The 144,179-nt window shown below is 34.7% G+C and overlaps 9 protein-coding genes and 1 long non-coding RNA gene across 30 annotated transcripts in view; 6 read left to right on the top strand and 4 right to left on the bottom strand.

The window, feature by feature from the left end:
• Positions 1-16,774, bottom strand: part of LOC134255254 (serine/threonine-protein kinase MAK-like) — a 17,459-nt gene extending 685 nt beyond the window's left edge. The window contains exons 1-15 of the mRNA XM_062737769.1: positions 16,723-16,774; positions 15,408-15,670; positions 11,756-11,810; positions 11,339-11,460; positions 10,257-10,336; positions 9,842-9,974; positions 8,458-8,629; positions 8,167-8,334; positions 7,794-8,018; positions 7,177-7,412; positions 6,678-6,784; positions 5,083-5,205; positions 1,694-1,783; positions 1,242-1,371; positions 1-1,021 (exon numbers count right to left, since the gene is read on the bottom strand). The exon at positions 1-1,021 is cut by the window's left edge and continues 685 nt beyond it. Of these exons, the coding sequence (XP_062593753.1) occupies positions 1,006-1,021; positions 1,242-1,371; positions 1,694-1,783; positions 5,083-5,205; positions 6,678-6,784; positions 7,177-7,412; positions 7,794-8,018; positions 8,167-8,334; positions 8,458-8,629; positions 9,842-9,974; positions 10,257-10,336; positions 11,339-11,460; positions 11,756-11,810; positions 15,408-15,508 (1,758 nt within the window). The 5' untranslated portion in view covers positions 15,509-15,670; positions 16,723-16,774 and the 3' untranslated portion in view covers positions 1-1,005. The remainder of the gene's footprint in view (positions 1,022-1,241; positions 1,372-1,693; positions 1,784-5,082; positions 5,206-6,677; positions 6,785-7,176; positions 7,413-7,793; positions 8,019-8,166; positions 8,335-8,457; positions 8,630-9,841; positions 9,975-10,256; positions 10,337-11,338; positions 11,461-11,755; positions 11,811-15,407; positions 15,671-16,722) is intronic.
• An 18,661-nt stretch (positions 16,775-35,435) lies between these two features.
• LOC134255242 (uncharacterized) lies at positions 35,436-42,213 on the top strand. Of its 18 annotated transcripts, none has more exons than XR_009989497.1 (9): positions 35,436-35,587; positions 35,680-35,763; positions 35,866-35,944; positions 39,634-39,717; positions 39,806-39,897; positions 40,007-40,165; positions 40,394-40,498; positions 40,996-41,092; positions 41,214-42,213. It is a non-coding gene; the product is annotated as an uncharacterized LOC134255242 (long non-coding RNA). The 18 variants fall into 18 exon arrangements; XR_009989482.1 differs by having other exon boundaries at positions 40,394-40,502; XR_009989493.1 differs by having other exon boundaries at positions 35,437-35,587; positions 40,010-40,089; positions 40,394-40,502.
• Positions 42,214-49,489: 7,276 nt separating this feature from the next.
• LOC134255194 (methylthioribose-1-phosphate isomerase-like) lies at positions 49,490-57,907 on the bottom strand. Its single transcript, XM_062737697.1, is given in 11 exon segments — positions 49,490-49,893; positions 49,971-50,075; positions 50,316-50,427; positions 50,603-50,787; positions 53,871-53,972; positions 53,975-54,013; positions 54,704-54,910; positions 55,126-55,527; positions 56,282-56,448; positions 56,626-56,861; positions 57,706-57,907. Coding segments are annotated over 11 exon segments (1,974 nt in total). The 5' UTR covers positions 57,838-57,907; the 3' UTR covers positions 49,490-49,606.
• A 4,325-nt stretch (positions 57,908-62,232) lies between these two features.
• On the top strand, positions 62,233-65,724 carry LOC134255195 (uncharacterized). The gene is made up of 9 exons (XM_062737698.1): positions 62,233-62,346; positions 62,479-62,719; positions 63,822-63,967; positions 64,125-64,274; positions 64,368-64,449; positions 64,566-64,735; positions 64,823-64,894; positions 65,033-65,224; positions 65,464-65,724. Exons 1-9 carry the CDS (start codon positions 62,248-62,250, stop codon positions 65,671-65,673), a joined length of 1,362 nt encoding a protein of 453 aa, XP_062593682.1. The 5' UTR covers positions 62,233-62,247; the 3' UTR covers positions 65,674-65,724.
• A 538-nt stretch (positions 65,725-66,262) lies between these two features.
• Positions 66,263-92,185, bottom strand: LOC134255198 (ribonuclease H1-like). Of its 3 annotated transcripts, XM_062737701.1 has the most exons (11): positions 92,065-92,185; positions 88,808-88,896; positions 87,498-87,628; positions 85,423-85,538; positions 85,168-85,306; positions 79,541-79,725; positions 78,152-78,269; positions 67,611-67,665; positions 67,390-67,474; positions 66,911-67,035; positions 66,263-66,692 (listed from the first exon to the last, which is right to left on the bottom strand). In XM_062737701.1, exons 2-11 carry the CDS (start codon positions 88,886-88,888, stop codon positions 66,585-66,587), a joined length of 1,143 nt encoding a protein of 380 aa, XP_062593685.1. In that variant the 5' UTR covers positions 88,889-88,896; positions 92,065-92,185; the 3' UTR covers positions 66,263-66,584. The 3 variants fall into 3 exon arrangements, with proteins under 3 accessions (XP_062593685.1, XP_062593684.1, XP_062593683.1); XM_062737700.1 differs by lacking the exons at positions 85,168-85,306; positions 85,423-85,538; positions 87,498-87,628; positions 88,808-88,896; positions 92,065-92,185 and adding an exon at positions 82,667-82,943 and having other exon boundaries at positions 79,313-79,549; positions 79,580-79,725; XM_062737699.1 differs by lacking the exons at positions 85,168-85,306; positions 85,423-85,538; positions 87,498-87,628; positions 88,808-88,896; positions 92,065-92,185 and adding an exon at positions 82,667-82,945 and having other exon boundaries at positions 79,313-79,725.
• Positions 82,713-97,979, top strand: LOC134255199 (uncharacterized). 2 transcript variants are annotated; one of them, XM_062737702.1, is made up of 4 exons: positions 82,713-82,832; positions 93,881-94,204; positions 94,614-94,815; positions 95,262-97,979. In XM_062737702.1, the coding sequence occupies exons 1-4, from the start codon at positions 82,769-82,771 to the stop codon at positions 95,311-95,313; spliced, it is 642 nt and encodes a 213-aa protein (XP_062593686.1). In that variant the 5' UTR covers positions 82,713-82,768; the 3' UTR covers positions 95,314-97,979. The 2 variants fall into 2 exon arrangements, with proteins under 2 accessions (XP_062593686.1, XP_062593688.1); XM_062737704.1 differs by lacking the exon at positions 82,713-82,832 and adding an exon at positions 92,199-92,348.
• Positions 97,980-100,522: 2,543 nt separating this feature from the next.
• LOC134255191 (uncharacterized) lies at positions 100,523-102,553 on the top strand. Its single transcript, XM_062737694.1, has 2 exons — positions 100,523-101,232; positions 101,337-102,553. The coding sequence occupies exon 2, from the start codon at positions 101,351-101,353 to the stop codon at positions 102,497-102,499; it is 1,149 nt and encodes a 382-aa protein (XP_062593678.1). The 5' UTR covers positions 100,523-101,232; positions 101,337-101,350; the 3' UTR covers positions 102,500-102,553.
• A 5,254-nt stretch (positions 102,554-107,807) lies between these two features.
• LOC134255209 (phosphatidylinositol-glycan-specific phospholipase D-like) lies at positions 107,808-121,079 on the top strand. Its single transcript, XM_062737718.1, has 24 exons — positions 107,808-107,943; positions 108,543-108,589; positions 108,789-108,867; positions 108,956-109,050; positions 109,144-109,254; positions 109,801-109,849; positions 111,526-111,592; positions 111,707-111,814; positions 111,947-111,974; positions 112,103-112,242; positions 113,609-113,798; positions 113,961-114,097; positions 114,500-114,612; positions 115,932-116,032; positions 116,422-116,535; positions 116,651-116,728; positions 116,823-116,973; positions 117,119-117,180; positions 117,640-117,722; positions 117,857-118,190; positions 118,312-118,399; positions 118,518-118,618; positions 119,140-119,220; positions 119,316-121,079. Exons 1-24 carry the CDS (start codon positions 107,856-107,858, stop codon positions 119,406-119,408), a joined length of 2,538 nt encoding a protein of 845 aa, XP_062593702.1. The 5' UTR covers positions 107,808-107,855; the 3' UTR covers positions 119,409-121,079.
• A 689-nt stretch (positions 121,080-121,768) lies between these two features.
• LOC134255235 (uncharacterized) lies at positions 121,769-123,104 on the bottom strand. Its single transcript, XM_062737747.1, has 4 exons — positions 122,495-123,104; positions 122,266-122,370; positions 122,033-122,141; positions 121,769-121,923 (listed from the first exon to the last, which is right to left on the bottom strand). Exons 1-4 carry the CDS (start codon positions 122,924-122,926, stop codon positions 121,769-121,771), a joined length of 801 nt encoding a protein of 266 aa, XP_062593731.1. The 5' UTR covers positions 122,927-123,104.
• A 6,440-nt stretch (positions 123,105-129,544) lies between these two features.
• LOC134255183 (phosphatidylinositol-glycan-specific phospholipase D-like) lies at positions 129,545-139,110 on the top strand. The gene is made up of 24 exons (XM_062737679.1): positions 129,545-129,680; positions 129,827-129,879; positions 130,869-130,947; positions 131,053-131,147; positions 131,487-131,597; positions 131,683-131,731; positions 131,885-131,939; positions 132,028-132,135; positions 132,229-132,256; positions 133,917-134,056; positions 134,196-134,382; positions 134,938-135,104; positions 135,368-135,480; positions 135,691-135,791; positions 135,932-136,045; positions 136,398-136,475; positions 136,696-136,843; positions 137,200-137,255; positions 137,341-137,423; positions 137,676-138,021; positions 138,127-138,214; positions 138,309-138,412; positions 138,558-138,638; positions 138,989-139,110. Exons 1-24 carry the CDS (start codon positions 129,593-129,595, stop codon positions 139,097-139,099), a joined length of 2,583 nt encoding a protein of 860 aa, XP_062593663.1. The 5' UTR covers positions 129,545-129,592; the 3' UTR covers positions 139,100-139,110.
• Positions 139,111-144,179: the final 5,069 nt, after the last annotated feature.

Genomic DNA, 144,179 nt, shown 5'->3' with positions numbered 1-144,179 from the left:
GCCACCATTTTTAAATGAGTAGTAAATATCCTTTTCACTCAAATTTTAACATATAATGTAAAACAATTTCATAATAAAATGTACAAGTTGTATTTTTAAGAAACCCACATTAATTAAGCAATCATACTATTAGGACAATAGGTCAGACAAACATTCCACAAATTTTCCCCAAGAACTTGTGATTGAAGTACAGGTAATGCTACTTTCAACCCATTTCCTTGAAAAAAAATTGAGACACGTTAATCACCAGACATTTGAGTAAGATATCTTTATAATCCTATAGGATATTAAATTGCTGAGAACATTTTTGTGTTTATATATTTTAAGGCATTTCGAAAACAGTTGAACAAAGAGTATAAATTCAAATATCAGAGGAATGTATCATTAGATCTTAAAAAAAAATACAGTAATGAAGTCTCTAATAACACTTAACTAGTATAGCTCTACTGATTTGAACTTGTGATAAAATTTTAAAAAGTTTACTGATATTCAAAAAAAAAAAAATGTTTAACGAGCAATCATTTATTTAAATGAAGATGGATAAAAAAAGGTAGACAGACAGATGAACTTGGACACTTTGCCAATGCATTACTTCCCTTGTTTTTCATCAGTTGAGCTAAAAATGGAGTGGTATCTGAATTTTGGAGTTTCATGCAGCACCTTCAAATGCACATTGTGTACACAAACTATTAACACTCATAATCAAGGAGTCCTATAATAAATGAATGATAATTTTTTTTCATTAGAAATGACTAATGCGTATCTTACAATTCAGCTCAAGTATGCACTATATACATCCGATAAATTTGTATATACAAAGAGAGCAATAAATATTGTACAATTCACCTTGTCATGATTGAACAGTAGTTAAATAGTGTTTGTATCTACATAAAAAATAACAATTTATCACAGAATGAGGAGGGGTGAGATGAGTACAGACATTGTCTGTGTGTCTGTGAGTGGGAGGGGGCCCAGCATCAGAATCTAGTTCTTTGTCGGAACAAGTCAGGACTTTAAATATCTGAAATACACGAATGTATAAATAGTTAATAAAATGCATGTATAACTGCATGGTTTGATCTCCCTTTCCCAGATGCATTACTAATTTAAGTTGATGTAATGATACATATACTTTTATAGAAATGTAAATATACTTTTTATTCTCATTAAGAAGTACAATTGTATTGACCTACATATTAGCCTCAATTTCCCTATAAACAATGTTGGCCATGTATACATACTTTGAAGCCCAGTCGGTGCGTCCATGTGTTTTGGTATTCCCTCCCAGGGGCTGGCGATATCCTGCAGAGTTCTTGTTGTTTATTGATAATGGTGCTGGCTGAGCTCTCTTCCAATTCACGGAAGGATAATCTATAATCAAAACAGGAAACTTTATGACAAAATTTCAAATTAAATTTATTAAGTCAACACTAACAGCTACAGTATGTGTGTTCACTGTCAACCTCCATACATCAAGTTACATTTTGTCATGTTATAAATTCATACAAATATAACCATTACCTTGGTGTTTGTTATTAATTCTAATTTACAAATACAGATTTGTCAGCATTATCCTCGAAGTAATTTGACATTGCCTATGATAAATGTTCATATTGTTATATCTATAGTATTTGAAAGGCTTGCTCAACTTACAACTGGTTAAACAATGTCAATTGTTTAACACATTACTTACTTGAACCACCTTTGGTATTGGATAAAAATGACGGTACATAGCTGGAGTTGTCAGCATTGTTTCTCATGCCATAACTACTGGGCCCCCCACCTGTCAAAAGACCACATTCACTTCATTATTATTTAAATAAGTATAGAGTCAGACACCAAACATTTCTGATGTTGAAAGAAAAATAAAACATAGGTAATCAGAGATTACAGAGCTCACCTCAACGAATGTTGTCTTTAAGTAAGGCAAAGTCACACAATTAACCAACAAAAAGTATAGATTCCAAAAATGAAAATATTTAAGGAATTTTGATCTGATACTTTGAAATAGACCTACATAAAAAATTTAAACTAGTTCTTCTTCATGAAAATGTAATGAAAATCCAGCATCTGAAGCAAATTTGAGAGTTTTCATCTCTTTGCAGCATTTGTGCAAGTTTGGTTTATACAATGTTATATAAACCTTATAATTTTTGGTAATAGACCTGCAACCATATCTTTTACCTTGTCTATTATCTGAAAAATGTATGTCGAATTCAGTTGAATTCAGCATCCGAAGCAAGTCCATTAGTGTGCATCCTTAGATGTATCATCCATGCAAGTTTGCTCATTATAGGGCTCATAGTTTATTGGAAATGAAACATGCATCAAAAACTAACATTTTCACTCATCCACAAAAAGTAGGTCAGATTCAGCATCCGAAGCAAGCCTGGTATTATGCATCCTTAGATGTATCATCTATGCAAGAATGGTCATTAAAGAACTCATAGTTCCTTGGAAATGAAACCTGCACCAAAAACTTTTACCTGTTCACTCAACCGCAAAATGTAGGTCAGATTCAGCATCCGAAGCAAGCCTGGTAGTGTGCATCCTTAGATGTATCATCCATGCAAGTTAGATAGACATAGGGCTTATAATTACCGGTACTTGGAAATGAAACCTGCACCAAAAACATTAACCTGTTCTCTCAACTGGAAAATGTAGGTCAGATTCAGCATCCGAAGCAAGCCCGGTAGTATGCATCCTTAGATGTATCATCCATGCAAGTTTGGTCAACATAGGACTTATAGTTACTTGAAAATGAAACCTGCACCAAAAACTTTAACCTGTTCACTCAACCGGAAAATGTAGGTCAGATTCAGCATCCGAAGCAAGCCCGGTAGTATGCATCCTTAGATGTATCATCCATGCAAGTTTGGTCAACATAGGGCTTATAGTTACTTGGAAATGAAACCTGCACCAAAAACTTTAACCTGTTCACTCAACCGGAAAATGTAGGTCAGATTCAGCATCCGAAGCAAGCCCGGTAGTATGCATCCTTAGATGTATCATCCATGCAAGTTTGGTCAACATAGGGTTTATAGTTACTTGGAAATGAAACCTACACCAAAAACTGCACCAAAAATGTTAACCTGCTCCAAAAACATTAACCTGGTGATTCATTTGCTGAAATTGCAGCATCTGAAACTTTGTCTGGTACAATGAAACATACTAAAACCATCTTCCAGGCATGTCTAATCAATATAGGACACAGAAGTAATTAAAAAGAAAACTGCTCCAAAAAACTTAACCTTAACCTGGGACGCCGACGCCGACACCGACGCCGAGGGTATCACACAAGCTCCCCCCAACTTCATTGAGGTGAGCTAAAAATAAAACAAGAGGCCATGGGCCACATTGGTCACCTGAGCACTGTGGCTAGGAAAAAGGAGAAATTGGTTTATTATTGAAAAGTTTAAATCCAAAAGTAGTCCCATGACCAATCATCGCTTTGCTACTCTTGAGAAAATGATTTTTAAAGAATTTTCCTATATATGTCTATTTAAAACTTTGATCGGCCATTGTGGCTCCGCCCTACCCCCGGGGGTCATGATTTGATCAAACTTGAATCTACACTACCTGAGGATGCTTCCATATAAATATGATCAATTATGACTTTGCTTTTCTTGAGAAGTAGATTTTTAAATAATTTTCCTATATATATATTTCTTTGTTTTACTTTGTTTGGCCATCCCCCCTCCCCCGCCATACCCCCGGGGGTCATGATTTGAACAAACTTGAATCTACATTATCTGAGGATGCTTCCATATAAATATGATCAATTATGGCTTTGCTTTTCTTGAGAAGAAGATTTTTAAAGAATTTTCCTATATATATATTTATATGTAAAGCTTTGGTTGGCCATTCCCCCCCTCCCCCCTATCCCCGGGGGTCATGATTTCAACAATGCTGAATCTAAACTATTTTAGGATGCTTTCATATGAATATGATTAATTATAACTTTTCTATTCTTGAGAAGAAGATTTTTTAACAGAATTTTCCTATATATTTCTATGTAAAACTTTGGTCGTCCATTGTGGCCTAGCCCTTCCCCTGGGAGTCATGATTTGAATAAACTCGAATCTACACTACCTGAGGATGCTTCCATAAAAAATGATCAATTATGGCTTTGCTGTTCTTGAAAAGAAGATTTTTAAAGAATTTTCCTATTTATTTCTATGTAAAACTTTGATAGGCCATTTTGCTCCCCCCCCCTACCCCAAGGGGTCATAATTTCAACAAACTTGAATGTGCACTATCTGAGGATGCTTCCATATAAATATGATCAATTATAGCTTTTCTATTCTTGAGAAGAAAATTTTTAAAAGAATTTTCCTATATATTTCTATTTAAAACTTTGGTCGGCCATTGTGGCCCCGCCCTACCCCCAGGGGTCATGATTTGAACAAACTTGAATCTACACTACCTGAGGATGCTTCCATATAAATATGATCAATTATGGCTTTGTTATTCTTGAGAAGAAGATTTTTAAATAATTTTCCTATATATTTCTATGTAAAACTTTGGTTGGCCATTGTGGTCCCGCCCTACCCCCGGGGGTCATGATTTGAACAAATTTGAATCTACACTACCTGAGGATGTTTCACCATAAGTTTCATCTTTCCTGGCACAGTGGTTCTTGAGAAGAAGATTTTTGAAACATGCCACCAAATTTTCATTAATTCCCAATTATCTCCCCTTGAATGAGGGCTCGGCCCTTCATTTGAACAGACTTAAATCCCCTTCACCCAAGGATGCTTTGTGGCAAGTTTGGTTGAAATTGGCCTAGCGGTTCTTGAGAAGAAGTCGAAAATGTGAAAAGTTTACAGACAGACAGACGGACTGACAGACGGACTACAGACAAAATGTGAGCAGAAAAGCTCACTTGAGCCTGCGGCTAAAAAAGACACTTTTTATAAACGATTCAAAATACAGGTTAAAATGTTCATTTTTCTGCCATGATCCCGAGAATTTGAAATTTCATGTGCAGGCAGTTCATATCACATGTATACTGTTGTAGTGTATACTTTGAAAAGCTAACTCAGTTACAATCCTGTGTCAATGAACCCTGTAAAATCTTACCTAAGGTCCCCAGGTTGGTGTTTTTAGCCCCCATGCTGGGCAAAGCCCCCACAGAGGGTTTGGATGGAGTGTTCCATAAACTGTTAGGACTGTCTTTCTTGGCACTATTTCTTGGGTTTATACCTGCAAAAATATTCAATCATTTACAAGGGCATAAAGAACAAAGTATTCTCTCATGAGTTTATGAGTATTTAACTTCAAACAACAGCTTGGGATTACTTCAAATGACATTACTTAGAGCTGTATTCCAAAATGCATTCTTTTTCAAGTAAATTGCAATAGATTTGAAAAACCACAGAAAATATGCAAAAAAACATCATTAATTTTGTATGGGTAAAAAGTACAGCTTAGAATCATATGTATCAATACAGGCTAAGCAAGCCTTAAACTGAGGAATCAATAATATAAAGGGGTCAATGTTTGTGGGCAGCAAAATTTTACTTGTTCATGGGGACATAATTTCATGAGTTCCTTCTCATTTAAACCATTGTTTAACTTCTTGGGGATGTAAATTCATGGGTAAGGTTGATCCAAGAAATCCATGAACAGTGTTTTCCCATGAACAATGATGCTTCCAAATTATTCAATATCAAAACGATTCTTATTTAGTGACATTTACAACTTATCTATATACTTTCATGAGTACCAGTAGCTGCAATAATGTAGCCCTCTCCAATTTTTTTTAATCTGATGTTTTCTGGAGAGGGCTACAATTCCATCGCATCTCCGTAATGGTGCAAAAATTTTTTTTTAATAGGAGCGACTGCAGGCAAAATAAATTATTTTTACATTCAACTTACTTCTAATAAGACGAATTTTTTATTCACTGTCAACAGTAGACCCCGTTAAATGTGAAAAACTTGTAAAATAACCCTGCATGTTTCCTGGTAGTTTACTTCAGCAGCCATGACAGTTCACGCGTGACGTAATGAGACTTTCCCTTGAAATTTAGAACAACTGAATAAAGCAATTATCGGTGTTTATAAATGTATGTGCTGAACTTCATCACAAAAACATAGGTATATAAAACCATTTTAAGTGTTATTTTTATGCAAGCAGCGATATTTATGTTTAAAATAAGGGAATTCCAAAAAGATCCGCTCCTATAGAACCTAAATTCTCATTGGCTGTCCCAAAATACAATCGATCAAGGTCAGTAAACATGGCGGATAAATTCGAGTTGTGATGTTGACATACACGAAAAATAAGCTATATAGGGATCGTTCTGTATATTTTTGAATTGGTTTACGTCTTGGATGACTACTTATTTGGAGTCAAGGTAAGAAATGTTAATAAAATAGCCATTTACTGTTAATTTGAGCCTAAATCCGTGCGGGAGCAAATCACTCCCGCAGCTGCACCATTATGAAGATCCTAAGGAGTTGTAGCCCTCTCCCAAAAAAAAAAAAAAAAAAAAAAAAAAAGGGAGAGGGCTACATTATTGCAGCTAGAGTACCAGTAATTCTCAAAATCCTCTTGCTGCCTGTGACCTATTCTGGATAATTTAATTCATTCATATATGTTTACTGTTACCAGTAAGTTATATCCTTACTAAACTGCTATGCAATTTGTGTTTATAAAAGTGGAGTTCCTACCTGGCAAGTATCGCGCCTTCCCCAGGTAATGTTGCTTGGCTGAGGAGGCAGAGGACCGCCCTGAAGGAATTCTATTGGCCGGCTTACTGGGTTTCTTTAGTATACTCCTACAACAAAAACAATCAATTCAATAACATCCTTGTATTCTCTCTTCACATTAACTCAAGTTATCATTATTTTAACACAATTAATTTTTTTCCATCAGGACGATAAAACTTCTGGTTTTAAAGCTAACTAGGAAACAATTGTTATATTATATATTGTTATCCTACTGTAATCTGTGTAAATACTGAAATATAGAGGAATTTCTCTTTGCTATCAAGTGTGAAGTTCAACCTTGGGACAATTATTATGATCTTATGCAAACTTTTACATTAAAAAGTTTTAATGAAATGCAATTTTTACTTGCTTTTAATTAAGTTGATAATTTTTCATTTTTTTCTTTTATTCAAAGCATCTTGAAATATGAATTACAAAGTACATGTAATACAAAACTTACGATAAGAAGTCATCTTCATCATCAAAATGATTTTCTTTATGCATCACACTCTGTTTCTTTGGTTCAAATTTTGGCTTGTTACCAATAGGAGGGATAATATTTTTAGAGGTGTTTTTCTTGGGGGAGGTACCGAAATCAAAGTCGTCCCAATCGTCCCACGTGTCAGAGAGGCCCGCCCCCCAACGTTTACGTCCGCTCGGTTGCTGCTTCTTCTTCACAGAGACCGCAAAAGGTTCCTAGAGAAAAAGACATTTTTTATTAAGGAACATGTAGCAAATGAATATGTGTTCTGATTCAGACAAATATCTAACGAATCCAATTCTTTAAAATAGAATCAGAAGAATGAAGATACATGTAGATGTTTAAAATAATCAGAATCTAAATAATAATTATAAGAATAAAAGTAGAAAAAGGTAAATAAAAGTAGAAAAAAGTTTGAATTTTTCATTTTTTAATCAAAATAAAATGCAAGTAATGCTTTTTAATATGCTCAGCTGTATGAATGTATTAGATAAAAATATCATATATAAAACAGAATACAACTTTTGTACACCAAAAGTAGTGTTTTCTATAAATTCTAAGCAAATTTTATATTGATGCACTAGGATGAATCTTACACTATTTTCTACAGGCTTAGATATCCCAAATGAGGGCTGGGCAGGGGAATTAACTGGTTTGGATTCCACTGGTTTACTTGGACTGAAGGAATATTTCTCCTCTTGGAGCCCCTTGGTGGGGGTAGGGTTGACGGGGCTAGCGATTTTGTTTGTAACCTGAGAACGGTTGGTAACCTGTGTGGTTCCTAGATTCTGTCCAACTTGGAAGTACTGATACCGTAAACACTGTTGGGAAAAAAAACAGTGTTTAATACAATGATAATTTTTTTTCTATACGTAGTCACAAGTAATACAATAGAAAACCACAGTATTTATGAGCTGTATGACTGGAATTTATAAAGAATGATATTTCTTTATCTAAAATTGATGTTACCTGACTGGCATTAGGTCTTTTTTGCGGATTCCACAGTAGCATATCCTTCATTAAGTGGATAGCTTCATTACTAGCGTTTGGTATTAGAGTCTTTAAATTATTGGCAACACACTGTGGCCATCTAAAGTTCATAGCTGCTGCCAGTTTATATCCCTCATCCCACTCTTCCTGTACAACAAGAAAACATGATTCAAATTAAATTTAAATCAAATTAAATTTGAATTTGCCTTCAGAAATTTACAAATACAACTTCTCTGGGATTTGAAGAGAAAAATGGATTTTTATTATTACCTTCTTTGGTGTGCCCAGCACAGAACATATTTTAAAAATCTCATCAATTTCTGAGCTTCCTGGAAATAAAGGCCTCAGGGTGTATAGTTCAGCCATGATACAGCCCACTGCCCATATATCAATGGGCGAGCTGTAGCTGACGGACCGTAACAACACTTCTGGTGCCCGATACCTGAAAATAAAGGTAAAACAAAGTCAGTAGGCATAAAAAAAAACTTTGCATGTGCAGGACAAGTATCTTTTTTTAAAATCTTAATAAGAATTTATAAAACAAAGATAAACATGTATTTGTACATGTATATGAAATATTATTGTCTATCACTGCCACTATTTGAAATAATTGTGGAATTATTATTGTTTGTTGGGGACAATCCCTAGGCAAATGTAAGATGATTTTAGAGGTACCCCATATTAACTCTGGAATTTACATTTATGCAATCAATAACTCTGTCATTAAATAGGTTCAATGAATCCTCTATTCTGTATAGAAGAGTTACCCACAAAATTATGTACCAAAGAAGCAGTAAAACTTTAGTTGCATACAAAACATTGATCCCAAGAAATTAAGATACCTCTAGTACTGCATCTATCCGTCTTATTATCCATTACTTGTATGTGCTTTTTAATCAATCAAACATAAGACCAGTATTATTAAGATAAGTGCATTATCAGACTTCAGGTTTACATTTACTTTATTTATGAAATATCAAAGTTAATTAACAAACACAATTTCACTCTGACTTCCTTTACTTTAAAAAATCTATAAAAGAAATGAAAAAAAAAAATATCTTGAGACAGAATTTTTCATTTTATCTTCTTTTCAACTGGTCCTTTTTGTAATAACTTCTGTATATTCCACAAACTTAGACTCATGTACATGTATTATCGATAAATTGTGTAAAAAGTACATGTTTATCTTTTAAAGAGGCCTTTTTTAAGCAATATGAAACTGGCTGTAAAAACATTTACTTTACGCAGATTTTTAAAGGCAGAATCTGATCTCTCATATCTTTCTTTAAAGCAACATTACAAATTACCACTATTAATGGTTTTACTTTGGAGAGGAGGGAGAAGGGGGGGGGGGGGTGTATTTCCTTTTAATGAACTGATAAGTAAGAGCAAACTATTTTGTCCTCATCAGCAAACTTGTTAATGTATAATTAATATGCTGCAATGATGTTAAGTGGAGAAAACTAGATGATCTTTAAACCTGTCAATTAAATTATTTCTTTGTCCAATAACCAGCATAATGACTTCAAGGAAAGACCTCGTAATTTATCATAAATGAAGAAATTAGAAATATCCTCTGCATGAACTCCTTGACTCAATACCATATAGAAGAATGGCCTGTCTTCAGAAGTATATATAATCAATGAACACCTACCACCGAGTTGACACATAGTCTGTGTAGGGTGGCCTTGACCTTATTTCTCTAGCTAATCCAAAGTCAGCGATTTTGACACAGTCTGAGCCTGTGCATAGCAGATTTTCTGGTTTTAAATCTCTATGGAAGAAGCCTGCAAATAAAAAGTTGAATAAGACAACAGTAAGAAAATATAAACACAATAAATATTCTTTTTAAATGTTTTAAAAGCCATCTACATTGTACGTCCTAAATATCTTGTGTACTTAGGGTACATGTACATGTATGTTATATCTGTGATTACATAACTTGTCAAGTGTTGTTTTAAATAAAATCAATATATGAAAAAATCTATTGAACATAAACTTCATTCCTGTGTTTTAATTCTCTGAGATATAAAATAATCAATGTTCATCAGATCTTAGTATTATCGTACCATGCTTGTGCATGAAAGCCAATCCCTGAAGAACTTGGTAAATGACATTTCTGATCACAGACTCTGGAAATAATTTGTCTCTGAAAATGAATTAAGATGTCTATTTAATCAACTGTGGCAGATTTTTTCATTAAATATTGTAAGCTTTTATTCTAAATGAGTTCAATTTATAAAAAGATTTAATTAAAAAAAAAAAAATTGATATATATGACTTTATTGAAATTTTATGAATGAAACATTTCATTTGCTTTATAATAAACTCTAAATGAAATATTAAAAAAAAAAAAAAGAAAAAGAAGGAAAATTAAGAAAATAAATAAGTCAATATAGTGTAATTTTATCCTTCATTTTAAATTAGATATCTTTTTTTAAATATATCTGTACCTAATGATTTTTTTGGATAAGTTAATATGAAAAATTAATTTACTCCACTGTAATATACATGCATTACACCAATGTCTAACAGTGATTAATCTTTGTGTATTGTTTGTACCATAGACAAGAAATTATTGAATGATGCTGTGTTGCCCGTGGCTGAGTAAATATTATCACTATTAACATTGATACACCGTACAACTGGCTGTCCTGGTCATTCAATATTGATGGATTTCTCTACCAAACGCGTTTAGCTCAGTGTGTATTATGTATTGATTAACTTCCTGTTATATATCTATGCATCATTCACAGTGGTATAGACATGAAATCTGTTTGCATGCATTTCAATAGGGCTGTTCACTGATTTATGCTGTACTTTTGGTGTTATGTAACTTTAAAATTTAAAGATCAACCCGTAGGAAAATATTTACCATAATTAAACTGGGTGGAGTCGAGTCTCATTATCGATTTAACGATTCCCTTGCAATGTTTTTTTACATTGATATATCAACTATGTTTTAATAATCAAATGCAGGCATATTGAGAGAATTTTTCTTTAACTTTTCAATATCTAATATTGTTTAGGCAGCTCTAATATTTGCACCAGAGCTATGTAGGAATCAAGATGAAATTTCCTCCTCACCTACTCAACATATTTACGGTAATACTACTCTAATCTATATTAAGTCTCTGACTATCTTTCTCACCTGTCTTTCATCATCTGGTACAAGTTTTCTTTCATAAACTCAAACACAAAGAACAACTGGTCATTTTCTCGAATGACTTCCTTCAGCCTCACTATGTTGGCATGGTTCAGTTTCCGTAAGGACTGTAAAAATGAACAAGAAATTATGTAAGGACACCTTCTTCAATCTTACATTATTTTGATAATTTGTTAGTGTCAAAATTGTACCTAATTCTTTTTTTGAAAGACACTTCTGAACCTTTCAGTTAGCAAGAAATTCATTCAATCAGTATTAGCAAGTAGCAAACATTCTTAAGATAAATTGACAAGTACAGCGAAATGATTTTTAACTCCCATGATTTAAAATATTTTGTGAACATAAGTTTAACAAATATAATAAATTTCACTTCAAACAAAGCAAATTCATGAAATACAATACCTTAACTTCTCTTAAATTCAGACATTCATCCCATGAGTAATATTTTTTCTTCATTCTACAATGGAGGAAAACATTCTATAATGGAGGAAAACACAATGTAATAGTGATCAACCAGCACCCATAAATAAACAATTTAAATGTTTATCCCATTAATATAAATTTCATCCTGACATATCACATTTTTCAAATAAAGACCTTAGGACCATTCTGGGGGCCCTCCTTATAGCCCTTATGGCTACACATTATGAACAGCTGAATCTACAATTTTCTAAAGTCTTATTTCATAATTTTCATGCTTAATGGAATTTTTGTAAGACATCTTTATCCAATATATTAATTTAAACAATATTTTTTTTTTAATTAACCCCCCCCCCTCCCCTTTTGAAAGTGGACTTAGTATTTGAATGAATCATATCCAAATCCTTTACCAGATACTGCATTATTTTGTATTGGACAAATTTTTTTATGGGTATCTAAGGAAAGTTTTATCCAAGAAACTGAAAGAACATTTGTCAGAGTAATACTCCTTGATGATGGAATTTGATTTGTGTGGGTCTCTAGAGGGTGTATTTCAGTTATGAACATGTCTCAATTTCAGAAAAAAAAGATTGATTAAAGTGTTCAGAATTGGACAGTAGATTGATGTCTACAAAGAGAAATACAAGTTCCTCTCCTATCATACACATGCCTATTGCTTTATCTAGTATAACACCTACAATCACAGCAGGAACTGTCCCCTTCTTGTCTCTACAAGTATTTTATTACCCTTTCTCCTAGACAAATATTTATTCAAATTTTACTGTATATGCAAAGAATTTCAAGATCAATACCTTTTATTAAAAAACTGAATGTATATACATATGTTAGTTCAAAATTTTATCACTCAGTGACCTTGATTTCATACATACTGACTTGCCTTGGCAAAAAGCCCTAAAATGGAACTTTTCACGAGCAGAGGTATTAAGAGGTAATCTTGGGACTAAAACTTATGGCCTACTTTGCAGATAAACCAAAACGAAAATATCAAGCATAAAAGCATTAAACCTTACTAAGTGTTTTTGTAAATCATCATTTGAATACACAGACTGTCAGTCTGATTATTGAATGAATGTAAAAGAATTTTGGAAATGTATCAATTTTAATATCTGTTTTTCAAAAATAATTTATAATCATTTTTCCATGTTTTATAACTCTGTAAATATTAACTTGGCCATACATCAAATAATTATCAATATTTCTCCAATGAATTTAAAATGGGACAACAGTATTTGTACTATACCCATATTACTTTACTGTTTACTTTGCATTTTCTACCAAAAAAATTGCACCTATGCAAGATATATGATCAATTATATATTGCCTTGCCTATGCTATAAATATACCAAATTCTCTCTCTCTCTCTCTTGAGGTTTTTAAATACATGTATACCAAAAGTTAAAATTTATTTTTCACCTGTCTCCAAAGCCCTTTTAATAATGTACATAAGAATTTACACTTTATCTGACCTACAAGAACTAATGCAGAGGTTTACAAGATACTCGATTTAGACCAGGTTAACAAAGTTCTATATGTCACTGACTGTTAAAATTGTAAATGCTAAGGGATGTCATTGATGATAATTATGTTCCCCAAACGAAGTTGGGGAACATATTGTTTTTACTCTGTTTCTTATTATTATTATTATTTTTCTTCTTCCTGGGAAAATTTTGTCCACGAGTGATCTTGTAAACTACACATCCGACTAAGGTAAAATGTTTTTTAGGTCAGTAGACATGTTATGTAGATTTGCCGAACGAAGGTCATTTTGCGTGCACGTGCTTGCAAGAGCGCGCACGTGCAACACATGAAATGACCAATATTATGTATACTGCCGTAGCTTTTCTATTTTTTGATGAAATGTTTTGAAACTCAAAATGTAAGGATATATTAGTAGTATAAACAAGATGACGTGGTCAATATTGCAAGATCTCACGCGCTTGCACGTGCGCTTCGCTCTGATTGGCTGAAACTAAAGTCTCAATATCTTTCTTGTTTCTCGTCATAATCATTTGAAATTTTGAACTTAGTCACATATTATGAAGATCTACAGCACGACGTATAAGAATTTTCATGAAAGCAGGTACATGCACGTGTGCTTGCAAGAGCGCGCACGTGCAACACGTGAAATGGCCGGTTTAATTGATATAGACGTATGGTATCTATTTACATTTTTGATGAAATGCTTTGAAACTCATAATGTAAAAATATATTTGTGGCATAGACAATACGACATGGTCAAAATAGCAAGATCTCACGCGCATGCACGTGCACTTCGCTCTGATTGGCTGAAACTAAAGTCTCTATATCTTTCTCGTTTTTCAACAAAATCTTATGAAATTTCGAACATAGCAATGCATTAAGATATCCCACAACATGATATATAGCAATTATCTTGAAATCACGTGCATGCACGTGCGTTGCAATCTGATTAGCTGAAATTTTAAATAGCTATAACTCCCTTGGTTTTCAACCAAACTGGATGGGATTTGGAACATAGATAGATATAATGAATTTCTACAAGAAGGTATGGTCCCCATGCACATGCATACACGTGCGTGTACGTGCGCTGTAATCTGATTGGCTGAATTTTTAAACACCTATAACTTCCTTGGTTTTCAACCAAACGGGGTGGGATTTAGAACATAGATATATGTAATGGACATCTACAGGAAGATATGGTCACCATGCTCATATATGCACGTGCGTGCACGTCAAATGAGTTGAATAAAAAATACACTTGTATGAACGTATTTTTAATACTTTTGGATTAAATACTTTAATATTTATTAAAGTCTCAAATGCATAGATTCTGTCCTATTTAAGGAAGCTTACAGGGAAAATGGCACCAAAAGGGAGTTGGGGAGCGTTTGGGGAACATCTGTAACGGTCCCCGTTACAATTAACACTAGTTTGATACATGTAATACCCTAGGACAAATGAAACATATACAATGCTTGAACATGTTGAAGATCCCCCCTACCCCTTGCAAAAAAAAAATACAAACAAAGAGACCTTACATAATAGGATACTGAATTTCATCTAAAATCTCAAAGAATTAGCAGGCAATTTTGCTCTAGAGTAAATTACTTCTTTGAAAAATTACAACGTATGTAGTGTAGCCTGGTAAATGTAATCAACTCATAGCAGCCTGTCTTTACAGCTTTAGGCTACCTATTGCAAATGTGTAATGGCTTGCTGCTGTATACAGCACTATACCATGTATGCATTAATTACTTAATTAAACCTGTAGCTTAATTCTTTAATATTGGAAATAAATTCTCCTCGACTTGAAAAAAAATGTTTGAAACCTTCTACTTTTCAAAAGTGTAACAAAACTGTTTGAATATTTCATAACAAATACATGCTGACTGCATATTACAAATTATGACAAAATGCAAGTCAGATGTTAAAAAACTAACAAGCATAAAAAATAATCAAACGACAAAATGTTCTGAAAGTTTTAAAATCAATATAAAAAATTGACATTTAATCAAATTGATGAGTAGAAGGTATGGATTTTGTGAAGGCAATTTTATGCAGTATGTAGATTTAATTACAAGAAAGCAGTGGATCAATCCAGCCATGACTAACGAGATTGATTTGCGGAACTTACTTTTTGATTGCCACTTTTTCTCCTGTCTCAGCACTGTTGGCCAGCAACACACTTCCATAGGTCCCATCCCCCAACTGTTTTATTATCTGGTATCGATTCATTTTCTTGTAAAATATATATCAATAAACTATAAATCCTTGTTATAATGAGATAAAATCCAATGTATATTGTCAAGATCCATGAGTATCTATCTGGGGACAGAAAACTCCATGTTCTGTCCTGTGTCTGTTTCTTTTGTCATATCATATCTGGGAGTTACTGACCTGCAAAAGATATAAAAGGATATGTATATAAGAACACTATATATTATAAATATACAAATGTTTAACTTTAAACTCCAAGGGACTACATTAAAATGTTTATTTTGCATAATGTAAAACTTTTATTCTTTCAAAATATGAATACATACTATGTATGTCCACCATACAACTGACAAAAGTTCTGATTTACAAAAGAATCGGATGAAAAATTTAATATGTAATTGAAGAAAACACACTGGTGGTGTTGTCCGTTATTTTAATTTAATTTTTATCAATTTTAATGATTCGGTATACAATACATATAAATTATTGATAAACTAAAGCTTGTTTATGGTAATCTGACTTTTTTCTCTTGGATATTAATGAAGCATTATTATTCTAATCTAAAAGTGTGAAATATGCATGAAAGAGAATGTAATAATGTTTTTTTTTTCAACAGACGACCTCATTTAATAATTTTAGTGAAAAGAAAGTAAATACACTGATAAAACTAACAATGTTGAAGGAATATACTAAAATTTAATCCAAGCAAAACTTTTTAATTTTTTAAAAAGTGAAAAATGCTAACATCAGCAAATAATTGATAAACTTTGAAAAAGACCTACATGATACTCTTGCTCAGATTTAGTCATTAATCTTCTTTCCTAAGCAAATTCACTTTAAAAGATAAAATAATTTTTTATCATCCTAAAATCATTTAATTCTTGAAGAATTTGTATTTAGTTCTTACATTAACATGGATAATATAAACAGACAGGGAAATATATCGTGTAAATAAATTGAAGCATTCGGTTTATAAAGTATTTATTAGACACATTTTCGTAAAATATAAAGGAGATTTGCGTGAAGTCAACAAAATTTAGTGTTAACCACATTATCTTCTCCAATTTATTCCGCTAACTTGAAGGATCATGACTTAATTTCAATGGTATTTTTAGTTAATACTAAGACAAGTGACGAGCTACATTTAATTAATTCATATTTTTGTTCTAAAACCCAATATTCGGCAGACATACATATCTGTAAATCGTGAACCGAAAGAACTCGGTACTTACCGCCGCCATGACAGTTTATTGTTGCTATTTTGACGATTGCTGTCACGTGACTAATAATAGCAACGAAATTCGAGTTACTTCCCTTGTATCATTTGTGAAAAGCTCCCATTTAGCGAATTTACTATGCTAAAACAACTGTTTGGAATTCATTTTATCATATTTTTTTAAAAGTCGTTATTTATAAATTTGTTATAACAGATTATATTTGGTTTAAACGATAAAATAAATTCATAAATTAAAAAGTTAATATTGTAATTTTTTTTATACCGAATTAAACAATCAAAAGAATTTCACACTTCTTTACATCGAATTTTTAAACATTAACTCGCCAGCACCTCATTAAGAGTTTAAACCCTACCATCTCCTTTATAAGCTGTTTATGAAAGGCCTAAAGTTACGATAGAGAGAGTTAGATTTTGTTAACATTTTTATGTCCCCGTAAACGAAGTTTATGCCCTGTCTGTCTCTCTGTCTGATTGTCTGTTAGTCCGCAAAAACTTTAACCTTGCCCATAACTTTCGAGATGATGGGGCTGTGGCTTTCATATTTCACAGGTGTATTCCTTGTGAGAAGACCTTTCTTTGGGTACCACCAACTTTGACCTATTGGCCTTGACCTTGGAGCTTGATTACCTTTACAAAAAATACCACACTTTAACCTTCAACTTAACTTTTGAACAGTTGCAGCTAGGGCTTTCATACTTCACATGCACAGTGTATATATCATTGGACATGTGACAATAAGACCTTTCAGTTGCTATAAATATTTTTGACCTTTTGACCCTGACCTTAGAGTTTGACCCACTTTTAGAAAAAAAACTTTAACCTCGGCCATAACTTTTGAACAGGCAGTCCGGCCTAGGGCTTTCATATTTCATTGGTGTGTTCCTTGTTACTAGACCTTCCTGTTTAGGTACCAACGCTTCGGACCTTTTGACCTTGATTTTCTTTTGAGAAAATTAAACCCTCGCCATAAGCTGCCATATGGGGGCATCAATGTCTCACAAACACATCTTATTCATTCTTATACCCGTGTACTTTCTTTTAATGTCAAAATAGCTTTGGTTATTTCGCAAATCGTGTCCGGATAGGGCCTAGCTCAACAGCGCGTTCAGAAAAACACGCTGTCGCGCTAACACACAACACGCTGTCAAGCTAACACGAGTTCGCACAACATGCTGACACGCCGGCTAACACACGACATGCTGTCACGCTAACACGAGCAAACGGAGAATCCGTCAACAATTTAGTATGTAAATAACAATTTGTTTGAAAAAAAACTAGAGGTACTGTGAGCAATGAGCTCACTAAATGATACCTCCCGCCTCCCATATGATTATAATGGCAAAAGTCCATGTTTTGGGGTGGCCGGGAAACCCAAAATATTTGTCGGATCAAAAAATAAAATAGAAGGTGCACAATGGCAATATGTAATAAAGATTCTGTGAAAGTTTCATTAAATTTCACTCAGTGGTTTATGAGGAGTTGAGGATAAGAGATGGGTACCCCAAAGCGTAACAGACGGACGGACGGACGGAAGGACGGACGGACAGACGGACGGACGGACGGACGGACAAACCCAAATTAATATCCCCCACTTTTCAAGCGGGGGACAAAAACTTCATTCAGCATTTGACTTATGATAGATTGTATTTGCTGACAAGATCATTATATCGACCGTAGAACTTACGAATCAAACTGTGGTAATTTTTGTCTGAAAAGTCTGTTGTAACACTTTCGTTTCCACAAGATATCTCGAGAACCATTTGAGCTGTTGCAATGAAATTTTACATAGCAACTCCCTGTGGCCTAATGAAGACCCCTATTGATTTTGAGGTCAAAAGGTCAAAGTTCAAGGTCTTGTTTATACATTCTGTCTATACATTTCCGGGCGATATTTCAAGAAGATTTTGAGCTTATGCAATGTAATTTTATACCAAAACTCCCTAGGACCTCTCTCACCCCTCTCAAAGTGCCCCGCCCCGTTTGTTTTATTAGTATTTATAGTATTACATGTCGCTATTTTTAGCACAGGGGCATGAGGAGAGTTATTGCGTATAAAACAGGTTCTCGGCGGACATTTTGTTCTTATTACATCTATTAGAACTGTTTGGTAAAGGCTAAATAAATCAAACACCATGGATTGTGTAAAATTTTGACAATATCGAACATGACTATCTACATGTATGTGACTTCACTTCTGCATATACTTAATGCCATGTAAAGCGATTCCGTGGTCTAGTGGTATGTTTCTCGCTTCGCATGTGAGAGGTCCTGAGTTCAGGTCCCGGATGGACCACTTTTTTTTTTTTCAAGAAATACTTTTTTTTTCGCATGTGAGAGGTCCTGAGTTCACTAAATGATAGGCCATATTTCAGACTATGTGGGCAAAAAATGTGTGGTTGAATTTCTTTCATATCATATATAAAGAGAGATTTTGTATCCTAGAACAAAATATCAAAGTTTCAGAAAAATTGAATTTGAGGAAAAATCTTGGCCTATTTATTGTGTCCTACTATGATTGGGAGTCTAGGCCATGCTTTTAATCTTGAAATATAATATAATTATGACTTGGTATTCTGCACTCAAAATAAGCATGCAAGCAATTATAGATTGATATACCCTATATATTAAAGTATATTCATGAATATTTTACCGTCTACAATGTATGTTTATACCGGTATATTATTTTGAATAAACATAACTGTTACATATAAATGTAATTCATGACTGTAATTTTAAAAAGTTTATTAAAATACCCACGCACAAGATTTTCTGTTGAAATTTACAATATACATGTAACAAAAGAATTTGTACTCGCAGCGTTAGTTTATATACATTTCACGATTTAATGACCGCAGTAGAGTAATGAATGATGAATACGTAATTAAATCACGTGAGCATGATGTTTGAACATAATTCACAACTGAATTCACAAAGCAGTAACAGGTAACTGCGCAGCAGACTTTCAGATCAGTTCATTACATTTTTCAGTCGAAAGTGCATTACAGGAGCCCAGAGATGATAAAAAATTGAGGTAAATATTCTAAAGCTGTTGTAATAAAAAATGTTTAAGAATTTTTTTAATTTCTCTGAGGAAGGTTGTATATTTTGACATCCCCGCCATTTTCAAAGGGTATTTTCCCTGGTCAGTGGTCAAACGACACAACTTCCAGATCTCCTTAGACAGCTGTAGATAGTTTTACAAATGACACAAAATAGTCTGCAATTTTAGGGGAAATGTAGTTACAAGGGAATAAATAGGACAGGATATATTCGTCGCATTTAATCTTGCAAATATGCATTAAAATTAAAAAAAAAAAAGGCTTTCGGTTAAGAGGTTTTTCACATTTTCAAAATGCAATAGAATCCATAAAAATCAACCGAATACATGAAAAATTGAAACGCATTTATTTCTTTAAAAAAATTTTCTTAGACACCCCCCCCCCCCTTTCCAGTAACCTTGCAATGTCGCTTATATAACAAGACAGGTTTGAGACATAAATATTTTGTCCTGCCCAGAGGTAGAGCATATTCTAGATTAATTGCTAAAATTGTTTTATAATTGGGGGATTGATTAATACATAAATTTATTATTTGTTTCTTGCATGCATTTGTAATTTATTTGCATCGGGATCGAAATTGTGAGTTTTAAATTTTGACATGTGGCGCGAACAGCAAATTTGGCATCAGTGGACGGTCAGGTGAGTTGGTTGGGGAAAACAGTTAACATTATTTGAAATAACATTTGTCAGATTCAGATGCACGTATTGATAAAACGTTGATAAAGTATTTTTAAGCTGCGGAAAGGGACAGCTTAAAACCTACAGGTGAATTAATCTATAAAACAAAAAAGTGAAATATCGTTTGAAAATGTATTGTGCTTTTAGACTCTGCATAAGTTTGGGACATCAGATCCTAAGTGGGGTTAACTTTGCCCTGAATCAACTGTGTATTGATAATGCAAATATTTTTACTGACAGGCATTTTTAGGGTGTCGAAGGGGCCTGTTTTTTGCTCCATTCATAATGGCAAAAAGTATGTGTTTTCCCAATTTCACCAAAGAAAATTTCCAACAGACAATCAAAACAAACAAAATTTGGTTATAAAATGTTTGGACTCTGTAATGTATAATCTAATTGATGTTCAAATAAATATATAAACAACGTGCTCCAAATACTGATTGAGTGAATGTTGAAGTATTGTATGTATAAACTGACAATGATAGTAATTGTTTATATTTGTATTCAGCATTAATCATACAAGACTTACGATATTATAATACGCAATCTCTCCTGCAATACAAGTGACTAGATCTACACACCACCATGCACAACAGACGACAACTTACTCACACTTGCGCATCGCACACAGTGTCAAGTTAACACATACCTGCACACACTCATACCACACTAAACTCCCCTCCCTTTTGAAAAAGAGGGAGGTACTCCTGTACCTTAATACATCATATGCAAGTAAAAAAGTCAATGAGTACCTTGCAAATAAAAGATAAACTATTATTTATTTACATAAATAGAAAAATGACAAAATTATAGTTTTTTTTTAAATTTCAACCAAATGTCACTTTTTTCTCAAATGGAATAGCCCAGCCAATTGATGTTTTGCCCCCTTTCCGGATTCTGCTGGAAATCAAGCGGTGAGGTTGTCGGCATGACATTTTACTTGCATAAATTTATTCATCAAATCAGAGATGGCATAAAAAATATGCATTTTAATCATTTTTTTGCTCACCAATATGAAGTGGACAGGAATATTAGTAACACCCATGGGATCAGTGCAAGTGTTGGTGTCCCAGATGAAAGTTTTTGGAGCAGACTTCTTTTTAAGTACATCTATGCCCTAGCCCCTAAGGGATGCATGTAAGATGCTTCAAGTATGTTTCATTGTACCAACCAGGGTTTCAGAGACTGCAATTTCAGCTAATTTAAAAGAATGATCAGGTTAATGTTTTTGAAGCAGGTGTCATTTCCAAGTATTTTGACCAAACTTACAAGAATCGAACATGTACATCCAAAATAAAATATATGGAAGTACACTACCAGGCTTGCCTCGGATGCTGAATCTGGCCTTTATTTTTAATATGAGTGACTAGGTTAAAAGTTTTTTGAGCTAGTCTCATTTCCAAGTAACTGTAAGGCCTATTTTGACCAATCTTCCATGGATCCATTACCAGGCTTGCTTTAGATTCTGAATCCAACCTACATTTTATGGATGAGTGAAAGAGTCAAAAATTTTTGGAGCAAGGAAATATTTGGAAATAGTCATTCTAATATAACTATTAACCTGTTGAATGATCACAATCAAATTAGAGATATTGATGAAGGTTATTCAAATGCAAAAATTTTTTTTACCTTGAAGCTTTATTTTGAACTTGAACTTACCTCAACAAAGTCAACATGTAGTTATGCTATACCCTGACACCAGCCTCAGGGTTAGCATTTGTGCCATGGTAGAGTTTTAGGAGCAAGTCCATGTTCTAGTAAGTATAAGTCGTACCTGGACCAAAATTGCATGGATGATGCATTTAGGAATGGACACTACCAGACTTGCTTCGGATGCTGGATCTGACCCACATTTTCCAGATGAGTGACCAGGTTAAGGTTTTTGGAGCAGGTCCATTCCCAAGAAACTAAGTCCTACCCGATCCAAACAAGCATGGATGATGCATCTAGGAATGGACACTACCAGACTTGCTTTGGATGCTTGATCTGACCTACTTTTTCCAGATGAGTGATGAAATTTTTCCCAACTCAGCTCTACCCTGACCAAACTTGCATGAATGATGCATCAAAAGATGGACATTTGAAACTTGCTTTGGATGCTGGATCTGACCTGCATTCTTCAAACGAGTGACCAGGTTCAAGTATTTGGAAAATGTCAATCCTCAATGAACTTTAAAACCTATTTAAACAGAATTTGCTTGAATATTGCTGTCAGGATAAATACTAACTGTTAAGGAAATATGATGTGAGATTTGCATTACTTAAACTGATAACATTCGTCGAGGTGAGCTTCATAATCTTTGATTATCTATGCTTTTAAATGAAGTTTCATACTTCATGTGAAATGAGAGTGTCTCCCCTATGATGTGTCTGTTTTCTCTTTATAAGAGCAGAAGAAATTTGATGTTGGCTTCCTCTTGAGTTTGAATTGACATGAAGCAGAAATGCTGAGACAGTTCAGAAGAAACATCACCAGAAACAGCAACAGCAAAGGAAGCTTATATGGAAGTATTTTTGATTTTCTCCCTTCTTTCATACCCCCTGGCCACTGCTGACTCTAACATAACTAACCATTTTTTCCCCCTATTCGGCTTCCTGAACTCACTGTCATTGTTTTCTGATTTTTCAACGGTGTTGTACTGATTTTATTCACTTGAATTTTTGTGATTTGTTGCATTGTTTTGAAGTCTTACTAATCTTGTGCCAGTTTATACTTTCAGGGACTCGGAAGAGGAACAACGATGGAGGAGCAAGGTCAACCAACAGAGGAAGACGAGATGACGAGTCCATTTCCCATCTCTATACAGCAGCCAACATGGCCCAAAGTGGTAAGTAACTTTTCGTGATTTGTTGCATTCTTTTGAAGTTTTACTAACATTGTGCCAGTTTTATACTTTAGGGACTGGGAAGAGGAGCGATGGAGGAGCAGGGTCGACCAACAGAGGAAGACGAGATGACGAGTCCATTTCCCATCTCTATACAGCAGCCAACATGGCCCAAAGTGGTAAGTAACTTTTCGTGATTTGTTGCATTCTTTTGAAGTTTTACTAACATTGTGCCAGTTTTATACTTTCAGGGACTCGGAAGAGGAACAACGATGGAGGAGCAGGGTCGACCAACAGAGGAAGACGAGATGACGAGTCCATTTCCCATCTCTATACAGCAGCCAACATGGCCCAAAGTGGTAAGTAACTTTTCGTGATTTGTTGCATTCTTTTGAAGTTTTACTAACATTGTGCCAGTTTTATACTTTCAGGGACTGGGAAGAGGAACAACGATGGAGGAGCAGGGTCGACCAACAGAGGAAGACGAGATGACGAGTCCATTTCCCATCTCTATACAGCAGCCAACATGGCCCAAAGTGGTAAGTAACTTTTCGTGATTTGTTGCATTCTTTTGAAGTTTTACTAACATTGTGCCAGTTTTATACTTTCAGGGACTGGGAAGAGGAACAACGATGGAGGAGCAGGGTCGACCAACAGAGGAAGACGAGATGACGAGTCCATTTCCCATCTCTATACAGCAGCCAACATGGCCCAAAGTGGTAAGTAACTTTTCGTGATTTGTTGCATTCTTTTGAAGTTTTACTAACATTGTGCCAGTTTTATACTTTCAGGGACTGGGAAGAGGAACAACGATGGAGGAGCAGGGTCGACCAACAGAGGAAGACGAGATGACGAGTCCATTTCCCATCTCTATACAGCAGCCAACATGGCCCAAAGTGGTAAGTAACTTTTCATGATTTGTTGCATTCTTTTGAAGTTTTACTAACATTGTGCCAGTTTTATACTTTCAGGGACTGGGAAGAGGAACAACGATGGAGGAGCAGGGTCGACCAACAGAGGAAGACGAGATGACGAGTCCATTTCCCATCTCTATACAGCAGCCAACATGGCCCAAAGTGGTAAGTAACTTTTCGTGATTTGTTGCATTCTTTTGAAGTTTTACTAACATTGTGCCAGTTTTATACTTTCAGGGACTGGGAAGAGGAACAACGATGGAGGAGCAGGGTCGACCAACAGAGGAAGACGAGATGACGAGTCCATTTCCCATCTCTATACAGCAGCCAACATGGCCCAAAGTGGTAAGTAACTTTTCGTGATTTGTTGCATTCTTTTGAAGTTTTACTAACATTGTGCCAGTTTTATACTTTCAGGGACTGGGAAGAGGAACAACGATGGAGGAGCAGGGTCGACCAACACACAATCTCTATACAGCAGCCAACATGGCCCAAAGTGGTAAGTAACTTTTCATGATTTGTTGCATTCTTTTGAAGTTTTACTAACATTGTGCCAGTTTTATACTTTCAGGGACTCGGAAGAGGAACAACGATGGAGGAGCAGGGTCTATATACAGCAGCCAACATGGCCCAAAGTGGTAAGTAACTTTTCATTTTGAAGTTTTACTAACATTGTGCCAGTTTTATACTTTCAGGGACTCGGAATGCCAAAAATCAATGAGGAGCCTTGCAAATAAGACGAGATGACTATCCATTTCCCATCTCTATACAGCAGCCAACATGGCCCAAAGTGGTAAGTAACTTTTCGTGATTTGTTGCATTCTTTTGAAGTTTTACTAACATTGTGCCAGTTTTATACTTTCAACGATGGAGGAGCAGGGTCGACCAACAGAGGAAGACGAGATGACGAGTCCATTTCCCATCTCTATACAGCAGCCAACATGGCCCAAAGTGGTAAGTAACTTTTCATGATTTGTTGCATTCTTTTGAAGTTTTACTAACATTGTGCCAGTTTTATACTTTCATTCAACGATCAAATCAGAGTCCATTTCCCATCTCTATACAGGCCAGCATTCTTTTGAAGTTTTACTAACATTGTGCCAGTTTTATACTTTCAGGGACTCGACCAATGGAGGAGCAGGGTTAGAGGAAGACAGATGACGAGTTTTCCCATCTCTATACAGCAGCCACATGGCCCAAAGTGGTAAGTAACTTTTCATGATTTGTTGCCTTTTGAAATCTCTATACAGCAGCCAACATGGCCCAAAGTGGTAAGTAACTTTTCTTGATTTGTTGCATTCTTTTGAAGTTTTACTAACATTGTGCTAGTTTTATAATGGACACGGAAGAGGAACAACGATGGAGGAGCAGGGTCGACCAACAGAGGAAGATGAGATGACGAGTCCATTTCCCATCTTATACAGCAGCCAACATGGCCCAAAGTGGTTTTCAATGTAACTTTTGAAGCAGGTGTGCATTTGTTGCATTCTTTTGAAGTTTTACTAACATTGTGCCAGTTTTATACTTTCAGGGACTCGGAAGAGGAACAACGATGGAGGAGCAAGGTCGACCAACAGAGGAAGACGAGATGACGAGTCCATTTCCCATCTCTATACAGCAGCCAACATGGCCCAAAGTGGTAAGTAACTTTTCGTGATTTGTTGCATTCTTTTGAAGTTTTACTAACATTGTGCCAGTTTTATACTTTCAGGGATTGGGAAGAGGAACAACGATGGAGGAGCAGGGTCGACCAACAGAGGAAGACGAGATGACGAGTCCATTTCCCATCTCTATACAGCAGCCAACATGGCCCAAAGTGGTAAGTAACTTTTCGTGATTTGTTGCATTCTTTTGAAGTTTTACTAACATTGTGCCAGTTTTATACTTTCAGAGACTCGGAAGAGGAACAACGATGGAGGAGCAGGGTCGACCAACAGAGGAAGACGAGATGACGAGTCCATTTCCCATCTCTATACAGCAGCCAACATGGCCCAAAGTGGTAAGTAACTTTTCGTGATTTGTTGCATTCTTTTGAAGTTTTACTAACATTGTGCCAGTTTTATACTTTCAGGGACTCGGAAGAGGAACAACGATGGAGGAGCAGGGTCGACCAACAGAGGAAGACGAGATGACGAGTCCATTTCCCATCTCTATACAGCAGCCAACATGGCCCAAAGTGGTAAGTAACTTTTCGTGATTTGTTGCATTCTTTTGAAGTTTTACTAACATTGTGCCAGTTTTATACTTTCAGGGACTGGGAAGAGGAACAACGATGGAGGAGCAGGGTCGACCAACAGAGGAAGACGAGATGACGAGTCCATTTCCCATCTCTATACAGCAGCCAACATGGCCCAAAGTGGTAAGTAACTTTTCATGATTTGTTGCATTCTTTTGAAGTTTTACTAACATTGTGCCAGTTTTATACTTTCAGGGACTGGGAAGAGGAACAACGATGGAGGAGCAGGGTCGACCAACAGAGGAAGACGAGATGACGAGTCCATTCCATCTCTATACAGCAGCCAACATGGCCCAAAGTGGTAAGTAACTTTTCATGATTTGTTGCATTCTTTTGAAGTTTTACTAACATTGTGCCAGTTTTATACTTTCAGGGACTCGGAAGAGGAACAACGATGGAGGAGCAGGGTCGACCAACAGAGGAAGACGAGATGACGAGTCCATTTCCCATCTCTATACAGCAGCCAACATGGCCCAAAGTGGTAAGTAACTTTTCGTGATTTGTTGCATTCTTTTGAAGTTTTACTAACATTGTGCCAGTTTTATACTTTCAGGGACTGGGAAGAGGAACAACGATGGAGGAGCAGGGTCGACCAACAGAGGAAGACGAGATGACGAGTCCATTTCCCATCTCTATACAGCAGCCAACATGGCCCAAAGTGGTAAGTAACTTTTCATGATTTGTTGCATTCTTTTGAAGTTTTACTAACATTGTGCCAGTTTTATACTTTCAGGGACTGAGGAGCAGGGTCGACCAACAGAGGAAGACGAGTGACCCATTTCCCATCTCTATACAGCAGCCAACATGGCCCAAAGTGGTAAGTAACTTTTCGTGATTTGTTGCATTCTTTTGAAGTTTTACTAACATTGTGCCAGTTTTATACTTTCAGGGACTGGGAAGAGGAACAACGATGGAGGAGCAGGGTCGACCAACAGAGGAAGACGAGATGACGAGTCCATTTCCCATCTCTATACAGCAGCCAACATGGCCCAAAGTGGTAAGTAACTTTTCGTGATTTGTTGCATTCTTTTGAAGTTTTACTAACATTGTGCCAGTTTTATACTTTCATACTTTCAGGAGACTGGGAAGAGTTGAGTTTTATACTTTCAGATCCTTTTCCCATCTCTATACAGCAGCCAACATGGCCCAAAGTGGTAAGTAACTTTTCGTGATTTGTTGCATTCTTTTGAAGTTTTACTAACATTGTGCCAGTTTTATACTTTCAGGGACTCGGAAGAGGAACAACGATGGAGGAGCAGGGTCGACCAACAGAGGAAGACGAGATGACGAGTCCATTTCCCATCTCTATACAGCAGCCAACATGGCCCAAAGTGGTAAGTAACTTTTCGTGATTTGTTGCATTCTTTTGAAGTTTTACTAACATTGTGCCAGTTTTATACTTTCAGGGACTCGGAAGAGGAACAACGATGGAGGAGCAGGGTCGACCAACAGAGGAAGACGAGATGACGAGTCCATTTCCCATCTCTATACAGCAGCCAACATGGCCCAAAGTGGTAAGTAACTTTTCGTGATTTGTTGCATTCTTTTGAAGTTTTACTAACATTGTGCCAGTTTTATACTTTCAGGGACTGGGAAGAGGAACAACGATGGAGGAGCAGGGTCGACCAACAGAGGAAGACGAGATGACGAGTCCATTTCCCATCTCTATACAGCAGCCAACATGGCCCAAAGTGGTAAGTAACTTTTCGTGATTTGTTGCATTCTTTTGAAGTTTTACTAACATTGTGCCAGTTTTATACTTTCAGGGACTGGGAAGAGGAACAACGATGGAGGAGCAGGGTCGACCAACAGAGGAAGACGAGATGACGAGTCCATTTCCCATCTCTATACAGCAGCCAACATGGCCCAAAGTGGTAAGTAACTTTTCGTGATTTGTTGCATTCTTTTGAAGTTTTACTAACATTGTGCCAGTTTTATACTTTCAGGGACTGGGAAGAGGAACAACGATGGAGGAGCAGGGTCGACCAACAGAGGAAGACGAGATGACGAGTCCATTTCCCATCTCTATACAGCAGCCAACATGGCCCAAAGTGGTAAGTAACTTTTCGTGATTTGTTGCATTCTTTTGAAGTTTTACTAACATTGTGCCAGTTTTATACTTTCAGGGACTGGGAAGAGGAACAACGATGGAGGAGCAGGGTCGACCAACAGAGGAAGACGAGATGACGAGTCCATTTCCCATCTCTATACAGCAGCCAACATGGCCCAAAGTGGTAAGTAACTTTTCGTGATTTGTTGCATTCTTTTGAAGTTTTACTAACATTGTGCCAGTTTTATACTTTCAGGGACTGGGAAGAGGAACAACGATGGAGGAGCAGGGTCGACCAACAGAGGAAGACGAGATGACGAGTCCATTTCCCATCTCTATACAGCAGCCAACATGGCCCAAAGTGGTAAGTAACTTTTCGTGATTTGTTGCATTCTTTTGAAGTTTTACTAACATTGTGCCAGTTTTATACTTTCAGGGACTGGGAAGAGGAACAACGATGGAGGAGCAGGGTCGACCAACAGAGGAAGACGAGATGACGAGTCCATTTCCCATCTCTATACAGCAGCCAACATGGCCCAAAGTGGTAAGTAACTTTTCATGATTTGTTGCATTTGTTGCATTCTTTTGAAGTTTTACTAACATTGTGCCAGTTTTATACTTTCAGGGACTGGGAAGAGGAACAACGATGGAGGAGCAGGGTCGACCAACAGAGGAAGACGAGATGACGAGTCCATTTCCCATCTCTATACAGCAGCCAACATGGCCCAAAGTGGTAAGTAACTTTTCTTGATTTGTATCATACTTTTTAAGTTATAAAAACATTTGGCAAGTGTTAAACTGGACTCGGAAGAGGAACAACGATGGAGGAGCAGGGTTGACCAACAGAGGAAGACGAGATGACGAGTCCATTTCCCATCTCTATACAGCAGCCAACATGGCCCAAAGTGGTAAGTAACTTTTCGTGATTTGTTGCATTCTTTTGAAGTTTTACTAACATTGTGCCAGTTTTATACTTTCAGGGACTCGGAAGAGGAACAACGATGGAGGAGCAGGGTCGACCAACAGAGGAAGACGAGATGACGAGTCCATTTCCCATCTCTATACAGAAGTTTTACATTCTTTTGAACATTGTGCCAGTTTTATACTTTCAGGGACTCGGAAGACAACGATGGGTCGAAGAGGAACAATGACGATTTCCCATCTCTATACAGGAGCAAGGTCGACCAACAGAGGAAGACGAGATGAGGAGCAGGGTCGACCAACAGAGGAAGACGTCCATTTCCCATCTCTATACAGCAGCCAACATGGCCCAAAGTGGTAAGTAACTTTTCGTGATTTGTTGCATTCTTTTGAAGTTTTACTAACATTGTGCCAGTTTTATACTTTCAGGGACTCGGAAGAGGAACAACGATGGAGGAGCAGGGTCGACCAACAGAGGAAGACGAGATGACGAGTCCATTTCCCATCTCTATACAGCAGCCAACATGGCCCAAAGTGGTAAGTAACTTTTCGTGATTTGTTGCATTCTTTTGAAGTTTTACTAACATTGTGCCAGTTTTATACTTTCAGGGACTCGGAAGAGGAACAACAATGGAGGAGCAGGGTCGACCAACAGAGGAAGACGAGATGACGAGTCCATTTCCCATCTCTATACAGCAGCCAACATGGCCCAAAGTGGTAAGTAACTTTTCGTGATTTGTTGCATTCTTTTGAAGTTTTACTAACATTGTGCCAGTTTTATACTTTCAGGGACTGGGAAGAGGAACAACGATGGAGGAGCAGGGTCGACCAACAGAGGAAGACGAGATGACGAGTCCATTTCCCATCTCTATACAGCAGCCAACATGGCCCAAAGTGGTAAGTAACTTTTCGTGATTTGTTGCATTCTTTTGAAGTTTTACTAACATTGTGCCAGTTTTATACTTTCAGGGACTGGGAAGAGGAACAACGATGGAGGAGCAGGGTCGACCAACAGAGGAAGACGAGATGACGAGTCCATTTCCCATCTCTATACAGCAGCCAACATGGCCCAAAGTGGTAAGTAACTTTTCGTGATTTGTTGCATTCTTTTGAAGTTTTACTAACATTGTGCCAGTTTTATACTTTCAGGGACTGGGAAGAGGAACAACGATGGAGGAGCAGGGTCGACCAACAGAGGAAGACGAGATGACGAGTCCATTTCCCATCTCTATACAGCAGCCAACATGGCCCAAAGTGGTAAGTAACTTTTCATGATTTGTTGCATTCTTTTGAAGTTTTACTAACATTGTGCCAGTTTTATACTTTCAGGGACTGGGAAGAGGAACAACGATGGAGGAGCAGGGTCGACCAACAGAGGAAGACGAGATGACGAGTCCATTTCCCATCTCTATACAGCAGCCAACATGGCCCAAAGTGGTAAGTAACTTTTCGTGATTTGTTGCATTCTTTTGAAGTTTTACTAACATTGTGCCAGTTTTATACTTTCAGGGACTGGGAAGAGGAACAACGATGGAGGAGCAGGGTCGACCAACAGAGGAAGACGAGATGACGAGTCCATTTCCCATCTCTATACAGCAGCCAACATGGCCCAAAGTGGTAAGTAACTTTTCGTGATTTGTTGCATTCTTTTGAAGTTTTACTAACATTGTGCCAGTTTTATACTTTCAGGGACTCTTTTCGTGATTTGTTGCATTCTTTTGAAGTTTTACTAACATTGTGCCAGTTTTATACTTTCAGGGACTGGGAAGAGGAACAACGATGGAGGAGCAGGGTCGACCAACAGAGGAAGACGAGATGACGAGTCCATTTCCCATCTCTATACAGCAGCCAACATGGCCCAAAGTGGTAAGTAACTTTTCGTGATTTGTTGCATTCTTTTGAAGTTTTACTAACATTGTGCCAGTTTTATACTTTCAGGGACTGGGAAGAGGAACAACGATGGAGGAGCAGGGTCGACCAACAGAGGAAGACGAGATGACGAGTCCATTTCCCATCTCTATACAGCAGCCAACATGGCCCAAAGTGGTAAGTAACTTTTCGTGATTTGTTGCATTCTTTTGAAGTTTTACTAACATTGTGCCAGTTTTATACTTTCAGGGACTCGGAAGAGGAACAACGATGGAGGAGCAGGGTCGACCAACAGAGGAAGACGAGATGACGAGTCCATTTCCCATCTCTATACAGCAGCCAACATGGCCCAAAGTGGTAAGTAACTTTTCGTGATTTGTTGCATTCTTTTGAAGTTTTACTAACATTGTGCCAGTTTTATACTTTCAGGGACTCGGAAGAGGAACAACGATGGAGGAGCAGGGTCGACCAACAGAGGAAGACGAGATGACGAGTCCATTTCCCATCTCTATACAGCAGCCAACATGGCCCAAAGTGGTAAGTAACTTTTCGTGATTTGTTGCATTCTTTTGAAGTTTTACTAACATTGTGCCAGTTTTATACTTTCAGGGACTGGGAAGAGGAACAACGATGGAGGAGCAGGGTCGACCAACAGAGGAAGACGAGATGACGAGTCCATTTCCCATCTCTATACAGCAGCCAACATGGCCCAAAGTGGTAAGTAACTTTTCGTGATTTGTTGCATTCTTTTGAAGTTTTACTAACATTGTGCCAGTTTTATACTTTCAGGGACTGGGAAGAGGAACAACGATGGAGGAGCAGGGTCGACCAACAGAGGAAGACGAGATGACGAGTCCATTTCCCATCTCTATACAGCAGCCAACATGGCCCAAAGTGGTAAGTAACTTTTCGTGATTTGTTGCATTCTTTTGAAGTTTTACTAACATTGTGCCAGTTTTATACTTTCAGGGACTGGGAAGAGGAACAACGATGGAGGAGCAGGGTCGACCAACAGAGGAAGACGAGATGACGAGTCCATTTCCCATCTCTATACAGCAGCCAACATGGCCCAAAGTGGTAAGTAACTTTTCGTGATTTGTTGCATTCTTTTGAAGTTTTACTAACATTGTGCCAGTTTTATACTTTCAGGGACTGGGAAGAGGAACAACGATGGAGGAGCAGGGTCGACCAACAGAGGAAGACGAGATGACGAGTCCATTTCCCATCTCTATACAGCAGCCAACATGGCCCAAAGTGGTAAGTAACTTTTCGTGATTTGTTGCATTCTTTTGAAGTTTTACTAACATTGTGCCAGTTTTATACTTTCAGGGACTGGGAAGAGGAACAACGATGGAGGAGCAGGGTCGACCAACAGAGGAAGACGAGATGACGAGTCCATTTCCCATCTCTATACAGCAGCCAACATGGCCCAAAGTGGTAAGTAACTTTTCGTGATTTGTTGCATTCTTTTGAAGTTTTACTAACATTGTGCCAGTTTTATACTTTCAGGGACTGGGAAGAGGAACAACGATGGAGGAGCAGGGTCGACCAACAGAGGAAGACGAGATGACGAGTCCATTTCCCATCTCTATACAGCAGCCAACATGGCCCAAAGTGGTAAGTAACTTTTCGTGATTTGTTGCATTCTTTTGAAGTTTTACTAACATTGTGCCAGTTTTATACTTTCAGGGACTCGGAAGAGGAACAACGATGGAGGAGCAGGGTCGACCAACAGAGGAAGACGAGATGACGAGTCCATTTCCCATCTCTATACAGCAGCCAACATGGCCCAAAGTGGTAAGTAACTTTTCGTGATTTGTTGCATTCTTTTGAAGTTTTACTAACATTGTGCCAGTTTTATACTTTCAGAGAACTGGGAGAAGAACAACGATGGAGGAGCAGGGTCGACCAACAGAGGAAGACGAGATGACGAGTCCATTTCCCATCTCTATACAGCAGCCAACATGGCCCAAAGTGGTAAGTAACTTTTCGTGATTTGTTGCATTCTTTTGAAGTTTTACTAACATTGTGCCAGTTTTATACTTTCAGGGACTGGGAAGAGGAACAACGATGGAGGAGCAGGGTCGACCAACAGAGGAAGACGAGATGACGAGTCCATTTCCCATCTCTATACAGCAGCCAACATGGCCCAAAGTGGTAAGTAACTTTTCGTGATTTGTTGCATTCTTTTGAAGTTTTACTAACATTGTGCCAGTTTTATACTTTCAGGGACTGGGAAGAGGAACAACGATGGAGGAGCAGGGTCGACCAACAGAGGAAGACGAGATGACGAGTCCATTTCCCATCTCTATACAGCAGCCAACATGGCCCAAAGTGGTAAGTAACTTTTCGTGATTTGTTGCATTCTTTTGAAGTTTTACTAACATTGTGCCAGTTTTATACTTTCAGGGACTGGGAAGAGGAACAACGATGGAGGAGCAGGGTCGACCAACAGAGGAAGACGAGATGACGAGTCCATTTCCCATCTCTATACAGCCAACATGGCCCAAAGTGGTAAGTAACTTTTCGTGATTTGTTGCATTCTTTTGAAGTTTTACTAACATTGTGCCAGTTTTATACTTTCAGGGACTGGGAAGAGGAACAACGATGGAGGAGCAGGGTCGACCAACAGAGGAAGACGAGATGACGAGTCCATTTCCCATCTCTATACAGCAGCCAACATGGCCCAAAGTGGTAAGTAACTTTTCGTGATTTGTTGCATTCTTTTGAAGTTTTACTAACATTGTGCCAGTTTTATACTTTCAGGGACTGGGAAGAGGAACAACGATGGAGGAGCAGGGTCGACCAACAGAGGAAGACGAGATGACGAGTCCATTTCCCATCTCTATACAGCAGCCAACATGGCCCAAAGTGGTAAGTAACTTTTCGTGATTTGTTGCATTCTTTTGAAGTTTTACTAACATTGTGCCAGTTTTATACTTTCAGGGACTGGGAAGAGGAACAACGATGGAGGAGCAGGGTCGACCAACAGAGGAAGACGAGATGACGAGTCCATTTCCCATCTCTATACAGCAGCCAACATGGCCCAAAGTGGTAAGTAACTTTTCGTGATTTGTTGCATTCTTTTGAAGTTTTACTAACATTGTGCCAGTTTTATACTTTCAGGGACTGGGAAGAGGAACAACGATGGAGGAGCAGGGTCGACCAACAGAGGAAGACGAGATGACGAGTCCATTTCCCATCTCTATACAGCAGCCAACATGGCCCAAAGTGGTAAGTAACTTTTCGTGATTTGTTGCATTCTTTTGAAGTTTTACTAACATTGTGCCAGTTTTATACTTTCAGGGACTGGGAAGAGGAACAACGATGGAGGAGCAGGGTCGACCAACAGAGGAAGACGAGATGACGAGTCCATTTCCCATCTCTATACAGCAGCCAACATGGCCCAAAGTGGTAAGTAACTTTTCGTGATTTGTTGCATTCTTTTGAAGTTTTACTAACATTGTGCCAGTTTTATACTTTCAGGGACTGGGTAGAGGAACAACGATGGAGGAGCAGGGTCGACCAACAGAGGAAGACGAGATGACGAGTCCATTTCCCATCTCTATACAGCAGCCAACATGGCCCAAAGTGGTAAGTAACTTTTCGTGATTTGTTGCATTCTTTTGAAGTTTTACTAACATTGTGCCAGTTTTATACTTTCAGGGACTGGGAAGAGGAACAACGATGGAGGAGCAGGGTCGACCAACAGAGGAAGACGAGATGACGAGTCCATTTCCCATCTCTATACAGCAGCCAACATGGCCCAAAGTGGTAAGTAACTTTTCGTGATTTGTTGCATTCTTTTGAAGTTTTACTAACATTGTGCCAGTTTTATACTTTCAGGGACTGGGAAGAGGAACAACGATGGAGGAGCAGGGTCGACCAACAGAGGAAGACGAGATGACGAGTCCATTTCCCATCTCTATACAGCAGCCAACATGGCCCAAAGTGGTAAGTAACTTTTCGTGATTTGTTGCATTCTTTTGAACTAACATTGTGCCAGTTTTATACTTTCAGGGACTGGGAAGAGGAACAACGATGGAGGAGCAGGGTCGACCAACAGAGGAAGACGAGATGACGAGTCCATTTCCCATCTCTATACAGCAGCCAACATGGCCCAAAGTGGTAAGTAACTTTTCGTGATTTGTTGCATTCTTTTGAAGTTTTACTAACATTGTGCCAGTTTTATACTTTCAGGGACTGGGAAGAGGAACAACGATGGAGGAGCAAGGTCGACCAACAGCAAAAGACAGGATGACGAGTCCATTTCCCATCTCTATGCAGCAACCAATATGGCTCAAGGTTGTAAGTAACAAATTGATTATTTAAATGAAGTTTGTCATTTGTTAGGGAATGTGAGTGATTCTCCTTTGATGTGTTTGTTTTCTCTTTTTAAGCAGAAGAAATTTGAGGCTGACCAGGATCCTGAAGTGAAGAGCAGTCCCTCTCCCATTTAACAGCGTTCATGAGCAGAAAGTGCGGTAAGATTCATACTTGACCTCTGAGCACCTTTTCCCAATATTATGGCTTTCCAATTGATGTTGGCTTTTTCAGGCTTTGACCTCTTGAGTTTGAATTGACAGGAAGCAGAGATAGCCACCTCTGAAGGTCAGTCTGGAGTGTTTTCTGCTGCATTCAGAAAGTATGGGGTGTATAGTAGTTGTAAGTAGCGTTACAAAGGTGTTTCTTAGTCTTAGGTTTAGTTTGTATAGTATTTCCGGTAGGTGCAGTTGTGTTGTAGTTTGAGTTAGTAAGTAGGCTTTAGTTGATAGTTAGACAGCTTAGAGGAGTGTAGGTTATTATTGTAATTAAGGTATTTGTTAGTTAGTGCATGATTAGTGCTTGTGGTGGATAGGTTTGCATGATTAACACCCTAACAAGCAGGGTTCTCCATGAGCTGTTTTACTGTGTTGGTCCCGACACAGAAAAATGTTCTCCGACACAGTAAAGATTCAAATTTTATCTGTGCGACACATTAAAAATTTTGCTGACACAGTAAGATCTGTGATAATAAAAAAAAAAACATACACAGTGTTCCAGCTAGGATCTGAAAATGGAGGGGTTGAAAAATACAAAAATCTCTCTCTATCTGAAACATAATTGATCAAACAATTCTACCGTCTTTCAATTCTATACGATATCTAGATCACTTAATTATGCTTTCACCTTGCATAATCAATTATTTCCTAGACCCTCAATGGACTTGACGCATGAAGGAACAAAGACAAAAAATTGGATTTCAAACTTCCATGTAACGCTTAATTGGTACTAGTAGTTGCAATTAAAGTACATTGTATTATTTTTAAAAATATATTTAAATGTCTTTTCTTTAGAGCCATGGCTCTAGAATTATGTTTGCAATGTAAATCAAACATAACACTGTACCAAAATCATTTACTTGATGTAAATAAATAGTTTTCAATTTTCAAGGAACTTTTAAAAGTATTTTACTATTCTTTTTTTGTAATTCCTTAATTCGATCAATAAAATTGACAAAAAAATTATGACAAATTTGCTTTAAAAAATTGTAAGTAGTTCAACTTTATAGACAAGAATTTCCTCTGCATTTCACAACATGTGCTAATATGTTCGACCATACTATTTTTGTAACGAATTGGTGATTTTTTTTTTTTTTTTAAATTGTGTGCATGTATTCTTAAGTAATTATAATGAATAGTGAGTCAGTTGCAAATTTGATCGCTAAAATACCGTGAAATTTTAGTGCTTTGCGTAAACTCTGCAACACAGTAAAATTTCAAACAATGGAGAACCCTGAACAAGTAACAAGCTACTAAAACTACTAACGTCTGCTAAATGTTGTGTGACGCGTCTAGTGTGTTGGTGTTAGTGTCTGTGTGCTTGTCACCTCTCGCTTTCAGCCATCACCGCTGGCTAGCAGCAATGCGAAAAGGGGGAAGAAATTCTAATGACTTCCCCTGCCAGTACATAGCCTCTCCACAACAAGTCCTATGCGATGCCTCCACGTGGAAGCAGACGGATACTGGGTATCATTTTGTCCCAGGCTAAGTTCGCAAGGACGCACGGGAAGATGAGTCTCAAAAGCATTGGTAAACATCTCATATAGGATCTCTCCTGATCACAAACCCAATTTAGTAGTAGAATCAATTGATATAAGTGCTGGTTTTTAAAAGAAGTGAACCTTTGTTCATTTTATGTCTTTGTCATCTTTTTAGCTCACCTGAGCCAAAGGCTAAAGTGAGCTTTTCTGATCACATTTTGTCCGTCGTCTGTCCGTCCGTCCATCTGTAAACTTTTCACATTTTCGACTTCTTCTCAAGAACCACTGGGCCAATTTTGACCAAACTTGGTACCAAGCATTCTTGAGTGAAGGGGAATTTAAATTGTTAAAATGAAGGGCCAAGTCCCCTCACAAGGGGAGATAATCAAGAAAAGACAAAACTAGGGTGGGGTCATTAAAAAATCTTCTCAAGAACCACTGGGCCAGAAAAGCTGAAACTTCTGTGGAAGCATCCTGGGGTAGTGTAGATTCTAAATTGTTCAAATCATGACCCCCGGCGGTTGGGCGGGGCCACAATGGGGAATCAAATTTTTACATAGAAATATATAGGAAAAATCTTTGAAAATCTTCTGCTCAAGAACCACTGGGCCAGAAAAGCTGAAACTTGTGTGGAAGCATCCTGGGGTAGGAATTCTAAATTGTTCAAATCATGACCACCGGGGTAGTGGGGAATACATAGAAATATATAGGAAAAATCAAATTGAACCACTGGGCCAGAAAAGCTGAAACTAAATTTTGATTTCAAATTGTGATCAGTGGTAGGGTGGGGTCACAATATGTGTTACAAGGGGGAAATCTGGTAAAGAACAGAATGGTCAAAGCTTCTCAGGTGAGCGATGTGGCCCATGGGCCTCTTGTTTGTAAAATTTCACATTTTCATCTTTGGTCAAATTCAACGAAACTTGGCAAAGAGTATCCTTGGATAAATGCCATTATGGGATTTAAGTTTATTCAAATGAAGGCCCACTCCCTCTTCAAATGGAAGATTACTACAAATAAGAGAAAAATTAAGGACATCTTTTAAAAATCTTCTTTTCAAGAACCACTGAGACAGGAAAGAGACACTTATGTGGCATCATCCTCAGGTAGTGTAGATTCAAAATTAGTCAAATCAAGACCCCATGTTGGTGTCAGAATAGGGGATCAAAAATATATATAATACTGTAGATTCCTTATTTTTCGCGAGTAATTATTGCGAATAGGCTTTTCACCGTCAAATCACAAGAATAATAATTCGCAAATGCATGGTTGGTTAAGAGATTTTACATAGATTTCAGCGCCATAAAAATAAAGGCGAGTAATTTAATTTTGTGTGTGGTGCTTCTCACGAAATTACGCGAAAATTAATTCCACACACATATTTAGGAATCTACAGTATGTAGGGATATACTTTTTTTTTCTCAAGCCACAATTAGTTATATTGATAGCAAATCATCCTTTTTGGTAGTGAAGATTTCATTTTGTTCAAATCATGTCTACCGGGAAAAGGTTTGGGCCACATTGGACAATCAAAGTTTTACATTGGATTATATTGGAAATATTTTTAGAAATCTTCTCAGAAACAAATATGTCATGACTGGTGATATGTATACGGTAGCATCTTCATGTAGTGTAGATTTAAGTTTGTTCAAATCATGACTCCCAGGTGTAGGGCAGGGCCCCAATGGTGGATCAAAATGGACAGGGGAATACTGTAAATCACTTTTTATTCACGAGAACTTTATTTTCACATTATTACGCGAGACGGTATGGTCGCGAAAATTTCATTCTCGCATATAATATAATTCCTTAAGATTATATAGAGCAATGACCACAATTTTGAAAATTTTGTCTCGCTAATGAAGAGTCATTGACTATCTCGCGAAAATAAGGTGTCGCGAAAATTAAGTGATTTACAGTATATAGGAAACGTCTTCTCAATAATACCAAAGCCATATATAGTCATATTGATATGGAAGCATCCTTAGGTAGTGTAGATTCAAATTTGTCCAAATCTTGATTCCAGGGGGCAGGGAGGGGCATCAATGGGGATAAAATTTTAACAAAGGAATATATAGGAAAAAATTTTATGTTCAAGAACAGCTAAGCCATTGTTATTGATATGAAAATGTCTCCAGGTAGTTATTCAAGCCCCCTTCTCCTCTTCCTAAATTTTATACTTTTCAATACTGGACTAATTTGTCATTTACTAGCCAATATGCTTAGGTGAGCATATTGCCCATTGGCCGCTAGTTTATTTTATAAATCTTCTCACTTGGTATGAAGTGCAAGTGATCCCCTTTTGGTGTCTGTTAATTTTTATCTTTTTAAGAGGAATACTTTTAAGGCTGAACAGGATCCTGAAGTGAGGAGGACTCCCTCTCTCATTGAACTGCATACAGCAGCAGAAAGCAGGGTAAGATTCAAATTTTACTTCTTGTATCTTTGCTTGCCTATTGATGTTGGCTGTACCAAGCTTTAACATCTGGACCTTCAATTGACAGATTTCAGTTCCCCTTTGATTCAGAAGAGGAACAACAATGGAGGACCAAGGTCATTAATATAAGAAGAGTCTATTCCTGTCTGTGTTTTGCAGGTATTATGTTTCAAAAGTGGTAAGCAACAAGCTGCTTTTTACTGAAGCTTCTCACTTGGTATGAAGTGCAAGTGTTTCCCCTTTTATGTCTCTGTTTTATCTTTTTAAGCAGAAGAAAGTTAAGACTGACTAGGAATTCTAAGTGAGGAAGAGTCCCTTTCCCATTCCGCTGCAGCCATGAGGAGAATACTCGTAAGAATCAGACTTTACTTCTTTTTTACCTATGGAACTTCATCATGACCCACTTTAACAGGCAGGAGTCTTACAAGTATTTTTTATTCAATTATTTCTGACATATCTTTGTCCTCCCTACTCTAAAGTAACTATGCTTTCCTCTCCTTGCCCCAATATTCCACCTTATTCCTAGCTATCATAACCTTATTGTCTTTATTTGCTTTTTGATTTTCAAGCTAATAATGTTGTAATGATTATGTTCATTTGAATTTCTGTGATTATTACATTGCTTTGTATTATTGCTTATCTTCTCTCCATCAAGTATTTTCAAGGAATTTGACAAGGGAAGAGGACCAGTGCTGACCAAGTGAAGAAAAAGAAGAGTCTATTGCCAAGCTTTGTACAGCAGCCAATATCTGATTAAGGAGTGGGTAAAAAGATTTATTTTTTGCAATTTACAAATTTTCTTTATACACTTATCAAATCATAGGTCCAGGGGGATTTACTTCTGCTGCACAACAGCAAGACTGTGTTGCAATAACAATAGGGCATCCCGAGGATGTGTTGTTTCAAATTACGTTACATCATGATCCCTTTGGACTAGGATTAGTAAAAAAAAATATGAATTAAGAATTTTTCTTTTGATGACAAAGTCAAGGTGACTCAGGTGAACATTTTGGCACAAGGTATTTTTGTTCATGTTTTTTTCATTATCTTTGGATTTCCTTTGTTAACAAGTAGAAGATGAGACTGATCTCAATCAGTTAACAAGAATGTGGAAAGTAAGGACTTACTACTGTCTAACCTAAACATTGATGGTTAGTCAGATCAGATGCATGTAAAGCTCTAGACCTTGCATTATGTGAATTAGAGGAGATTTTGACTCTCTCATTGCTTGGATTCTTAGTGTCTTTTTGTTAATAGGCAGACGGTTATGCTGGCATTGATCCTGTTTCCAAAAGCAGATCAACATGATTCCTCAAGACTCCAAAGAGATCAACTATGGGACCTGAAAATAAAGGTAAGACACATGTACAAGCTCTGCAAAATCCTTCTATTCTGTAAAAATATGTTAGCTATTTTTCATTTATTAAGATTTTATTAATATTTATGTTGAGTCCTTGTGATTTCTTTTTTTACAGGCAGACTGCCATCAATTTCATGTTTCTTTGATAGCAGACAAATATGCTTCAACAATAGTGCAGAGAGTAATTTAAGGTTTGGACTGCAAGTGATGGACACACTAAATAACTCAACTCAAAGAATTCAATGGATAGTGCTGAGTACATTATTATATATCTACAAAGTGATGGGCACACTAAATAGCTTAACTGACAGAATTCAATGGACCGTGCTGAGAACATTGTTATATATCTACAAAGTGATGGACACACTAAATAGCTTAACTGACAAAATTCAATGGACCGTGCTGAGTACATTGTTATCTACAAAGTGATGGACACACTAAATAGCTTAACTCACAGAATCCAATGGACAGAGTTGAGTATGTACTAATATCTACAAAGTGATGGACACAGTAAACAGCTTAATTCTCAGGATTCAGTGTACCATGCTGAGTACATAACTCATTAAGGATAACTCATATGACATCCACAGCAGATCACTCAAAGTTGTGTTACTACATTATTGTACAACTTTTCATATACTACGTTATTTTTTCTGAATGTTTTTTTTTGTATCTGTATATTATATTTTTTAATTTAAAAAAGTTAAAGATTGGATTTTTAAGCAAAAATATCAAGAGAGGTAAATCAGTGCTTGTCTGAATATCTAAGCTTAAGAGAAAGGGAGGTAATTTTTTTTATTGTGAATCCTTGTCCAGAGCATATGCTTTCTCCCCTTGGTCCAATGTGGCTAATACTTCTCTCACAGAGTGCCACTGGTCAATGGATGTGTAGTGACCTTGAACAAAGTTTCTAGGCCAAGAGTCAAGGTTAAAACCCCTTTCAGCTACTTTACATTTTTATGTTCATTGCTGAAAGTGGGACCCTTTGAGATGGCCACCATCTCAATGATATCTAATTTTAGTTTGAAAATTGCTAGAAAAGATAAAGTGATCTCATTGTAACATTATTATTTTTTAGTGTTTTAGATTATAAATAAATATAACAATATGCAAAATCTAAATTCTTTTATATTTTCTCTCCTTTGATTTACATAGCAGGCCTTGCAGTTTTTAGCTCATATGAGATTTTCTGATCACCTGTTGTCCGTCGTCCATCCGTCTGACTGTCCATTCATCTGTAAACTTTTCACATTTTCAGCTTATTCTTGAGAACCATTGGGCCAATTTTGACCAAACTTAGTACAAAACATCCTTGGGTAGTGGGAGTTTAAATTATAAAAATAAATACCCCTTCCGAGGGGAAATTGTCAAGAATATACAAAAATAGGGTGGGGTCATAAAAAAATCTTCTCAAGAACCACTGGGCCAGAAAAGCTATACTTCTGTGGAAGCATCCTGGGGTAGTGTAGATTTTAAATTGCTTGGATCATGACCCCTGGGGATTGGGAAAGGTCAAGATAGGTATTAGGGGGAAATCTGTTTAATAACATAATGGCCAAAGTTACTCAGGTGAGTGATGTGGCCCATGGGCTTCTTGCTTATCTAATTATACCCCCCGCAAACGAAGTTTGGGGGGGTATATAGGAATCACCTTGTCTGTCTGTCCGTCCGTCTGTCTGTCCGTCCGTGGAGCTGTCCGTCTGTCTGTGCAAACGTGTCCGGTCCATATCTTTCTTACAGAGGGACATTAGAATCTACAACTCCACACAAAGATTGCCCATGACCTATGGGTGTGTCATAACCTTGACCCAAGGTCATTTGAGGAAGTTCAAAGTCACTGGAAAAATTTCATAATTTGTGTCCGGTCCATATCTTTGTTATGGATAAATTGGTAGGTTCTCATTTCACACAAAGATTGCCCATAACCCAAGGGTGTGTCATGACCTTGACCCAAGGTCATTTGAGGAAGTTCAAGGTCACTGGAAGAAAAATTTCATAATTCGTGTCCGGTCCATATCTTTCTTATGGATAAATTTGGTAGGTTCTCATTTCACACAAAGATTGCCCATAGCCCAAGGGTGTGTCATGACCTTGACCCAAGGTCATTTGAGGAAGTTCAAGGTCGCTGGAAGAAAAATTTCATAATTCGTGTCCGGTCCATATCTTTCTTATGGATAAACTTGGTAGGTTCTCATTTCACACAAAGATTGCCCATAGCCCAAGGGTGTGTCAAGACCTTGACCCAAGGTCATTTGAGGAAGTTCAAGGTCACTGGAAGAAAAATTTCATAATTCGTGTCCGGTCCATATCTTTCTTATGGAAAAACTTACTTCTGAAAAATCCAGCGGGGGCTATTTTGTCCCGTTTGGACAGTTCTAGTTTAATCTTTGTATGCAACACCTTTTCCTTCTTTCAGTTGTTACTGAGGTTCTAAGTAATTTAAGTTTTTTATGAAATATTTTTTCCTTGTCAAGTTCTATAAGCATGTTCTACTTCATACACAAGTAGTATATGAAGATTTTCTAGATGTTTCATATTTTTTCATTTTACATGTAATTGTAAAAACTGTGTTTGTCTCTTGTGATACATGATTAATTTATGTCAGTTTGAATTTATCATGTATATTAAAATACACTATTATACAGTCTGTTTGTCATGGAATTAAACTTGTTGAGTTTTTATTCCACCTCTATAATTGAAGATTTGGGGGCATATTTTGATAAACTGTCTGTCTGTTTATGTGTCTCCAAATTTACTAATTTTTACTACCCATGGCCATTCCTTTTGAACTTTTTTTAACCTTTAAGTTAGACTTTGACCTACTTTGGTAAAACAAAATGATGTGAATGATTAGTGCTAGGGCTTTCATATTTCAAATGTATATTCCTTGTAATGAAACTTCTCTTTTTCACCCCAAACAAACGAAGTTTTAGGGATATATAGGAATCACATTGTCTGTGAATGTAATTTTGTCTAGGCTCTAACTTTGATATATGGAAACATTTGAAGCTTATACTTGTTATAGAGCTTGCTTGTAATGACCCGACAGTGAGTCCTGATCTGACACAAGGTCATTCCTGCAAGTTCAAGGTTACTGGCCTGAAAGTATGAAATTTTTGTCTGGGTCATAACTTTGTAGAAAGAATCACTGGAACCTCAAACCTGGTACAAGGATTGCTTATGACCCAAAAACGTGTCATGATCTTATCCAGTCATTCCATTTAGTTCAAGGTTACTAGTAGAAAAAAGGTATGACATAACTTGACTTTGTAATGGAGAGTCAGTGGAAGCTCATACTCGGTACAGATATTGCTTATGATCAAAGAATATGCCTTGACCTTTATCCAAGGTCATTTTGGCGATTTCAAGGTCACTGGTAGAAAAAAGAAAAAAAAATGTCTCGGCTAAAACTTTATTTGGAAAAGAATTGGTACAGGTATTGTTTTTGAAATAAGGAAAGTTCTTATTTTAATCCAGTGTCAATGCAGCAAGTTCAAAGTTACAGGCAGAATAGTGTAAAATTATTTTTTTAAGACTTTAACTTAACAATGTAGAAATACTAGGAGCTCGTACTTGATACAAAGATTGCTCATTGGAACCTGATACAGGTACTGTTTATGAACCTAAGGAGTGTCATGACTTTAATTCGAAGTCAAATAGCAAGTGAAAGGTTGGTGGTATAAGAATTAAAAATTATGACAAGCCTTTATTATCTGATGGAGAAATATCTGTACGTATGCACGATGATTCACTTAAAGTTTACTAATGATCAAAGTATATGTGAATTTTGACTAGTCTCAGTCTTTTTGGCAAGAAATTGAAATGAAATGGCAAAAAAAAAAAAAAAAAAATCATTTTGGACCAATCCCGATCAAAATAAAACCATAATGAATAAAATAACAATTTATTGCCTTCTTTATTGTCCCCCGCTTTAGCGAAAGCGAGGGGACATTACATCTCATTCGTCTGTCCGTCCGTCACAAAAACTTTAACCTTGCCCATTATTTTTGATTTAGTGGAGCTATGACTTTCATATTTCACTTGTGTGTCCCTTGTGAGAAGACCTTTCTTTGGGTACCACCATATTTGACCTTTTGACCTAGACCTTGGAGTTTGACCCACTTTTACAAAAAAATCCAAACTTTTACTTTGGCCATATCTTTTGAATAGTAGAAACTAGGAATTTCATATTTCACATATGCATTTTTTGTGTCAAGGCCTTTCATTGGATACCAACAATTTTGACCTTTTAACCTTGACCTTAGAGACCTATGAAAAAACTTTTACCTTGACCATAACTTTTGAACGGAAAGGGCTAGGGCTATCGTACTTCACATATGTAATCCTTGTGAAAAGACCTTTCATTGGATACCAAGAACTTTGACCCTTTGACCTTGACCATGGAGATTGACCTAATTTTCAAAAACTTTGACCATGGCCACAACTTTTGAATGGTAGATACTACATGTAGGACTTCATATTTTTGCACATATGTATTTTTTGTCGCAAGACTTTTCATTGGATACCCACAACTTTGACCTTTTGACCTTGGAAATTTCCGTACTTATAAAAAAACTTTAACCTTGACCATATCTTTTGAATGGTAGAAACTAGGACTTACATATTTCACATATGTATTTTTTGTGTCAAGGCCTTTCATTGGATAACAACCATTCTGACATTTTGACTTTGACCTTGGAGATTTCCGTACTTTTGAAAAAAAAAGTTTAACCTTGACCATAACATTTGAACGGTAAGGGCTAAGGCTTTCATACTTCACATATGTAATCCTTATGAGAAGACCTTTCATTGGATACCAAGAACTTTGACCCTTTGACGTTGACCTTGGAGATTGACTTACTTTTCCAAAACTTTCACCTTGGCCATAACTATTAAACGGTTAAGGTTAGGGTTTTCATCCTTCACATATGTATTACTTGTGACCTTTTTAAAGAAATCAACAACTCAGATCCTTTCACCTTGGAGTTTGACCTACCTTTCAAAAATGTATCCTTGGCCATAACTTTCTTTTGAACAGGGGGATGGGATTTTGTATTTCACAATCGTATTTCTTGTCTGAAAACCCTACTTTGGGTAATATCAAATATATTTCATTTGAATTAAGAAATGTTAAATCTTTGTTATGTTGCCATACGAGGTCATCTGTGTTTCACAAACACATCTTGTTCCTTATATTGAGAAGAAATAGGGCTTTCATATTTGACATGTGCATTACCTGTGACAAGATATTTCCGAGCATGCTATGAATTCTTACCCCTTGACCTTGACCTTCACAATTGACCTTATTTTTTAAAAAAATCAACTTCAGTGATAATTTCTAAATAAATGACATATGATAGGGTGTTCATATTAGACACAATGTGTCATAAAAAATGACATCTCATCCACAAAGACACCGAAAGCGGGGGACCACAATTCTTTGAATTTGCTTGTTAATTCAAGAACACGGGATATATCGTGTCGATAAAAGAATGGATAGATCGTCGATATATCTAAATGTCGAGTTGAAGACCACCTCAAGTGTTTTCTTCTTTTAAGTATAAGATTTTGAACAAATTCAGTTTCATATGAATACAAACAAGATCAAGATGTGTTTGTGAAACACTATGCGCTATTTATAGTACATAGGTGACAGTCAAGGTCACAAGGTCGTTGACCTTGGTGTCATTTGAAAGAGCTTGATTAGTGGAGTATGCACACCAAATATGAAGTTTATATCTTTCATGGTTCAAAAGTTATGGAGAAGGTTAAAGTTAGCAGAAAAAAAGCTATTTTTGGCATATAGGTCACAGTCGAGGTCACAAGGTCATTGACTTTGGTGTCATTTGAAAGAGCTTCATTAGTGGAGTATGCATTTCAAGTATGAAGTCTCTATCTTTCATGGTTCAAAAGTTATTGCGAAGGTTAAAGTTTGCAGACAAACAAACAAACAAACAAACAAACAGACAGACAGGACAACAAGAGGCCCATGGGCCACATCGCTCACCTGAGCACTAAGGGTAGGAAAAAGTAGAAAATGGCCTTTTATTGTAAAGTTTAAATCCAAAAGTATTCCCATGACCAATCATGGATTTGCTATTTTTTAGAAAATGATTTTTAAAGAATTTTCCTATATATATCTTTAAACTTTGGTCGGCCATTTTGGCCCCGCCCTACCCCCGGGGGTCATGATTTGAACAAATTTGAATCTACACTACTTGAGCATGCTTCCATATAAATATGATGAATTATGGCTTTGTCATTCTTGAGAAGACGATTTTTAAAGAATTTTCCTATATATTTCTATGTAAAACTTTGGTCGGCCATTTTGGCCCCGCCCTACCCCCGGGGGTCATGATTTGGACAAACTTGAATCTACACTACCTGAGCATGCTTCCATTTAAATATGATGAATTATGGCTTTGTCATTCTTGAGAAGAAGATTTTTAAAGAATTTTCCTATATATTTCTAAGTAAAACTTTGGTCGGCCATTTTGGCCACGCCCTACCTCCGGGGGTCATAATTTGAACAAATTTGAATCTACACTACCTGAGCATGCTTCCATATAAATATGATGAATTATGGCTTTGTCATTCTTGAGAAGAAGATTTTTAAAGAATTTTCCTATATATTTCTAAGTAAAACTTTGTTCAGCCATTTTGGCCACGCCCTACCTCCGGGGGTCATAATTTGAACAAATTTGAATCTACACTACCTGAGCATGCTTCCATATAAATATGATGAATTATGGCTTTGTCATTCTTGAGAAGAAGATTTTTAAAGAATTTTCCTATATATTTCTATGTAAAACTTTGGTCGGCCATTTTGGCCCCGCCCTACCCCCGGGGGTCATGATTTGAACAAACTTGAATCTACACTACCTGAGCATGCTTTCATTTAAATATGATGAATTATGGCTTTGGCATTCTTGAGAAGAAGATTTTAAAAGAATTTTCCTATATATTTCTATGTAAAACTTTGGTCGGCCATTTTGGCCACGCCCTACCCCGGGGGGTCATGATTTGAACAAACTTGAATCTACACTATCTGAACATGCTTTCATACAAATATGATGAATTATGGCTTTGTCATTCTTGAGAAGATTTTTAAAGAATTTTCCTATACATTTCTATGTAAAACTTTGGTCGGCCATTTTGGCCACGCCCTACCCCCGGGGGTCATGATTTGAACAAACTTGAATCTACACTTCCTGAGCATGCTTCCATATAAATATGATGAATTATGGCTTTGTCATTCTTGAGAAGATTTTTAATGAATTTTCTTATATATTTCTATGTAAAACTTTGGTCGGCCATTTTGGCCCCGCCCTACCCCCGGGGGTCATGATTTGAACAAATTTGAATCTACACTACCTGAGCATGCTTCCATATAAATATGATGAATTATGGCTTTGTCATTCTTGAGAAGATTTTTAAAGAATTTTCCTATATATTTCTATGTAAAACTTTGGTCGGCCATTTTGGCCCCGCCCTACCCCGGGGGGTCATGATTTGAAAAAAACTTGAATCTACTCTATCTGAGGATTTTTCCCCATAAGTTTCATCTTTCCTGGCACTGTGGTTCTTGAGAAGAAGATTTTTAAAATATACCACCAAATTTTCATTTATTCCCAATTATCTCCCCTTGAATGAGGGCGTGGCCCTTCATTTGAACAAACTTGAATCCCCTTCACCCAAGGATACTTTGTGGCAAGTTTGGTTGAAATTGGCCCAGCGGTTCTTGAGAAGTCGAAAATGTGAAAAGTTTACAGACAATCGGACGGACAGACGGACGCCGGACAAAATGTGATCAGAAAAGCTCACTTGAGCTTTCAGCTCAGGTGAGCTAAAAACAATATACGTCCCGGATCTATTGATCCGGGCGCATAAAAATAGGTTTGATAATATAACAGGGCGCAATTGGTACCTATGGGAATTCCAATAGATTGTTGGAAGACTGGTGTACAATCAGATTTTTTTTTTAATTCAAATACAGTTATTTTACAAATGACCAATGACAAGGTAAGTAAATTTACGGGTTCTGTTTTTATTGAAAAAGCAGCTGTCATGCAATGATGTCAAAAAGATCGGACTTTAATTTATCATGGTCCATTGATGCACATAAAGTTGAAAAGTCGTAGATTTTTATGTTGTAGCAACATTCTTCTACCCAAAATGTATCAACTGACAAAGTTGATCATTCTTTGACTCCTAGTCATTAACTTATAAGCCGATCATGAAAAAGGCGGGCCTAAAAAATGTACCGTTATTTCCTGCACATTGGACAGTTGCAAAACCTTTCTTCATTTATAGCAAACGTACCGAAATAGTCAACCTCATCGTACCAGGAACCCACTTATTCATTATTTTGGACAAATAAGAAATGCAATAGACATGTTCATTAAACATTTTATCATGTAAAGTAACATTTTGCCTTTTTTATATAATGTAAATTATAAATAAAAGAAATAATAAGGTTATGTAAAAAGAAAAGTGCATTTTTTTTTCTCATAAAGTAATTGGACGGTAAACTTCACAATCATATTTTTCACATTTCCAGTTCACTTTGCACTGAATGGAAAAAGCCCTGCATGCATCAGCCCGGAAGCATTTGTAAGCACAGTCCGTTTCCTTGGAAACTGTCGTCTGGGCTAGGTGTGACAGATAATCATGGACGTATTCCAGTTTGGGAGGCCACACCCTCTCAAACATTAGCTTCTGTGGTTCCTCACTGAAATCTTCGTCGCGGTATTTGTTTTCAAAGATGTCACTGACGACATACCACATTTTAAGATCTAAAAGAACGATGGGTAAAATAAAATATTTTAAACAATTGTGAAATAAACTGTTGATAGGAATGTCCTATACTCACTTTTCTTGCAGATAAAGAACTGAATGGGTTCCGTACAGTTCTGTAGATCCTGAACTCCGTCTCGGCGGATAATTCCACACATTCCAACAGTGTCCTCTGTGTCTCCTGAAATAACAGGACATTTATATTTTTTATTTGTTAAAAAAAACAAACTCTGAATCATTTCGATAATTGATCGTCACACGGAACCCCTGGTTTTCTATGTTCTATCATTTTGAACTTACGAGAGATACTAGTATCTCAACATTTAGAACGAAGATATTCGTATTGGAAAAAAAAAACCAAATACACTCAAATTATATAAAGCTACATGAATATTCAGTCATACTCCAAAGTAATATATACCGTATTTCCAGCTTGCAGCATCTGCGATAGATCCGTCCACCAAGGTCCAGACATACCTATTCCCTCGCTTCTCTTGCTTCAGACCAATCCATGCGTGGTTGGCATTAGTTATCTGCAATGTACACGATTTTTTTTTAAATCAACATATGATCACATTTATATAGTTTCTCAACTTTAAAAACTTTTTTTTTTATTAAATATATTTTGTAATCTGCAGAAAGTCTGTATTAAGAGAATATTGAATTTTGATTATTTTCTTTTTCTTTAAATGAAGAAGATTCACTAACTCTGAGTAACTCTTGAGCAATGAATTGGCTTTCTTTGTTATCCCATATACTGGATAGAGCCGCATTCTTGGACACACAGACAGCGCCGGCTTCCTTTTGACTGAGTCCATAGGGGTCCTGATTTATTTGGTAACACAAGTGTTTATAGAACGTCCACCCATCCTCGCACCCATCCGTCGTCAGCCCTGAGAAAAAGGATATTATAACTTCTTGTCCTTTGATTAATGTCAATTTTTACACATAACAAGTCTAAATTAAGTTAGTTCAAACAAAATATACTTTGTTAAACAAGAAAGTATCATAATTTTACACTAATATAAGTTGAATATGCATGCATGGAAGGAGTCGATTACTGAAAAAAAGATCCTTTCATGCATTCTACTTTAGAAAGGGTAATGAGTTCTAATGTTTTTTTCTCTTAATTTCTCTGTCATACATCCTGCAGCATCACACAGATACTTGTTGGCAGGCCTCCCTTATTAGGTATAGAGGGGTATTTTTTGTACTGAACGGTTATTTGGAGTTTTTTTTTTTAAAAATTCATTATTTCGTAATTGTATACATGAAAAGGAAGTGAAATAATGAAAAAATTGTGGAAAAAAATAACAAGCTAGGGGTCACATATTGGGAGGGGTGTCCTGTCCACAAGTACCTTATCTTCCCAAGTCAAGAGTTTCTGATCCGCTCCGCTCCACATAAACCCTTGACTGAATATTAATGGGGTTTACTGCCACGCCATCTAGTGAGATAACATATATTGAACTCTAATGACCTGTGCTATTGGCCAATCAGAGTAAACGAATTCAACAGAGAATGGTGACCATATTGGAAGTTGGTAATAAATTCAATATAATTCAACTAAAAATCTTAGACAAACCTTTAACTGGGCTATTTAATGATAAAGACGTTATCCTTGGGGCTAAAACTGGCTTGTTTTTCTATTTACAATTTTTTTTTAAATAAAACAATGATTTTGATGGTTCATGCAACTTGCATGAGGCCAAGAGTAAGTTTCCTCTGCGTCAAACTTAGCCTCTTCGGTCAAGGGTTTATGTGTGTCCCATAATTGTTTTCCGGACATTGAGTACCTGTGCATTTTTCATACAATAACACTTTGTAAATCATTTTGTTCCGCACACTTTGGTACTGGTCCCTGGAAAGGGTAAAAAAGTTTAAATGTGGCATTTTTTAGGAACATTGACTTGAAAATTATTACATTGTATATACGGATATAAATTAAGACTCAGAAATATACAGAACATTTATAACATATTTTTAATTCACATGTACATGATGTAGAGGCTTTTCAACCTTTTTTGCGTTTTGTTTTGAACTTTATTTCTCTTTAACCGAGGTCCCGTGTCGCAGTAGGTGCCATCGTCGGAAACCCAAGACCGACTACGCTTCGTTCCTCTTTCCATCAAGCTCCATTGATGGAGAGAGGAAACAAAGAAATCAGCATTTTTCCGACTTATATTTATATCTGGCATAAATAATCAACTGCTAAATGGCTTTGAAATATTAATTCCATTGTACAAGTGGTGGCGTATCCATATGAGTGAAAAATTCTCGAGAAAGAAGTTAAACAACATACAATCAATCAATCAATCAATCTTTCTCAGTTATATACTGTGAAATCACTAATTTTCGTGGGGGGTTAATTTTCGTTTTTTTTTCGAGGTATGGAGAGACCCACGAATTTATGGCCACCACGAAATGTAAATATCATATGCATTACTACAAAACATTTTCAAACCACGAAATCAAAACCCCACAAACCAATATTTTTTCCTCAATCTCGAAAAATTGACCCCGCGAAAATATGTAATGTTACAGTACACGTTTTTCAAAGTTGGAGGGTAATGGCAACTGGGAAAATTATATCTTAAAATTATTGGGTGAGCAAAAGGTGCTTCAAGTGGTATTTGAAATATACCACCCACCAAGTTTTATATACATGTATACAACTTTCGAAAAAAAAACTAATTTACATTTTTTATCCTTTTTTCCAAGCAATTTAAACCTCTTCCTGATGATGTCTTTATATACTGCTAAACATAACCGCAATACTAAATAATTGTTGAAAAATAGAGGTTTTACGATTTATCCTAGTAATTCTGTATAAATTCTAATGTGGGCGGGTCATTTGGGAACAGTTTTACTGTTTCACTATTCTTGTTTCTAAGTTTCTTATCATTTAAAACAAAACGTATCATTTGATTATTTTTCAAAAGAAAGAGCCTAGAGGTACATGAAGCATACGGAGCAAGCATATTGCCAAATGATATGAACTGCAATGAAGCGACATCTCACTCTGAAACATGTAAAAAAAAGATATCTTTCATGGCTCTTGTTTTTTTTAGGTCAAGTATCAAAAGATGATCTATACTTGACAGTAACGGTTACTGGGAAATTATATCTGGAAATTATTGGCGTCGGAAGCAAATTGAAAGGGGGGGGGGGCTAAGTGTAAAAAAAAAATTTATAACTCAAAACAAAAACCTGACAAGCAAAAAAAAAAAAAAATAATCGGAAATGTTCATTTCCCAATTTAATATCCTTCCTGATGTCTTTAATCTGTAAAACATCACCGCAGCAACAAATAATTGTTGAAAAGTAGAGGTTTTACGATTTATTCTATTACTTCTGTATAAATCCTAATGTGACGTGTCTGTGGAAAGTTTGTGTGTGTGGTCTTGGGGGGGGGGGGGCCTAAACCTAAAAAATGTTCATTGTATCTTTATTTTTCAAAAGAAAGACGTACATGAAGCATGCGGAGCAAGCAAGTGCCAAATGATTTAAACTGCAATAAAGCGACATCTCACTCTAAAACATGTTAAAAAAAAACAAAACCAAACAAAAAAAAACCAAACAAACAAACAAGATATCTTACATGGCTCAAGTAAACTCAACGGATATCAACACTTTGAACAAAAGACCAAAGGTGACATACTCTTTATACCATTTAACTAATAATGAATTTTTCTTAAGTTTGTTCATTGAAGTGTTGCTACTTAAACATGTTATAAATCACATTCAGCAACTTACTGGGAACATATACACTTGCAAAATTTCTTTTCAAAAAAAAGGGGGAAATATTTTTACGAGTTTGTATCACACTTCAAATTTTTAAATTTTCCTTTTTAAAAACGTTTAGAAACTGGTTTAGACTATTGAACTGGCATTATTTTCAATATTTTTCATATATTACGAAGATATACAAAACCGATTTTGAGGAACATAGGTATTTAAGAGAAAAAGAACTTACCATATACAAACGCTGAAAATATTTCAAGAATCAGAGAAATTTCAGCTAACATCCTCTCCAGGACCGGCCCTGATTTACATCTATCTATCTCGGGATCTTGAAAACGAATCCATATTTTGGAGCTGGTGCAATGTGTTTGGAGGCTGACCGTGTTTTTCGTTTTCTAGCGATCGATAGTCAGAATTATTTTTGTTCTGTTGATTTCTCCATATAAATATAGTCTAACAATTGGATTTTTGACCATAAAATCTCGTGTACCCCATGTATAGGGATGGTTTATAGCAGAAATAAGCCTGTCTTAGTGGCGTTGATTCATTCTGGTCATCATTTATTGCTTCTTAATACCGCTCAGCAGCATTATAGGACGGATTCAATGAAGGAGACACGCCATAAAAAACATCCTATCTTATCAAGCAGTGTTCAGTACATTTCAAGACAGAGCTATAAACCGATGAATTGCTGAAACAAGTTTCTTTGTCTTTAGATGTGGTATACAAATCATTTATCCTTGGATTTAGTACCAGTACATGTATCTTTGAAATGTCAATGAAACCTTTTTGGTGTATTTATAAAAAGCCTTACATTTCTTCTAAATATATACAAAATGCCAGTTGAATTCTACATTATGACTTTGTGATTAACATTCAAAATTGCAATTTACTTTTCAAATCACCTTCCAGATCTCTAATCCATTCTTAATTTAAAAGTCCTCAAGATGTTAGAAGAAACCGCTCTGATAATATTCTGGGTATCACCCGCAAAGAAAAAGAATCGACTAAATGCATTTACGGTGCATGAACACTTTCCGATTTATTTATTTCGAGAACGTATACAACGTATACTAATATCTTGATAGACCAGACAAGGTGACATCCGTCCTGGTCACGTGGAATTTCCATTCTGTATTTGCTGATTTTGTAACAGTGGTACCAAACGCTCCAATAGCTCAGAAGGTTTGAACACACCAAACTCTGTAATGATCCCACCAGTAATCAAAGACGCCGGCGTCACATCAAAGGCGGGGTTCCAGCAATTGATTCCTTAAAAAGAAATGGAAATATGAATAATTTGCATAAGTCAAACATGTAATTAATAGAGTCTCAATTAAAATTTAATATATTTTGGAAATAAGTTAAAACCATAACATATGTTTCGGACTACTTTTGACATCATAAATAACTTCCTTCCTAAATCTATTCAATTATATTCACTGTGGTTTTTCCCTTAAACCATAGACGCTTTTCAAAGCAAGTACCTGGTGCAGCGATAGAAACTCCTTTGATGTGTGTCATTTCTTCGTGTGGTCTTTCTTCTATTCGAATTTCATCTCCATTCTTTAATTTTGGGTCAAACGAAGTAGAAGGACATGCAACGTAAAATGGAACGTTGTGATGCTTTGCGACAATAGCCAACTGATAGGTTCCTATCTTGTTAGCAGTATCCCCATTGGCTACCACCCGATCAGCTCCCACAACTACCGCTGACACCCCTTTGCGTTCCATCAACATTGATGCCATGCTATCACAGATTAAGGTGGCAGACATTTTCTCGTACACAAATTCATAAGCCGTCAGCCGTGCCCCCTGGTTATAGGGACGAGTCTCCGTGCAATACACGTGATTCAATTTATTTCTTTCTTGTAAAGTTCGTATTACACCTAAGGAAAATTGAAGTATGTGTAAGGAATTCGAACTCCTTAGAAAGACAAAACTATGCATGAATGGTGTACGGAAAGGGCCATTTGCTAAAAATCAACAGCGCTATTAGAAAAACACGCCGTCGCGCTGACACACAACACCAGTCACGCTAACACACAACTCGCCATCGCAACATTGAACAACATGCTGTCAAGCTAACACGAGTTCGCACAACACGCGTTAACACACAGCACGCTAGCTATCACGCTAACACGACTTCGCACAACACGCCGTCGAGCTAACTTCCGACGGTGTGTTGCTTGAAAGCGTGTTAGCGCGACGGCATGTAGTGTGATAGCACGACAGCATGTTGTGTGAACTCGTACGTGTTAGCGCGAAAGCGTTTTGTGCAAACTTGTGTTAGCGTAACAGCGTTTTGTTCAATGTTGTGATAGCGCGACGGCGTGTTTTTTTCTGAACGCAATGTTGAGCTTTAGCAAATGGCCCTATCCGGACACCATACAAAACACACATTAATGCATTTACGCTAAAAAGTAGTACCTCACAAAGTAAACGTTCAAAGACCATGATCTACAGAACGAAAAATAAAAACTTAATTCTTCAAAGTTTTTTTAACGACACCACGATATTACTATGTTTATTTTCTTTCACAAATTCAAAAAGTGTATAAAAACTAAAAAGGATTTTCTTTCAAACTAAGTTTCACTAAAAAATAAAAGATAGTTTCCTTTGGTTTTAAATAGAGAGAAATACCCAGAGCTGTTCCATATCCGGCCGTCGCTAGAGACCCTGTGTTGCAGTGAGTAAGGACATCAACTGGTTTGTCACAAAGATTCAGTACGTGATCTGCTCCAAATTTACTCAGGGTTTTATTCACAGCAATATCTGTAGGAAGCATTTCCTCTATTTCAGACACTATTCTAAAACAAGAGCAAAAACATTATAAGGCTAAAGATATTCAACAAATATGAAAAAAAAATACAGGGAATGTAACACGAAATTCTGAGGACAATCAATGGCCAAATTTAATCAGATCACATTTTAATTACTTTTAACCACTATAAAAAAATGCATATTTATACAGGATCGATATGTACTTTTCTATTATATTCTGTACAGAGTTGTCCCCTTTGTTGGCTAATGACTTTGTTTTCTCTATGAAGTATTTTGCGGCTTTATCCATGTTGACTGCTGTGGGTCGGGATGTCACTAAGTACTTCAACTTTTCCTCAATAAATCTACATGCTTCATCTACGTTCAAGAAGGACATTTTCCTCAGTTCTACTGCTAAACTTAGACATCCTACTATGGCGATCGCAGGTGCACCTCGTACCTTGAATATATAGGTCCACATTTTTTTAAAATAGCAAATCCTAAAGAACACCTATTAGGTTTATTAGTTATTAGTTCAAAACTGCATTTAAATCGATAAAACTAAATGATTGAAAAAAAAAATCTATATTTTTCCACTTTTTGTAAATACAAATGTATAAATTATGAGTTATGTTCATATATCTTTAATTTTATTCAGTGAAAAAACTCATTTGACAAAGTTCATAATGTAACTAATACTTCTTGCTGATTAACATCTGCTAGATTAATAATTTTACATCATGCAAATAATAAAGAACAAATTAATTCATCTTCAAAAACAGTTTGACGGTTAATATTATTCTGTTTCCAAATAATTTTTGGATTGCAATATTTGCCAACTTCTATTCTATCTGCAATTTAAATTTAAATACGGTTGCATTTCCAGTTTCAGATTTTAACTTATTAAATAGATATTCCCTCTTTTTGAGGATTTTTATTTTCAAATTTCGCATTTAAAAAAAAACAAACATTTTTTGATCTGTCTCTGAATATTCATTCATCTTAGCTATTGACTAGCCCATGACTTTTTAAAAATATTTAACTCCTCTCAACATATTTGTTGGCGTCCTAAATCAAGGCCTACAACTCCAATCTGAAGCGATTTTGTCAGCCTTGGAACCTTCTTTTTGACCAAGTGCTATAAAGAATGTAGTTACAGTTATCGTGTTTAAACAATTTTCAGGTCCTAGCTGTCCTATTCTTACTTTTTTTTGTGAGGGAGGATCAAGATAAACACTGAAATTGCATGGATCGACTTAGTCACTATATATATATTCTATAAACGTCAAACTGATTTTACTTACTTGCATGAGCTTTATCGCCTTCCATCCATCATCTACAGATAAAATGTCGATATATTTGGTTTCGTTCGGAAGAAGAAGCTGGTCCAATATCTGTAATTTTCCATTATTGTACTTGATTGCTTCCAGTGTCATGCTGTCGTTCTCAATCAGACAATCTTTAAAAATAATGTTTTGTTGACATAACAGTTTACACACGTGTTTCTGAATGATGAAAGTAAGTCGAACGAAAATTTAGTTTCAGTTTCAAAGAAGTTTTAAAAATATATATATATATTCAAAGTATGATATACTTTACTTTCATAATAAATCAAACTTAAAAATAAAAAAAATTCTTATCAATAGACTGTGTTGTATGTATATAAGTAATAAAGTCAAAAGCTTTCGCAGACGCGACATACCTTTCACCGAACTAATTAATATCTGTAGTTGGCGGGAAAAAATAAACAATGACAGGTTTAGGCCTGGATCTATTTACCGTGGCTGAAAAAATAAATTCGTGCCTGAAAGCAATACATTTGATTTCCCTTGACTTTGTACCAAACAGTATATCTGTAATCAAAGAAATAAGTGAAACAATATGTGCATGTAAGGTATGTTTCTTTATAGTTTATGAGTTTATAATATTTGTACTGTGAGCGTGATTTATGGAACTGTTCGATTCATAATTTCATATAGTACACTAGTGTACTATTTATTCCATGTAGAACATGTACGCATACTACAGAATCATTGTATAATTTACGACTAAGGTAATATTTTGTTGTTTTTTTCCCTTAGGCCCCTGCGAAATTGCTGTTAGATATCCCAAACGTGTTTATGCTATGCGAGGCTTTGGTGGAGAATCCGGAGTATGTGTGTCTATCAGAAGATTTGAAGTCTTGTCTCACACAATTTCTTATAAAATGCTTTAAATCATTTAAGTGGACACCAGATAAAGAGAAGGAGAAAAAAGATTGGTCCATGGCAAGTATTATTACACGTAGATATGAAGATTGCAATAGGGTGAATTCACCATGCATCGGATACCCTTGTACTTCAACAAGTTCTAGCGATATCGCTACCGACGGAAAATTATCAAAATGGAGTTTAACATTTAGTTTGTGATTAAAATAACAATTTAGGACACAATTATATGCCGTTTATTGAGAAAATATCCCCAAAAATCGAGTTTTTAGAAAAAACAGAAAATTCACCATGGATCGGACATGGTTCACCATGCATCGGACAGACGGTATGGAGACCGGAAAAATATCATACCTTTATCACAATGCTTTAAAATCCTTGATATGGATATATTTTCATCTTTTATCTAAGAAATAACCCTCAACTGTAATTTAATCGACGATATTATTGCACAAATGAAGAACGATTCTAGAGACCTCACTCTGCCTTAGAAATGCTTTAATAAAATGCTTATCATGCCGTAATTCGCGCCTTTTTCTCATGGTTCATCATACTCGGGTTTGTAGAAATAAACAGAGTAAAATTCCAGACGTCATATATCGATAACTTGTATTTTGACTGAAAATATAGAGTTTTCATTTTCTTTTTCCGCAAAAAACAGCTGTCAGCTGGGTTCTGTATGAAAATGGTAGTACTTACCTTTGCATCGAAAAGTGTCCGATGCATGGGTTAATTTGTGTCCGATGTACGGTGAAAATAGCATACTAGTTAAAACCAGCTCTAATAAGAATTAGACAAACATTGAAGTGAAATTTAATTCTAATTTATGTAAAATTGCCAATCCCTGACAAAATTCACCAAAGTCCGACTCGTTCCGTGGAAGTCGAATTTAAAAGAACGATAACTCTAAAAATTGCAAAATCATAAATTTCGGGTTATTCCCCTTTGATGATGTAAAATATGACGTAACTTCAAGGCCATTTACGGGGTATTTTTATCACAACATGATAAACACAATCGGTATCATTAAAAAATTTGAATCTTGGTCTTTATGACAGAAACAAATAAATACACAGAACTCATAAGTTGAAAGAGAGTTTATTGCCTAGAGTTGTCCGAAGCAAGGTATGTGTCCGATGCATGGTGAACTCACCCTACATGTACAAATCCAACGTTAGGCCTACATAGCAACGGTCGATGCACTTAGTACAAACTTTAAAAGCAAACTGAATCCTAACACCAGATTCCCGAAGAGTGACGAGCAGGTCGTTCAAGTTTCTACGTAGTTTTTTTTAAAGCTACAGTTCTGCACTCATATCATAAGAGAGATGCAATATGTACAACTTAATTATGCAGAAAAGGAAAATTCTCAAGCAAAATAAAAAAATATATATATAGGAAAATTCTTTAAAAATATTCTTCTCAAGAACCACAGTGCAAGGAAAGATGAAACTTATAGGGAAGCATACTCAGGTTATGTAGATTCAAGTTTGTTCAAATCATGAGCCCCGGGGGTAGGGCGGGGCCACACTGGCCGATCAAAGTTTTACATAGAAATATATAGGAAAATTCTTTTAAAATATTCCTCTCAAGAACCACTGTGCCAGGAAAGATGAAACTTATAGAAACTTATAGGGAAGCATACTCAGGTAGTGTAGATTCAAGTTTGTACAAATCATGACCCCCGGGGGTAGGGCAGGGCCACACTGGCTGATCAAATGTTTACATAGAAATAAATAAAAAAATTCTTTAAAAATATTCTTCTCAAGAACCACTGTGCCAGAATATATGGAACTTATAGGGAAGCATCCTCAGGTAGTGTAGATTCAGGTTTCTTCAAATCATGACCCCCGGGGGTAGGGCGGGGCCACATTTGCCCATCAAAGTTTTACATTGAAATATATAGGAAAATTCTTTAAAAATCTTCTTCTCTGGAATAGCATAGGCATGAATGATAATATTTTTATGGAAGCATGTTCAGGTAGTGTAGATTCAAGTTTGTTCAAATTATGACCCCTAGGGTAGGGCGGAGCCACAATGGCCGATCAAAGTTTCACATAGAAATATATAGGAAAATTCCTTAAAAATCTTCTTCTCTGGAATAGCAAAGGCATGAATGATCATATTTTTATGGAAGCATCCTCAGATAGTGGACATTCAAGTTTATTCAAATCATGACCCCTGGGGGTAGGGCGGGGCCACAATAGCAAAGTTATGATTAGTCCTATTCATAGTGTAGATTCAATTGTGTTCAAGTCATGGCCCCTGGGGGTAGGGTGGGGCCACAATGTAAGTTCAAATGTTTAGGACAATAAAGCCGCAGGTAGATAAAGAAATATGCAAGCATTCTTAGTTAGTGTAGATTCAAGTTTTTTCAAGTCATACCCTCTCCCTTTTAAGGATTGGTTGGGACCATTTTTAACTTTTCAAAAATAAAGTGATTTATGCTTTTTTCCTAGCTACATTGCTCAGGTGAGTGATGTGGCCCATGGGCCTCTTGTTTGCAATTTAGTACCGAAAGAAATTGGAACCTAACCCCTTCCCCTGAAAATATGATTTTCGAGTTTGGCACACACCCCTTTTTTTGGCTTGTAAAGTATTTTAAGGTAAGCTAAGTGTTTAGCTCACTGCAACGAAGTTGTGGGAACTTATTATATGTGATACCCTCGGCGTCCATGTTCAATGATTTTGGTACAGTTTTCTCTTTATGTGTCCAAAATTAATCAGAGATGTAAGGAAGATGTTTCTAGTGTGTTCCATTGTGCCAGTCTACGTTTCAAATGCTGCGATTTCAGCAAAGGAATGACCAGGTATGAGGTTAGTGTTTCTGGATGAGTGAACAGGTTAAAGTTTTTGGTGCAGGTCTCATTTCCAAGTATAACTATGAGCCTTATATTGACCAAACTTGCAAGAAAGATACATTTAACGATGCACAGTACCATTCATGCTTCGCATGCTGGATCTGACTCACCTTTTCCGGATGAGTGAGCAGGTTAAAGTTTTTGGTGCAGATCTTTTAAGTTCACTGTACCTATAAGTCCTTTGTTGACCAAACCTGCATGGGTGATACATCTTAGGATGCAGCACACTACCAGGCTTCCTTCGGATGCTGGATCTGACCTGTTTTCTGGATGAGTGATCAGTGTAAAGTTTTCGGAGCAGGTCTCATTTCTAAGTAACTATATAAGCTCTTATGTTGACCACTTGCATGAATGATACATCTATATAAGGATGCACACTTCCAGGCTTGCTTCGTATGCTGGATCTGACCTGACGAGTTTACAGAAAAAAGTGTTTGTGGGCAGATTATCTAAAGTATTGATAAGCCTTATGTTGACCAAACTTGCATGGACGATACACACTTATGGACTTGCTTAGGATGCTGGATCAAAATAGCCTTAATGTTGCATCTTGGGATGTACACTTCTAGATTATTACTTTAATGTGGGACTTTGCCTTATTAAAAGATGATCATTCGTTGAGATGAGCTCTGTAATCTCTGATTGCCCTTTTCTCGCTATTTGGCTGCCCCTTTTCAAAAACGATGCTACGTCCCTGCTCTTTTCGTCTGAAACGTGTACTGTTATGAATGATCATGTATTTTGAGCTTCATATGTTTTATTTATTTTTAAACAGAAAATGATAAAGAAACTGATTTCACCAACGGACTTGAATTCCTTCTCGGTTTGTAATTTTGGTGTAAAGAGGCAAAAAGTAATTCCGATCTTTTTCAAACAGGTGAGTGTAAGATTTCAAGAAAGGATACAAATTCAAATCAAATAGCGTTCAAAATATAATGTATAGTGTTTGCATAGAGAAAAGTATTCACAATCACTTGAAGATTATCAATATTTGTATTTTCCTTAGCAGATTTCAAGAACGGTTTGTCAAACAAAAGTGTCGAGTCAAATGGACAGTTTAAATATCATTAGAGAGGATGATTTTCACGGTTACTCAGATCTCTGTCTAACTCTGATAGATATGTGTCATCCAGCAGAGACACCTGTATGGGAATCGATCATTACATCCATCAAGAATTTCCCAAAACCATTGCAGAAACGTTTGTTTGAAAGAATATTTGAAAAACTTGGCAAATTTTCTGAAGGGAAAGGTAATAATTACTATTTTTTTCTGAAATAATATTGTAAAGATGAAAGTTTTTTTTTCATCAAATCAATGTAATATTTACAAAGACGTTGCTTCGTAAAACACAACTCTCGTCGAATTATCCAAGTATTCAGAATGCATATTCCAATAAGATACAATCGGTATTGGGAGCTTAGTGGTAGGGCACTCTTTTAATGATCGGGAGGTTTAAGTTTGAATGTCGTTTGCGGCGCTTAAGGTCAAGATCTACTAAATTACTTTGGACTAATTTTTGGTGCTAGATCCATTATGACGTCATAATCAATTTCAACTTTCCTTTTCCCGTACTTTACGGCTTTAGCAGAATTATATAGAAAATAGGGTATTTTCATGTCATTCAATTTGAAATCATATGTAAAGTAAACCGGATACCTTTATTAAATTTGAAATTGATTTAAAGAAGAGGCCATGAACATACTAATTACCGTTTTCTGAGAGACTGTAGGCAATCTGGATACATTTCCTTTGCCGAATACGAAAAAAACTCCCGTATTCATGACTGGTTTTCTTAATTTTTCATTGAAAATGACAGTTTAAAATACAGTATTTCATCTTGTTCACCTACAAATTATGCCCCGAAACACCCTTTCTGACCAAGCTAAAGTTGTAAAGCATCAATAAAGGAATTCATTTCTCAAATTTGATAAATCTGTAGGCACCTTTCATTTACTAGATCTTGACCTTAACACGACTTTATAACGCCATATAAGATGTCACTATCTACGATATCGTCAATGGGGTACACCATTTGCATTCGTTACACCTACAAATATATAAAAAAGAAGAAAAAAAAGAATGACGGAAAAATTCCTTTTACGAATCGTGGTCAGCTTTGAGTCTCTGACTCAACATAGGTAATGATTTGTTCCATTGCCAAGCATTCGGACATTAGACCTGAAGGCGTTTCTTTGCACGATATTAAAAAAAAAGTATTCAATGGTGCTCGTAAGATTGTAAGCGCCATGCAAAGGCTTACTGTCTATACACGTCTCCATATGAATTCTTAAATATAATTACATTTACAACATACAATGTAATCAACCAAAGACTAATTTATTTTTTGTCAGACCTGGACTCTATCGGTTTTATAACAGAGTTGATTTATTTGGAGAGAAGAGAGTTCCTAGAAAGAGATTTATTACAGTTAGTTAGTGACTGCAGTCAAATGGTTCTACCTTCATCTTTCAAACATAAAATACGGAACGTCCCTTTGGTAATTCTCCTATTACTGATAGTAAAAAAATCTGTAATTTGCTTTTAAATTAAATTTTCTCTTGTGCAAAACTATATATCGATCGATCGATCGATGGATGCATCCAGTTGTGAAAAAATAATGATTATTTGTGATTTTGAAGTTTTGCGATTTGTAGATCAAAATTTGTGCAAGAAACATCTCGGTTGCATACGTGGTTATGGAAATCTTGAACTGCCTAATATTTAGGGCTTATGAAAGCGACACTATTAGAAAGTTCGTCAATATTTTCTGTATATGTTCTCAAAGTAACTGTGTATCTGAGGAGGTGAGTTTACTTCAAATAAAACTTTTTATATTCTTTTAAATTCTCTCTATATATTTATTCTTAAAAGGGTTTAGCTTATTTGATAAATTTCAGATATGGAAACGTTCAAGGTCATATGAGTTATATGATGAATGTGTTCACGCACTTGTTAAGAAACTGGAAGAGTTCTCAGGAGGTATATATGGTCTTCGACAGATAATTGTAAACCTTAATCATGAATTAAAATATTTGCTATGAAAATAAGAAAACACATTTATTAGTTGATGAAAACATTAGGAAAATACTTCTTAGAATTGGACGACAAAAGAAAAGGAGCTTGTGTCAAAGCCATTGCACTGGAGTGCCAGAAACTTGTGAAACGTGGGACTACACATCAGAAACAGAGGATGTTACTTGCGTTGATTCACCATCTAGACGTCTACTATAAAGTCATTGAGTTTAGTTTCATGTGTGACAAAACGGTAAAATTATTTTTCTACCATATTTAAGGAACTTTCTACATTTCTCTTTAATGGTTTGCTGTGATGTTTGCATTTCTTTCACTACAGATCGTTTTAGACTGTTTAGATGTTTTGACAATCTACAAGGTTCAGAATCTAGAAGACGCAAAGCGTTTAAAGGTACAGAAGATTTTTTAGCATTCGTTTTCGTTGCCATTTCGTATACAGTATGTTTCAGTACTTAATCGACTTTTTTGTTCATGTTCAATGTTATTAATTAAAGTATAACTGTAATGAATGATAATCGGTCAATTTCAGGAAGCGGTTTTACCTGTTATCACCTGTCTACGAGCTCTATTGCAGAAAATATCTCTAGGGATAAGAGATATAAAATGTGCAGTTATGGATGTGTCTGACATTTCCACGAAAACTCTACTCGGACAATTTCTGATTACGTTTATGTTGAAGTCAGAAGGTGGTTTAAAACTCGCTCCAGAAATACTTCAAATGGTTAGTTTATAAAGTCTGTGATATCTGACAGAAACTATAAATAGCTCAGAGAGGATGTGATTAGGCTTGGTAATGTCCTATGCCTAAAATCCAATTGCAACCATCTCTTAACACTTATTAACACACAGCTACTTAAAATCAATCAATTACACAGCTATTTTAAATCAATCAATTGAAATCCAACTTCTCTTAAATTAATCCTATTCTTGGTTATAAATGGTTTGAATATTTCTTTTTAGGCAACTGGAAGTGAACTTCCTCTACACTACCTAGAAGCTACATTAGAAGCTCATGATAATTTGAACATAAGATTAAACCAATGGCCAGTTTTCAAGCAGAACCAATACAAGGCGCTCATTAGAGGCCTCGTTGATGGCTGTACAGCAACAGAAGAGCCAAAGCATTCTGAACTCTTATCTGCTGCAGCATACATTGTTCAGAAATCATAGCAAAGAAACAATTGCATTTCATGTAAAGTTATGATGAATGTTAAAAAAATATTTAGACAGTATTCATATTTTGAGTAAGCACTGTAAAGGGATATCGGAATATTAGTGCTCACAGTAAAATAGTTTTAAACAGTCCAGTTAACTGTGTGATTTAGGCATAATACATGTATATCACCATTATTTATCATCTTTAAATAATTTTTTACATTATTTCCATAAAACTACAAAAGTGTTCACATGGTTTTCTATACCTGTCATCAATTGCAGGAATAACATTGAATAAGTATATGGTTATAGGAAATGACTGACCACCATCTCCCCAAATCCTGAAAATAAAATCATCTTTGGCAAAAAATCTGCTACACCACAACATTCCCCCCTCCCCGAAAATTATCAACTATCTACTCTTCTCTTGCAATTCCTTACACTTTATAAGGCAAAGCAAGGCACCAAATTGAAAAGGGAGGGAGGAAATTTACCAGACTAGACAGGAATTTGAATCATGGCGACAGGCCACCTAATTCAAGACGAACTCTAACACCTAGGCTATCTGCCCACCCGCAAACTAACTTTCCTAACCAAAACAAACTTGTTCATCACAGAACAGTTTATTAAACAAACAAAAAATCAAAATAATGTACATCTTTAAAGTAAAGTAATCAAAATAATGTACATCTTTAAAGTAATGTAAGATCTATAATGTGTATATCGTAACTAAGCTAAGTCCTAATCTATAGATGAATTAAAACAAACATTCCATTAACATAAACAGCACCATGAATGATGATGTAACATATACTGACTCAAACAGAGTTCTGAAATTACACATCAGATTCTGCACTTGGCACAAATGGACAGAATAGCGAGTGCTTGGTCAACCTGTACCAATAAATCACATCACTTCAGCATCATTAGAACCAGGATTTTCCAGTCTTTGATGCAGTTTTCGTGGCTCCTTCATTGGCCAACCTATCTGCCTCCTCATTTCCACCGACCCCTGTATGGCCTCGTACATGCTTCTGTTAAAATGTGTGTGAAAGTATTTGTGTTAAGCTTTGGCATTCAGGTAAGAATCAAATAAACCTAAGCACATGGCTTTATCTAATAAAATCGAGTGATGTTAATTGTAAACTTAATTATCCTGAACAACATAGGTCAATCAAATTGTTGCACATACGTAAACTTAAAAGATGGTTATTCTACCATTCATCAAATAAAGAGAAAATGTATAACTTACAAATTTGACATTGATGTCTTTCATCTCAGCATCCAATGCTTTCCAATCCTCAACATTCTTTACTTTAGATTTGTCTGACAATGTCCATCCATTCATCTTCCAACTGTGAATCCAAGATGTCATCCCTACAAATAAAGATCAATTTGTGAGACTGAATTTTTGGAAGTTAGAATCATTAATTGACCTTAAGTGGTGCTTACATGCTAGCTAAAAAGGAAGAAGTTCTTGTTCCTGAAGCATACGAGCTAAATAAACCATCTGTTTCTCTACCTCCTCATAACATAAGTCACTTTTTTGTCTAATTTAACATGTACAGGTCCTTGAATGCACAACTATTAATTCAAACTTTTGAAAACATCAATCTAAGACATAAAAGGAAATAAAACATTTTTAACATTTTGACATGAATATGTTTATGCTAAAGATTAAGTACTTCAAAATTATTTATTTATTTCTAATGAATATTACAAAAAAATTACCATTGATGAGAAACTGGCTATCTGTCACAACAGTAACACTTTTCATGTTTCTTTCTTTAGCTTGTTTCACAGCAACTCTTGCTGCCTGCAACAGAAATAAAAATATATAAATTATTCTCATGAAAAGTACTGTTGCTTCTTAATAAGTTAGATCACTATCAGATTTAGTCAAATCCCTTGTATTTACACACACACACAAAATCAACAACGTATAAACTCACATGTATCTCTGCTCTGTTGTTTGTTGGCCTTCCTGGCAATTTCTCACTCACATTACTGAAACAAATCATATAAACTAGAATTAAATACCAATCAAAAAGCAAGAGTCCTGCAACAGGATATGTATTGTAGGGTAGGCAAAAAATCATAACCTAATTAAGAATTTTATACTTTTTCTGCCAGTGACCTTGAACTTATCAGAATGACCTTGGATCAAGTTCAAGATACAATCTTGGATCATAAGCAATCTTTGTACTCAGTATATGCTCCCATGATTCTCCATTGTGAAGTTAAGGATTTAGATGTATAACAGGGCACTTCCGGTAAAAATGACGGCATTTGCCGATGATTGCCGATGTCGTAACACTGTTTACGTCTTCAGAGTTATCGACCGTCGTAAACAAGAATGGCTTTTTGTCGACACGGCTTGATAGACGGTGGCATTATACATGTCATCAGAGCAGATGAAAAAAAACTTAACAGAGGAAAGAACAAATGTTAAATTGATATAAAACCATGATATGGTAGTTTTGTTAGACAAATTGCCGCATAAACATTCTTTTTAAAGTAAAATACATACTTGGGTTTTTCCAAGTTCTAAAAATAGCACATCTTTCGATGTGTAAAGAAAACGAGGTAATATTTTCTATTTCTTTAAACTACTAGTATGTAATTTATTAACAGATTTTCATTATTTCTAGTCGTTTTTCAGTAAACATAGTAAAGAAACACGCGGAACTGTGCATCTATAATCATGTTAATCGATAAACTAGACCGCGGTTACATGTACAGCTATAGATCGGTACATTCGTTTGCATAAAAAAAAATTCCCTGCAATTCAGAAAATTCTGAAGTTTTCTCTGATGAAAAAAAAAAAAATTTCTGTGCGCCTAACAGTGCGAAACCATGGACATAACAGATGTTTCTTGTTGTATAACTACATGACTGTATACTAAGGTTGTGTTTCCAAAAGGAAAAAAAAATCTTCCTGGTTCTTAATTAAAGGTTTATAAAATAACCGTAACAGAGAGGGAGTTAATTAAAAAAAAAGAACAAAACCTTAAGGACTAAATCATTTCTATTATTAGTTTTTTTGAAAATAAAAATAGGGAAAACACATTTGTTTTTTTAATCTAGGTATTTATTTCATAGAGAAAAATTAGTTGAGGAGGGGGGATATCATAATAAATATTTATATTAAATTGATTTCATTTTCATGATTTTTGCAATTTTCTGTACATATGTGGAAAAAATACCATACTTTTTTAGCTAACATAAGAACTAGATTACATGTACATTTTTTTTATCTCCCAGAATTGTTCTTGTACAAGTGTATAAATACGTTTTTTTTTCCAAGGTTAAAAGGTCAAGGACATTGTTAACAATGTTATAAGGCTTATTTATTATGTTCCCCAAACGAAGTTGGGGAACATATTGTTTTTACTCTGTTTCTTATTATTAAGGTCTTCCGTCTTCACGGAAGACCTTATAGTGATTCTACTGTTTCTTATTATTATTAGGGCTTTTCGACTTTTGTCGAAAAGACCTATTGTTTTCGTCTTGTTTATTATTATTATTATTATACTGAACACCTCTATCGTTCAGCTTTTGGGGAATACCTTTAATAATAGGTATTTTATTTTATAACCACTAAATAGCAAATTTAAATCTCACGTGCGTGAAACAAGAACAACTTCCGGTAAAGTCACTTCCGGTTTCTACTAAAGGAAAACTGAAATTTCTAAAGAAGCTGAAAACAATTTTAATTTTAATATGTCGACTCCCAAATTTAAGATATGAATTCTGGAGACCTAGTCCAATAAAAAAGTGCGCGTACGTAACTTTTGACCACAGATTCTTTTCGAGATATAAGACTTCAAACATTGAAGAAGGGGGGATGAAATTTTTGAAAGTCACATTTACGTTACAAAAATTAATTTGAGCATAGAAATATGTTAAAACCAATCAGTAGAACATGTGATATAAGTTTCATATCAATCAGAACAGAACTTCCGGTTTTATGGGTCTTGAAAGTTTTATATTAAATTTAAATTAATCATGGCACATTTTCTCTTAAAGTAATTAAGATTTTCTTGTAATATTTGGTATATATATTGACTCTGATACTCTTGTGACATTATTAGATTAGAAAATTAAAAGTATGGAAAATAAGGGATTTCTAGGGGCCAACATTAAAAACAGACCTTTGCCTGTAACTTTTTTATTTCTCAAAGAATTTTCAAATAGTTTTCAGATTTGATTTAAGCATTCAAAGGACAGTCTAAAAAATATATGCCGTGGGGTCACTTTGTTACGCCTTATAGGAGTTTTAGAGGCCTGAAATATTGCATTTTTATGTTTTTTAGAAAATATTTCTGCAAGAGTTATCTCCCTTTCCCCATCTGTTTGGAACCTTATATGCTGTCTATGTTTCAATGTTGGTATGCATCTGAAGAGTACTTCCGGTTTTATGAGTTTCCTAAAATTGCCTAGGGAGATTTCTATGTTAAATTTGAAATCACGTTTGTTCCATTATCTCAAAAGGTAGGCAAGCAATTCTCGTGAAATTTCATATGAATATTGACTCCAGCATTGTCTCCAGGTGGATAGGTATGAAAATAAAAATCCCTAAAAATAAAAGGGATTTTAGGGGTCATTGCAGAAAACAGCTTTTTCTCTGTAACTTTTTTAATTCTCAACCAATCTTCAAACTTATTTTCGTATTATATCAAGCATAAAGAGTACATTTCAAAACTTATGGGCCGTGGGGTCACTTTTTATCCCCTTATAGGAATTTTAGAGGATTGAAAAACAGCACATTTTCGAATGTGTTTAATAACCACGAAAGAGTTCTGTCTCTTTGAGTAGACACTGATGTACAAGGAGAAATGTTATGTTTCCAATTAAGTATTGATCTCAAAACAACTTTTGCCATATTGTACTATACCATTTTTTTCAATGTGTAAAATTGATTTTCTTTTTAAGATTCTTTATTTTAAGGGATCGAAAAGCCCTCCGTTTTTGTTGAATGACAAAAAGATCTAGTTATTATTATTCTTATTATTTTTTTGACTTTCTAATTTTGTGCACGCGATTTCTCGAAGACTACTGGATGGAATTACATGAAATTTTCAGAAAAGATGTGTCGTAACATGAACTTGATCTATCTGAGCGATTTTTTGAAAATTCCTATCTGGTGCCAAGTCACAGGACATTTCCTGAAATTAAAATGACATTTTGTCCACGATTAAACTCAAAAACGGTAAAAGATATCAACATGAAACTTTTAGGGATTATAGATTGTGATATATACTATCCAGGACGCGACCTTTCGTTCGTCGTTGGTACTTCCTGTCGTTAGGAGAAACGAATTAAAAAAATCGTATTTTCTAACTTTTTTGTTTTTGAATATTTTTTGTTTATTTTTGGAATGCTAATAAAGACCCTTCTATTGATGCTTACTATATAAGTTGTTTGGATATTGATTTGTCTGAACTCTAGATATTAACATTTGAAAATCTGAAGCGGGACCAAGATGGCGGCTCTCTCTGTCAACTCCGCCATTTCGCGAGCAGGGGTTTATGGAGGCAGCTGAGCATTTGATTAAACGATTCTGACATAAGGATACATGAAATGTAAAAAAATACTTCGACTCTCACGTAGTAGTGAAATGGTTGGAGGAGTTACCTCCCGTTACTTGTTTATATTATAATAGATAATCAATGTAAATATTGTAATTAATTGGTCAATTGACAAAAGAATTATACAAGTAATATTGATAAATGATGTTCTGTTAGAAAATAATAATAGTGTTGCCAAAAGAAAGGCAGTCTGTAGTATTTTATCAATATGATATCTGATAACTTGTGATCATTGATTAAGTTGAGGTACAAGGGGGCAGTACAGCCAATTGGTTTGTGTCTTCACTTTGGTACAGAAACCAATTAGTGTATCGATCAAATCGAGTTGTGCAAAGTCGCCGTAGTCAGTGACAACTTAAAATATAGCTGTGTGACGTTAGCTATAGGTTTGTCATTAGGACAGAGAAGCTCTCACAAAGTTAAATACTGTGTAAGTATATTGTAGCTACTTGGCTAGAGTTATATAGGCAACTTGGAAAGCAGTAAGACACCAGGCAGGTGTTAAAGGCTAAATCAAGAGGCACCAGGCAGGTGGCTGTTGACTTATATAGTCAGTTGTATGGTGAGGCAATTGTCATATGGCACCAGGCAGGTGTCGGTATTAACTGAAGATATATAAGTGTTCAAAGCACTTAGGTCATTTGATTTAAAGACACCAGGCAGGTTTCATATTATTATCTGTAAATATTGCATTCAATCATATCCCCAGTAAAACTCGGTAATCCGAGCACGGACCTACTGACCGCTCAGGTCCGACACGTTACAGTAGTATAGCATTTCTGCTGGCCGCTAGGGGGAGATAAAGAACGATAATCCGAAGTTCTGAATTGTTGATATTGCTCTTGAATAGACAAACAAAACATCAGGTCGTGAGTTCTATTTGGAATACTTCCCTGGCATATGACATCGTCCGAACAAGGTAAATATAATTTTTGTAGGTTCATAGAAAGCTATTCTTACTCAGTTTTTATCTGTTACAACTTGAAATGTTAACAAAAAATCATTCTAAACGCACGTGTTATGAATTTGTCAACTAGAAAAAAAATTATTTACATAGGTATTTCTGCCTAACCTAAGCCAACCCATCAATTAAAAAGTGCAAAATATGTTAAGATATTTTTATGCAAAATTACAGTTTGAACAGAGGTAGCACTTTTTGGTGAGGATTTTTTAAAGTACATTGAAGTGGTGATGTTAAGTCGTTTTATTACCTCCCTGTTGTTTATAGTTTTGTTCTACGTACATATATTTTCATGGTAGGCATGTTCTATGTAGTTTCATTAACTAAAATTATGACAACATTTGCTTATGAATGATAGTAATATAATAAATATGTTGAATTTAAATGCATTCCATTTTTTTCATGTTCTGTGTTATGCTACACTTATACAAGGAAACGGGTTATAGATAGGAGTTATCCTTCCTAACTCACAATTTTAAAATATCTTTCCCTTGAAACACACACCGCTGTATGAGGTAGGCTCTACCTATCACTTGATTTTATGAAATCTAGAAGGTGTTTAGGCAAATTTCATTTAGAATATACCATTGTATGAAGATAGAATAATGAAAAATGACATTTGACCTTATAATGTTGTATTTTTATTTTTAGGAAGAATTGCTAAGTAGTAAGTTGCAATTGAGTGTCAATCTTAAAACTTAATTTCCGTTTCACTGCATTAGTGTAACTGGGCTAGATACAATATGAAATGTGTATAATGTGTTATATATACTTTCTTAACGTCGAAATAAAATAAAGGCGCTAAGAATGTTTTATTTTTAAAATTTAATTGAAGCTATGATACCTATTTAATAGATCAGTCCAAAGAAAAGGCGCGAATATTTACTCGTGGCGTTTGGCGCGAAATTATGAATGCTTTTTATAATTCTTAGACAGGTAAACTGTTGCAAAAGTATACACAAGTATGTTTAGAGCAGTACTCCCAATAGCTGAATAGTTAGCGCGTTGAGGATAAAAATAGTTAAAAAAAAAAGCGCATTCACGTTGGCGACATGGGTTCAATCCTCCTTGTGACCAAAATTTTGAATCTCTTTTGAGCTCGATTTTACGTGGGTTTCTTTTCTTAAAACGGACGGAAGACCTCTCGTTGCTCGCAACGAGATCGTATCTAGTTATTATTATTTTTCTTCTTCCTGGGAAAATCTTTTCCGCAAGTGATCTTGTAAACTACACATCCGACTAAGGTAAAACCTTTTTAGAGTCAGTAGGCATGTTATGTAGATTTGCGGAACGAAGGTCATTTTGCGTGCACGTGCTTGCAAGAGCACGCACGTGCAACACGTCAAATGACCAATATAATAGATATAGCCGTAACTTTTCTATTTTTTGATTAAATGCTTTGAAACTCATAATATAAGTATATATTAGTAGTATAGACGTGAAGACATGGTCAAAATAGCAAGACCTCACGCGCATGCACGTGCACTTTGCTCTGATTGGTTGAAACTAAAGTCTCAATATCTTTCTTGTTTTTTGACAAAATCTTTTGAAATTTTGAACATAGTCATACATTAGGAAGATCTACAGCCTGATATAAAAGAATTATCATGAAAGCATGTGCATGCACATGTGCTTGCAAGAGCGCGCACGTGCAACGCCAGAAATGTCCAATATAATTGATATAGACGTAACTATTTAAATTTTTGATGGAATGTTTTGAAACTTATAATATAAGGATATATTAGAAGCATAGACTAGAGGACATGGTCAAAATAGCAAGATCTCACGCGCATGCACGTGCACTTCGCTCTGATTGGCTGAAACTAAAGTCTCAATATCTTTCTTGTTTTTCGACAAAATCCTTTGAAATTTTGAACATTGTTATACTTTATGAAGATCTACAGCATGGTTTATAAGAATTATCATGAAAAGCATGTGCATGCACGATTGCTGCAATCTGATTGGCTGAAAAATTAAATGTCTATAACTTTCTTAGTTTTCAACGAAACGGGATAAAATTTAGAGTATGAATAGCTATAATGGATTCCTACGTAATGGTACTATCAAAATTGAATGCATGAACATACATTCATGCACGTGCACACGCAAAATACGCAAAACGGCCAATTTTTAAAAAAAACATTAAAATGTATAGGGCTGAAACGATTCACCGAAATATCGATATTGTTCGATATAAGTGCTCGGTTCAATTTTCGATTCACCATCTCGATTTTCGGTTCGATACGTTTTTTTATAATCGGGTTTGGTTAACTCTTTGAAATAGATCGGGTTCGACCTTATTTTAACAGTTTGACACACGAGGAAGAAAATTGGGACGGTAAAGTTTCAGAGTAGGTTGCCTCTGCTATTATTTATACGAATAAAGTGTTCTTAATCAACAGAACCACAAGTATCAGAGATGTGCAATTAACAAATTAGTAAATTCGGGCTAGTAAAAATTATAACTACGCATGTAAGTTAATACATAAAGTACAAACGGTATTTTACTCATTTTTTGCTATCAAATTCCCAACCAGTGAATATTTTCCAGGCAACATGCTCCTACTGTCAATAAATCTCCATAATTTTCTCCATTTTGCAGTACTTCCTGACTTATTTACTTCCAAATACGATCTTTTTTTTCCTAATCCGAATTTCCTCTGTTTATTGTAAATATACATGCAGATATCTCATTAAATTATTTACGATCACTCAATCAACTGAAAGATCAGTGTGATTCACATGAAATATATTTCTAGTGTATTTAAGGATTTTATATGAAAACAAAATGAATTTATTTTCATTCTAAATGAGCTAGTGCAAAATAATCAGAAAAGGAAAGATCTTCAGATATTTTTTTTAAATTCATTCTTATTTTCTGTCATAATCATTAATTTTATATGATTTAATTTTAATAGTAAGAATAAAATTTTAATTTTCAAAAGATTGACCTTAGTACCCTGACTTTTTCAATGATTAATTTTTTTTTCAACATTTGTTTTATTTTAATTTTTGTCCCTATATTTGGGCTAATAACTTTTTACTTGGGGCTAGTAACTTTATTGCTGCCACTAGCCCGTGGGCTAGTATTTGAGTTTTTAAATTGCATACCCCTGCTAGTATATTTCTATTGTATCACCACCTTTTACTCTTTGTTTTTTAAATCTGAATACATTTTCTTTAATCTTATGAATAGTTTCGTTCTTAAATTGTATCGTATTGAAAAAATTGAATTGTGACACAAGTATTGCAATACGTATCGTATCGTGGAGGGGGCGTATCGTTTCAGCCCTAAAAATGTATATTGTGAAGAATTTTTTTTATTTATTCTCACCATATATAGATATGTTAATTGTTTAGACAACATGCCATGATCATCTTGCATGTACATGCACGTGCATTCACGTACAATGCGTTAAATGACATATAGTTGATATCATTTTAGCTTTTACTGTTCTTTGATGAAATCCTTCGATACTGGTCATATTTTTTACAATGTCTTACAGGAATTAAGCACAAAAAGGGATTTGGGGAGCGTTTGGGGAACATCTGTAACTGTCCCCGTTACAATTAGCACTAGTTTATGTTGTTTTATACTCTTATCAATATATAAGTAAAGCATAATCATACTGTTGCGCCTCCCACCTCGGGAGAGAGTGGGGCAACTGTGTGGGCTTTCCACTCTCGTATGTTAACTTATAAATTAATAATTAAGTCAGGATAAAAGTTCAACAAATAAAATTTATTTACACTATGTACAATTAAATGTAAGTATTGTTATAATAAAAATCACAATACAATATATATCAGTCTCTTATAAAGTGAAGTCACTCCCACCACCCGTAGGTAAAATCTAAATCTCCCAAAATAATTATAAAAATTAGCTACTTGTACTAAAATATACTTTCCTTGGTTTAATATAATTTATTTGTGCCTATTCTGTAAGACCTATATAGTTTTAATAATAAATTGTAACTCCCATAAATTCTCCCATAAGTTTTCCCGTCGATGGGTCTCCCACTCTACTTAGTTATGGGTCTCCCACAGGGATATCTCAGCGTCTCTATTTAATATAATTTGACTAATATAATTACCCATCTGGTCTGCATAGGGTCTGCCATCCCTTTAAATGACTGCCAATGATGGGAGCACTTGTAAGATAATAATCTGGAGGCTTCCGTATCCTCCCAACTTCTCCCCCCTTCTCCTCTAGCAGACGAAATTTTCGCTTCTTTATATACCTTTACTGTACCCACTGGTAACCTCAATTAGCCAATCGCTGACCCGGAATGACCCTACGCCACTTCCGGTATAAACAAATCAGGGAAAGTGCACGCAGAGAAGTTTTCTAATAGAAAATCATTACTAACCATACAAAATGGGATTTTATCTACCAAAATACGATAAGTACAAGTAGCTATTACGTTATTAAGTTGATTTAAACAATGACATTACAATGTTCAAAGACGAAATGTGATAATTGACTTCAAACATGCTATCGAGATCGAGACCGGGTCGAAATGCAGTGAACCCGATTCCAAAACAATATTATATGATTGACAGCATATAACTTATTTCTTTTACAACTTTTCATCAATTATTTAATAACCAACAATCATGTACATATCAATATGCTGATAACAACTGCACACGCTGCGAGTGATCAATGAAATATATAAAAGTGACGAAACGAATTTCGTAACAATACTAATGGTGTTGAGAAGAAAAAGTTATATCTGTGTGTCAGCAAAGTGAGCAAACTGATACTAAAATTGGGGGTAGGGGTAGTAAATGCTTAATTACTCCAAAATATCCTGGTAAAAAATATTTTATGTATTTTATTTTTGTACAACATTGATTAAAGTCATTTTGTATCAAAGTAATTTTTAGCCCACTCCTTTCTTTTTCTAATTAAAAATATTAGAATTAATTGTTTTTTATAAGAAATACACACTTAACATTGAGTAACGTATTTTAATCTGGAAATTTTACTAGTTAATAGTTGTAACTTTTGAAAAAAAAAGTCTTTTATTATAAAGCGTCTATGTTATTTTTGTTCATCTGAAGTAAAATTACAGTCTGAAAGTGAATTAATTTCACAGAATTCCTCTTCTGGTATAACACACCCTTCACTGTTTCCGACAGCGGGGGTATGATTTGAAAATCCTACTTTTTTCAAATATGTCTGGACAAAACTTTATGTAACTTTGGAATTAAAGCCTCCAAACACTAAAGATGTGGAAATATAAAGTAAAATTTCATTTTTTAACAATGCCTGTTATACATCTAATACCTTAAAATTTAAGCATGGAGAAGGGTTTTATACTTTATCAGTCAATGACTTTGAACTTCCAAGAATGACTGGGTCAAGGCCAGGGTATACTGTGGGGTCATAAGCATCATAAGCAATTTCTGTACCAAGTAAGAGCTTTCAGTGTTTCTCAATAACCTATGCATGGACAGATGAACAGATGGATGGATAAACATGTTGTCGATGTTGATTCCCACATACCTCCCTAAACTGTGTGTGTAAAGTGGGGGGGGGGGTATAAAATTTTTTTCTTGAAAACTGCTGTAGAGGGAGTTATCCAGACAAAATGGGAACCTTTTGCATATTTTTTTTTAATAGAAAAAGTTCAAAGGCTGGGATTTCTCTCTGTACATGTATATTCAAATTGTCAAAAATTAAAATCCAATCAATAATATTCCATAAATAGGAAAATTTATTAAATTTTCCAACTATTAAAGAGAAAAACAAATATTTTGTACAACTAGAAATCTGTCTTACTAGTCTTCCCAAGCCCACATCCAAGAAACAAACAGAATCAATGTGGGTGGCAAAATAGATCAAGTGCATGTTCATTGAAAGAAATTGTACTGATTACTATAAGGCTTTCAAACATTTCACTGTAGCCCTGCATCCAAACACTAAGAGACTAACCATGGATGATCTGGTCCCCAGTACACTCCTATACCAGCCACAGAGCCCTTCTGGCCATTATTACGACAACATCCGTCTGTGTATACGTGATCATCCTCCGTCTCCGTAGAACTGGATCCTGGAAATGACAGTGATTTTTTTACTTGATCAGGTAGATATTAAACAGTTACAATCTGCTCATTTCCTCTGAACTGGTTATCATGCATAAAGATTTTTGAAAATAAAATTTATGTTGGAACAAGAGATGTTTGTAAAACACTTTACTTATGTCCCCCTCCCCCCAAATTGGAATTTTTCTAAATCCAAAAGGGCATAACTCTGTCAAAAATGGTGCGATTGTACCCAAAACAGAACTTGACCAAGATATTTATCTGATAAATCTGTATACCAAATTTCATCTCAGTATATGCAACCTCTGCAAAGAAAATGAACGGAAACTGCAAATAATTGGAATTTTTCAAAGTCCAAGGGACATAATTCTGTCAAAAATGGTGCGATCGTACCCAAAATGAAACTTGACCTAGATATACCTCTGATAAATCTGTACGCTGAATTTCATTTCAGTATGTGCAATGGTTGCGAAGAAAGTGAACAGAAACTGCAAATAATTGAAATTTTTCTAAATCCAAGGGGCATAACTCTGTCAAAATTGGCGCGATTGCACCCAAAACAGCACTGGACTTAGATATTCATGTAATATATCAGTATACCAAATTTCATTTCAGTATGTGCAACGGTTGCACAGAAAATGAACGGAAACTGCAAATAATTGAAATTTTTCTAAGTCCAAGGGGCACAACTCTGTCAAAAATGGTGCAATCGTACCCAAAACAGAACTTGCCAAGATATTCATGTGCTATATCTGTATACCAAATTTCATTTCAGTATGTGCAACGGTTGCGAAGAAAATGAACGGAAACTAAGTGGACCGACAGACCGACCGAGTGACAGACAGCAGCAAAGCAATATGCCCTCCTTTCTTCGAAGGGGGGCATAAATATATAATTCTATTCAGAATTAAAAAGTTTCCAAGAAAGATTCTATATACAACTGGTAAAAAGGTACTGTCTTTTCTAATGGATAATACTTCATTCTTATCTATGAATGAATATTTGTGCATTTATCTTATTTCTTATAAGAGGTAACTTTATAGAAAAGTACCTGCTGCTGATGAACAGGTGGAATATTGCCTACTACTGCAGGAATAAGGAGCGCTCCTGTGTCCTGAGGTGTACTTCTTCTGATGGGAATGTGAGTAGTAACTGTTGGATCCACCTCCGTAACTTGGTTCTGGGTCGTAACTTTGTCCTCCGCCATAACTTGACGATGAGCTGTAACTTTGTGATCCACCATACCCGGATGATGAGCTGTAACTTTGCCTTGAGTAGCCAGAGTTACCTGAGCTGCCGTAACTTGAGTATCCCCCACTGTAACTTGAGTAACCGCCACTGTAACTGGAACTCCCCCCACTGTAACTGTCACTCCCCTCTACAAAGGCCTGAGCTTCCTCCGCTGTGTTGAACTTCTTGTACCTGGCACCACTGTACCCATGCACTTGTTCCTTACAGGAATCCCTGAAAATTTCAATCAAATAATAGAATGTTTATCACTAAAATGAAAGAATTTATTTTAATTATCGGGTAAATTACGAAAATTTATATCAATTACAAGAGTTGACAACAAAAAATTTTAAGATAAGTATTTTTAAACAAATGTTGAAACTTCCCCCCCCCCCCAATTTTAGTAAAAGACAAAAAATCTTTACAGATGACACTATCCATTATAAATTCATCTTGATGACAAATTATAAATCTAAGTTGCCAAAAAGCTGATCTGGTTTATAGATGTACATGTACTGTGTTCTTTCTAATAGTTAAACTATAAACTATTGTGAATGGGTTACAGTATTACCATTTGGTAAAGTAATGAAACTTCATGATAAGGGAGTAAAATTGAGAAATTATTTATTCAAAAGTTCTAAAGAATTTCAAAATGCAGATCAGGGAAAATTTTCAAAAAAATTAGATTAAGACATCAACCCACTTTTTATCAGCTTTAAAAAATCCATTTTCATGAGAGATAAAATTTTAGTTTTAATAAAAAATATATTATTTTTATGATTAATAATAGCATTAATAAGGTGTTTTAAATGACATAAAAGTATTTAACAACATTACTGCATCACTGTATCCAGTTCATAACAATTAGATGTGCTGCATTATTTCTTTGAAGGAATGACCCCATGTTGATTCCTGCTAAGATTTTGAGAACTACTGCTGTGATTTTGAGAACTACTGCTGTGAACCTGGCTTTAGAAGAATAATTATTGCATTTACCCTCTAATGAATTCACCAGCTTATCAAGATGGTTTCAGGATAAGTGAATAAATAAAAATGTAAGACAAGTGAGGATTCTCTCCCACTTCAAAATTGTCTAAGTTTTAGGTTTCATGGAGGTTCCTCTCATGCAGACGCCCCCTAGGTTGACCCATTGTTACTCAATTGCCGATGTGACCTGTTAATTACTCATAGCCACAACATTGAATTAAGTCATCTGTTTGGTTCTGGTCTGGGATTTAGTAAACAAAATTAACATTTTCTAATGAATCATTTCTTTTTAAGTGTGAGAGACAATATATGAGTAGGAAATGTAAAACAGCATGTTTTTAATTTAGTTTTTAAAATATGGCTACTTTTATTTCTGAAAAAGACCCTGTCTGGGTTTTTGCAAAAATTGAAGGTAGTTTGTGAAACAATACTAGTGAATTTTCTCAATCATATATTTGGCCTGTACACAATTTCATCAACAGCTCCATTCTTGGCCTGTACACAATTTCATCAACAGCTCCATTTACTATATATCTACACACTTTCACAACATTCAGCGATCAAATATTTACATGCAATGCACCATAACCAGCAAACTTATTTAAAAAGAAACAAGTACTTTATTATTTATCTACACTCTGCTATAATGTTAGTCCACAGTTCTCGCACATTTTTTGGCGCGAATACAATTTAGAATCATTTTCCATGTGGAATTTGCTAAATGCTTCGTTTTTATGGCCCATTAATTATTATGTCATCAGAAAACATTTGTCAAACAATTCAAAAAATTATTTTGTTTATGCATAAAAAGGCATACATTTCTCAGCAAAGGTGTGTGCAGTCTATCGAAGTAACTTTTCAAAACCATTGCGATTGGTCATACTTTATAAAATCCCGTAACACAGAGGTTACTGCTTTTCTTCTTATTCTTTTGGTGGGCATTAGTGCTATTATTACATTTGATAACATTTATATATATTTTCTTTTAGGATGAAGTTACGATTTCTGTGCCACCCTTTGTGGTTTAGTATGCATATCTATGTTGTATCTACTATATTTATTAAATATTTATGAATAAAAGATTTACAAAGTGGCATTTGCAATTATTCCTGTTTTTATTCAAAGATTATGGTTTTCGAGTGATTATTTTAACATGAATTCCCTGCATATCGCATTTTTATAAAGAATAAAGCCATTGCTTACGGAATAAACTAAATAAAAGCGAATTCTTACCATTACTCTTATTTTACTTTTTGAAAATTTACACTTATGGGCCTCCGTAGTTAATTCAGTCTTTTGACCAAAGTTTGGAAAAGATCGTCATTTTTGATTGGTTTAGATAATTGATCGGTTGCCCGGAGGACAGAAATATGAAGTGATCAACACGATTGATAGGCTCAACTACGCGCGAGACGGAGGGATTTTTTCTTTTAAAGTCAAAACAGAAAAACGTTACATTTGTTTACATAGGTGACGATTTTGTCAATTATTTGAACGACACTGCGCAAAAAAGTCCGCGTTGAAATTTAAATTTTTTTCGTTCAAAGTACAGATAAATATCTATATTTTATTCCCCGTGAGTTGAAATTATGCGCCATTTCATGTCATTCCAGAGAACTGAACAGAACGATTTTTCTCTCCCATTTGGTGGTTAATAAAGACGCCGATATGGGCGAATGACCACCAAACGGGGGTTAAATGACCATTTGGCGGTGTGTGCCCAACCTGTTTATACTTAATCATGGATAGGCTTTTCCCATGTTACAGAAAAATTGCTCTACAAAAAATTCTTTTGGGTAATTTTGCACTAATTATTATCATTCATTGCAAGTGCTTTCTGCATGTTTCGGTACTGATTGCATGTAATATACTTCCTCAGCTCCATATACACCTTTTCACTAAGTACACACTGTCACAGCATTCATTAATTACCTATCAAAATTTTACATGCAATGCACCAAAATTCTAGCAAACTTATTTTTAAAAAGAAGCAAGTGCTTTATTATTTATCTACACTCTGCTGTAATGTTAATCCCTTGTTTTACATCTTCAGCACGGTCTATTTTTTTGGCGCGAAAATGATGTAAACATCAAAAATTTATTTTCTGTTTTGCAAGATGCTGCAATGCATCGTTACAATGCACAATAGAGGCATTAAATATTATGTCATCAGAGAAACACTACTTACCAATCATTATAAATTCCAGCGCTACGTCCTTGTCTAACAGCATAAAAAGGCATCCTTGCTCTCACTCGAAACGTGTGTGCAGTGGTGCGTATCGCGGTGCTGATGCTTGGAATAACCATTGGGCGATTGGTCAACTCCGTGCCATTACATAACACTAACAGCAGAGGTTACTGCTTTTCTTCCTATTCTTTTTTACATTGTTATTATCATTTTCATCGATATAAATCTATATATAAATTAGTATTTGTGAGATCTAGCTAATCAAAATATTTTCTTTCTACATATAAATATGCCTATTGTACACATTCAATCTTCTTTCACTTTCGATCGAGGGAACCAGTTTATTCATTCCTTAGATAATACGAACTTAAACTCATTCGGTTTGAATAGAGCTAACCACGTAACCTAGGCGCTCGGATTTCGGATAGCATATTCTTTATTTTGTATGTCCGTCTTAATACAGTCATTTAAAAAAAAAAGAAACAAATAAACAAAGCGTTAAAATTAGTATTTTATAGAAACAGAAAAAATGTGATTTAACAAAAAAAAAAAAGTTAATGTGAAAAAAAAACAATTTCAGCGATTTTATAGAATGTAAAAAGTGTTCAAAGAGCCATTTTTTTTTTTTTTTTTTTTTGTAGGAAAAAAAAAACACTTTTTTTATACCAATTTCCCCCCCCCTCCTTCATCGCCTTGGGTGAAAATCAAAATACCAAAACCTTATATCATTTATATAGGGCATTTCCAATTATATTCTCTTCTGAGAAGTTCATGGCTTGTTTTAATGCTTCCCCTCCAGAGAGAGGTATTAAAATGACCCATCAACTTCTCAAAAGAGAATATGCCGATCATAGTCAGGTTACTGCAACAAATGTAAGAGGATGCTCCATCAATCATACTCGTAAATAGAGGTTTGAACCTCTTTCAGTACTGTTTTTGTTTCCTGATCCATACTACATTAACTTTTATTATACTTCAACAAAAAGAAGGGGGGAGGCTTTCAATGATCATTTCCTAAAGCCCTTCGTAAATAGTGGATTTTCCTCTTCCACACTATAACTGGAATACACAAAGACGATTTTAAAAGTGAAAATATCCATAACCAGTAATTGAAAACAAATTCTTCTTATTAAATAATAAATACTATGATACTATCAATTAAAAAAATATTTATTTACAAAACAAGAGGCCCATGGGCCACATCGCTCACCTGAGAAGCTTTGACCATTCTGTTCTTTACCAGATTTCCCCCTTGTAATACATAATGCATAAGATTTTTCCTTTATATTTCTATGTAAAACTTTGATTCCCAATTGTGGCCCCGCCCTTCCCCCAAGGGTCATGATTTTTACAATTTAGAATTTACACTACCCAAGGATGCTTCCACATATGTTTCAGCTTTTCTGGCTCAGTGGTTCTCGAGAAGAAGATTTTCAAAGATTTTTCCTTTATATTTCTTTATTAAACTTTTATTCCCCATTGTGGCCCCGCCCTTCCCCCGGGGGTCATGATTTGAACAATTTAGAATAAACACTATACCAGCATGCTTCCACATATGTTTCAGCTTTTCTGGCCCAGTGGTTCTTGAGAAGAAGATTTTCAAAGATTTTTCCGATATATTTCTATGTAAAACTTTGATTCCCCATTGTGGCCCCGCCCTTCCCCCAGGGGTCATAATTTGAAAAATTTAAAATCTACACTACCCCAGGATGCTTCCACATAAGTTTCAGCTTTTCTGGCCCAGTGGTTCTTGAGAAGAAGATTTTCAAAGATTTTTCCTATATATTTCTATGTAAAACTTTGATTCCCCATTGTGGCCCCGCCCTTCCCCCCTCTTATGATTTGAACAATTTAGAATCTACAATACCTTATTTCCACATAAGTTTCAGCTTTTCTGGCCCAGTGGTTCTTGAGAAGAAGATTTTTTAATGACCCCATTTTTGTCTTTTCTTGATTATCTCCCCTATGAGGGACTTGGCCCTTTATTTTAACAATTTAAATTCCCCTTTACCCAAGGATGCTTTGTACCAAGTTTGGTCAAAATTGGCCCAGTGGTTCTTGAGAAGTTCGAAAATGTGAAAAGTTTACAGACGGACATCAGACAACGGACGGACGACGGACAAAATGTGATCAGAAAAGCTCACTTGAGCCTTCGGCTCAGGTGAGCTAAAAAGTATAAATTTTTCCATCAAGGAAAAACATCTTATTTTCAGCATAAATAACCATAGACAATAGAAAGATTAAGCCACTAAATTACTATATCAGTTTGATATTTGTTTGTTTACTTTTACATCGAAACATTCTCTCTCTCTCTCTCTCTCTCCATCTCTCTCTCTCTCCTGATACATGTAATGTCCTTTGTATACATGTATATGCATCTGAGAACAATATCGAGTCAAGAGTTCACTATGCTGCCTCTTTCACTTATAAATACAATGGCACACTGTGAAAGATTACAAAACTAATAAACCAGTACACTAAGACTCTAAGGACATGTCTACAGGAATATGTCATGGCCTTGATTGACCCGGCTAGCATCTTTCGCCTTCTGTCTGCCTGCCTCTATGCTGTTAAATGTTGGGAGTCCGTGTGGGAGGTCCAGTAGATAGGATTCTGTGTCCATTACTCTGTCAGCTTCCTCTGTCAAAGTCAGAAAATAACACTTACAACAGCAAGCTATTGGTGTGTACAGTGAAATAAAAAAAATCAATTTATAACTTGAGCCTTTAGTTCAAGTGCTTAAAGACTTTACTTACGTCTCATCCTCTCCATTTTTGATCCATAGGCAAGGTCATATTGGTATCCTAATATGAAGGTCAGAGGAAGCAATGGGGCAACCAAACCTTTACTTTTCCCTTTTGTTTTCATAGTCCTAAAAGTATATATTTAAAAAATTACACAGTCTTTCCTCTGCATATCATTTTAAAAAATAGAAATACATGTATCAACAAAGATAAACATTTATTAAATTCCTCTAGAAAGTATTTCTGAATTCATGGGAAATATATATATATATTATATAAAAAAAATTACCAAATTGCAATAGTTCCTTATAACAAGAGGCCCATGGGCCACATCGCTCACCTGAGCACTAAGGGTAGGAAAAAGTAGAAAATGGCTTTTTATTGTAAAATTTAAATCCAAAAGTAGTCCCATGACCAATCATGGATTTGCTATTTTTTAGAAAATGATTTTTAAAGAATTTTCCTATATATATCTTTAAAAACTGTGGTCGGCCATTTTGGCCCCGCCCTACCCCTGGGGGTCATGATTTGAACAAATTTGAATCTACACTCCTTGAGCATGCTTCCATATAAATATGATGAATTATGGCTTTGTCATTCTTGAGAAGAAGATGTTTAAAGAATTTTCCTATGTATTTCTATGTAAAACTTTGGTTGGCCATTTTGGCCCCGCCCTGCCCCCGGGGGTCATGATTTGAACAAACTTGAATGTACACTACCTGAACATGCTTCCATATAAATATGATGAATTATGGCTTTGTCATTCTTGAGAAGAAGATTTTTAAAGAATTTTCCTATATATTTCTATGTAAAACTTTGGTCGGCCATTTTGGCCCCGCCCTGCCCCCGGGGGTCATGATTTGAACAAACTTGAATGTACACTACCTGAACATGCTTCCATATAAATATGATGAATTATGGCTTTGTCATTCTTGAGAAGAAGATTTTCAAAGAATTTTCTTATATATTTCTATGTAAAACTTTGGTCGGCCATTTTGGCCCCGCCCTACCCCGGGGGACATGACTTGAACAAACTTGAATCACACTACCTGAGCATGCTTCCATATAAATATGATGAATTATGGCTTTGTCATTCTTGAGAAGAAGATTTTTAAAGAATTTTCCTATATATTTCTATGTAAAACTTTGGTCGGCCATTTTGGCCCCGCCCTACCCCCGAGGGTCATGATTTGAACAAACTTGAATCTACACTACCTGAACATGCTTCCATATAAATATGATGAATTATGGCTTTGTCATTCTTGAGAAGAAGATTTTTAAAGAATTTTCCTATATATTTCTATGTAAAACTTTGGTCGGCCATTTTGGGCACTGCGCTACCCCCGGGGGTCATGATTTGAACAAACTTGAATCTACACTACCTGAACATGCTTCCATATAAATATGATGAATTATGGCTTTGTCATTCTTGAGAAGAAGATTTTTAAAGAATTTTCCTATATATTTCTATGTAAAACTTTGGTCGGCCATTTTGGGCCCGCTTTACCCCCGGGGGTCATGATTTGAACAAACTTGAATCTACACTACCTGAACATGCTTCCATATAAATATGATGAATTATGGCTTTGTCATTCTTGAGAAGAAGATTTTTAAAGAATTTTCCTATATATTTCTATGTAAAACTTTGGTCGGCCATTTTGGCCCCGCCCTACCCCCGGGGGTCATGATTTGAACAAACTTGAATCTACACTACCTGAGGATGTTTCCCCATAAGTTTCATCTTTCCTGGCACAGTGGTTCTTGAGAAGATGATTTTTAAAATATGCCACTAAATTTTCATTAATTCCCAATTATCTCCCCTTGAATGAGGGCGTGGCCCTTCATTTGAACAAACTTGAATCCCCTTCACCCAAGGATACTTTGTGGCAAGTTTGGTTGAAATTGGCCCAGCGGTTCTTGAGAAGAAGTCGAAAATGTGAAAAGTTTACAGACAGACAGACAGACAGACGGACGCCGGACAAAATGTGATCAGAAAAGCTCACTTGAGCCTTCGGCTCAGGTGAGCTAAAAACTTCCTTATACAACATCTCAGTAAGTATATGAATCAATAAGTTGATGCAACTTACGCTAGAACCGCTATAGATGCATATGTAGCATAAAATGCCCCAAACCACTGGAATATGTCTCTTCCCCGGGCTACCATCATAGCCATCTGCCTCTCTCTCATCTGGTTCTGCATTTGTATCTGTCTCTCCAACTATAATTAGAGCAACATTCTACGTACTGGGAATTCTAGTACATGCATGTTCATAGTGTATTTACATTTCATTGCTTTTAAAATTTTCCTGTTAGGCCACACCAATAAATTTTCTTGTTCGTTGGACCCGCCCGCTCGTATTTAAACAAAACTATACAAATATTAATTTAAATTTCCCGCACCATAAATATTATGGGCTATTTTCTGTTCCATTTCCGCTCTATTAATTGTTTGTTTAATCTGCTAACTCTGCAAATCAGATAAAATATAATTGTCCGCTCAAATCTTTTCATGCTCCGCCTAAAAATTTTACCTTCAAAAAAGAATTATATTATTATTTAACCGCTTGCCCACTCGTACTTTTTTCCATCAAATGTCCGACGAACAAGAAATTAAATTAGTGTGGCCTTACAAGTATACTGTAGAAGCACAAATTTTCGAGGGGATAAAATTTCGTTGATTTTTCATCAAAAATAGTTTCGTTGGCATTTATTTTCGTTGTTTTGCGAGTAAGCCTTTTCAATATGTACTGATATAAAATTTCGTGTGGGATTTAATTTCGTAGATAATTGTTTACAACGAATTAAACGAAATTTAATTCCCCACGAACATTTGTGCTTTTACAGTATACTATATTAAAAATGCAAAAGAATTTTCTATAGATCACTTTCTATCTAAATTGAATACTGTAAATCGATCTTCATTTGTGCATACCGGGTAATTACAGTAAAACTCGGTTATAACGAAGTCACTGGGACCTGTGAAATTACTTCACTATATCCATAATTCGTTATAACTGTGTAAGAAAATCATTAAATTTATACAGCTGGGGATCCAAGATAAACGAGTTTTGCTGTACACAAAATCATTTGCTTGCAAAATATTTATTCTAGTGAATAATTATTTTGTTACGGATTAGATAAGTAATAACCAAAATTCAAGAAAACTATTTTAAAAAAATTGATTCAATAGAATTTCACTAAAAAAGATGTTCAGGAATATTTAGTGATTTACAGTAATAATCAATCGATCATCATCCCCTTGAAATGCCCGAGGCCTTCTGCAAGTTCTAGTGTACCATTTAGAGAAATCTTGCTGTTGCAACATGAAATGTTTGAAGTTTCTACTTTTGCTTACAGAAGATAAGATTAACTGGTAAAATCGATTGTAGAACCTTACTGTTAGCTGGTTCACTTTCAGCATGAATTCCTGGTTTTTCTTTAAGTTCTCGTCCATAGCTTTTCCCATTATAGACCCCATGGTTAATGCTGTAAATTGAAGAAAATAAAATGTTAAAAATATATATATACTTTTTATGAGTTTGGAATTTTCTAAATACATGCATAGTTTCTGCCCCTCACTGGGTCATTAAGACATTATCATTTCAATGATCTTTCATCATGATGCAACATTTTTTGCAAAACCTTAAACAACTAAACTCTTTACAATTCATAAATTATAACATATGTCATAATAGTTGTTTTATGCCTCTCAGAACCCTTGAATGGCAGTGTTGAATCTTCATTTTGAGATGGCATTCAATGATTTGATACAAAGATTTTATTATACCCCCCCCTTCGAAAAGTGGGAGAGTATATAGTAATTGGAATGTCCATCCCTCCGTCTGTCTGTACTTCCGTCTCTCCATCCGTCCGCCTGCTACACTTTGAGGTACCCTCTCTTATCTGCAACTCCTTTTATATACCATGTGAATGAAATTTGATGAGACTTTCCGAGAATCTTTATCACATAATGCCATTGTGCACCTTCTATTTTACTTTCTGATCCGACACATATTTTGGGTTTCAGCTCAATGCTCACAGTACCTGTAGTTTGATATAGTTTACCTCCAGTGGTGGATTTGGTGGGAATCTGTTTAAAATGGCATAAAAACCATTTTTTTGCTTTCAGATTTTGTTAGACCATAATTTCACCTGTAATATATTGTATTGAAATAATTTTACAAAAGTATCTAGTGCACAGCTGTATCAGGAAGTTAGTACATGTATATGCCTATCTATAGACTTTGGGGAGATCATAAGCTTTTGAAGTGGATTTGATATAAAAGTGTATGTTAATAGGGAAACAATGTCCCTGATTAAAGTTTTGTTGGTGTTAATGCTGCATCAAGATGCATCTGATTTCACTTTCTGAAAACACTAGTAAGACAAATTTCCTGTCAGAAGAATAAAATATTTTCGGAGAAAATTTTTTTAATGGGATTATGGGACATAATACTCACTTGAGTAACTTTAGCCATGTCATTTTTAATCTGATTTTATAAAAGAATTCTATATTCCCTTTAAAAAAATTGTTAACCCCTATTATGTCCCCATCCTAATTTTAAGGGGACTCTCAATCCATATACCATGAGGATGCCTTAGTATCAATTTGATTAACAATTTGAAGACCCCTCCCCCCTGGAAAACATGCATTACTTTTTATATCATGCAAACTTTGATCCTGACTTTAGCTATAATTTACTCTTACCCAGTGTCCATAATTTAACAAAACTAAAATTTACGGAATATGGGAATAATTTGCAAATTATAATGATAATTTTGTGTTCTTTATATAGATGAATTTGAAAAAAAAAAAAATCTAAATAATTCCATGGGAATCTCTTATTCCTTTAGTGGTCCCTCCTACTGCTCTCAGGAGTTTTACTATATTTCAGGAATTTGCACTTGCTTGATTATATAGTTCTATATATAGTTCCATATAGTTATAATGGCAAAGTTGTTTTGCTGTGGTCGTGAAAAAAATATGTGTCGGATAAAATAGGAGCTGCACAATGGCAATATGTAATAAAGATTCTGTGAAAGTTTCATCAAATTTCATTCAGTGGTATGAGAGGAGTTGCGGATAAGAGATGGGTACCCCAAAGCGTAACAGACGGACGGACGGACATACAGACGGACGGAATTAACGATTACTATATACCCTCCCGCTTTTCAAGCGGGGGGTATAATAATGATATTGTCCTGCGGATGTGGTGAAGGCTTGTCCTGAGACACAGTTAGAGTATTCTAACTATTGCCTGCCTTGGTGGTTGAATATGATGAAAAGCATGTCAAGGGACGGGAAATATGAAGTTTTATGACCCTGCCACTTGATAATCTAAAACCAATCAGGTAATGTGTTGTACATATAATAATTATAATGAGGTCGATAATAATAAACATGCTTTTACGTCATATATTTTGATCACCAAATTATATCATTTTGCCCTGCAAAAGAGTAGTACCGCAATTATCTTGAAGGATCTATAGATAACTGTAAGTGCTTCTTAACAAGCTGTCATATAGGGATCTTATTAAAAGGTATCCGACCGTCTGTCTGTCTGCATGAATTATACCATATATTTTGCATAATTTTAAGTTGCCTGACACAATAGGTGCATGGGGGCTCTCTGGCCGCCCCGAGACCCCAGTCAGTCTAAATCCTTGCTTAAAGATCCCTAGATCCACCCCTGGAGTATGCTCATGTTATTGTTGTGAAATAAATTTTTGAAATACACATAACTAGGTAAACTGTAAAGCATTTCAATTCTCGCATGGATCACAGGGACTTGCTCCCGGCGTGTAATAATTATTTATTAAAAAAACCATATACCGTAATAATAAAATGGTTAGTTTTATTATTACGGTATATGGTTTTTTAGCCGGGCTCATTGCTCATAGAGCAATGCCCGGCTATTGCGACGGTGAGCAACAGAAAATGCTGCTTCTTCACCGCCAAATTGAGTTTACGAGTAAAAATATAGTACGTACGCCCAGCTGCTGTTGAGAAAACAAAATCCGTTCAAACACCTTAAGAAATAGTAAATCGAATATTTTTATCAAAATACTAAATTGTTTAACATTTTCCTGGCTCCTTTGACTAATATTTTACAAAGCGATTCAAAAGGTGCGAAAGGTTTTCATCAGGTATCCTGTCTGCGTCATATTCTATAAATAAAGGTTGTACCATCACAAATGCAGGGAACATCATTAATGACTTGATGCAAAACTCTCCGCTGAGGACACATCAGTGCATAGTCGTTTGACCTTATAATCTATCGGTATTTACTTCTGTTTGTATATAAAACCCCGAAACGATACATGTGATAAATATTTTACGCATAATTTCTAGCTATATTTTATTTAATTTTTAAAACTTTTTAATACTATACATGCCATTGAGATATGTTTGGTGTAACATATCCTCTAAACCTCTGAACTTGATTTTAAAATGTCACCACGGTCTTTGTTCATTACCCTGTAAATGAGCCCGGCTTTCAGTACTTCTGAGTACTTTGATTAATAAATAATTATTACACGCCGGGAGCAAGTCCCTGTGCATGGATGCAAAATACGCCTACGTGAATTGAAAATGAAAAATGTATCCAAAAATATTACAAATAGACCTATTTACTGCAAACTTGACATTATTACCGTTCACTGTGACCTTCTCTCCCTTCTTGTCAGGACAAAGTTTCGCAACGATCTATTTACTCAACTCGCGTATTTCAACTGGTTCCTTTTTACATACTGTACGAAATAGTTTAGGAGCGAGTTGTTGAAATCCACAAACCGGATGTATATGGTATGATGGTGCGATGGTTTGATGCGTAATTTTGTCCACTGAATAGTTTGGACTTATTATTTGTGGGTATTCTTCACAATGAAAGAAGTGTTTTCATGGAACCGACTTGCATTAGTTGGTATAATTTTTCTAGGTGAGACACAAAAAGAAAAGAGAATACTATCTTACTCAGTTTCTTGCATTTTTTTTTAAATAAAGTGACTTGTTGTTAGAGGCGTTCAAGCTTGAATAATATGTTAACGTTGCGCTTTGCGACCGTTGGGGCGAGCGCAGATATTTATTCAGTTTTCATTTGAATCAGGCACGTCAAACCGCACGTGATATTCGTTTAAGACTGACGTCACATGACGTCGTATGCATGCTGCATTACCAAAGTGAAACCTAAGACTGAACAAGGCTGATTTTAATTAAGAACCGTTTTTTTTACTTTTTTTTCGGCAATAAATTCATTAAATCAAGGCAAGTTTATTATTCATTTAACTTTTGATGTTATTCTCGCGAGAATGTTGCTTTAGCTTTTGTGTATGAAGCGATGCATTGTGGGTCCAAAGTTACTGTGGAAAAAAATTCTATACAATGAATGTGCAGTGGTCTGATTTTTTCTTCACCCAAGCATTGTCGCTAGAGCTTGCTGCACTCGCTACTATCACTGCACTGAGCTTAAACTTTTTTCCTAACATTATTCAAAGATGAATATGAGGGTTGATCAAAAAGTTTGTGAACTAATTGAATAACTTCCAAAAAAAGAAATGATACAGGGTTTCAGTATTGGGATTTTTTTCAAAGAAGTCTTCTCCAATTTTTATGCACATCTGCAACTGATCTGCCCATGTGGGGATCACATGATGTAGGCAGTCAAGTGACATGCTCCTTTGTTCTGTCACAGATGCTGAAGGATTTTTATGACTTTTATATTTCTTACAAAGCAAGTTATTTTTAATTTTACAATAAAAACAGTCCATTTGTCAGAAATGGCCGAATCTCAGCAATAGTATGGATGAGTAATGATATTTTCTGATTGAAATAAATGCAATATAGATGTCTTTATTATAGAAACGACATAGAATTTAAATCAAGGAGACAATGAATAAATTTAGGAAATTATTCTTATGGCAATATTGTATTCCATGTCATTTATCCAAATCACGTATACGTACTACTATGAAAGAATTGAAATCGATAAATAAGTCAATGTCCACAAAATAATCTAATAAATAAGTTAAATTATTTATTCAATAAAAACTAAAATAGAATCTCTTCCAGCCATGATTAGTCAAAGAAAACAGAAGAACCTTCATTTAGCCAAAAATATTTATTTAGCAATTTAAAATGATAATGATGTAATGACAACAAAACTCAGTTATAATGAAGTCACTGAGACCTCTGTAATAACTTTGTTAGATCTGTAATTTGTTATATCCATATAAGGAATTCGTTAAAATGTATAAAGCTGGGAATCCAAGAAAACTTCGCTATATCTGTGAATTGACAATATCTGTGTTGGTACTAAATGAGTTTTGCTGTACATCAAGAGTATTATAGCAAACTATGTCAAGAGTATTTTAACCAGTGTGCCCAGGTGAATGATGTTGCACATGGGCCTCTTGTTAATTGTCTTGAATAGTATTTTTGTTTGTTAAATATAATTTTTTTTCTTTTTTTCAGATTTTTTCCTCTTTATGACAGATGGAAGCAGCTTTTATCCTCACCTGAATTTAAATTTAACGAGTCTTTGCAACGATGAGGCAATCTTTGAAGCATTGCCCAAGTACAGCATAATAAACAGTTCTTGTGCATTATCATACATTAATAATAGACCTATTTCAAATGAGGTGAACAATGGCAAAATAACTTACAAATTTAATGCCAGCAGTAACATTTTTAGAATTCCATTAAATGGGGAACATATCTTATACAATGTTGTATTGAATTGTGTGAAAGATTTAGAAAGAACATCACAATTTTCCAATTCTATAGATAAAATTACAGGTATGTATATTAATTTAACATTTAGGAGATGCATTTGTTGTTTTCTATATCAGCAGTTGTATAATTACAGTTTAGTAAATGATTTATGAACAACCTGTAGTTGATCAGTTTCAGATTTCGATAGATTTGATTTGCATAGATTTGCTTTTTCTTACAGTTAATTGTAAAAGTCCTATACAGTAAAACACAGTTATAGCAAATTGATGAATACAACAAAGTGATTTTCATTCCCCTTGACTTCAAAATACATGTACATGTATATTTTAAACTTTGATATAACAAATAACACTAATATAACAAAACAAAATCCCCAGTCCCTGTCACTTCGTAATAAGCTTGTTGTACACGCACTCACTTTATAATTTCATTTGTAGATTTTTTAATGAAGATATCTACCATTATATTACAGCTACATGCCACAGAGATCAAGAAGTTATCACTACCACTGAATCGGAGGTGATCTATAAGGAACATGCCATTTTTTCGTCCTCTGTTCAGGATATTGTTCTGGGGATTGTGTTCAGTGTCCTGGCTTTACTGATTGTGTTTGTGACGGTGTATTATCAGTACAGAAGGTATCGACGACAACGCAGAATGCAGCAATATCTCAGGTACCACCTAAGTCTCATTAAAAACATTTATCTTATCATGCAGCTACTGTTTATGGAAAGTTAGTGTGCATCCATCTGTATGTCTTCCCTTCTCTAATTTATTTCAGAATAAATGTTAAAAAATTTCATATACAGCAAGTGACTTTTATTTCCTAATTAAGTCATGTGTTTTATTCATCCTCAATTCTCATGCGTATATATATCCCTTCTTAGCAATTTTCCTGGTTTTATGTCATCATAGCTGCAATAATGTAGCCCTCTCTGGGTTTTTTTCTGATATTTTCTGGAGAGGCCTCCCCCCCCCCCCCCCCCCCAAAAAAAAAGGGACGGGGCTACATTATTGCAGCTAATGTCATCACTGACTTACAGTAACAGTTTTATTTTGGTATTTGATGATGTACAGTTTAATTTATATTTAAACTCACTTATGAAATTTTCAATTTTAGTACCCCACATACAGATCCATTTGAAAGACTACAGGATCATATGGAAGAGTAAATGGTCCATAATAGTTCACCGTTTTATCAAGCAGTGACACCACCATTTCTATCACACAGTGACAAGTTTCTATCAAACAGTGACTGAGTGATCCACATGATGTATATGCAGTCCCAGTTTTCTTTCCAGCTGTACTGGTCAGAGACCAGAAGAGCTTATGGGATAGTCAGGTGTCTGTCATCTGTCAGTCTGTCCATCTGTTTGTAAACAATACTACATGTAGTATTTCAAAATGCTACTCCTCCTAGTTTTTGTCCAATTTTAATATTACTTTGCACACAAGTAGACTACTCTAAGATTGACAACTTAGTGCATGCATGTTGTTTTTTTTTTATGAATCGGGTTGCCATGGCTACTAAAAATAGAAATTTCTGTGAAATTCCTTTAAAACGCAACGAGACAGTTTTGTTTGATTTCAATATAACTTGGTACACAAGTAGACTTTGCTAAGACAATAATTTACTGAAAATTTTTTATTACTGTAAAATTAATTCAGATGGCTACCCCTGCAACAGTTTTAATCTGCAATAAATCTTGCCACAAAGAGACTTAACCAAGGAATATTATTCATTTATTGCTGCTACGTAGTTTCAAGTGAAAGTGCTACTTTTCCTTTAATTGTTATAAATACCAGTAGAGCTGCAGTCTCTTCAGAGACTTCTGGTTTATTATCACATTTATTATTATATCCACCAAAAATGTGCTTGCATCGTCCAATACAAGTGGAGCCATGCTTTGTTTATATATTTTTTGTTAATATGTACTTTCCTTAGTCTTTCATACATTGAACTATTATAATGATTATTGTGCTTTTGTAATTTATGCCCTTGAAAATGAAGCTTTGTTGATATTTGTATTGTTTTTAGATGTGAAGTTTTTCTCTATTTATTGAATTTATAATAAAACTTGTAAAATCTGGACACCCCAGGTTCAAAAGAAAAGAAATAGGCTGGTTTAGACATCATTCAGAATTAAACAACATTTCAAATGATTTATTTTTCTGAAGGGGAACTAATTACAGCTAATATTGTATATTGTGCAATATTTCAGAAAACACAACATTGGTATTTGATAAGAATCACTATACCAATAACAATCAAAGACAAAAATTGCAATTTTATTTGGAATTTGTTATTGTTTTTAAATGGTCATATTTTAAGGGTAGAAGGGGGAAGGGAAATACTTTTTACAATGTTGAAACCAAATTCTTGAATTAGAAGATTATCTATGAAATTGTTGAATCATGTAAAAATAAATTTTAACTAAAAGACCATCTTTTTAAAAGCTTGGGTGACCAAAACTAAGGATTAATTTTCAATCATTTCAGTTTATTAAATTGAATTATGGCATTATTATTACTATGATGTATGAATTATATTTTGATTTAGAAAAATGGCATAGAAGCATGGTAAATTTACACGTACCTGTATTATTACATTTTATGTTCAGGTTTGATTTTTTCTTGATGTTTACTTAAAACAGTTTTGAAAGATGTTAATTTTGTAAATGAGAAATCACTTTGTTCACTAGACCATTAGAGAAACTGCTTTTTATCTTTAATGTTATTTGTTGGTTGATATGAGAAGTATGAGCTAATGTACACTGACAGGTAACTACAGAAAACATGTAACCATCAAAACATTGCTATTCTCACTAATGCTTATTGGCCTTTATAGGAAAAATATTGACTGCAGAATAATAGAAATCAGGATATATTACCATTTTACTGGCTTGTCTTCTACTGTAGCATAATACTACAATGGTTTACATGTAAATTATTTAATAATGTTGAAATTTTTGCCACATTTTATTAATTTTTTGTGCCATATTAATAATCCTACTTTACATTCTAGTAGTCATAGTTTCTTACTGTAATGTTTAATGATGGAATATATCTCTATTTGGCATTTGATTGATTCATCTCGACCTCATTTGCCATTGTTGACAAGTTTTAATTTATCTTATGAAAAATATTTCTGAAATGATTTAAAAATTCATACAAAGAAAAATGGTTAGAAAAGTCATATTACACAGAGTTCAGAAATTTCTCTGAGAAAATGTCATAGGGTTGGGGGAAACTAATTAGATTGAGGGGGAAGAAGCTTTGAGCTTTTGTCTTTTTAACATCACAAGATGAAGGGAGGGATGAAATTTAATCAGATGATTATTTAATTGATATAAATTTAAAATATTTTTAAGGCTTTAATTAAAAAAATGATATATTCAGTGCATAATACAGTACATGTATATTTTTATTCAAGAATATACTGGTATTTTAAAGCATTCTTTGTTTTGGTTGGTAATATTTCTTGTATGATAATGTATGTATGTAATTTCTCAGAATACATTCCAGTTTCTTGTTTTTGTAAAGTGATACATAGACCCCCATTTCTCTCACCCTAAGGTTGAATGTTTTATTGTATATGCACAATAATATGTGATTGGTCATAAAAAAATTGCAATCATGCAACTTCAGTACATATACACATATCTTTTTTAGCACTTTAGTCTCATTACTATTGTATCAGATTTTTTTTTATGTTGTCTTATTATACTTAGTGCTGTTGTAAGATATATTATTCTTAATTTACCAAGTAGTTTATGTCGATGGTACAGTGTAGCTTGTATTTATTGAAGCCAGTCCATAAATAAATAGTAAAACTAAATGTTACTGGTGTATATAGCAAACTGTACAAGTTAGGGATATGCAGTATACAAAAGAGGGCAAACCTTGAATTAATTTTTTAAAAATTCTGTTTTAGTATTGTAACAAAAGAATCATGAATGTTTTAGCTTACCTGCACTGAAAGCTCAAGTGGGCTTTACTGATCATCTGCTGTCCTATTAAAGATGGATGTCCATCATCCATCCATCTGTAAACTTTCCACATTTCCATCTTCTTCTTTTGAAGAACCACTGGGCCAATTTTAATTAAAGGTGGTACATGTACAAAGCATCCTTGGATGTATGGAAATTGTCCCTAAGACCCAGGGGCTGGGGAATTTCCCTGTCTTTACTGATGTAATTCACTGTTATTTTGGTATTCCTCCTTAACTCCCTCAGGGAGGAACCTTAGATCTCCTTTTACTTTTTAAATGTCTCCTTCTCTTTCAATTCTTAAGGACAACCCTGAGAGAAATATGAACTCTAAATTTGAAGGGCCTAGCCCCCTTCCAAGGGGAGATAATCAAGAAAAGACAAAAATAAGGTGAGGTCATAAAAATACTTCTCAAGAATCATTGGACCAGAAATGTTGACACTTATGTGGAAGCATCCTGGGGTAGTGCCATAAAAGCTGAAAGTTATGCAAAAGCATCCTGGGTTTGTGTAGATTCTGAATTACTCAAATTATGACCCCCTGGGGATAGGATGGGGACCAAGAGGGAATCCAAGTTATTCATTAAAACATACAGAAAAATTAATGCGTAAAAATCTTCACAAGAATTCTAGGGTCAGAAAAGGGGTAGATTCTTAATTGTTCAAATTAGGGCCCCCTGGTATAATGCTAGGCCACAGTGAGTATAAGGGGGGGGGGGTATGGTGAAGAACAGCAGGGCCAATGTTACTCAGGTGAGCATTTGTGGCTAATGGGCTAATTGTTTTATATAATATGATATACCTCCCTTGATTTTTTTCTTCTGGTCTGGTTTTAGCAAGGAACATTTTTTAATTTTTAATTTCTGAGTTGTAGCTTAAAATCATGTACAGTGAAAACTCATTTTCTCAAACTCTGAGGGGAGCGAGAAAAATTTATAAAGTATATTGTTTGAATTTACCTTTCAATAGCAAAATATTATATTTCAAAGAAGTGGGACCCCCCCCCCCCCCATCACAGTCTTTTGTTATATGTCTGAAATTTCGTATTTAAAAATTCTGAGATAAATGACACCTCACCCCCAAAAAAGATAATCAAAGTTGACCATCACGGTCCATTGCAAGTTATATTAATATTTAATATCCATTTTGGAATCGTTGCCTGTTTTGTGATTGTTGATTTTTATGTCTTAGTCAAGACAGGTACATGTACATTTATTATTGGCTACGATCAACTGCATTAACCTATTGTTTTCTTCCCATTACAGAAGTACGTTAGATTCCCTGAAATTTAATTGGAACAGGGACTTATATTGCGACGCCCTTTTCAATATATGTTAACTTGCCTCCCTGTCCCTTTAAAGAGAAATCTTCAATTTATTTATCAATTTTCTGATACACATTTATATGCCAACTCCCAACAAGCAATGGTACAATCTCTGAGTAGGAATCGGGCAAGGGATGGTCATTTTGTACCGATTTAAATATTGCTTGGCTTTTCATTTTTACAATGTTCATTGAAAGTCTGCTCCTTCTTTTTGATTCAGTACAATCAGATCACTGCGAATAGGCAATGTATTTAAAATGTTTTGTTTTTTTTTTTTAAAAAAGATCCTTACCCACCACTACTGAAATAAGAATTTTAGAGTTTCGATGATACATGTATTTCCTTTACGCTCACCCGAGCCAAAGACTCATATGGGCTTTTCTGATTAAAATCTGTCCTCTGTCTGTCTTATCGTCATAAACGTTTTGACATCGTCTTTAAAACCAAATGGACCATTTTCATCCAAACTTGGCTTAGGGTATCCTTGGGTATTAAAGGGAATTCAACGTTATTCAGATGAAGGGATATAAAAGTAAAAAAAATCTTCTTCTCAAGAACCTCTTGGCCTGAAAAGACGAATCTTGTCTGAACGCTACCTGACATATTGTTGATTCAAATTTAATTTGTTCAAATCATGACAAATGGGGTAGGATGGAGCACTATGGGTGATCAAAGATTTACAAAAATCTTTTTCCAGGGAACACTTTTACGAAGCATCCACAGATAGTGTACATTCCAGACTCCACTTGTGTCAAATCATGGCACTGGGAACACGGATTAGCTACATGGCTACATGAATTTTTTCCTCCTGTCAAAGTTTTTCCTGTTTTGTTGTCGATTAAATACATGTATTTTTATTTTATTGGTTCACCCCCCCCCCTTTTTTTTAAATAGATTTTATGTGATATTGAGGTTTTATTTTCCACATCTTCATAGTTTTTGACAGGACAGCGTCTAGCTAATATATCCCATGTCTCCCTTTCCAACGAAACCAAATACATGTATAGATTTTGGAAGGGAATATACATGAATATATACAAATCGCAGTGTAACTATTGATTTACTTCAAGTTTCTTTCCCTTGTCGATAATACTTTTGAACTGTAAATTGTTTTTAAATGGAATTCTTTTCTCAACGTTAGCTGAAATTTGCGTGCAAAATTTGTTTTACTGTGGATTATTTTTTAAAAGGATGCCTCCAATATCTTTAAATTTATGCCAAATTTCACTAACAACAAACCCGGTAGTATGAATAAAGTTCTTTTTCTTTACTGCCCTTATCCGATTCTTAAATAATTTGTTTTCATATAGGATTTCGCCAGGTAATCAAATATGACTTTTAAAGTGAATAGATCACGATAACTTCAATATAATCAGGCGGTGTTGCGTTAAGTAGCATATACCGTCTTTTCAAACTTGTGTACAAATGCTATGAATTATTAACTTTCATTTTGAGAGATTGATTGACTCTCTTGGTTTGGTGTTGACTTGTTAGACATTTTTAAAGTAATGTTTGCCCGAAGAATAGCAACGACCAGTGAATTGAGATCAAAGTTACTGTTGATTATTGCTTGAGAGCCACTGGCTTTAATACGTGAAATAAACAATAACTAAGTAGTATGTAAATAAGGAATGCTAGATAAGAAGAGGGGGTTCAGATTGGATATCGATATTCATGTGTTAAATTACTTATTGATTTCAATGACCGACATATGTCTGTTACCAACAAGGATAGATTAACCTTTAAGGATTTTATGGAGAATTTTTGATATTTAAAAGGTGAGAGAGATAGTGCGAAGTCACCTTTAGGAATTGACGATTGATTTTAAAAGCTTGGTATGCTTTGATAAAAAAAATCTACTAATATTCAAATCTGTTCACAGTTCGAAGCAGAAGAATGATATCAGAAAATGTGCCAAATACAGAAGGAAAGTTTAATTTTGAATCGAAAGTTCGCGACAGAAGACTTTCGGATATACGCCGAGGGCAACAATATTTACGCCGTATTGACAACTTAGCAGAGACGCAATGGAAGTCAAACGAACCCAGGTTTGGACATATCCGACGTGCAAACTATGTTACAATAAGACCTGTTACGGATTCTTTGCATTCCAAAGCTTTGAACGAAAGATTAATGGAGGACAGCTTAAAAGATGAGTTTTACACATCTACACCCAATCAACGGGTTCAGTCAGAACGGGTACCATCTATCAGGGACTCCTCAATGCAGAGCAATTTTGAAGACAGTCAATTTTTTCGCTCAAGTCCAAGATCAAAATTAAGTCTCCCGGATTATATGGTTTCTCCTGGAGGTCGGAAAAAATTCTTGGAGCCTATACATAGAAATCCCTACAATAAATACGGGTCAAGTTATAGTCCACTGGACGAAAAAACGGAACTGACGCCTAAAGACATGGAACCTAGATATGAACCTGTTCGATTCCGTGAAACCAATGCTAGAGTCGTGAAACCCCTGCCAAAGAAATATGTTCCAATGAGTCGGGTCGGAAATGAGGAAAAGGATCGACATTTGAGATACGACACAAATTTTAGATCTACCAGAAACGGTATTCTGAGCGTAATTCATCCGCCGGAAATTTTTCCAGACTCAGCTAGAAAACACACCTTAGATTCCATATCTCCCCAAAAAGAGGTGAACAACGAGAAAACGTTCGTTCTCATGCGTCGCCTGGACCATTTTCTGAATCCAGATAAGAAAGAAAAGTCTGGTTTAGGATCTAGCGAGGAGGATCTACCGCCCTCCAGATCACCCTGTGTCTCGGACGTTTCTGATGACGTCCCCTCGGAATACCAGAGAATTACAAATAAAGCTAGGGGAACCCAAAAATCAGTGTCGTTTCCAAGCAACATGTCAACAGAAAACCCTGTATATCCTATGTACCACAAAAATCTGCACCATGCTAAGGTCAAGAAGAAAATTTGTTCTTTTGGTGAATCGTTAGTGGAACTGAACAAAAGACCGATGGACGTGTTTAAAAAATGTCGAATTTGGGCAAACACGTGCTCTCAGTACACGCCCACTTAATGAAAAGTCTCCTAAATTATCACTCATTGACTGGAAGATTATGGTGTCTGTAATGATGTATAGACTAGCCATATATATAAATATTCTAAAATCTTTTGTTTATTTTATTATGGACTATTTACCAAAACATATGCCTTTTATTAATTTTATTAATCTGAAGTTGAACATGGTTACATGAAATGTTATCATTTTCTTCATGTAATCATGTTCAACTTCAGATTGAAAATTAATAAATGACACGTATAGTAAAAAAAATGCACCACAATCATCATGGATGGAATTTGTTAAGGTACCTTGGTTGTCTTGGGTAATAAAATATATTAGATGAGTAGACTGTTGGGCGAGTGTAGGTCTAGAAAATCTCCTAAATTACTCAGATACACACAAAGTTTGAGCATACATTGAGCGAGTTTCGGTGTCATAAATTTTCTTATGCGGGTGTCTAATAGAATACTGGTGTATTGATTGTGTAATATTTACATTTCCAATGTCCATGTATTACCCCATTCATACGACGAAAAGTTGCTTATCTGTGCAAATTTACATACAAGTAAATCTCCACACGTAAGTAAAAGTTAATTTGCTATGCGTTCAGACGAGATTGAGTAAATCGTCATATTTTCATATAAAATAAGGAGATGGACAGATTCATAATTGTAATTTTTGAAAGAAAAGGGTATTTCCTTACTGTTTGGGTGGAAGACTAACTTTTGAATGTTCCTCAAAGAAACGGGGGGATCCACTGATTTATTGGTACCAAAAAAACAAAAAACAAACAAACTTAACGACTTTAAGGACCAAGAATGGTATAAGAATTTACACACGAAGAAGGGAAATTAATTAAATATTTTGTTTAATGTTAAAAAATGTTTTGGCTTTGGTCCTAGAGACTGTAAACGAGCCGTTGACTCTAAAGAAAAGGGTGACTGTTGCCATATACTGGTTGACGTCTTCAGCAGAAATATATAGGACTATTGGAATCTTTTTGATGTTGAGAAATATACAGTACATCAAGTGTGCGAGGCCATTATAAAATATCTCCTTGAGTATAATTATGACGAATATGTATTTTCCAAGAGAATGAAAAGGATGAAGAAAACCAACTGTGATCAATCTCAAAAATCTTTGAACAATACAAATACATGTATGTGAATAGGAAATAAACACAAACCCCTAGAAATTCATGGTGGGATCAGGTGCCAAGAAGTATACCTACGAATGTTTACTTTCAGCGAGTTTATTGAAATTCCTGTAATATTAACTTATATGTTGCTTGCTTGAATTAAAAACAGAGAAAAGTAGAAGAAAGTCATCAAGAGCTAAACGGTAATGGGGCCTGAGCGTGTTCATATCATAGATTCGGAGCATTCCCAAGGAGACAACTTAAATATGAAGGGCACTACTTATTGATCCTACAGGACACTTTTTGCGACCATAGCTGGGTCATTTTCAAAAAAAGTTCACTTTTTTGTCTTTTGATCAGAATAATAGGAAAAATATTCTTTATGTAAAATTTTTTTTTCCCGTTGGCTAATATACATGGTCTTACAGCTTATAAGTTATTTTACGATCATCTCCCAGGTGTTCTATAAAAAATATTCTATGCATTACAAGTAAAATTTAACAGTTAACCATGTCACTTTAACAGAAATTTTATAACGCGCTTAGTTAAATGATAGGGAAAATATTACCCTGTGTAGATATGTACAAATTTTGCACCTCATATTAATTGAATTCATTCACAGATTAATTTAATATGGGTGTTTTACTTATGCCTCCCACTAAATACTAGTATTGTGCATTTAACATTCAGGAGGTGACATGTCCTACCAGTTTATGTCATTCCTGTTACCAAAAAGAAAATGTTAAAATAAAAGTTATCTCACTTTCCTAGGAACTGTTTTCACGATCCTGTATAGTGGGGTATTTTTTGAGGAGCGATTGTTTTGGGGTTTTGACGATTTGTTCCTATTGCAAACATGTTGAATAAGTGTACTAAATATAAATTGTGAAAAAAATGTCAAATAAGCCCCGGGGTTGAATATCGGGGGGGGGGGGGGGTCCTGTCCACAAGTACCTGTGAAAAGTATTGCTACAAAAAATACATATGTGAAATATGAAAGTCCTAGTACCTGCCATTCAAAAGTTATGGCCAAAGTAAACGTTTGGAATATTTGTGTAAAAGTGGGTCAAACTCCAAGATCAAGGTCAAAAGGTCATATTTGGTGGTACCCAAAGAAAGGTCTTATCACAAGGAATAGACATGTGAAATATGAAAGTCATAGCTTCACTGAATCAAAAGTTATGGACAAGGTTAAAGTGTTTGTGACGGACAGACGAATGAGATTTAATGTCCCCTCGCTTTCGCGAAAGCGGGGGACAACAATCATTTGCGATTGCAAAACATAGATTATCTCAGTTTTACAATTTGTAAACTATGGTTTACAACTCTTAACTATAGTTAACGATCTGATAAATATAGTTTCACGATTTGTGAAACTATGATGAACAACTCTTAACTATAGTCCACGATTGTAAAATATGGTTTACAGACGTGAATCTATGTTTTCAACAAAATCTATTGTTAACGTTTTATTACAGACAGTATAGCACGCCAAATTCACAAAAATGAGCTAAACATAATTTCACAGTCGATAAACTAGGTTTATCGGTTGTAAACTATAGTTTACGGACTGTAAACTATAGTTAACAACGTTAATCTATATTTTACATCCGTAAACCATCGCGATAATCTATGTTTCACAACGGTAAACTATACTTAACACTGAAAACAATCATTTGCGATTGCAAAACATAGATTATCTGATAAATACAGTTTCACGATTTGTAAACTATAGTTTACAAACCGTTAACTATAGTTAACGATCTGATAAATACAGTTTCACGATTTGTGAAACTATGATTAACAACTCTTAACTATAGTTTACGATTGTAAACTATAGATTACAAACGTGAATCTATGTTTATCAACAAAATCTATTGTTAACGCTTATTACAGACAGATAAACTTAGATTATTATTCGTAAACTATAGTTAACAACCGTTAAATATAGTTTTACAGATGAAAACTATACTTAACGAATCGTTAACTATAGTTTACGGTTTGTAAACTATAGTTTACAGTCGATAAACCTAGTTTATCAAATGTGAAACTAGGTTTACCTCATTTTTGTTCACGGTTTGTAAACTATAGTTTACAGTCGATAAACATAGTTTATCGACTGTGAAACTGTGTTTTAGCTCATTTTAGTGAATTTGGCGTGCCATACACGCGGATTGGCGGAATCAAGAGCATGTAAATACAAGGGGCCCACTCGATTCGGATCCTTCTAGAAGCAGAGGGGAATGTCGGAAGAGTTTGAATTTGTATGTCTAAATCAAGTGTTTAGAAGGGTATTGGATATTATGGAATATTATCTGCAATGTTTTGAATTACTGCAGTATTTGTTTTTCAAGATTTTGAATCCTTTAATTTACAGCATTAAATGTTAGTTCAAAAGGGAAACTTGAAGAGATAATTAAGGATAGGAAAATTTTATTTAATATAATAGTTTTGGAATTCTTTTTATATATGTAAAGAAAGGTTTAAAACATCAAGTGCATGAGACAGAAGAATAAACTACATGTACAAAAATAAAAAATTGTGGTCAAATCAGTGACCTATTTATGACTCAAATATTCAACCCATATTACATGGAAAATTATAAATCTGTGCTCGATGGTTGAATTCACTGCATGTTACAAAGCAGAAAAAAATGCTTCTTAACAGATAGAATTACCATTGATACATGATATAAATATTTTCTGCAACAGTATTTTGTTTAAAGTTTGGTTTATTTACAATAATAAAAGTCCTCAAAGTTTCTGCAACTGTATTTTGTTTAAAGTTTGGTTTATTTACAATAATAAAAGTCCCCAAAGTTTTCACCCACCCGCTTGACGCCATATTAGAATGCTGTCCTACCATCTTTGATGTGGAAGGTTGAGATGGCCTTCTAAGTCTACCCTACTAAACCAATCGAGCAGACAGAATGGTTATTCTGGAATAAGAAGGGTCCCAATCGAGTGGGCCCAAGGAATAACTGTCTTATTTTTCGTTTCATGAAGATGATCAATCGATTGGCTTGCGTGATAATTTTATGCATATTGCATAAACGCCTTCAGCGTTTATGCAAATTATCACGCAAGCCAATCGATTCATCACATCATGAAATCGAAAAATAAGACAGTTATTCCTTAAATATACATGTATTTCATTTACAATTGGAATGGAATCTATTTGACAAGCATTCAGAGGAAACAATAGAACACATTAAGTATACTCTATAAGATTTTTTAAACAACAGAAATCATTTTTAAATTGAGTAATTTTTCCAGTTGATAAAAACAGAAATAAATGAACATCAAGGAAAATTGTCTTTTTTCAGTTGAAACTATAGAGTTGTTTATAGAATAGTAAAAAAAAATTGAAAAGTATTTTAATTTTGGTTATATTTTGTTTATATAACTATTATAATTCATCAATTTGAATAGCTGTTTCTCAACTTAACAAAACCACCATGCACTTTATAAAATCAGCCAATAAAGAATGAATTATGTATTACAGGATTGAGGATTCATGATAAAAGTATACCAACAACGAAATTTAGGTTAACAGAGATTCCTTTCATTGGGAACACCTAATTCTGGGGCCATTAATTTCAAGATTTTGGAAGAGATTTTTAAATTCTTTTTACAGCTAGATCAGCTTCTAATTGATGTACCAGAGAAAATAGTTATAGTGTTTCACCCTGGTTGAAAATGTTCTTTTTTTTTTTAAAGTTCATTTGGAATCAAATCAAAGCTCAATGACGAGCAAACAAGTTTGAATAGAAAATTTTTATTTATGACAACTCAACCAAATTTCTGAATCCGCCACTGAAAATGGAACACCAGCAAGTCTCAATCGCAACTTCTCGGGCCTTTCCGACTAGCGGAAAAACGACCTTGAATGTATATGGTAACCGCCATGACAACCCTCCTTTTTCACGATCTTTGAAATAAATGCATGGAGACCTTTTATCTGTGGAATATGGAGTTTAGCTTTATTCAATGTAATGACATTACCTAAAATATACCATAGAAGGGACTTCTAACTCCGTCTATCCTATATTTGAATAAACAGGAAACGTATAAATTTTTAACATCCGGTGATGTTAATATTTCCGACCTCTGACGGAAAGACCCGAGATGATGCGATTGCAGCAAGTCTCTTTTAAAAATTATGATCGGGTTCGTGAATCAAACATTTAGTTTCATTTTGTCAGATTGGTTTGTTTTGGTTCCTTCATCTCAAATGTATTTTGTTTTATGTTTTGCCGTTTTATTGTCTGTGAAAACCAAAGTTTCTTTTGGATGTGGAGGAGTAACACACACTATTATAGGTATTCCATTTCTCATAAAGTTTCTTTTTTATTTTGCAAACAGCTCTCTAAAATCCTTGTGATCATGTGACAGGGGCCTGCTCCCCTAATCCGGGAATGTAAATAATTAAGTGAAAAGTTATACAGGCTTTTATTTATTCTTACATTCCACAGTAAACCCCTAAGGGAAACCAGGGACCTGTATGTTAGTATATATAGGTCCCTTGGGAAACATACAGCGTTGATATATGCAAAACTATATGTCATAGAGCAAACATCTGGTCACATGATCACTTGAATTTGAACAGGCCCAGCACATCCTTTTGATTTAGCTACATGTTTACAGATAGCTTTAGCTTAATGCGAAATAAATGACGTTTTCCTGGCGTGTTAAATATCAAAATCGTGGAAGAAGCCTGGAAAACGTTAGATTTTTGCACTAGATTTAGCTCTGTAGCTTTATGAAGCTATTCAAAATAGAATGATTTAGCCATTTATAAAAGCAGATTTTAACAAAAATATTGTAGATTATTTCTTCAGTTCACAAATATGTTTAATTTATGTCTTTAATTTAACACACATTTTTACTATATTAAATGTGATCTTGGTTTCAATTTCAGCGGAAAGAGCAAAATACAGCTTTCAAGAAGGTTCTCAGTACAGAAAGGTTTGACAAATCATAATTTATTACATACACTTTTGTTTATGTTATCTTTGGTAACACAAGTCAGTTATAAGATTTCTGCTTCATTGTAAAAATGTCTGATATATAAAATGAAATAATGGACTTTTTCATCTTTAGAGATTAAAAGAGTATTATTCACAATTACGAAACATTATATACTTGGTTTTTTTTTCCTCCACAGCTTTTGGATATTCACCAAGATGCATTTTATGCAGGTGCCCCTTATCCAGATTCTTTTTATGACGACATTTGTTTCAGAGGTAGCCAACATGGTATTTTGTCTTATTTTCTAACATTTTTCATAAATTACACTCTAATACTCTGTCAATATATATTGATTTACATCAGGTTCATATCATGATGTGTCAGAAGACACCCACTGGGGGGAATTCCTGAATACAACTATTAACTACATCAATAAGCAGCCCAAACCATGGGATGTGGTAAGTATAAATTGGCCCCCCCCCTTTTACACACACAAAATAAAAATCACAGAACTTGTATAGTAGAGAATAATGTGATATGGTGTTTTTCAGGCAACAGAAAAGTTATTTGTCTTTATGATGGCTTTCATGTCTCACCAAGTAGCTGATATCACTTGGCACAGCATGTATATTGAGCAAGGTTTTCTTCATACCATGGGATATGTAAGTATTGTAAAATAAATTCACCTGGATGTACATGCACTTATGAGTATATAATTATTTCAAATCCATTAGGACTTTCCTGATGCATTTCACAAGACATTTAGACAAGTGTACTTGATTTAGTCCAGTCAAATTAAGCCGCTTAAACCTGCTCCATGCTTAGGAACAAATGACCCATCTTTCAATTTTTCATAGGTTAGTTGGGTCATTTGTTGCATGTGCAATATGGCTCACAATTAACCATGCCCTGTATTACTTGGGCACCATGGGTCTTCAGAATAAAGCTTGCTAATTATTAAAATCTAATTAGGCAATAGTGATATGAAAAGTAAATGAAATACTGTATTGCTACATGTAGCTAAAACAGATGGAAGATGTAGGGTTCATTTGTTAACTGTCAGCATAGAGACTGGATGGGGCTATTAAAATGGTTCATTTTAGATAACCATTGCTTCTGAAGTAATAAATGTTTTTTTTTCTGATTTTCATGTATATATCTATACATGAGAAAGCTACATGTAAACATTGACAAATTTTTATTTGTAGATGAATTTTCATGGTTCATACCCAAAGGCTCATCCAGTTGGTGACTTTGGTAAGAGGAAAGATGCTATTAAACAATTCTATTATTATGAGGCAATGTTATAATTTTATTTTGCAGATATCTTTGATGCTGTTTCTAGATTTATTGATGCAACCATATGCTACTTTCATTCTAGGATATATGTTCTCTCATAGAAACTCAACCATACACAGTAAAAATTCTGCTGGCATAGTAGTATTTTAACCATGCTTATACATACTGTTAAATCACATATTTTTGTTGAGTCAGATTATGAAAAAATGTTGGTTTGTGGGGATTTGATTTCATGGAAAAAGTGTAGCAGTAATGCATATGAAAGTCGATACATTTATTGGTGGTCATAATTTTTTGGGGCTCTTCATTCCTTGAAAACAGCAAAAATTAACCCCCCCCCGAAAATTATTCATTTCACAGTACATGTACTTAGCAATTTGGAACTCTTCTGATTATGTGATCTTACTTTTAATATTATCAATACAAAAGTAATCCAAGTGAGATATAGATGTACTAAGCATGATTTTGTGATTTTACTTTTAATATTATCAATACAAAAGTAATCCAAGTGAGATATACGAGGGTTGTCCCGTAAAATCGTGGACAAGTTGTCTAGTGTGAAAAATAAACATCACTGCGTTCTGAAATTTTCACTATTATTTAGTACATTATACATATTTTAGTAATATACACAGCAAATTTCAGATAAATATATGCATAAATAAACAAATTATGAGATTTTATGCCATGTATTGTATCACCTTACGGCGCATGGATTATAACGTCAAAATGTCTAAAACAGCGTCACGTTTTATCTTTTCTGAAAAGGAAGTTTGATGAGTCCGACTTTAATTTAGGAATTTCATTGATACACATTCCATAAACAGCCGAAGAACCAATTGGCACCCTCATGCGATCTTCTGAAGATTTATTAGTAAGTTACGGACAACATTCTCACCATCATTCAACTAATAGAAAATCTCATATCGGCGGTCTACTGAGACAGCGTCTTTTGCTATTGCATTAGGAGTTTGTCCGTAAGTGTTGTACTCCCCAAGGACTCGATAAAAAAAAACTTCGCTAAGAAAACTCCTATTTCATTTGTATACTTAAGGTATGGCGATATTTTCATAATCTTTTTTCTTCTATGGTCATTTCAAGTCTCTAAAGGTGTCATTTCAACATCGAAATAAAACTGAACTGTTCTCCGGTGCGCCGTAACGTCATAAAACGTCGCCATTTTTGTGTGTTGTGTTTACCACTTTCCTATTTCAAATACTTGAGAAACTGCCAAAAATTAAGCAAATGCCATAAAATTTTTACAAAGACTACAAAATTGATTGTGGAATTGAATTAGTATAATTTTAATCCAAATCTTACGCATTTAAAACTTTTATTTTGAATTCAACTTGTGTATTCTTTAATAAAACCTTGGTTTTTTGACCGTGCACAGTAGGACAATACCTCGTGCACATTCAAGCATAATAAAATCTTTATTTTTGCCTATATTTTATCAAAAAAATTATCATGCACTTAAATATGATAAATAAACATTTACTGAAATTTTCAGCTTAGTGCGCCCATTACTTTTCGAGAAAAACGCTTTGTCTACGATTTTACGGGACAACCCTCGTACATATAACCATATAGATGTACTAAGCATGATTTTCCTTTAGAATTTTACTGATTTGTAGGTGGTGATGTTTGGAATGTATATGGCATGCTGTCTAAGGATGACAACATTTATCCTGGAAAGCACTGGTAATTTCATAATTTTTCATGTACAAATTCAACTACAGTTTTGTGCTCGAGATCTTGTTTTACTCTATGATGCCAACTTTGCTCTATGATCTGAGTATTACCTTTGTATTTTAGGTATGTTCCTGTGGATGACCTGTATCACATATATCAGGATTTCTATGGAAAAACAAGAATTGACAAAAACACCATAGAACTTTGCTCTTCACAGATGTTGCTTGCTGGGTAAGTTTTTTTTACTGTAAGAAGATTTTTAAAAACAGAGCAGTGAGTGTTTTAACCCTACAACATCGGACCTGTTTCTCATGACAGACAATGGACATTGCTAATTAAGTGTTATCTTGTTCAATTTTACAGGGTAGCTGAACTCTTGCTTGGAGCAGAGGTGAGGAGATTTTCTTTTATTACAATAAGTTATTGTAAAGGTTATCTGTGTGAAATAGTGTTAGTGACAGTGCTCTCTGAGTCTCCAATACTTAAATATTTTGTTCTTTTTCCTGCTTCTAATTCTAGGCTTTTCTCACTATAGCCAATGACAGCAACTTTCTAATAGATAATGAAATGGAGTATTTTGAAGGAGGACTAACTGATATGGCCAGCTTAACCACAAGAAAGTGGAATGATGCAATTACTATGATTGAAAATGGAACACAGTAAGTTTTTATGCGCCCGAATTTTTTTGGGGCGCATATTGTTTTTGTCCTGTCTGTTTGTCTGTTTGTCTGTTTATCTGTTTGTCTGTTTGTCTGTTTATTTGTTTGTCTGTTGTCAACTTTAACCTTCGCCAAAACTTTTGAACCGTAAGAGATAGAGACTTCATATTTAGTATGCGTACTCCACTAATAAAGTTCCTTCAAATGACATCAAGGTCAATGACCTTGTGACCTTGACTGTGACCTACGGTTTATGCTAAAAATAGCTTTTTCCACTTTTTGCCATAACTTTTGAACCATAGGAGATAGGGACTTCATATTTAGTATGCATACTCCACTAATAAAGTTCTTTCAAACAACACCAAGGTCAATGACCATGTGACCTTGACTGTGACCTATATGCTAAAAATAGCTTTTTCCACTTTTTGCCATAACTTTTGAACCATAGGAGATAGGGACTTCATATTTAGTATGCATACTCCACTAATAAAGTTCTTTCAAACAACACCAAGGTCAATGACCATGTGACCTTGACTGTGACCTATATGCTAAAAATAGCTTTTTCCACTTTTTGCCATAACTTTTGAACCATAGGAGATAGGGACTTCATATTTAGTATGCATACTCCACTAATAAAGTTCTTTCAAACAACACCAAGGTCAATGACCATGTGACCTTGACTGTGACCTATATGCTAAAAATAGCTTTTTCCACTTTTTGCCATAACTTTTGAACCATAGGAGATAGGGACTTCATATTTAGTATGCATACCCCACTAATTAAGTTCTTACAAACAACACCAAGGTCAATGACCTTGTGACCTTGACTGTGACCTATATACTAAAAATAGCTTTTTCGAACTTTGTTGACGCCGGGCGCATAGTGTTTCACAAACACATCTTGTTTCTTTCTGAAATAGGGATGATGAAATGTGAAAATCAGACCAGGGTACATTGTACATGTAATACACATCTAGGGTCAGTAAACTGTTTATTGAAATGTCAAATTCACACAAGAATGTTATACGTTTGATATCTTCAATGGAACCTCATTAAAATATCACGTGTAGCAGTGAGTCTCTAATTGAGAATGCAATAATTAAAAATACTATAAAAATAATTTGTAACAAATAATGTGCTACATCATGTTAAATAAAACATTACATTTCATTCAATTTCATATATATTTTTATTGCTCAATCATGAAACCATGTACCGGTACAGTTGTATATGGCAGAAGATGTTCAGGAGATTGAAATAGTACTCTGGACTGTGTATGCAATATGCTTTTCCTATTTCTTTTTTTATCTTTATAACTAATAACATGTGGCTATATTGTATGGTTTATGATTATATTTACTTAACAGGGCTTGTTCTGTGCCACACAGCACTGTGTTCATCAACTGTACCAAAGGAGCAGACCGTCGTCCACACAGATTACCAAAGCTAAGGAAGCCATACTATCAGAAACCCAAACTGTTTGGTCTTACTCTGGATGATCTACTTATAACACCCTACCTCAGGGGGGTCAAAGTTCAGATGACAGAAAAACTGAAGGTCAATAGTAAAACTCTAGTTCATATGCTTTAATGTTTCCTCAGCATAAAAAACATATTCTGTAGACTTTAATTTCAATAAATGATAATGTTTGAAAGTACTGTCCATATTTTCATTTTAATTGCCAATATTTTTATATCCATGATTATAAATATTTCTTAGTTAAGATTGATTGAAAAACAGAAGAAAAGAATGTACTTACAAAGCAAGTATTCCAAGGAAGCAGAGCCAATGCACAGAAGTCAGCCAAATTTTACCATTGATTTTAGAAGTTCTAGAAGTTACTCACAGTTAGGATGGTGAGCATAAATAGAAATTTGTCAATAGCACGAATGTTTAAAAAAATTTCTTTTTTAGATAATATGACAAAATCATGCAGTTCCATACATATCCATTTAATAAGGTAACAGTCTTAGGAAACAACATGAGATAATGTCTCAAAGTAAATAATTTTTGTCGGTGTAGAATTCGAGACATGGCCCCAGGATCATGAAACATCTTAAACTTAAGTCAAAATATTCATGTTGTACTAGAATTTTGATTAAGTCAAGTAGACAAAAATTAAAACATTTTTTTTAATATTTGTTATCTGCAAAATTAGAGATTCATTCAATAATTAATAAACATTTTACAGGCGATTAATAATTTGACTTAAGTCGAAGTCTGTTTCATGATCCTGGGGCATGGTTATTGATTGACAGGTCAGTGGTGTCTAAGGACTTGGACGATGATGGCAATGAAGATTTAGTGATAGGCTCCCCTGGACACAGCACCAGTAATGAACCCCAGAGGGGCAGGGTCTACATTCTATACAGTGAGTAATGGGAACAACATTTTAATAGACATATGCAAAAGTTTTGCTTTTATAGTATAGATCTAATACATGCTTCAAGATTACATCAAATAAGATAATTACAATGTATTAGAGTTATTTCCTTCGTTCCACTCAGCCTTCTTTTTTGCAGTATCTTCTATGAAGCTTCTAATTGGTGAAAGATTGTCATTTTCCTCAAATGCTGAAATATATTTTTTAAATGATGCTACATGTATTAATGGAAATGGAAATATAAAGATTCTTGTTTTGCATACAGGTTTAGAAAGAGTATGAAAAACAGTTTGCTGATTGTCAAATCATGATGAATACAATGTATCGTGATGCATACATACCGGTACACATTACACATTCTATTTTTTTTTTTGGAGGGAGTTGGGGTAGTGGGAGGGTATATAGTAATCATTGGGTGCGTTCACATTCTATACATTACACATTCTATTTGTTTTTGTTTTTTTTGGCATGCCACTGGTACCAATGTTTTTTGCCAGTGGTATATTTTTCTGAGACAGTCTAGGTGTGGGTTGTTGACGTCACAGCTAGTTATCAACATGGCAACAAGCTAGAAAGACTGGGATCCCGGATTCACAATGATATAAACGATTTTTCCTCTAATCTTTTTTAACAAATCATGCCAAAATCACATAAAAATCATATCAAACACTTATATTCCTAATTTTGAAGTATGATTTAGACATGATCTATTAAATGGATTATATAAAACTCATAGATATGGCAACTAAGGAAGTGTGATCCTAATGTGGTTTGTTTCTCGGATATGAGTCTGCTATGATTTTCTTGCGATTCCCCCCCCAGTATTACCAACGTCCCTTGAAAAGTGGGAGGGTATATAGTAATCATTATGTCCGTCCGTCTGTTACGCTTTGGGGTACCCATCTCTTAACTGCAACTCCTCTTATACTACTGAGTGAAATTTAATGAAACTTTCACAGAATCTTTATTACATATTGCCATTGTGCACCTCCTATTTTACTTTTTTATTCGACACATATTTTAGGTTTTCCATAGCAAAACATGGACATTGCCATTATATTCTTACCTATGACATCACATATGCCAGCTTCTGAATAACATTTGATACGACGAGTTATTCCTCTTTACACATTACCGTAAAACAATATATAGCAAAACATGGACATTATGGGAGGCGGGGGGTATCATTTAGTGAGCTCATTGCTCACAGTACCTCTAAGTTTGTTTGGTTATTATTTTAAAAAAACAAAGATTGCATATAAATCATTGAATGTAAAATGTACACATATGTGCTTACTATCATTTAGGTGGAGATGCAGGATTGCAAGTGAGTGGAAGCTCTTTTGTTGACCTAGATAATTTCACCTCATTGAACAAGAACACCTCAGTATTGAAAGGAAATCCAGGGGTAAGAAACGTAACATCATATATTGATTCTAAGATCCTTTAGATTTTGGAGAACTGTTTGAAAAAAGATATGTACATTTATACTTGCATACTACAATTCAGAATTTTGAATTACATGTCTTAATAAGTTTAGCTCAAGAATTCAAATCATGGACATCTCTCCAGAACACCTTTCAAACTTGAAAGATAATTCTTTTTATTGCTTTTCTGTACATTTCAAATATTACCCATTTGATGGTGAGCAAAACAAAGGTAATTTATGCAATAAAACTGAATAAAACCCAAACCATGCCTGTTTCATTTTCTTTGAAATTCTTTGAAATTCAAATTCAAAAAAAAAAAAACAACTTAACTTTCTTGAAAATTAGTAGTGCATTTTTTATTTATAAGGAATACTCCAGATTTGGTTATGCTGTAGCTGCCCTAGATGTAAATCTAGATGGTAATGTAGATGTAGCTATTTCTGCTAGCTCCCTAAGCTACAAGGGTCTGCTGGATTATAATGTGAGTATTAGTCGTATGTGGAAATAATTTTGAAATAAAAAATCTGTGATAAAAATGCAAGAATTATGAAAAATAAGTGAATCCACTAACTGAGAAATACTTAATTATGTTTAAGGGTGCTGTATATGTGTACTTTGGATCAGGAGGTCAAAGGTCATGGAAGGTCAAGCCAGATCTGGTCATAACCTGTCAGGTACAGATTAGATAAGCATAATGCAGGTGCATGCATCAATGCAATGTAATTATTAACTGATTTAAATATAACACCAATGAGTTTCCAATTTCAGCTTCAATTTTGTAACCTTGGAGCCTCCTTGACCTCAGTAGACATTAACAATGATGGAAAAAATGACCTCTTGATAGGGTCACCATTTGCCAGTGTTAAAAATCTGACTCAGAATGGAATGGTGACAGCTTTACTCTCATCTAAAAGTCTCAGTAAGAGCACTTGTGGGTCACTAGTGTTTTTGTCAATATCTCCACTTTATAAATTTATGGGAAAAACATATTTTCTTTTCTCTAGTCTCTGCATTTCAAGACTTTATTTGTAAGGCTAGATTCTGTTACATTCAATCTTTAATAGTTTCAGGAATGGTTATTCCAGCAGAAAAATTAACAGAGAACTGGATCTTATTTGGTAATCAGGTAAATATGATTGACTTTATGTTCCTAACATTTGCTGCAATGAAGACCACTGCAGATAACATTATTTTGGGTCTTGCATTTTAAAAAATACTAGTAGCCAGATCTCTGTAAGTAGGACTTTCTACAGACAGTCATCAGATAAGAGATGCAATATCTGATGACAATAAATATGTGATATATCAAATGATTAAAGTTTAATCACATTTCGAATTAAAAAAAAATGTCATCAATATTTCTCTTAATTGGTCAGGATATCTTCTATGAAAAGCTTATTTGAATAAATTTCAGATTTTAAATTAAGTCAAACTTTAATTGTTTTAATTTTTCTTTAAATATCTCTGCAGCTGAATTGTGTGTTACAATAAAAAGTGTACTGAAGATTACTTGTGTTATATAATATGCATTTTGCATTTAATACTAGAGGTGTTACTTCTTTCAATTTTTAAACATTTTTAACAGTCTTACAGTTGGTATGGACATAGATTAAGCGTCAAGAACAATATGTTAATGGTCAGTCAACCTTACTTCAGAAAATGCACAAGGTTTGTTCATTATTTGTTTTAACTGTCAAGTGTTACATACATGTAATTCCTTTCTCAGTGCCCTGCTCCCTTTTCAACATTTAAAAAACATTTAAAACATACCATCTTACAGCTTTTCATCTTTATCATTTCAGTTGTGATAAATACTTGCCAACTGATATTCAGAGTGTTGGAAAATTAGATGTTTTCTCCTTCATAACAAGTCTATCCACGACCCCTAGTTTAACTTTCACGGGCCAGAGTAGATTTGATATGATTGGTTACAGCAGTGATCTTGGTGATCCATTTGGTAATGGATCCTCAATCTTCGCTATAGGGGCACCTGGAATGAATGTGAAGGGGAGGGTTTATTCTTCCACGGAGAGCTTTACACAAGGTGGAGGTGTTTTTTTGATAAGCTCCAACATGCAGGAGGTTGCCCAATTTACAGGGGATAGGATGTTTAGTAGATTTGGAAGTGTTGTTAAGGTTGGTTTTTCAAGTTTTTAGTTATACACTGTATGTGAATCACTGTTTGTTCAAGATAGTTGTTCTACATATTTACATTACCTTTCATACATAAATAACAATAACTTCTACATGATTTCAGTTTAGTGACATCAATGGTGATGGAATAGATGACCTGCTAATATCAGCTCCAATAAGAAATGATAACCCAGACATTCTCATCAACTCAAGTAAGAAAATTGGGTGTTTATGCATGATTTTCTATATTCTGCATATATTGTCACCTAATTTATTTGGTATGCGCCTAAAGGATTGTGTTTTACATTGGATATACACATTTCTACTCAGGGATAAATGGAAAAGTATATGTATTCTATGGAGGTAGGGGCTTTCCTAAGAACAGTGCTACAGCAGATTGTGGGAATGTGTCTCCCTGTCCGGAAAAAGTAGTAAGTATAAAAGTTTACTGAGGTTTGTGCATTTGAATTTACCAAAATTATTTACATGCAAGATTGTATCTTTTTTAAGATTATTCCTAATTAAACACGAGGAATTTTATTATCTCCTAATTTCGTGAAGAGCATCACTCGCAAAATGAAATTGATCGCTTTTATTTTTGTAGTACTGAAATCCATGTAAATTCTGTTTATTAATCACGCATTCGTGAATATATATTCCCACGATTTGACATTTAAGAGTCAGTTCGCAAAAATAAGTACTCGTGAAAAATAAGGAATCTACAGCATATGATATGAAACATCGATAAATACTTGTTGTATTTACATATTGCAACTCAGTTTATTTGAGAGGGGAAATTTTCATGAATATCAGACAATTATTGCCTATTACTGTCACATGTTGATATTAAACATTTTCTTGCATTTAAAAATGTTTAAAACATCTTAATATTGTTTGTTCTGCTATTTTGTACATGTTACAGTGTATTAGAAATGTGAATGCTGTATTTCAGGCAAATCAAACTTTAGGTTATGGATTAGATTTAAAAACAGATTTTGGGCGGACTATCACAGTTCTTAGAACCAAGCAACAGGTATGGTATTTTACGTATTAAAGTAAAATCAATCTTTTAATACACAAATTTTAATCTTGACATGAATTATAATAGCAGCAATTTTAAAATTTCAGGTTCAAGTGATTATTTCAGCTCCTAGAAATGGAGATAATTTTAAATCAAAAGTCAGTCAATCTGGGAATGTATATGTGTACAATACTAGGTGAAAGTATAGTTCCAACTGATGAGAGAGAAAATGCAAGTATTCCATGTTTTCTGTTATTTTTCTGAAATGATGTAATGTAAGCATCCAAATCATAATTTACTTTATCCTATTGTACCTAATTTGTAGATCAAAATAGGAATAATGAAATGTCCCAATTAATCAAGGTTTTTTTTTTTCACTTACACTGTACATTCCATTGCACTTCTTGTAATTTTCATGTCCTATCATCTCAGTTTTAGAATAATTTACCATTTTGTACTTTTATAGTTTTTAAACTCACTTTTTCATGATTTTTGTAATTTTTAATTCAGTCCATTATGTCCTCAATTTTGAAGATTTCCTATTAAATAACCTGTCTTTTCTGTTAATATACATGTATGATATCTTGTAATGTCACAGTCTAGTCCCTCTAGATGCTATGAACAAGTAAGTTTGACCATATAACTACTAGCATCATATCAATGCAAACTAAATGTCAGCTTTGTTATATTGTTATATAAAGAAAAACATTTGGCTATTAATGTAGATATCCTAAAGATAGTCTGAAGTATTTAAGTAATTACTTCAGACTTTAGAGGATACATATTTATAATATTTAAACTATAGATGATGATCATAGATTTGAAGTCTGAGAAAATGTCAATTTACCATTTAAAAGCAGATTTTGTTGCAAATGGTTGTTAAGTTATCAGCTAAGTTTGTTATCAGCAACTATAAGTTTGTTATTGTTGATGCTTTGTTATGAAAATTATTTCCTGTTGCAAGCTCACCTCAACAACATAGTGATGGGTTTATGTATAGGCCCCACAATCTGCATCAGTATTAAAGGTTCAAGTTTGTAGGACAGGTTCATTGTTTGATTAAAAGTTTTAATTATATCAAACTTATGTCCTTACTTTGGATGCTGCATCTGAAATGCCATTTATTAGTTTCCTAGTGGAACTCTTTGTAGTAGATTCATTCCCATGACTACATTTCCTTCCTATGCCAAAATTAATGGATGATTCATCTACCGCAAGGCCGTAACTACCATTGAGGCAAGTTAGGTAAATGCCTCACTAAAATTTTAGAGATTTCTGAAAAAGTGAACCTAAATTAATTGTGTCTTTGTACAAAATTTAGACTTTCAACTTTCGAAAACTGATCGTCTCACCGTGTGCTTCATTATCATCTAGAAAGGATGTAAAAAATAATTCAAGACGTGAAAACCTTTAAGGATTGTCTTTGGTTGTCTAAAACTCAGGTTTCATGGACACCTGTCCCCTTTCTGAGAACTACCCTGGACGAGCTTGGTAGCCTCCAGATCTCTGAAAATTTAAGCTTAATTATGGCCTTGTACTGGTCTTGTATTGAAGGGTTTTTTTCCGGAAAGGGAGCTCATTTAGAAGAGCAATTCATACTAAAAAAGAACCTTTTCTCAGTGTCCCTGAGTGCCAAGTCCCAAGATATGCTGACATTTCAAATGCATGAAATAATATGGCAAGGGACATACACTATGACAACCAATCAATGATTCAAATAAAGAAACTGTTACAATGAACTTAGCTTATGGGTTTTATATTTATAGATGAGATTATTGTGAAGGTTATAAACTTGTATTCTTTGATTAATTTTTTTTCTATTGTTATACACAATGTTTTAACATGTTACAATAAAATTTTTATTCAGAAAATGTTTTTCGTTTGTTTTGTGATATCAGTGATAACATTGATTAATAGATGCCACTGTGTATAGACAAAAAGCTGGAATTGAGAGTTTGGTCATATAGGATAAGACCATGCATTTGATGATCTAAGCATACATGTAGTATTAGGAATTTCTTAGGCTTTGACTAATTTTAAAAGCCCCAACAGGAACTGGAACTCTGGCCCAGTATAAGATTTTTTTTAAAAATAGTTTGGTGAGAACTCTATCATTATATTCTTGAAGCTTATAAGTTTGGAAATAAAGAAGTTATGGTACATAAATAGTATAAACACAATTTAATATATTATCAACAAGGGCCTGATCCCTAAAACTATGGACATAAATTTTGTAATTTTTATGATCGGATTAAGTATTTGCCATTTGCCATTCCACTTCAACTGAAATGAGGGATCCTTTTATTTGTGTTATCTTCCCAACAACTGGAGACTTGCATTTGGAACAGATATGAAATAACTTCGTCAACTGGGATTGAAACACAGTGAATTTTCTTTCTTCTCTTGCATTCGGTTTTCTGACAAGCAAATAAAAAAGTGTTTTTAAAGAAAGTTGATCATGCAGAGTTTCCCAGCATAAATAAATATGAAAAACAACCTATAAACTCACTCATTTTCCTCAGAGGAATACTCCATGGAATCATCACTCAGGTTGTTCTTGCTATTCAAAATCGGAAGAAATTTCAAGGTTGGAGGATTCTGGTGGCATGTCATCCTCGTACCTTAGGAATTGATCATTCATAGGTTGTGCATTCTCTTTTATATTGCACTGTATACCAACACTTCTTCTGGCAGGATACATGTTTATTTGAGTCCCTGATTAAAAAAAAAACATCCATTACACAATTTAAACTTTTTCAAAAAAAAAAAAATTTAGATTAATTTAAACTCTTGAATTTCTTGAAATGTACATCTTAAAATTTACCTTTGGTAGATGTTTCAGATTTGGTTTGGATAGATTTACCTATTCTATTCCATGACCTTTTTGTCTGACTGAAGGCTTCTTTTGATTTTGATAATTCTTCTGTACTTTTCTAAAAATCCCAATTAAATCAATATACAAGACTGTAGAACAGGATATACATGTATGCATACTCAGTCCAGATATTAATTATTTTTTAAAGGGTATGGTATATTTCTATTCATTTTCAAGCTTACATTGTTTTCATTGTCAGTCATTGTGCAATTTAAATCTTCTGATGATTTTCTAGCTTCAGCTTCTTGCATAGATTTATTCTGTACTTCTGTTTTCTCTGCAATGATCTACAATAAGATATCATCTTCAAATATTTTGTTATAAACTACCAGTATAAACCTTTTCCAGACATTCTAAAAATATTTACTAATAACATCTTTGTTTAAGTTGTAAAATGTAAAATCTACTTACTCTAAAATTTTCTCGTTTTACAAATGCCCCTCTTATCCGTTTCCTTTCTTTTTTCTCTCTCTCATTGGATTTCTCATCCGCCTCAATAGAGCTCAAATCACGTTTTCCTAAAACACTAGGGTGATGTTTTGTTGGTACTGACCCAGGATTTAGAAATTTGAGCTTCACTGGAATTCCTTGTGATTTTTTGAATTGATACTCAAATGGATAACAAGAGTCATCGAAATGTAATTCACAAAGGCTGGAATATCTAGTAGGGCCCTCAGGCCATTTCCTCTTAAGTCTAACAAAGGCAGTCCACTTTGGTACAAGATGTGGTTCCTTTTTAAATGGAAAATAGTGCAGGGACACTCCATCTAAATGTGTACTTGAACACCCACCCGCTACACATCTTCTACCCCTTTTTGTTTCACTGTGAGTATCAGAGGACATGTTTATTTACATGCTATGTAGTATAACCGCATTGAAGCTGTCCCTGCATCTGTTCACATTCTTTAAGTCACGCAGCCGATAACAGCGGAAACTGCCGAGCTCAGATTACTTTCACCGAGCATTTGGCATTTTAATTAATTTCAGCTAAACCACACATCTTAGAAACATGATTTTTTTTCAAGACTGGGTTTTTAATAACCAAATACATATTTTAATTGAACAATAATTTTTAACTTAAGGTGTCCTTTAAAGAGTAAATTTCTAAAATGCAGTGGGTGATGACGTCCAACTTCGTTAGAGACAGATGAACACCCCCTCCCATGAAATAGGTTTGAGATTTTTCAGAAGTTTTCCTTTCTTTTTATCTTGTCTTATTATATCATGTAAGTTGTCAGTCTCCAACTTAACAACAACTAAAAGCCTAAGCAGTATTTAAAGAATACATGTACTTTGAAATTGCAAACTTTTGTGAATTTATGTATTTTTCAAATGTGTAATAAAGTTAGGTCGTAGATCCATTATACATGTTGTTAAAATGGTTTGGTTAAACTTGCATAATTGATGTATGCTTTTGGAAATGCTTCAAATTTTGATCTCGGAGCAAATCAAATTTCTGTCATCGGCTGTATTTTTTAAAGGTCAAGAAGCCCGCCGCATGACCGTTTCAATCTACAGTTTACTTTTTTTTCAGAAATGTATAAATATCCACATGACCATAAATAATTTACATAAATATCAAACAATATTGGATTACGTATCTCCACTTATTGTTGAGAAAAAAAAAACACACACACACACACACACACAACAAAACAGGTGGGACTATTTTTTCGCAGATTGATGATAATTTCTTTATGTTCGTGATTTGTCATTTTCCCGCGAAATTAATCCAATCGTGAATGCTTTCATTGTTTTTTTTTTTTTTTAAAGAATGTTTTAAATGCGTATAGAAATTAAAATCAAAGTTTTTGCAGCATTAAATTTAAACCATCGCGATTGGTACTTTTTAAGAAATTGTGAAATTTGAACGCCGTGGAATTAAAATGACTTACAGTAGTCTTTTCTGTTTTATTATATACGTGTATGACGTCATTTGACGTCACAGTTTTGTCTGATGTGGTTTGCTATTCAAAGAAAATTCTGACCATATGACTAGCTTTATGAAACATATGGAGATAACGAACAGTATTCCAGATCAAAAGTCCATAAAACAATACAAAATAGGAGCAGAGCAAACACGGAACTCGAAAACATCAGAGGTGGGATCAGGTGCCATGGAGGAGTGAACATCCCCTGCTGACCGGTCACATCCGCCGTGTGCTCCTTGTCATGATCGGAAAATAACGGGAAAATCCTTAGTCAATTCAGTGTATAAATAATGGACTAACAATTAGTATGAAAAACGTCAGTCAGCATTTGACTCAATGATAAATTGTATTTGCTGACAAGGTCATTGTATCGACAATAGAACTTACGAAATGATGGCTTTAAATGAGCCTGCTGAAATTCTTGTTTCATCAACTTGTTTGTAATTTACCTCGCTGTAGAAATAGTTCATACGTAGAGCATGCTCTTGTGTATCTAATCAATTGAAATGTGTAAACTCCGTAAGCAGGTGATGAAGGTATATTGTTGCATAAGTAAGGGAAGTAGACGATAGAAAAGTTAAAATTATCATGTTTATCATAGAGCTTGGTTGTTAGATTACTATTAACATCATATCATAGAAAATTGAATGTCAGTTTTGCTAATATTGCCATATAAGGAAAGACATTGGCTATTGTAAATATTACAAAGTGAGTTGTGTAAAGTTTTTAAATTAATTACTTCAGACTTTGAAAGATACGAGTACATTTATGAAATATTTAATCTTTATTTGATCATAGTTCTTAACTTTTTTCACATATTTGGAAGTATATCAGGTGGGTGAAAGATTGAAAAAAAACAACAACAAATTTTATGTCCTGTACATCTCGGATTGAGATTCATTGCTCTAAATATGATTTTGAGCATATGCTGCATCAAGTCCGTAAAGATTGTTTTATAATTCCTCAGATTACAGAGCTTTCAGCACTGTTATTATGTTCCCCAAACGAAGTTGGGGAACATATTGTTTTTACTCTGTTTCTTATTATTATTATTATTATTATTATTATTATTCCTGGGAAAATTTTGTCCACGAGTGATCTTGTAAACTGTACATCCGACTTAGGTGAAACATTTTTAGGGTTAGTAGGCATGTTATGTTGAGTTGCACACACACACAGGGTCATTTTGCACGCACGTGCTTGCAACAGCACACACGTGCAACACACAAAATGACCAATATAATGTACACTGCACACAACTTTTCACACACACACACAAATGCTTTGAAACACATAATGTAAGGATACACACACACACACAGACAATATGACACACACAAAATAGCAAGATCTCACGCGCATGCACGTGCGCTTTACTCTGATTGGCTGAAACTAAACCCTCAATATCTTTCTTGTTTTTTGACGAAATCCTTTGAAATTTTGAACATAGCCATGCATTACGATATCCTACAACCTGATATATAGCAATTATTATGAAAACACGTGTATGCACGTGCGCTGCAATCTGATTGGCTGAAACTTTAAATAGCTATATCTCCCTTGGTTTTCAACCAAACAGGATGGGATTTGGAACATAGATATGTATAATGGACTTCTACAAGAAGGTATGGTCACCATGCACATGCATACACGTGTGTGTACGTGCACTGCAATCTGATTGGCTGAAACTTTTAACAGCTATAACTCCTTTGGTTTTCAACCAAACAGAATGGGATTTGGAGCATACATATATATAATGAACTTCTACAAGAAGGTATGGTCACCATGCACATGCATACATGTGCTTGTAGGTGCGCTGCAATCTAATTGGCTATAACTTTAAACAGCTATAACTGGCTTGGTTTTCAACAAAACAGGTTGGGATTTAGAACATAGATTGATGTAATGAACTCCTACAAGAAGGTATGGTCACCATGCTCATGTATGCACGTGTGTGCACGTGAATTGGGTACATTGTAAAATCAAAAATACACTTCAATAAGCGTTTTTTTTAATATACTTTTGAATTGAATACTTTAATATTTAGCATATTAAAATATATAGATTGTTTAGACAATATGATATGGTCATTCACATGCGCACGCGTGCAATGCTAAAATTTGAATGAACTTGGTGTTGTTAAATTCTCAGATGCATAGATTTTGTCCTACTTAATGAAGCTTACAGGGAATATGGCACCAAAAGGGAGTTGGGGAGCGTTTGGGGAACTGCATCAAGTCCGTAAAGATTGTTTTATAATTCCTCAGATTACAATTAGCACTAGTTGAGTTTACTGTTAGCATTCAGTGATTATGCTGAAAAAATAATCAGTTCAATTATTATCAGCAACTATATGTTTGTTTTTAAAATTCCTGTTGAAAGCTCATCGTAAGAAATAGTAATGAGATTTGGAAAAAATAATGTATTTGCTTATTTTCATAGCTTCTTGACTCGTATTGTAAAAAAATATTACATCTCTAGACACAAGAAACATTTAAAAGATACAGCTCTTGGGTGCTGTGTGATCCAAGTATTTTTCAAATGTGTGATAAAGTTAAATGTCAGATCCTTTATATATAGTGAAAACAGATTGATTAAATTTGCAAGATTGGTTTTGAACACCAAATTAACATATATTCAATTATTTAAATTTATCTTTGAAAAATTATATTGATCTTCAGATAATTAAACCTATCTCTAAACGAATGGAAGATGGGTATAACTGAATTAAAGCTACAATTAAATTAAAGATATGTCTAAATAATTAAACGTAGGTTCTAATTAACTACATCTATCTTTAATGGAATAACTCCTTTCTTCAACTCAATTAAAGATAGGTTCAATTGAATTATATCTATCTTCAATTTTTTTTAAAAAGATGATTCAATTACCCATCTTCAATTCTTTTAAAGATACAATGTAGGTAAAATTGAATTGTACACATATCTTCAATTCATTTAAAGATAGGTACAACCTATTTAAAATTAGGTACAATTGATTTGAAGATAGGTTCAATTGAAACCTATCCATAAAGGATTTGAAGATACGTACAATTCAATTACTAGTATACCTAGGTTCACTTCTTTATCTGGCCTTGAAAATAACGAAAGCTCCCTCTAACAGCGACTTGAACATGGAGGGACCGGAGAAAAGCTTTTTTATGAGGAGTAGTTTTTATTGTCATTATCTAAATAATTTAAAAAGATTTGTTCAATTCAATTGCACCTATCTTTAAATAAATTGTATCTATGACAACCAATCAATCATTCAAATAAAGAAATTGTTAAAATGAACTTAGCTTATGGATTTTATATTTGATAGATGAGATTATTGTGAAGGTTATAAACTCTGTTTTCTTTGATTACTTTTTTCCTATTGTTATACACAATGTTTTAACATGTTACAATAAAATTTTTAGTATGAAAGAAGGATATATAGATAACGAACAGTATTCGATCTCAAATTCCATAAAACAATACAAAATAAGAGCAGAGCAAACACGGACCCCCGAAACATCAGAGGTGGGATCAGGTGCCATGCATATGGAGGAGTGAGCATCCCCTGCCGACCTGTCACACCCGCCGTGTGTTCCTTGTCATGATCAGGAAATAACGAAAAAAAATCCGTCGTCAATTCATTGTAAAAATAATGGACTAACAATTGGTATGAAAAACGTCAGTCAGCATTTGACGCAATGATAAATTGTATTTGCTGACAAGGTCATTGTATCGACCATAGAACATGAAAATAATTTTCGTTTGTTTGTGATATTAGTGATAACATTGATTAATAGATGCCACTGTGTATAGAAGAAAAGCTGCAATTGAGAGTTTGGTAATATAGTAAAAGACCATGCATTTGGTGACCTAGGTATAGAGAGTTTCTCAGGCTATGACAACTTTAGCCCCAACATGAACTGGAACTCTGGCACAGTATGAGAAATATTTTTAATATTTTTAATAGTTTGGTGAGAACTCGATGATCGTTATATTCTTGTATTCTCTTAGAAGCTTGGAAATGAAGATATGGTTCATTACAAGTATGTAACAATATTTAGCATTTGATCAACGAGGGCCTGATCCCTAGAACTATGGATATACATTTTATAATTGGACGAACAATTTGCCACTTTTTCACGAGAACCTCATTTTCGTGAAATTACGCAAGACATGTGCTCGCAAAATTTCATTCTCACATATATTAGTATGTCTTAAGATCATATGGAGCAAAAAAAAATCCCTGAAAACATTTTCCCGCAATTAAAGAACTATTGACTCTCTCGCGAAAATAAGATGTCGGGAAAATTAAGTGATCTACAACATTCAGATGTTAATGAAAAATAAGAAAAAAAAAAAAGAGTTCAACAAGAGGCCCATAGGTCTTAACGGTCAACGATTTAGAGGACCCATATAGTATATAATCATTTTTATTTTTTTTTTTTGCATTTTCTCTTATTTTGTTAACCTTTCAAATACATTATTTACAGTTAATAATTATCAAAAACGAATGACAAGGAAGAGTAAGAGTAAGAAGTATCTTTAATTCATGGCATTTGTACCTATATTCAAATCAATTGTAACAATCTTCAAATCAATTGCACCTATCTTCAAATTACTAGTAATTAAAGACAGGTATAATGAATTAAACCTATCTTTATTTTATTTAAAGATATAGGTACAATTAATTTGAAGATAGGTACAATTGATTTGAAGATAGATACAATTAATTTGAAAATAGATACAATTGATTTGAAGATAGACACAATTGATTTGAAAAAAAGTACAATTACTTGAAGATAGATTGGTGTTATTCTCTTTAGAGAAGTAGATAGGCTTTTGCCTACATCCACGAAAGCCTGTCCACTTTTCTAAAGAGAATAAGATTGGTGTATGCTTTCGGAAATGCTTCGAATTCTGCTTGTGGGGCAAATCTTTCAGTAATCGACTGTATTGTTGTAAAGATAGAGAAGTCTGCTACATGACCAAGTCTCGAAAGTGTTTCATCAATCTACTTTATCTTTCAGAAATGCATAATGGTCCACATGACTATAAATAATATACATACACTGTATTATCAAATAATATCTGCACTTATTGTAAGTCATATATATTTTTTCACAGAGTCTCAGACATACTAAAAAGATGTCAAGTGGGAAAACTAGCCCAGTTTACATCCAGGTTATCAGTCAGCATAATCTAGATTACAGGATACCCTCCATATATATCGGTATAATGGATTTTGTCCCGACCAAGGACATTTTTTACTTCGCATTATGATACAAAATTAATAAATATCTAACTTTTTTAGTTCTGAAAGGTGAGAAAAGTATTTCTTCACAAACAATCTTATAATTTTTTTAAATAGTGAATTAAAATTACTTCTACGGTGTTATTTGTGTTTACATTAATTTATGTGAAACAAGGTGGTTGTACCAAGACCCTTGTAAAGAAAATCCAGATATGATAGACGAGGACATCACATGTCTTCTTTATCGGTTACAATCTGGTTTATTTACCTACATCCGCATTTTAAGCTAAATGTAATTTGTACACTGAGTTGTGAAAATATTTAAACCAATATGACAAGTCACGTTATATTTTTTCTAACGTTGGCCGTCGTATTTCATGAAACACTCGGAGCTGGCATCGTGACGCAGCTAAATGTGGGTAAGACATTCGTTCAAAAATTTTTATTCCAGTCAATGTTTCCAGTATTTTCACAGGCCAAATATACAATTCTGAAATATTTCAGTTGCATGATTATTGGAAAAATTAAATACATGCTAATTCTTTTCTATGCATATATGTTTCAGCCCAGCGAGCTTCAAGATTCTTTGATCCAAACCCTGAAAAGAATTACTCCCAGGTATGTATAAAACATTTTCAACGCACAATTTTCATCCTATCACATGAATTTTTTTGTGGACAAATTCTCTTCAAATCATATACATGTATTTTCAAAGAAGCATTTAAAATAAACATTTGTCATATTCTACATTTTTTACAAAGTATATACATGTATTTTCAATTCACTTTTATCTCAGAAACAACTGCATTCCATAATATGTAACATTTCGTATTTTTTTTTATATTTAAATGATAAATTAACAATATAAAGGAAGAATAATAAAATATAGTAATAAACAACCTAATTTTAATTGTAACTTAACATGCATTTATTTAACAAATTACCTGGTACGCATAAATGAATTATTTGAAAGGAAATACCCCGGGTATATTGCTATTTAACAAAGACGTAAAGAAACCCCGACTAACTTGTTTTTCTGTTACAATAAAATTGGTGCAATGCTCCTCACAAGAATCAAACTTTAAATCCAACTAGACAAGTGATGTTAAAATATAGTTCACACATACATTTAGTTCAGTACCATTCCTGTTGAAGACTCTTCCACATATCTATTTAGCTGCTGCCACGTTTCTTTATTTGACCAAAAAACGTAGTTCTCGGCTGGAGAAGTGTAGAAAATGTATTGAGGTTGAGAGAGTATCTCCCATGCATTTAGTTAGCAATGCAGTTTCTACACTTCTGCAGCCTTAACTTAGTCCCGACTTAAACTCATCTGAAATCAATGACTAAATGGAAATATTGAAAATATCATGAAACTGTAAAGTTAATCATATCTTTCTTCATAATCTTTGTTTGGAAAAATGCATGTCTTTCACTTTTTTCAATGCAAAAATGTAATGAGAAATTACAAAATAAGAACAAACTAAAATTAAGTTTTAAAAAGTACAAATATTCATATTTAATTACTAGTATTTTATTTCTTACCTTCAGAATAAGAATCGTCATTTCTATTTGACGTGTATTTAATTAAGGTGTATTTCTTTCAGATAATCAAACACCATTCATCGGCGTTTTACAGTGGAACACCATTTCCCGATGCCTTTTACAATGAGCTTTGTGAATTTGGTAAAATATAATCAAATCAAATTTTCATTAAAATTTTAAGTATATGATAACCTGGTGATAATAAATGTAGTGTAATATAATAAAACATTTTCCTCTGTTCTTCAGGAATGTTTTCAAACATATCAGATGATACGAAATCAGGACCGTTCTTGAATGCAACTATAAACTACATCAACAGAAAACCAAAACCATGGGACAAGGTGGGTCTGTATTGATATATTATATATGAATGTTTTGTGTAGCCAAACCAAATCCTATACCATGCGACAGACAAGACTGATTACAATTCTATTTTGACATGGGTTTCAAAATACTCCCTAGTAGATAAATACATGTAAACATAATTTAAAATTTTAAAAAAAATATACTTCAAATAATTTTCAATGAATGAAGAAAACTGTCTTCAATAAATGTGTTTAGTTTTTAAAGGGATGTTGGGTATTTATTTGGTAGTCAATCACGCTACAATTTGCAAATGTATCCAGGTTCCTTAGATATTTCACCATTAATTTGAAATATTGAAGCTCTTTTCTTATCAGGCGACCGAGCAATTGTTTGCATTCATGATGGGAATGATGTCCAATCAGGTATCAGACTCACTGTGGACAAGTCAAGGCGTGGATCAAGGATTTTTGTCGACCATGGGATATGTAAGATAAACTTTATTGTTCTTCAAAATATCAACATTTAACATTAAACATAAATTTGTCTTAATCGATGTGAATTGATTTTTAGACCAACTTTCATGGGTCAGTCCACAAAGCAAGAAAAGCAGGCAATTTTGGTATGTTTAAATTCATTAATGTATGTTTGACAACAACATACCTCTTTGTTCCCAACAACAATTTTCCAGTTTGACACCGCGTTTGGAGATGCGTTTTATTCTGTGTAATTCAACATTTTAAACCTTACCAAAAATCGTCATCTTTGATTGTAGGTGGAGATATAGTCGTTGTATATCTATTGCATGTTGTCGACGAAATCGACGAATGGTAAGAAAGATTCTTTTTGCTCCTGAAAGTTTTTTTTTTAAATTTCATGACATATGATAATGACACAATGGTAACTTAACATTTTCAGGTACGTTCCAGTTGATGATCTATTTGAAATTTACAAGGAATTTTACGGGTCTGTGCAAATCAACAAAACACTGATAGAATCTTGCTCTACTTTAGCTTTAGTGACAGCGTAAGTATGATTTATGCCAAAAAAATCTTTAAAAAATACATAAATGGATATTAATTAAATTTACTATAATTAAATTATAATTTTCATTTTTAGATACGCAGAGATAACTGGAAATGCTGAGGTACTAGTATTTACAGAATTTAAAAATCAATAAGTAGAGTTAAAGTAGGAAATTAATAGAAAAAAAGGCTTTTCCTAAAAAAAATTACAGCTGGAAATTAATTCTGCCTCTTAAATGCAATCTTTATGGACGCACGCAATGTAATTTCCAACGTAACCCGTGTTTAATTTACAAGTCCCAATTATAGAAGAACCTTTTTGCGATTTTATGATTTTATGATGCAACAATGCACTCCTACTTTCGATCAATTTGTTTGGAAATACCAACTATAAAACTATATTTATGTTATTGTTCCCCGCTTTCGCGAAAGCGAGGGGACATTAAATCTCATTCGTCTGTCCGTCAGTCTGTCACAAAAACTTTAACCTTGCCCATAACTTTTGATTAAGTGGAGCTATGACTTTTATATTTCACATGTGTATTCCTTGTGACAAGACCTTTCTTTGGGTACCACCAAATTTGACCTTTTGACCTTGGAGTTTGACCCACTTTTACATAAAAATTTCGAACTTTTACTTTTGCCATATCTTTTGAATGGTAAAAACTAGGAATTTCATATATGTATTTCTTGTGGCAAGGCCTTTCATTGGTTACCCATAACCTTGACCTATTGATCTAGACCTTGGAGATTTCTGTACTTGTGAAAAAACTTTAACCTTGGCCATAACTTTTGAACGGTAAGGGATAGGGATTTCAAACTTCACATATGTAATTCTTGTGAGAAGACCTTTTATTGGATCAAAGAACTTCGACCCTTTGACCTTGGAGTTTAATTTACTTTAAAGAAACAAACCTTGACCATAACTTTTAAAGGGTTAGGGCTAAGGCTTTCAAGTTTCACATATTTAATCCTTGTGACAGGAACTTTCATTGGATTTCAAAAATGACCTTGACCTTGGAGTTTGATCTACTTTTAATAAAAAATCTTTAGGTAATAAATTTAATTTGCATTTCAGAAAAGTTAATCGTTAATTACTTGTGACAAAATATTTCCTAGCATGCTATGATATGTGACCTATTGACCTTGACCTTCAGGATTGATTTTTAAATTTCTAAATGACATATGATAGGGCATTCATATTTGAGACAATATGTCATAAAAAATGACATCTCACCCACAAAGACACCGAAAGCAGGGGACCACAATTCTTTGAATTTGCTTGTTTTGTCTTAAGTTGAAGTCATCACGTATATCATCAAGTTTTGTTGTTAGGTTACCATTAACCAAATCATCCAAAATATAAAACGTTCCAGAAAGTATTCATATACTTAATGATATATGGAAGCTATTTGCATGTTTCAATGAACAGCTAACTCTCTAAAAATGATTGTCATACACTGGAATTTCTTACAGTGTACTACGTCAGGGGTCCTGGGTCAACATGTTGCCGTTGGACGACAATGAAAACGTGTTGACTCAGGGCCCCTGATTTTGAAAGAGTGGATTCTTCAGATGGACTCATAGATTTCTAGTATACTAGTAGTTTACCTATATAGAAAAATATAAAATATAAGGGTGAAGAGTTTACACATTAATGCATTGCACCTATAAATCTCTTATTTCCTTTCAATTTTGTTTCAGAGCACTCTAGATAATGTCTTATCAAATTTGGTTATCCTATCCTAGCATAATCAATAAAACTTTATTTGTTACTTTTAGCTGTTTACAATAGTCGCCGACACGTCTGATTTTATTGTGGACAATCTTGTGGAATATTTCCAAGGAGGATTAATGGACATGGCGGGTTGGACAAACAGGAAGTGGCACGACGCCATAACAATGCTCGAACAAGGCACAAAGTCAGTAAAACCACCCACAAGTCAACTCATTTTATTGTTCACAGTGGACTCCAAATATATCACAAATATCATAACAAAGTTTTTTTTTATCTAATCATCATCTCTTAGGGGTTTTTTTATTGAAAAAAAATATTTTCAGAGCATGCCATATTCCACACAATCCTCTCTTTATAAATTGCTCTAAAAAGCAGGACACTGCACTGATGTTTCACCCCAAACCACGCAGACCAACAGACAGACCATATACTGGAGACCTTTCTGTGTCCGATTTTCAGATCACTAGGTCTCAAGGAGCCATCACTATTAAGCCTGGACACAAAATAAAGGTTTCTAATTGATCATGTATTCCCACTACATGTACTAATGGTGTTGAAGAAAATTTAATTTTTTGTACTTATGTTCAAAAGATATAATCTACATTTCTCCTGTTGACAGTATATGTTATGCTCTGATTTTCTCTCTCTTTTTGTCCTCTAACATATCAGAAAACACCTGTTACATATATAAATGACGTCATATTGTGCTATGTAATATGTGTTTGAGATTTGTGCATTAATAATGTTCAGATAAATTTGAAGAATTTTGGTAAAGGAAGAAAAATGTTCTATAGTATGTGTTTCTCTCCCAACTCTTGACCCCTGTAACTTTGTAATTGTCAATAGACACCCAGCAAGTCCCGTTGCTGACAATTTTTAAAAAATGTGTTAAGAGAAGGAGAGTAATAACGGTAATGAACGAGCAGCTAGAGTTACGGATACTACACATCTTTTTATATGGAAAGGAGAAAAATGGAAATACAATTGCATAAAAAGAATGAATGAAAACTTTTGGAAAACATTTCGCAAGAAATATGATTCCTTTCATTTTTCTTCCACAAAAAGAATAGGCTAGCAGAGCTTAAATCCCAACTGAACAAGATAAAGAAGCAGAAGCAGCCTGAGCAAGAGCAAGTGGAAGATGATTATCAGCCCGAGCCCGAGAAGGTGGAAGATGACTATCACTGGAAGATTTACTTCCAGGACTACAACCATGGATCCCTGCTCGGAAAGTGTGTAAACTGACCTTTACTTCCAATTAGATCAATTGTATAGCGGAATTGTTTCTTGAAAGATAAGTTTTCGGAAAAAAACTATTGATAGACTGTTAAATGGACAATGTACATGTATATACTTGTTAAAAATTCATGCCGACCTTTTGTTGGTGCTTCTGAAAAAAATCATGATGGCCTGTCATTGTTGATTCTTAATTTTAAACTTTATAGTACTTGTACTAGTAAGTTTCTTTTAGCATCTTTGTCTTTACTCCCACTAGATCTCTGGCGGCGGCTGATGTTGACGGAGATGGTAACGTGGATATTGCTATCGGAGCTCCAGGATTTTCTGAGAATGAAAACATAATGGCGGGGAGAGTTTATATACTTTACAGTGAGTATATATATATATATATATATATATATATATATATATATATATATATATATATATATATATATATATATATATATATACTTACAGTGAGTCAATTACATTTCATCGATAAATATCAACGGTATTTCAGTACTCCTAAAATTCTTGATATCATGTAATTTTCAATTTGTTTGCCATTGTACAAGTAATCGAGTGTAATCATTTTAGATAGTGAAAACGGATTTCCAAGGCCTGGTAAATACTTTGATTATGTCGACATTAACAACTTGACAATAGGATATAACAGAATTTTTGATGGAGAAAAGGAGGTATGTACATATTTTATAATCATTACCGATTTCAATTAATACATGTAAAACTCGTTTATACATTGTATATATACTTTTAATTGTTTTATTAACTGATTAATTTTTTGTACGATTATTGTCTATTCTTATATCCGTTGTAGTTACAATCTCGATTCGGATCCTCTGTTGCCTTACTTGATGTTAACCTAGACGGTATGGTGGATTTAGTAGTGGGGGCAAGCTCCTACGGAAACACGAGTCCTTTAGACTACAATGTATGATCTTAGAGAATATACCAGTTTGTAAATATGATAGATGTAAAAAAAAAAAAATGTCATTACATGGGTTCTAGTTGTGTTGATAGATAATTTATAATAAGACCTAGAAAATATCAAATAGAAACTTATTATATCATTATTTATATTATTATTATATCATTATTATTATTTGTAGGGAATGTTTCTTTTTACAGAGTCATTAAGATCCCATTTATGAAATATTTAAAGCAAGAATATAACATAATACCTTAATGAAACGACTGTGTATATATGCACTGTCTGTGATTATATTATCTATCCTTATTCGATGTAAATATTGTAATTTATTGTTTGTTGATCTGATGAGCAGGGTAGAGTTTTCGTGTTTTATGGGTCTGGTAAAGAAAGGAAATGGAACCAGAAGCCAGATATCACTCTAACATGTCAGGTACATTTTGGCCATATTGTATCAAAGAGTATCAGTGGCACTAGTAGAATTTTTGGCTCAAAATCTTTAATTCTCGAATTACAGCATACGATTTGTTCCAAAGTCCAAAATATACTTATGTATATATATATGTAGTTCAAAAATTTTTTAATATTATGCATATAAATGATGCTAAACATTTTCTTTCCTTGAGTGTACCAATATCTGTTTTTCTTTGAAGTCTAAATTCTGTAACCTTGGATACTCGTTGACATCTGTTGACGTTAACAAAGACGGACATCTGGACCTGGTGATGGGTACACCCCACTACAGTGGAGGAAATCTTACTCAGAACGGCATGGTGGCCATTCTCGTCTCGGCATCAACAGGTTACTCCAATTTTGAAAAGAAAATGTGAACGTTGCATATGGTAGCAGCTACATGTACTTGAAATGTAGGAAGTAAAATAGATTCGTGGTTTACTTCACTTGTGAAGTTATATAGCGCTTGTCATTGGTTACCTTTGCTTTTAACTAAAATTTATGTGTTACCCAAGAAACAAAATTTTGCAAGAACTATGTTCTTGCAAATACTTCATTTATGGATTTTGATGAACTCAAAACTCTGTTTGGAGAGAAAAATTTTCATCATAGATCACAAGAATTAAATTAATTACGCTCTAAAACATGTTGTTGTTAATGTCGTTTTGTTGAAATAAATCTTGGAAAATATTATATACATGTAGCATCTGGTACAACCATACCTGTGGAATCTTTGACAAGGAAAATATATGGAGAGCAGGTATGTATATCATAAAAAAAACTTTTATGAATACAGATTAGTGGAAAATATCAAAAGGAACTAAAATTTTCCTTCTTTTGAATAGTCATACAGTTGGTTTGGTCAAAGGATTAGCGGAAAGAATGGTACTCTATTGGTGAATGAACCTTACTTCAGGATCTGCGAAAAGTATAAGCTGATATTTAACAATGCACATTTCAATCTGATTAAAATCAGATCGTTTGATCCGCTCACATAGATCGCTATTTATTTGTCGTGATTAGTTGGAAAAAAAAATACTATATATAATTTTTAAAAATGTAAATTGAGAAAAAATGCAAACATTTTCCTTTCTCTGATATTGTAACAAATATATTAGAACACATGAATGTGACTGTAAACATGACATACCGGGTATTTTGACTTTAATTTTTTCTTCAGTCCTTCGTGTCCATCTTTCTCTGAGTCAGACCAACAAGCTGTTGGTAAATTACACGTCTACAACTTTGGTAACAGCACTGCCATGACCAACATGTCTATTGCTGGTCGTGACGCTTATGACCTCGCCGGACATAGCAGTGACTTTGGCGACCCCTTTGGTAACGGCTCATTGGTCGTTGCTGTAGGAGTTCCGGGCGCGGACGTGGATGGAGAAGTACTTACTTTAAAAAGCAAATGGACGCAAGCCGGAAAAGTTATACTGTTAAAACTGGAGAAAGGGCAGCTGACAGAAATAGCAAACTATGAGAGTGACAGAAGATACAGCCGATTTGGAATGAGAGTCACTGTAAGAACGCTATCATTTGTAATGTATCTTAAAATATTTATTTCATTTATAAGCCATTTTTTTTGCTTGATCAGTCAATAAAACCAAAAATGTTTTTTTAAACAGTTTGCTGATATCAATAATGACAATATCGATGATTTACTGATCGGGAGTCCATACAGAAATGACGATCCGTCCAATCTCTTCAGCATCAGTGAGAAAATTGCTTTATAACTTCAAATCTCTCAATTTACTTTTTTAAATGATCTTGCACCAATAAATTAATTTACAACATGATCTTTTGCCAGTATTTGATGGGAAGACATATGCTTTTTATGGAGGAGAATATTTTCCTGTTGGTAATGCTACAAACAGAAGTTGCAAGTCGATATCACCCTGTCCGAACCGTAATGTAGGTTTCTCTTGTAATTGAATGAGATTTAGGTAATAATATTCTTTAAAACGACTGAGAAAATATGCCATATCTGGTAAATCTGCAATATATATGAATATTTACAGTAATTGAACTTTTAATTTGTATTTTTCTTTTCTTGTAGGCTAATCATACATTCTCCTCATTCCTTGAGGATAAGAACTATTTTGGGGATAATTTTGTAACACTTCCAGCCATTAATGTGGTAATTGAAATAAGAAATATTATAACTGTGAAAATGAATTGAAGTTTTTGAAATTTGCTGAAAGAACCTGCAATTTGAAAAAAAATGCACAAAGTCAAGATAGACGGAAAGTGAGTCAGTTTTACGTTTCAAAGTACAAGTATCTTATTACTCGTACATAGCACCATTGTGCATCTAATTTACGTTTCAATCAAAAATCAACTGCATATGGATTTTGTCTCCCAGTTGATTCAATACGCAATAGCATGCTCCACGTGCGAATTATTTCTAAGATAAGGCAAGTTATTGACAAACAAGTTAATGAAACAAGGATGTCTTGGTTAGAGTCATCGTTTTCAATTCTTTTTCAGACACAGTTGGTAATATCAGCCTCTATATGTGCAGATGACTATGATTACTATGGATCAGACTCCAGCTATGTTTACGTATTCGATACAGGCAGCAAACTGAAAGAACCATAACATTGTAAACATTCATTTCGTGCATGTATAAATTTATGAATGCATCACCTGTGTAAATAATTTTATCACATTAAAGACTGTCATATATTCCAAATACTTAATTATGTACATTTTCAACTTGCATAATTTTCGACTTGCGCTCTGGTTAACATAAACCTGAAGCATGCTTTCCTTTACTTTTGAAATTGCAAGAGAAAAATTTCAGTGTGTTTCTATTCCTTCGATTTAAAATATGTTTCAATTTGACGTTGGATTTGCAACTTTTTGCTTTAAAAAATGACACTGACTTTGCTGGAAAAAAAAAACTCCTCCAATCCAGTGTCACTTTTCAACACATCAAAAACTCATAGAACTCCCAAAATAAGGTCAAAATCGGAATAGAAGATAGAATAATTGGTTATGGAATATTTGTTACTATAAATCACAGGACTGAATTTACGTGATTATTGAGAGACAAATATGTCTAAGTCGATACCTCATTTTTAAAGGATTTTTGCCTATTGGTCATAAGCCAATATTTTCTAAAACCTTGACAATTTAATTTAGATTAAATCCGATGTCTTATACATGTAGTTTATTCCAAGAAAAAAAAAGGATAACGCTAAATGAATGTGAAAAAAAATCATTGATGTGCATGTATCTAAAACAGTTTTGATCCCTCGTATCTTGTCATTTTTTAACATGGGAAAAAGTGCGGAAACAAGGAAGAAAAAAATTTCAACCAGTTAGGAAGAATAACTGCAGTCACTCAGATTATCCAGTTTGCTTTTGGTTCCTGCCTCCCACCGTAACATATGGAATATATGCCAAAATTCATGCACTGTTCAAATATCTTTTCCTACTGAATATCTACCGAGCAAAGTGTTACAAGTATAAGGACCTCGAGGGTCATTTGAGTATCATGAGTTTCTTATAAGTTAAATGACTACTTTAGACCGACTTGAAACTGTTTTAGAGTTATGTGACAAGTGTTTTACGCTTTTGTTTTAGTTTTTTTCAATTTTATGCAGCTTTTTTTTCCGGGAAATCATGATTTAAAAAATGAGAAAGTGGAACACTGTATAATATTTTTAGGCACACATTTATAAACAACTAACCTCCTCTCCAAAGGAAGCAAATTCTATATTTCTAGAAGACTTAGCTACTCCAATTAAATTTTCCGTGTGAACGCTAAGCGAAGCTAATTCGCCGTAAACTTACGTTTAATTCGAATTAAACTCTCCGTGTGAACAGGGCATTAATTTCAGTTTTTATCAATTTTATGCAGCTTTTTTTTCGGGAAATCATGATTTAAAAAATGAGAAAGTGGAACACTGTGTAATATTTTTAGGCACACATTTATAAACAACTAACCTCCTCTCCAAAGGAAGCAAATTCTATATTTCTAGAAGACTTAGCTACTCCAATTTCATCATACAAGCATTTGTCTTTTCACATGTTTATGAGTATTGAATATACATGTACTCAGTAATCAGAAATGTAATTAATTTTACTTACTTAGTCCTCTTCGTTCCTTGTGGATCAAAGGGCTACTACAGTCGCTTTTCACCTTACTCTGTTTTGAGCTCTTTTTTGTTCGAGCTCTTTCAATCTTCTTCTCTTCCAAATGTGTAATGGTCGCCCTTATTTTCTTTGACCTTGTGGATTCCAGTCCAATGCCTCTCTTCGTCTGCTGGTATAATATTTGGCGGGTTAGACGGAACTGGCATATTAAAAATTTCTTCAAAATGCTCTTTCCATCTCCTTTTGTGTTCTTCCTCCCCTTCTAGTTGTTTACCTGCCTTGTCTTTCACTGGTTTTTCTTGTTTACTTCGCTCCCAAGTTAGCTTCCTGGTGATGTCATACAGGTCTTTCATGCTCCCTGCTTTTGCAGCTTGTTCTGCTTCCGTTTCTAGTACCTTCTTTTGTCAGCTTTAATAGTTTGTTTTGTTCTCTTCTTGGCCTCTGCATACTCTTTTTGGGGGTTCAAAGGCTGGTGAAGCTCTAGAGGGGTGTAACTGATGTCAATAAATTACACTATAAAAGGTTCGAGTTCATGCCTGCGGTCTCAAATACGTTCTGCCAGCAAGTCACATGTCACACCTCCCCGTTTTGGTGACGACCCTGGAAATGCTTCGGCAGATGAGTGACAGTGGCAAAAGGCAAGTCTCTAGCGCCTTTAAATAACTGGAATATGTGACGCCAACAGAAAACTACCGGTCCCCCGGGTCCCGATGATTTTGCGCAGGGTTAGTAACCCCTCCATGTAAAATGGCAATCGATACAGAAACACAAACAAGATTTAATCAAGAATTCTCAAATTCTGGAAGAGAAGTTCTCCAAAAGGAAGACGAAGGACGGTGAAAGCCAGAGACAGAACGAAACTTCAAGGCCTTCTCGGACCCATAAACATCAACATAGGAAACTGGAACGTAAGAACCATGTATGAAGCAAGGAAAACACCCAAATTTGCAGCAGGGATGAGAAACTACAATCTTGCATATAAGTAAGACAAGATGGATTCAATCAAGAAAGTGCAGACTTACTACAGGTGAATTACTCCTCTATTCTGGACATGAAGAAGAAATTGCATCGCATTATAAAGGAGTGACACATGCTATCCAAAACAACAATGGAAGCATGAATAAGCTGGGAAGCACATAAACCAATGATCAAAAAGGCATCATCCAACAAATGATGCAGGGATGATGCAACAAAGGAAGAGGCAAAGGATGAAATCTGCAACACAAATCAATCTGTAATAGACACCTGTAGAAAAAAGACATGTAACCATCATGATGGGAGACCTTAATGGAAAAATTGGAAATGATACCGGGGTAAGACTGGATGAAGTGAGATCATGGGACAATATGGACTGGGCCAAATGAACGAAAATGCTGAAAGATTAGCAAACTTTTATGCATTCAACAAACTAGTTATTGGGGGCACTTTATCAAGCACAAAAGAATCCTCAAAGCATCTGGGTATCACCAGATCAGATAACTGAAACCCAGATAGATCATATATGTATCAATAAAAGTTTAAATCTTTGCAGGATACCAGGGTCAAACGAGAAGCGGAAGTAGTCTCGGATCACCATCTACTGACAGACAGCATCAAACTGAAGCTCAACAAAATGAAAACAGAAGGAAACTTTCAGAGAATCAGATATAACACCAGACTTCTCCAAGAAACCAAAATCTTTCAGGAGTATAAGATTGTGGTGGAAAACAAATACCAAGCACTACAGGAAATAGGTGAGTAACAGCAGTTGAAAATCATTGGAAAGGGATAAAAGAGACCATCACTACCAGCTGCCATGAAATTCTTGGTATTAAAAAAGTTTCACAATATAGAGTGGATCAGACAGGAGACATTCAGGAAAGTAGAGGAGAGGAAGGATAAGAAGGCTGTGGTCATTTCAAGCAGGACAATTTAAGCTGAAAAAATTTTAAGCAAAAGCACAAAAAGAGTATGCAGAGGCCAACAAGAGAACAAAACAAGTTACCTCTGTATACGGTAAGTTTAATCCTAGGACATGACCCAGTGGTATGAATTTAACAATGCAGGTAAAAGTTTGAGTCATTACACATGCAGACAGTTTACCTGCTAGATATCCAATGCTGCAACTAAGCGCGTCCCCTCAGTCTAAACCAAGAAGTCAGGAATATCTCATTTTATGGTCATGATTTGAAAATTGTTCTCATGGGTTCATGTCCCAAAAAAGCAAAGAGTGTTATATATATAGAAAATACATTACATTTTTCATGACATGTATTCTGGAGGTATTGCATTGGCAATACATGTAGTCCCCAAAACCGGCAATATTAAACTCGAAGAAAATTGAAAACGCCAAGATTCCGTAAAAAAAATGAAGCAGAACAGAATGCAACATTGATCTACTTGTAAAACTCATTCACGTGCCAAAAATTAGCCCAATATCTGCAAGTACTTAAGAAAAATGCGGAATTCATAAAATCCTTAAAAATCGAAAAGTTGTATAACTGAAGCGGAACAAAAAGCAAACTTGATCTGTAACTCGTCAATATTACGAAAGCCTATTAGGATCAATCTAGAGAGAAAAAAAAATTTAAAGGCGTTATAACGCCTTTCGAAAAGGCGTAATAACGCGAAAAAAGGCATTATAACGCCTTTTGAAAAGGCGTTATTACGCCTTTCCATTCCAAAAGGCGTTATTACGCCTTTTTAAAAGGCGTTATTACGCCTTAAATTTCCATTCTAGAAGGCGTTATTACGCCTTTCCAAAAGGCGTTATTACGCCTTTCTAAAAGGCGTTATAAAGCCTTTTTAAAAGGCGTTATTACGTCTTTCCAAAAGGCGTTATAACGCCTTTCTAAAAGGCGTTATTACGCCTTTCTAAAAAGCGTTATTACGCCTTTCCAAAAGGCGTTATTACGCCTTTTACTTTCAATACATAACTAAACATATTTAGCCCAACCGAGGGGGGGGGGGGGGTGTATGCAGAAATCGTACCTTTGGGACATGAATTTCACAAATAGATATAGGACTAATTTCTCAAAAAATAATTTAAACAGATAGCAATTAGATTTCCAGGAAAAAAAATTTTAATGCGTCATATATTTTCAATGTTGAACCAACTAAGTCCTTCTTTCATACCAGGCACACCTCTACCAAGGGTCATTTATTTCAATTGCTCTTTATACCCATGTAAATAGTTGCCTGCTTTTTTCCAAAAAAGAGAAAAATATCTTCAAATGACATAAATTTTAATACACTGTACATGGCAAGCAAAGCTCCAAGATAAGTCTGCCTATATTCTAGATCTTCAGAAGTAGAGTGTTGCCTTCTCTTAAAGGTACTTGGACACAGATTTGAAGTTAATATTTTCTCTATAATATTACGACTTATATATTTTAATAGCATTTCACACAAAAATTAATTAAAAATCTTATTTCATGTAAAAGATATTAAAACTTCAAATTTTTTGGCGGGTTTGATTGACACATCTTTGCACTTTCACAAATTTTAACCTTATTCTTAATCCTAAGGAAAAGTGGCATTTTTGTTGTGTATTAATGAGAAATGTTAAAAAGTTTATCCAGAAAAATAATTTTATTCA

This window comes from Saccostrea cucullata, unplaced genomic scaffold (assembly GCF_032062105.1).
Source record: "Saccostrea cucullata isolate Sc308-1 unplaced genomic scaffold, CSIRO_AGI_Scuc_v1 ctg127, whole genome shotgun sequence".
Taxonomy (NCBI): Eukaryota; Metazoa; Mollusca; class Bivalvia; order Ostreida; family Ostreidae; genus Saccostrea; species Saccostrea cuccullata.
This window is presented reverse-complemented; position numbering and strand designations above follow the sequence as displayed.

Coding starts and splice junctions, on each gene's coding strand:
- LOC134255195 (XM_062737698.1), top strand. CDS start 62,248: ATGATAAAGAAACTGATTTCACCAACGGACTTGAATTCCTTCTCGGTT. Junction 63,968..64,124: donor AAATACGGAACGTCCCTTTG/GTAATTCTCCTA, acceptor TGCGATTTGTAG/ATCAAAATTTGTGCAAGAAA. Junction 64,450..64,565: donor ACTGGAAGAGTTCTCAGGAG/GTATATATGGTC, acceptor AATACTTCTTAG/AATTGGACGACAAAAGAAAA.
- LOC134255199 (XM_062737702.1), top strand. CDS start 82,769: ATGCTTGGAATAACCATTGGGCGATTGGTCAACTCCGTGCCATTACAT. Junction 82,833..93,880: donor ACATAACACTAACAGCAGAG/GTTACTGCTTTT, acceptor TCTTTTTTTCAG/ATTTTTTCCTCTTTATGACA. Junction 94,205..94,613: donor TTCTATAGATAAAATTACAG/GTATGTATATTA, acceptor ATTATATTACAG/CTACATGCCACAGAGATCAA.
- LOC134255198 (XM_062737701.1), bottom strand. CDS start 88,888: ATGGGGTCTATAATGGGAAAAGCTATGGACGAGAACTTAAAGAAAAAC. Junction 67,475..67,610: donor ACAACAGAGCAGAGATACAT/GTGAGTTTATAC, acceptor TTTCTGTTGCAG/GCAGCAAGAGTTGCTGTGAA. Junction 67,036..67,389: donor TAGCCAGTTTCTCATCAATG/GTAATTTTTTTG, acceptor CTTTATTTGTAG/GGATGACATCTTGGATTCAC.
- LOC134255191 (XM_062737694.1), top strand. CDS start 101,351: ATGATATCAGAAAATGTGCCAAATACAGAAGGAAAGTTTAATTTTGAA.
- LOC134255209 (XM_062737718.1), top strand. CDS start 107,856: ATGTATTTTGTTTTATGTTTTGCCGTTTTATTGTCTGTGAAAACCAAA. Junction 109,255..109,800: donor TTCTTCATACCATGGGATAT/GTAAGTATTGTA, acceptor TTTTATTTGTAG/ATGAATTTTCATGGTTCATA. Junction 118,619..119,139: donor CTCCCTGTCCGGAAAAAGTA/GTAAGTATAAAA, acceptor GCTGTATTTCAG/GCAAATCAAACTTTAGGTTA.
- LOC134255235 (XM_062737747.1), bottom strand. CDS start 122,926: ATGTCCTCTGATACTCACAGTGAAACAAAAAGGGGTAGAAGATGTGTA. Junction 122,371..122,494: donor TAAAACGAGAAAATTTTAGA/GTAAGTAGATTT, acceptor ATCTTATTGTAG/ATCATTGCAGAGAAAACAGA. Junction 121,924..122,032: donor ATCTGAAACATCTACCAAAG/GTAAATTTTAAG, acceptor TTTTTTAATCAG/GGACTCAAATAAACATGTAT.
- LOC134255183 (XM_062737679.1), top strand. CDS start 129,593: ATGACAAGTCACGTTATATTTTTTCTAACGTTGGCCGTCGTATTTCAT. Junction 131,732..131,884: donor AAGAAAAGCAGGCAATTTTG/GTATGTTTAAAT, acceptor CTTTGATTGTAG/GTGGAGATATAGTCGTTGTA. Junction 137,256..137,340: donor GGAAAATATATGGAGAGCAG/GTATGTATATCA, acceptor TCTTTTGAATAG/TCATACAGTTGGTTTGGTCA.